The sequence below is a fragment of the Zootoca vivipara genome, chromosome 8, assembly GCF_965207765.1.
Source record: "Zootoca vivipara chromosome 8, rZooViv2.hap1.1, whole genome shotgun sequence".
Taxonomy (NCBI): Eukaryota; Metazoa; Chordata; class Lepidosauria; order Squamata; family Lacertidae; genus Zootoca; species Zootoca vivipara.
Window position 1 is genome coordinate 3507009 of NC_142591.1, and position 144179 is coordinate 3651187.

Below are 144179 nucleotides of genomic sequence, written 5' to 3' on the forward strand. Positions count from 1 at the left end.
CAGGAAAATAAAGGTGAGAAGGAAAGAATATTGATGGAGTGTAATTGCGGAGACCTTTTAAGTGGCCAAGCATCTCACAGAAACGGCAGGCATACTTCCAGGTGCAGGGACTCCTTCCTTTTTAAAAGTTGCAAAGGATCCTCATCTGCACCTGCTTATTGGGGAGCGTGAATCCTGCCAAATTTCAGGTGGATAACTGCAGTAAGCTCCCACAAGTGTAGCTGATACAGTGGGCAATAAAAAGAGAGAGGAAATAATCACTTAATTTTCTCTTTGGAGGGGCAATTGGTCTCTAAAATGCAATACATGAGAGATACCCTTGGGTAAGAAACCTGCCAAATAGCAGACAAGAGTGCCCAGGAGCTTTTGTACTATGTATCTTTAAAGCTCTTTCATTACTCCTAAATTCATCATATTGGTAAATGGTCACAGGTCTAGATATTTCTATTTTTTCAAACGGAACTAGACAAGGGTGTCCCCACAAGCTGGAAACGTCTAATTAACTGTTAATGTTGTAAGGGGCCACTGCTGAATGAGACTTGCTTCTGGAGGAAACATTAGAGAAGAATCTTGGTTGCAGGGAAGGGCGTCACTGAATAGGATACCTGAAGGAGCGTCTCCACCCCCATCGTCCAGCCCGGACGCCTGAGGTCCAGCTCCGAGGGCCTTCTGGCGGTTCCCTCACTGCGAGAAGCGAGGCTACAGGGAACCAGGCAGAGGGTCTTCTCGGTAGTGGCGCCTGCCCTGTGGAACGCCCTCCCATCAGGTGTCAAAGAAATATAAGCAACTATCTGACGTTTAGAAGACATCTGAAGGCAGCCCTGTTTAGGGAAATGTATTTTCAGTCTTTTGTTGGAAGCCGCCCAGAGTGGCTGGGGAAACCAGATGGGGTGGGATATAAATAATACAGTGGAACCTCGGTTTATGAACACCTCGGTTTACGAATTTTCGGTTTACGTACGCCGCGGACCCATCTGGAACGGATTAATTCACTTTCCATTACTTTCAATGGGAAAGTTCGCTTCAGTTTATGAACGCTTCAGTTTATGAACAGACTTCCGGAACCAATTACACCCATGCCTCGGGTTAAGTACGCTTCAGGTTGAGTACTCCGCGGACCCGTCTGGAACGGATTTACAGTGGTGCCTCGCTAGACGAAATTAATTCGTTCCACGGGTCTTTTCTTATAGCGAAAAAATTCGTCTAGCGAATCCCATAGGAATGCATTAGGGTTTTTTTGAATCTTTTTTTGCCCATAGGAACGCATTAATTGAATTTCAATGCATTCCTATGGGAAACCGCGATTCGCTAGACGAATTTTTCGTAAAACGCATTCGTCTAGCGAGGCAAGCTCCGCTCGAAAAATCCTTTTGTTAAGCGGAAATTTTGTTAAGCAGGGCACCACTGTATCCACTTTCCATTACTTTCAATGGAAAAGTTCGCTTCAGTTTATGAACGCTTCAGTTTATGAACAGACTTCCGGAACCAATTGTGTTCATAAACTTAGGTACCACTGTAATTTGTTGTTGTTGTTGTTGTTGTTGTTGTTGTTGTTGTTGTTGTTGTTGTTTGTTGTTGTTGTTGTATGGTGTTATGTCAAGCGTTGTGTGGAATCTCCTTTTTAATACCGCTTCTAGCTAATAAAGAAAACCCAAATCTCAGCAGTGCTAAAGCCTGCTCTGGTGTAGAAGTAGCCCCTTTAAGATGAAGGCGATGAACTAATGGGCAACAAGAATGTCTTGGGTCCAGGGGCAGCATGTCCTGTTTCGCTGCTTGAGGCAACACAAGAAGCGCTCCCCTGCCCTGACCCCTCACCAGCGCCACCAGACCTGTCGTCCGCACCACTCTCCCTGCCACATCCACCACTGGAAGAGAAGCAACTCCAGCATCAAAACTGGGGAGATTTTGCCCAGAATTGGTGCCGATGCCAGCCCTGCTTCTCGGTCACTGGTGGAGAAGCAAGCAGGGTGCCTGCGGGGGTACAGTATGGGGAGCTTCCACTGCCTAGTCGCAGTGATGGCGAACCTATGACACACGTGTCAGACGTGACATGCAGAGCCCTCACTGCTGGCACGTGCCCCATCGGCCCATTTGCACTGCTGTTGTTGTCCCCCCCCCCAATTTGTTCTCCCGCTCCTCCTACAGCATGCCTCTGCTAGAGCTTGTCTCTGCTGTTAAAACCTGGATCCTTTTTTGCTGTTGTTGTTGCTGGTAGCCAGAGATTTTTTTAAAAAAACCCGTTCTGTGCTGGTTTTTTTGGCGCCTTGGCAGACTATGTCAGTGCTGTGTGTTAGTTCCAGCGAAGGTATTATTCGTCATTTATTTCTGTTCTCTCTCCCCCCCCCCAAAGCGCAGCAGCTTTGGGGCATCCCCCCCAAAAGCAAAGCAACTTTTACACCCCCCCCAAAATACCCTCCCAAACTTTGGTCAGCAGCTCCCTCCAAAAAGCTCAACAACTCTGGGCACCTTGTGATAAATACGGGTTTTTTGGTTTGGTTTGGTTAAATAATTAGTTTTTGGTTTATTGAATACAGTTATATATTACAATCATACATTTTTGTTATTTAAACTATAAATATTGCGAAATTATGGTTTTTTTCTCGAAGTGACACACCAGCCGAGTTATGCTCGGTTTTTTGGCGAATTTTGACACACCACGCTCAAAAGGTTGCCCATCATTGGCCTAGTGGCTGGGCTGGCCCTGCTTTGCTCTGAGAAAGGCACCTGAAAAAGATGGATGTGAATTCCTTTAAACTAATCATATTGAAACGGCACAGGGCCCAAGACTATACAAACATTCAATAAAATCGCCACATAAATTACCACAACAAGGATATTCAAAATATTAAATATTTTATATTTTATCCTTTGGGGCAGTAGAATGTAAATAACCAAATGAATAAATACAGGTGAAACTCGGAAAATCAGAATATCGTCGAAAAGTGCATTTATTTCAGTAATGCAACTTAAAAGGTGAAACCAATATAGGAGATAGATGCATGACATGCAAAGCAAGATATGTCAAGCCTTTATTTGTTGTCATTGTAATTATTTGTCTTTAGGCGGGTCAATTATAAATGGAATGTAATTAATGAAATTTAATAGCAATGTTTATTTTTGTATTATTGTAATTATTTGTTTTATTTCTGTGGAATTTCCAAAAGAAAGCATTTGTAAAAAATAAAATAAAAAAATAAGTTGCATTACTGAAATAAATGCACTTTTTGACAATATTCTAATTTTCTGAGTTTCACCTGTAAAGAAATAAAATCTCTGCAGTTCTCAGTAATGTTAGATATCTGAATTAAAAACCAACAGCTTCACATTGAAGTTCTTATCTTCACTTTGTTTTGTCAGTTACTTCTGAAATGACTTCCATTGCCAGCTTTTATTGACACAGGTAAAGGTAAAGGTAAAGGGACCCCTGACCATTAGGTCCAGTCGTGACCGACTCTGGGATTGCGCGCTCATCTCGCATTATTGGCTGAGGGAGCCGGCGTATAGCTTCCAGGTCATGTGGCCAGCATGACAAAGCCACTTCTGGCAAACCAGAGCAGCACATGGAAACGCCGTTTACCTTCCCGCTGTAGCGGTTCCTATTTATCTACTTGCATTTTGATGTGCTTTCGAACTGCTAGGTTGGCAGGAGCTGGGACCAAGCAACGGGAGCTCACCCCGTTGCGGGGATTTGAACCACCGACCTTCTGATCAGCAAGCCCTAGGCTCAGTGGTTTAACCACAGCGCCACCTGGGTCTTTAGGTTTATTCCAGAAAACGAAACCTAGAACCTAGTTCAGACATGGGTATCAAGTCGACCCAACATGTTCATCAGCAATTTCCATCTTTTCCTTCAACAGATTTTTTCTTCTTCTTTACACATGTCATCTAATGGGCTGTATCTGCCTTCCAGTTTTTCATGCACATTTTGTATTAGATTTTATCAGTTCTTTTTTCTGGGGAGAACCAGGGGTACATATACCCCTAAACTTTTTGTGAATCTTTGTACTTTTGTCCATTTACTGTATTTATTTTTCCTGATTTGAACTATAAAATGGTGAATTTCTTGAGTCAAAATGAGAGTATCCCTAATTTTTTTATTTTTAGAAAAAAAGCACTGGATTTTATATCTTTTTAGCTTTTAAAATTCATTCCAGGCTTATTTATGATTGGCTTGCTAGGATTTATGCTTCTCATTTGGCTAAGACTTTCTGCCATGGGGAATGTGTGTGTGTGTGTGTGTGTGTGTGTGTGTGTGTGTGTGTGTGTGTGTGTTTTATCTATATATCCTACATGGACTCATGAAAGAGTTCACATCTGACCATGAGCTCCTCTCACTGCCTCCTACAGAAGACATTCTGTTGCTCCCATAAGAGACAACTCCGAGAGGGAGAAGCTCATATGTCCTGAAAAGAATTTCACCCAGTTGTTTTTTTTTACCCAAGTCAATAACTTCTGGCACCAGGAATTATCGACTGGCCTCACGTTTGCTTGGAGGAGGTCATATGACCTTTTGACCCTAAAACTAGAGAGGACGGAGACTAAAATGCAAACAGCACTGAAGGATCGTGAGTCGAAACACTAGAACTCAGAATCACCCAATGAATTTACCTACGGTCCTGGAAGGGTCAGAACAGAGAAGAGAAAGCGCTTTGCACAACGTTAGCTTATGCAAGCCCCTTTTTAAAGGACTTTTAGAGACTTTTGAAATATTAAGGACTTTGTAGGTGCTTTTAAAATAAGAACACGAAAGTTCATACCAATGACAAACTTACTTAGTTGGTCTCTAAGGTGTTACTAGAAGGAATTTTTATATTTTGTTTCGACTACCTAACTCGGGCTTTTTTTTTTTTTGCGTGACTGTCACTCTGTGCCTCAGCTAGAGCTTAGCAGTGTCTTCCAGGCATCTGTCACCCTGGGCACAATGCTCGGACTGGATCCTGCCGTTGCCCACTCTCCTCCCCGCACAAACACAGGCGCGCTCAAAGCCTGTGGGCAAGTACTGAAGAGCCGGCTAGACCGGAAGGATTCCGCTCTCTGCTTTTAGTCCCTCTGAGAGCCCCCCCCCACACGCTCCACGCTCCGTGGGAGGAGCTGCGCTCTTGGCCGCTTCCCGTGCACCCAGCGCAGGAGGAAGGACAGGGCGCAACTCTTCGCAGTGGAGGAAAGAGAAAATGGAGGCCCCTCTCCAATAGCTCGACGCATCGGTTTCCTCTTGGGTCTTGGAATCGAGAAAGATCAGGGTAGATTCAGGGATCTGACCTTGCCGATCTCATGGCAGCCGAGGGGAGTCCCCGGTGGCTTTAATCTCTAGATTCTTGTGCCACATCTTATCGAGGCGGTTTTTTTTAACGAGCTAAACCTGTGCGAGTGTGTGTAATAAATACAGTAGCCTATTAAAGATCACCCTTCAGTTATCAAAAGTTACTTTCCTCTTAGCATGCACCAGTGCCAATGGTTACGGCGCACACTTGCGCTGCATTTTGGGCGGGGGTTGTTGACAGCGCCCTGTCCTGTTCGTAGCCGAAGTCCAGTTTTTCAGCAAGAAGTTGCACGCCCGCCGCAGGCTGCGTTTACACGTTTATCTAAGTACAGTATCAAGAAACGGGTATGTTTGGAGGCGCGGCGCAGGCTCAGATCGCTCCTGCAACTAGCATCGCTTCAAAGTTTTGCATCCTACTTTGGCTTGTTTGTGTGTGTGTTTGTGTGTGTGTGCGCGCGCGCGCGTATTTCTGTGTGTGTGCATATGTGTGTGCATGTGCTTAAAGGGGAAGCCACTGCAATAGACAACATGATTGTTGGAATGCCCTCCGAGCGCCGGAGGGGTGGAGAGAGGAGCCACAAAGGAAGCCGGCGAAGAGTGCGCGCGGCCAAAAGGCGAACTGGTGAGAAGGGGGCAGGATTGGGCTGGACCTGGCGGCGCTGCTACAGCGGCTCGTACGCGTTGAGCAGAGGCAGTGGGGGAGACCCATGGGCCGAGGCAAGCGACTCCCGCGGAATTAACCTCGGTTTGTGGCTTCGGGGAGGCAGAGGGAAGCCCACCATGGAAGCCCCAGAGACCAGGCCAGCAAGAGCGCGACCTGTAGGAAAAGCGGAGGACGACGACGACAAGCAGCAAAACGGACAGCTACCAGGGCGCTGCGCCTGAACTCCGGTCCGGGTTTTGCCTCCAGCCCCGGAAAGCGGCGATAGCGGCAGCAGCGGCAGCAAGAGCAAGAGCAAGCGGCCGCCCTTTGCAATGTGGTCCGCCCGCGTCGGTGCTCGCCGAGCGAGGCTGTAGAGGAGGTGGGTTGGCCGAGAAGCGGCTCTTGGCGAGGGCTCCAGCCGAGAACGAGCGGGCGAACGTGCGAGGGCTGCCTCCGCCCACGGCCGCCAGCCTTTCCCAACTTGCCCGCAATCCCGACTTGGCCAGCCCCGACCTGCTCTCCCCTTGCATGCCGGCCACCCTCTGCATCGGGCTGGGCAGCCCCCCCGGCTGAGGTGCGAGGCGGCGAGTCGGACGCAGCTGGGCCGGGCGACCTCGGGGGCAGGTGCTAAGAAGACCGAAGACCTCGCCGGGGCGGCGCGCGCTCCGGATCGGGACCTGTAATCCGGAGGGCGGCAGCGCGCGCGCAACGCGCACACCCGGACTGCCCGGAGCGGCTGCTGCTGCTGCTGCTCCGCTTCCTCCTTTTTCCTCGCTCCCGCTGCTCCTGTTTTGGCTCCGGATCTCTCGGCTTAGGGTAGGTGCAAGAGTCCAGGGCGGGGGGGGGAAGGCCCCCTCCTCCTCTGTTTGGCTGCATCCGCGAATGCGGGGCGGAGGCAGGAAAGTACCGCGGAAAAGTTTGCGGCGGGGAAATGATCGCCTTTTCCCGCGGGGGCTGCCGGCGGAGCGGCGCAGGTCCTCTGGCCCCCGTCCACCTTCTCCGTCGCCTCCCTCCGTCCCCTCCCTCTCTCCCTGCCTGCCTTCCGGGGAGGTGTTGCCGCCGCCGCCGCGGCTCCTGCAGCAGCAGCCACGCCGGTCTCAGATCAGTGGCTCCAGACAAAAAGCGAACGGGGATTTCGGGTGGGGGCCGCGCGCGGTTCTCAGCAGCGCCGGCGGCACAGGAGGTGTGTCCCCCCCCCGCCGTCGAAGCAGGCGGGCTCCCCCCCCCGCGAAGTCGGGTCTCTCCCACCCCCCACGCCCAAACCAATCCGGGGCAGAGACCTGAGCGTCTTTCCGGACGAGGCCGCTGGATGTGGGCTCTTTCGTATCCCGTAAGTGGCGCCCCCTCGGCCGCTCTTCGGGGTGCTGGGTGCTCTTTCGGGGGGTGCGGGGAGCGCGCGCTGCGGAGCAAAGTTTTGTTGGCAAGCTTCAATCTCCTCCCCCCTCCCCGTCTCTCCGCATCCTTATCTTGAGGTGGACAGATGCCAGGTTCTGGGGCGCAGGATTTATTGCACGCTCGCCTTCCCTCCCCGCCTCTCCGGTCACTGCGCTGGAGAGCGGGAGCCCCCCCTCCCGCCCCCCGGGCCGCCTAATCGGTGCTTCGTTTCCCAGGTTACAGCCGCGGTGTCTGCAGCCAGCCAGGCGTTGGAGGCGGCGGCTGGGTCTGGCTGACCCTCCACGTCGCGCCGGCTCTCGCTCGGCGGGGCGGGGGGCGGATTAGAGCGGCGCCCGGCCCGCCAGGAGCGCCACTGCAGGGGCTGTCAGCCGCCTCGGCGCTGCCTTTCCCCGCGAGGGGCCGCCGAACCGGGACTGTCCGTCGGGACGGGTAGGGGGGGGAGATGCCGGGATTGCTGTCCCCGCCACTGATCTTAACCGAAGAACGTGGAGGCCGGGGGAAAGGAAAGGAAACCCCCTTCCTTTTCTAGTTGTTTTTTTTAATGGGAAAGGGATGCATTTCAGCTTTACCCCATGGGTCTGGACTGCTTAGGGGGCTGCAAACCAGAGGAGCTCGCGACCCCCAGCGCTTCCCTGCACTTTGAGACTATTTTGCAAACTAGCAGAACCGCTTGCGTCGGTTCTACTGCTTGCCTGTTGCCTTTCGCCCATGTGGCGGCGGCACTTCCCCCCTTTCCAGTTTGGTAGTTAGCCGTCGGTTTCCAGACTTTCTGGTAGTATGCCATTCCACAGAGTTGTGTGTGTGTGTGTGTTTGTGTGTACTGGTGCCTGCGAGGGAGCCCTATGGGGCAAGCCATGCCTTTCTGGCAAAGTGGCTTTCTCCTCCTCCTCCTCCAGGGTCAGCCCTTTCCCAGTGCCTGATGGGAGGGGCACCCCCTGCCTGGGAGCCTCATCTGACACCCCTCCCCCCCAGTCCTCTGAAGCTGCCTTCTCTGGAGACTGCTTCCAAGATGGCATGAGACACACAGGAGACACAGAAATCTGTGTCACTGCAGGCCCAAGGGCAACTTGGCGCTTCCCCTCAACCAGCGCAAAGAGTCTGAAGTGAGTGAAGTTGGGGATATGGAGAGCACTTTTGCAACCCCTAAACTGACCCCCTGTTCACCTCCCAAGTCAGGGCCTTCTTGATGGGGGGAGGGGGTCTTAAACCCATTTTACCTGTGGTTTCATGAAATGGGATTTGGTTGTTTTGTGTTCCACTGCTTATTATTGTGATGGATGGCAAATGCCAAATATGTGCCCAATGTATACTACATCCTCCTATGGATGGACACTGCATTGGCAATCCAGAACCACTGAGCATCTTAAACGTAACCACACTGCTATTTAGAAGGCAGGAAGTAATAGTAGGCAGTCATGATTTGAGTAGGACAAATACTGTACACGAGCAAAGTGCCCCTTCATAACACGGACAGAGCCCTGCGGGATCCGGCCTGTGGCCCATCTAGTCTAGCATCCTCTTCTCACAGTGGCCAACAAGATGCCCATGGGAGGCCATGAGCAGAACCTGAATGCAGCTATGGTCTCCCCCCCCCCCTGGCAATTCCCAGCAGCCGGTGCTCAGAGACATACTGCCTCCAACCATAATGACTGAGAGCCATTGATAGCCTTAGCCTCCGGATTTGTCTAATCCTCTTTTCAAAGCCCTCAAAATCATTAGCCACCACTACAGCATGTGGTGGTTGGCTTTGGGGTGGGAACTTGGTGAGTGGGGAAAGTGCAGTAGTAGATCTCTACAGACTGTGCACACGGATACTTTTAGCAACCAATGAGAACCAGTAGGCCCTCTGGTGTCGGCAGTAGAGGACATGCTTTGACCTCATCGCTAGCGTCCCCCAGTGCAGCATCTTACATTCTCCCATAGAATCGAATGGCTTTATCCACTCTTAGGAGAGTAAAGGGAACAATATTAAGGTGATCTCAACCTTTGGGAATCCATATTCATCTGCATTCACTCTTGTTTCTTTATCACTTGGTGCGATGGAATTTTTTGGGACAGACAATATGCCATCTTCAATCCTTGCCAGACATAGTAGTTTATCCAGTCACAGTCCCTTTAAGACTGGCCTTGGAGATTACTTTCCCACTCTTTCTGGTTTATTTGGCTTCTTAATACATTTTCCCTTTGCTCAGGTGATCAGTTCTTTAAAGTGTGGCTCCTACTATGGCCCATAACTACCAACAAAATTGTATAGAAAGAGAGATTGTGATCAGAAGTCCAATGTGCTCAAGGCTCTGCTTGCTCAGACCACTCCTGATATCTTTTTGCAAGTGATGGTTGGAGTTCCTGGGATTCAGCCTAGTTGTGGGAGCAAAGAACTGTAAGATTCAGAATGTTTGGGAACCAGCTGTCAGTGATCCATTGTCAGCAATGGATTCAAACTACAAGAAAGAAGATTCCACCTAAACATTAGGAAGAACTTCCTGACAGTAAGAGCTGTTCGGCAGTGGAAATTGCTGCCAAGAAGTGTGGTGGAGTCTCCTTCTTTGGAGGTCTTTAAGCAGAGGCTTGACAGACATATGTCAAGAATGCTTTGATGGTGTTTCCTGCTTGGCAGGGGGTTGGACTGGATGGCCCTTGTGGTCTCTTCCAACTCTATGATTCTATGATGGAGGGTCTGGGCTCTCCTCCACCAAAGTGAATCTTAGACACCTGTTGCTAAGTAAAGGCTATTATGATCAGATTTCTTTAAGGCGTTGTTCCTGCTCAGTCTTGTGGCATCAGGAGGAAGTCTGAAATGACCTGCTGCTGCTGCTGCAGCCTGGCCTTTAACAGGCATGAGATGAATTCTCTAGGCTTCTTGGTCTCAGTCAAGGTGACATTGCCACGACTCAGTGGCTGCCCTTTTAAACAAAGTAGGATAGCATGATATCATTTGTCTGGCTGGCCTGCGGAGATCTAAGCTTGCCAGCTCTCGGGAGCTGTGGTGTCTTCTGCTGTAGTCTATGGAATCTAGTAGTTCTGAAATGATAATGTCAGAGATTTTAGGTAAGAGATCTGAGGGACACCGGTGTTCTGGCCGTTTCAGAGGTTTTGATAGACAAGCGTGATACTTGGTGGAGCAAAAAAGTAAATCCAGATGGACTTGCTTGCAGACAGGTGCCATAGCCCTGGTAACTGCATTACCGTTTTGGGGCAGTCCACATACCTGGCCTGCCTTCCTACAGTGGTTGTGATGATGACGTCCCAGCAGAAACAATGACTTCACTTTTTGGGAGGTACCTCTGGTAACAGGATGCTGTGATGAAGCGGTAACACAGGGCGCTGCCAATTGCACGAGTCCTAGGAAGTGCAGGTGGGGGTGGCTCAGGATACTTGATTTTGCCATATGCAACATAAGTAAGAAATGGATAGAATTTTCATGACTTGGGTCAACTTTATATTATTTTTAAAATAGAAAATGTGTACACAGTATATTAGTTATGAAAGTTGTATGTGTGAATAAGTTATGGTATTTCCCTTCAACATATATTTATGCCAAGGTATGCTTGCTTGCATGTGCACACACAAAATATCCTTCCCCACTACAAAGTTATGCATCTCTCAGTTAACTACAAATATGGAAGGAGAGCAGTTAGCTGCTGTTTCCTCAGTTTGCTTCTGCTTGAATACTTTTTGCTCCCAGAAACCTGCCTCATGGATGGTTTTGGGAGCAAAATATGGCTGAAAGTAATTGTGTAAAGCCTGTCTTAGTCACCGAAGCCAAGAAAATTAGAGCCGAAAGGGCAATTCCTGCTGTTTTTTCCTTTTGTGCTTCGAGAAGTCTTCAAACACTAGACACGATTTTTTAAATTTTTGCTTTGAAATATCAAGACCCTACCAAACATGAAAGGGAATCACAAGAAATCATCTGCACCTGTTTTTTGAATGGCGAACAACCTTCATCAGGACCACAGAAAGCAATCTCCCAGGAACCTTGCTTTTCCCAGTCTTAATGTGAGAACACTGCTGTTAGAGGAAATAATTCGCTGCATAAAAATATAAATATGGGCCACATGTAGCCTCTTACCCTTCACTACAAGTACTTTTTAAAGGGATATTTATTAAACAAGAATAATCAATAATAAAAAAAAGACTGCTGGTGTTCCATGAAAATTAAGAAACGTGAACAAAATCTGATCTCATGGGACATCGAATTTCTCTAGGATTAAATAAGATCTCATGACAATTTCAAGGGAACGATGCCCACTTACCCCATACTTGATGTCATAAGTCAGGGGTGGCCAACTCCGAAGAGACTGCAATCTACTCACAGAGTTAAAAAATGGCAGTGATCTACCCCCTCTTGGGGGGTTCAGGTCAAAGTTGTTGAGTTTTTTTAGGAAGGAGGAAGACCCATTTTTAGGGGTTCAGGTCAGAGTTGTTGAGCTTTTCTGAGGCGGGAGGAAAGCCCTGCTTTTGGGGGGGTGAATGGCTAAAATGTTGAGCATTTTTTAGGGGAGCCAAAGTTGTTGAGCTTCTTTGAGGGGAGCCAGTGATCTACCAGGGATCTACCACAGACGTCCAGTGATCTACCGGTAGATCACGATCTACCTGTTGGACGTTCCTGCCATAAGTGATATTCAGTGTGGGGTAGGCAGAGACGTGGCTGTCAGTGCACAGTCCTGAGCCTTAAAGTGTGTTTCTTCTTGTGCACTGGGCTACGGAAAGGAGGTTTTGGCCCTACTTCCCACCAGCTGAATGCGTGGGAGAGCCACAGCCTGCCATTTTGCTCAGGGTTTTCCAAGTGCCCGATAGCTGGCTGTTGTGTGGGAACCCACCTGTCAATCCTGTGGTGTCATGATGATGTGTGATTGACAGGTGGCTCTGTGGGTTAAACCACAGAGCCTAGGGCTTGCTGATCAGAAGGTCAGCGGTTCGAATCCCTGTGGCGGGGTGAGCTCCCGTTGCTCGGTCCCAGCTCCTGCCAACCTAGCAGTTTGAAAGCACATCAAAATGCAAGTAGATAAATAGGAACCGCTATAGCGGGAAGGTAAACGGCGTTTCCGTGTGCTGCTCTGGTTCGCCAGAAGTGGCTTTGTCATGCTGGCCACATGATCTGGAAACTATACGCCGGCTCCCTCGGCCAATAATGCGAGATGAGCGCGCAACCCCAGAGTCGGTCACGACTGGACCTAATGGTCAGGGGTCCCTTTACCTTTACCTTACCTGTCCTACACTCAGAGTTGGCTCAGAGTTGGTGGTACCAGATAAGGATCTGGCCTGTGGAGCCAAAAGGTTTTCTCACCTCTATTCTAGGAAGATTGATAGCTTAACCCAGTGGTCTATTATTCTGCGGGAAACCTGACTATTATCCTTTTGTCAGGGAAAACTACTGCTGAACTCTACTTACTCTCCATATATTTCAGGTTCTAGGCAATCTGCTTCTTCTGTACATTAAAGTTAGCACTGTACGTTATGAGAAAATGACAGTTCAAAGTACTGGATGAATGAAATCAATGTAGTAAATGGGAAGAATGATTTAAATGTAGCTTCTAGTTATGTGAATGAAAACCACTCTTTGAATGAATGAACTTGTCTGGGAGTGTTGTTGATGTGCTGTAAATGCTGTAAAGCACACATTACAGAATTGAAGTCTCCAAACGAGGATAGGTCAGATGGCGACGTTTTGTTTGCATTGAGCCAAAATACACATTTTATGTTTGCAAATAGTACTGATAGTAAAAAGACCTCCACTATACGGAATATTTTATGTATGTGTTCCCCTTCCACCAATGAATTTAAAAAGAAGACACCCCTGCCCTGGTACTTGGAGATTACTGCTGCTTGGGTGGATTGTCAGTGAGCTGGTTTGGACATTAAGATAAACTATCATGATGGGAATGAGCCACAGCGAACCTCTGTCTGGCTTATGTGGGCACCCCCCTTCCCCCCCTCCAGTGCAGTCATTAGGAGAAGACTGGAAGTGTTTGCTTTTTTTGATTATTATGTGCAGTCTCCTTTACTTCAGAACCCTGAATTGTGGTTAAACTTCAATTATGAGTCATTGAAACAAATGAGCTTCCATAACGAATGGTTTGAAGTTTGCTTGTTTCAAACAAACAAACCATGGTTAAGGTTAACCATGGTTTGTCTAGGTACAGATGAAATGACAAGGTGTGTTTGCCATTAAAATGGAAGCTAAGTCCCTGCTCCCCTCCTCACAGCTACACCAGAGGAGGAGGAGGAGGCGGCGGCGGCGGCGGAGGCACACAAGTATGAGGATCACTGGCTCATTCCCATCATGATAAACCATGGTTTAACACAATGGCTGAACTGCGTTTATATGTACCAGTTGTTTATGAACATAGGAAGTTATGTACAGTACTGGGTCAAACCGTTTGTCTGTCTAATCCAGTGCTTCTCATCTAAGGTAAAGGTAAAGGGACCCCTGACCATTAGGTCCAGTCGTGACCGACTCTGGGGTTGCACGCTCATCTCGCATTATTGGCCGAGGGAGCCAGCGCACAACTTCCAGGTCATGTGGCCAGCATGACAAAGCCGCTTCTGGTAAACCAGAGCAGCACATGGAAACGCCGTTTACCTTCCCGCTGTAGCGGTACCTATTTATCTACTTGCACTTTGATGTGCTTTCGAACTGCTAGGTGGGCAGGAGCTGGGACCGAGCAACGGGAGCTCACCCCGTCGCAGGGATTCGAACCGCCGACCTTCTGATCAGCAAGCCCTAGGCTCAGTGGTTTAGCCCACAGCACCACCTGGGTCCCACTTCTCATCTAACTGGAAGTGATTCCTAAGGCCTTGGGCAAAAGTTTTTCCCCAGGCCTGCTCTCCTCTTCACTGGCCATGTTGTGGGTTCTCCATGCATAGCATGCTCTTTACCATTGAACTATGGCCCCCTCCCTTCATGCTAACATGCGCTGCTAAGGTTGTTGTTGTTGTTTAGTCGTTTAGTCGTGTCCGACTCTTCGTGACCCCATGGACCAGAGCACGCCAGGCACTCCTGTCTTCCACTGCCTCCCGTAGTTTGGTCAAACTCATGTTCGTAGCTTCGAGAACACTGTCCAACCATCTTGTCCTCTGTCGTCCCCTTCTCCTAGTGCCCTCAATCTTTCCCAACATCAGGGTCTTTTCCAAGGATTCTTCTCTTCTCATGAGGTGGCCAAAGTATTGGAGCCTCAGCTTCACGATCTGTCCTTCCAGGGAGCACTCAGGGCTGATTTCCTTAAGAATGGATAGGTTTGATCTTCTAGCAGTCCATGGGACTCTCAAGAGTCTCCTCCAGCACCATAATTCAAAAGCATCAATTCTTCGGCGATCAGCCTTCTTTATGGTCCAGCTCTCACTTCCATACATCACTACTGGGAAAACCATAGCTTTAACTATACGGACCTTTGTCGGCAAGGTGATGTCTCTGCTTTTTAAGATGCTGTCTAGGTTTGTCATTGCTTTTCTCCCAAGAAGCAGGCGTCTTTTAATTTCGTGACTGCTGTCACCATCTGCAGTGATCAAGGAGCCCAAGAAAGTAAAATCTCTCACTGCCTCCATTTCTTCCCCTTCTATTTGCCAGGAGGTGATGGGACCAGTGGCCATGATCTTGGTTTTTTTGATGTTGAGCTTCAGACCATATTTTGCGCTCTCCTCTTTCACCCTCATTAAAAGGTTCTTTAATTCCTCCTCACTTTCTGCCATCAAGGTTGTGTCATCTGCATATCTGAGGTTGTTGATATTTCTTCCGGCAATCTTAATTCCTGCTTGGGATTCATCTAGTCCAGCCTTTCGCATGATGAATTCTGCATATAAGTTAAATAAGCAGGGAGACAATATACAACCTTGTCGTACTCCTTTCCCAATTTTGAACCAATCCGTTGTTCCATATCCAGTTCTAACTGTAGCTTCTTGTCCCACATAGAGATTTCTCAGGAGACAGATGAGGTGATCAGGCACTCCCATTTCTTTAAGAACTTGCCATAGTTTGCTGTGGTCGACACAGTCAAAGGCTTTTGCATAGTCAATGAAGCAGAAGTAGACGTTTTTCTGGAACTCTCTAGCTTTCTCCATAATCCAGCGCATGTTTGCTATTTGGTCTCTGGTTCCTCTGCCCTTTCGAAATCCAGCTTGCACTTCTGGGAGTTCTCGGTCCACATACTGCCTAAGCCTGCCTTGTAGAATTTTAAGCATAACCTTGCTAGCGTGTGAAATGAGGGCAATTGTGCGGTAGTTGGAGCATTCTTTGGCACTGCCCTTCTTTGGAATTGGGATGTAGACTGATCTTCTCCAATCCTCTGGCCATTGCTGAGTTTTCCAAACTTGCTGGCATATTGGGTGTAGCACCTTAACAGCATCATCTTTTAAAATTTTAAATAGTTCAGCTGGAATATCATCACTTCCACTGGCCTTGTTATTAGCAGTGCTTTCTAAGGCCCATTTGACTTCACTCTCCAAGATGTCTGGCTCAAGGTCAGCAACCACACTACCTGGGGTGTACGAGACCTCCATATCTTTCTGGTATAATTCCTCTGTGTATTCTTGCCACCTCTTCTTGATGTCTTCTGCTTCTGTTAGGTCCTTACCACTTTTGTCCTTGATTATGGTAATCTTTGTACGAAATGTTCCTTTCATATCTCCAATTTTCTTGAACAGATCTCTGGTTTTCCCCATTCTATTGTTTTCCTCTATTTCTTTGCATTGCTCATTTAAGAAGACCCTCTTGTCTCTCCTTGCTGTTTTTTGGAAATCTGCATTCAGTTTCCTGTATCTTTCCCTATCTCCCTTGCATTTTGCTTGCCTCCTCTCCTCCGCTATTTGTAAGGCCTCGTTGGACAGCCATTTTGCTTTCTTGCATTTCCTTTTCCTTGGGATGGTTTTCGTTGCTGCCTCCTGTATAATGTTACGAGCCTCCATCCATAGTTCTTCAGGCACTCTGTCCACCAAATCTAAATCCTTAAACCTGTTCCTCACTTCCACTGTGTATTCATAAGGGATTTGATTCAGATTGTATCTTACTGGCCCAGTGGTTTTTCCTACTTTCTTCAGTTTAAGCTGGAATTTTGCTATAAGAAGCTGATGATCTGAGTTACAGTCAGCTCCAGGTCTTGTTTTTGCTGACTGTATAGAGCTTCTCCATCTTTGGCTGCAGAGAATATAATCAATCTGATTTCGATGCTGCCCATTTGGTGATATCCATGTGTAGAGTCGTCTCTTGTGTTGTTGGAAGAGAGTGTTTGTGATGACCAGCTTGTTCTCTTGACAGAACTCTATTAGCCTTTGCCCTGCTTCATTTTGAACTCCAAGGCCAAACTTGCCAGTTGTTCCTTTTATCTCTTGATTCCCTACTTTAGCATTCCAATCCCCTGTAATGAGAAGAACATCCTTCTTTGGTGTCATTTCTAGAAGGTGTTGTAGGTCTTCATAGAATTGGTCAATTTCACTTTCTTCAGCACCGGTAGTTGGTGCATAAACTTGGATTACTGTGATGTTAAAAGGTCTGCCTTGGATTCGTATCGAGATCATTCTGTCATTTCGCTGCTAAGGTAGACGTCATCATATATGATAAACTTTCCCATGTTAGCCCTCTTCACAATGTCTGCAACAAGCATTGTGAATGTCCCTCATTGAACTGGGCCTTCTTTCCTGTGACAATGTTTTAGATTTCCCCCCCAGAAAAATGCATCTGATTGCATACTGATGCCTAGCCTAGCAGCTGAAATGTAATTCTTTGTTCATCCCCACCCCCTGAGCTTTGCATGGCACCAGCTGTGTTTCTGACCTTGGGCTTCCCTAGCTTCCCGTGTTTTTTTGCACACTCCAGCAGTTATTGGTGTCTGTGTATATGGGTGCACAGCTGTCTTGTCTGCATAGCCTACAATATTATTGCCATTATTTTTTGAAAAAGAGATCAGCTCACTGTCCAGAGAGGAGGAGAGCGAGCACAGCTGGGCAGGAAGTCGTGAAGAGGAGCAGCGAAGGAAAATGGGAGATAAACCTGGACGAGACAAAACGACGAGCAATTGTGACAGGAGGAGGGATGCAGCGTTGTGAAATGTGGAATTAGTTCTGAGGCTGTGGCGCTAGAGCAGTCGCTAAGCTAGCTTGGCACTCTGCACGATAAGCTTTGTTGATCCAGGTGCAGTTGGGCCTGCATATGCTCATTCCAGAATTTGGCTAGCAAGAAACTGCTGCAGCCTGACAATGACTGAAGCCCCAGGACTGGTCCAGCTGCAGAAGCAGCAGCTTGGCAAGCAGACTTGTGAAATTAGCAGGCTGAGGAAGCATCGGGAGATGTTTGCTTCCAAGAATCTGCTTTCAGCCTTGGTCAACAGATATGGTTGTTTTGGCTATGGCAGGGGAACAGTGGTGGAAATACCAAAAGCGTGGATGCCTTTTTTCTTTTTGTCACCCGTCCTGAATCAGAATAAGTTTTACGTTGTGCATCCTGGAAAAGCTTCTTTCTGTATTCCGAAGGACCCAAGGCTTATGCAGATTTTTCAGGTTTGTGGTACAGTAATCTGTTCTGGATTGTTCTAGTTCACCTGAGGGGGTGGTCTTTGTAATGTATTTATTGTGGTTCAGGTCCTAAAAATACTCGTTAACAGCAAACTTTAGTCCCTAATGAAAATCAAAATTTAGTGCAGTCCCTAGAGTCTTCAGTATGAAGATCTTTGGGCTCCAAATATTATAGAAAATCCTGTAAATCTTTAAATATCAGGATTTTATCTCTGAGGCCATTCAGTGGCCAAAGGCTTTGTCTTCTCTAGGATAATCTTTTTCACCTTGTTTGCTGAGAAGTAAGTCCCATTGTGTTCACCTGGTCTTGCTCCCTACTTTATTTAGGATTGCAGCCTTAGTGGGGCACTTAAAGATACTGACACAAAGTGCTGGTTTGTGGTTCTTCCAAGCCACAGTATGGATGATGCCCTATATTACTTTTGTGATTTAATAGACAAGAGGAACTGATGCCTTTTCATTTTGAAAGGATTTTCAGAGCTCCCTTGTTTGAAAATGGGGCGAGTTTGTGGAATATCTGAAAGTTGATGTAGAGAGATTTGGATTGTAGCTTGTAATATCTCCGTGTGTAAAGTTTAGGATACTAGATTGCTTTTGCAAAATATGCTATATTTAAAAAGTCCACAGAAACTTTGAGAGTTTGAGATACGGAAAATGTTACTTGTAGGTTTAGCCATTTAGTCCTATTTCATTGGGGAAATTGAAGTAGATTGTTAGGAAATGCAGACGACATCAGAGTATCTCTAGGGATGTTAATAGGAGTCAGTTTTATTTAGACAGCATGATAGGCATGGAATTTTGGCTTTGGCAAAGTTAAGGCTGGTGGTTCATATGGATGGGTTTTTTGCAGTACTTCTTAAAGGGTGCGCCATGTGATATTGATGTCTAATTAATGCATTTTATTTAATTATTTGTTAAAATGGTATACTGCCCTTCATCTGAAGATCTCCAGGAGGTTTACCATTTACAGCATAAAAATGCAATATAAAAACACAAAGTACATAATACAAACAAGAACAAAACAAACTTAATAACCCTCCTCCCATAAACACATTTAAAAGGATATAGGATGTCAATTTTTGTGATGTTTTGACAAGGTGGGCTTGGGCAGGTGCGATACTATGTGTGTGGTTTGCCTTCTGGGGCTACTGTGGTCAGTGTGGTTGTGATGTGCCTGAGGTGTGAGGGTGTGTATGTGTGTGGCACTGTATATCGGAACACACTTGTGAATGGGTGGAGAGATTGTCTTCTCAGTTACAGGTCAGTCACCACTGAGCTCAGCCCACTCTCCAGTGATATAACTTATATCACCAGCATCTTTCCTAACCATCACTGTTGCTATGGTTGATAAAGAGGAGATGCCCTCCAGGGCTTGGGAGTAAAACCCCCATGTACCTGGCAGGTAGAGCTCCAGAGGCATCATCAACTCCACACCTGGAACTGAGCTCTGCTCCTCACCCAGTTGAGCCAACAAAAAGGCATTTAGCAGATGCCTGTCTGCAAAAGGCACTCTTGGATGTGGTCCATGGTATGTTGCAGTGTTGTGGCATTGTAAAAAAAGAGATTTTACATTGACAAGTTACGTTGTCAGTTTCATTTGGCTCCTTTTGTCTCTCAAACCGTTCAGTAGCCTGAAATTGATTCGGTTGCACTTTAGGGTTTTTAACCATGTGGGGAGCCTCCATGTGTATAGGAGACCCCCTGCTGCAGACAGCAATGGAGGGGGGGATGTTTGTGTTTCCTTAATGCCCCTCATGCATTTACTTCATCACTAACTCTGACCAAAGAGTTATTACAGCATAGCTGAAAGCATGTGCAGTATTTCTGAGGTGGCAATGATGGCCAGCTCTCTTGAAAGCTGCCATGTTAGGGGGGAAATATTAGACTTAATCATTAGAATTGATGTTGTTTGCAGGAGAGGATGCTGGAAAAAGCAGTTTAGCTTGCTGTGCTTATAGTACCACATGCACATACTATTTCTGGTACTATAGGAAATTATTAGTTTGGGGATTATTTTGAAGTGAAATTTGCACAATAAATTTGCTCTACAAATTCTGAAATTCGGTGTCATAGGAATGTCCTGTGAATGTCTGCAACCTTATATATTTAGGCAAGCTCTTGCTGTTCTGTATATGTTTAAAAAGTGGGAGAAAGATTATTTTTGAGAATTTTTTTTGGCATTCTCAGCTTTCACATGTGAACATAGACATTTGCAAAATTTCAGATAAGCTTCGTAAAATAATAGAGTTGGGAACAATTTTGGGAGTCAATCCTAGGTAGCAGAAGCTTTCAGTGTGTAACAGGGATTGTAAAAAAAGAATGATGAGACTTGAAATCCACAGAACCTCAAAAAAGAAGGGATGTTGCTTTTCTGTCAATACGTTCAGCATACATGGACGGCTTTATTTGGTCTTCATGCATATTGCTTGTAAAATTGTTTCAGAGCCTTAGCAGGAGGCCAAAGAAAAATTGGTGATGTTACAGGAATCTCTGGGGAAATGTTTTTTAGGTGTACAGTCATATTTCACAGGATGCTATGTAGGCCAGAAGCAATGCGAAAGGCCTGTCTTGCGTGCTGCTGCTGAATAGCCAGCACCTGACATGAACCGAAAGGGTGCCCCAGATTATTCAGTCACATGAAGGAGAATTCATGGGTGCACACTTGGAACCACTTTTCAGTTTGCAATGGGCAGCAGCCAGACTGGAAGTGGTGTGAGAGTCACAATTCATTACAGTGGAACCTCGGGTTGTGAACCTGATCTGTGTGGGAGGCACACTGCAGTGCCAAAACCCGGAAGTAACCCGTTCTGGTACTTCCGGGTTCGGCGTGTCTGTAACCCGAAAACGCAACCTGAGGTATGACTGTATTTGCTTATGAGGAACGGCTTAGGGAGCTGGGTATGTTTAGCTTGGAGAAGAGAAGGTTAAGGGCTGATATGATAGCCATGTTCAAATATATAAAAGGATGTCATATGGAGGAGGGAGAAAGATTGTTTTCTGCTGCTCCGGAGAAGTGGACACGGGGCAATGGATTCAAGCTACAAGAAAGAAGATTCCACCTAAACATTAGGAAGAACTTCCTGACAGTAAGAGCTGTTCGGCAGTGGAATTTGCTACCAAGGAGTGTGGTGGAGTCTCCTTCTTTGGAGGTCTTTAAGCAGAGGCTCGACAGCCATCTGTCAGGAATGCTTTGATGGTGTTTCCTGCTTGGCAGGGGGTTGGACTGGATGGCCCTTGTGGTCTCTTCCAACTCTGATTCTATGATTCTATGGTAGCTTAAAACCAAAGGTCATCACATGACTCATGGATTGGTTCTGATGTGGCTGAGTGACAACCAAGCAGGAGCCGACTACATGCCAGAGTTCTCTGTGGCACCACAGGTTATTCTGGGGTACATTGTCAACCCATGACCTCTGTACTCGTATGTCGGTGAGCTACCTTGCAAGGGTGGAAGGCCGGCCACTGATGGCAAATCTTCATTTCCTTTCTCTGTGTGAAATTGTACATGCAATCTGGCCTTTACGCTCATCTCGCCATGCACAGTGTGCTTTCTCCTTCTGGCAAATATGACAAGCTCCAGCCGCCTTCCTCAGCTCCACGGTTGGGAGTTGGAAGAAGATGGGGGGTGGTTTGGTTTTTGCATTGCCCAAGTACTCTGGGTCCCTTGGCCGCCCAGCAAACTCATTGGCACCCTTTCCAGTACTGAACATGCAAAAGTGCATCAGAAGCTGAGCAGCCAGGCAGGGACAGGGTCCTCTTGGCCAGAATTTTTTGCTTGGCTGTCAGAAGTTTTGGACCCTTGCTGGTCATCACAGGACAGAACTAGTGGTTTGGCATCAAACCTGGGATTGGGAATTCTACGCTTGCTTCTACGGTTAGCATTAAAAGTGAAGGGGGCTTTTGCAGCGCAGAAGCGCAGGCAGGAAAAGGAAAGGGCTGTTTAGCCTTTATCCCACTGAGCTGCTCCTTCCGGGTTGGTCTTTCTCTCCAGCCTGGTCCGGAGATCAGATTTTGCCAGACAGGAAAAGCAGCAGGGGGAGGATTAAGCCCCCTTGCAGATGCCCCCTCCTTGTCCTCACTTTGTGCTTTGAGATCACAGGGAGGGTGGCAAATCCTGCATTTGCCCATCAGCAGTGAGTTCCCTTCTGTTCCAGTTTCTGTAGCCCGCCTTTCTATTCCACATTGTTACAGAACCGTGTTTGAAAAATGCTAACTGTCCTGGAATCCACACACAGCCGCTCCGTTTTCTATTTAGTTTTGCAGGAAAATCTCTCAGTGCTGAACTGTCCAACTGCTTTTGAAACTTGAGAGTATTAAAAAAAGAAAGTTTGTGGTTCAGTGGTAGGAGTCCTTGTAGGGAAAGTGGTGAATCCCACGTCTCTTGTGCTGTTGATTCCTCTGGGTCTCTGCCATTATCTGCAAACAGCTCCAGTGTTTGTCCTTTGCCCATGCTCACCTCTTTCTTGCTGTTGCCTGACCAGCAAATGGACCTTGGCATCATAGTGAATTGCTCCATGAAAACGTAAGCACAGTGTGAAATAGTGTGCCAATCCAAAAAATAATAATTGGGGTGTGTGTGGTGGAATTCCATGCAATGCGTCATTAGGAAGGGGACCAAAAATAAAGCTGCCAATATCATCAGGCCTCCATGCACACCTGTGGTGCAACATGGAACACTCTGCACAGGTCTAGTGGCTTCGCCTAACAAAAAAAGGTATTGCAGAGCTGGAAAGTGGGCAGAAAAGGAGCAAGCGAAATGATTGAGGGGGCTGGAGCAACTCCCCTATGAGAGAGGGTGGTGACAATGTTTGCGGCTTTTTGAATATGAGGAGACATGACAGAGATATGTATAAAATTATGCATGTTGGGGAGAAAGTAAGTAAAGCGAGCCTTTTCTCTTTTCACAATGCCAGAATCCAGGCTCATCTCATCCAATGAAGTTTAATGTTGGAAGATTCCAGACCGTGAAAAGGGAGGCATTTAAACCGTGGAAGTTGCTAGTGCAAGATGCAGTGATGGCCACCAGTTGGGTGGCTTTCCAAGGGGATGAGACCAATTCATGAAGGATAAGGCCATCAGTGGCTTCCTCACTCCCAGGTCTGACCCGGGGAGAGTCGGCGGCAGAAAGCTGCCACCCCTATTCTCCACTGGGCTGCATGCATGAGGGAGCTGCCAAGGCTGCTTCCTTGCGTCCGACCATAACTCCACTGCAGCTCTGCTCCTGGGTCAGGTCTGACCTGGGGGCAACAGCACTGTTGCCCCTCTCTGCTGGGCTCCCTCTGCTCCCCTTAGGGATGTGTCCTGGGCGCCCACCCTGGGCAGCAGAAGCATACACTCCCTCCCCGCCCCCAGTCTTAGTGCTGATCAAGCAGGGCTTTTTTAAAAAAATGTTCAAATCCTTTTGCATCAATTCGTGAAAAAATATACAAACTATAGTAGATTTCAGCTCAGCGTGCCTGTTACGCAAGCTCTTGCAAAGTTAGAAGATTTGCATAATTTTGGTGCAGATTAATCAAGTTTTCCCATAAGCCTTTTTTTAAAAAACGAAAACCCAAAACTTTGTACCAAGATAAATGATCCTGGATATAACTTTGCTGCAGTGCAAACTCTGGCGCTTGAGAACCAAAAGTAATTTGCATCTTAATTGCCTTTATTCAGGAGGACCTGTGGTCTCCTCCTTGACAAGCCACACTTTGGACTTAAAGATTGCCCTGTCTTTTTGCTTTTTTGGCCTCTAGAATGGATCCTCTCCAGCTTTCTCCTACGACTGCTATTCAAATGCCTTCCGTGCTGAGAAGAATCTGAATTTCCTGTCAGCAGTCATCACATGCCTTAATCGCCACATCCAGGCTTATACCGAGTAAGCTGGAGCCAGCCTCCTCCTAACTCCCAATCCCCAGGGGGCACGCCAACCACCACCTCCTTCGGAGGCTGCTGTGGTCAGTTGATCTCCTTTGTTCCTTGGCAGTTGTAGTGACCTGGTCTGGTCTGCCTGCTTCCCCTCCTTTTCCTTTGCTAATGGACGGCTTGCTTTGACAAACCTTTGAATCAGAAGCAGTTCCAGGATTGCCTGCATACACACACATGCAAAGACCACAATCTGTTCTGGAAATGCACCCCCGCCCCCAAGCTCTCCTACCTTCAGGCGAGTTGTTCCTATTTCTATTCAGGACTGAGTTCAGGGGAAACTGGTTCGCCTCCCCCCTCCAGCCATTGGCCGCACACTGTGCTAATCGGATGGGGGCTGCGATGTCACAAATGCACCCCCAACTTTGGACAGTGTTACAGTTTTTACCCAGTGGATTGGGATTTTTTTAAAAAATAGTTTTTTTGCTGTATCAGTGTTTTAAAAAACACCACCAAATAGGCTATCTGCAGCACCGAGGAGGAAGGGTGAGGAATTGGTCACCAATCGATGTTGGAATTCGTGTCAGATATCGATCTCTCTAAAAGATAGCGGTGGTGGGAGTAAACCAGCCTTATCCCGCGAGTGGAAAAAACGTGACTGAGTTTTCTTTTGATGTACGTATGTACACACCCTAAGTTCATCAATAGTTAAAACTTTCAGCTCATAGCTTAAACTCACCAGACCACGAAAAGCCTCCATTAGTTACTCATGCTCTGTTGCTCAGCTAGAATATAATGCTGAAGGCTTTCTCTCTCCCCGCCTCTGCTTCAACTTCGGAGGGTTTTTTTTTGGGGGGGGGGACTTAACTCCTGGAAAGTGGCTCAGATGGCTGGGTGCTTCTGGCGCTCTTCCCCTTTAGGTCTGTCTTCACCTTATTTCTCCCTGGAAAAATGCGATTCTTGATTATGTGGGTGGAAAGTTAATATCTTTCTCAGCCAAATGAAACTCTTTTTTCCTCTCGCCGCTTTCAGGTTCTTTGCATCACAATGTTTTGTGTTATGTTAGCACAGTAGCACTACAGGTGTTACATGCTTGTAGGAATATTGCACTGATGGGTGGATTCACAAATACAAGCACAGTGGTACCTCTACTTACGAATGGAGCTCCGTCCCCCATCTTCGATGCGGTTTAGATAGGATTTTTTCTACTTACGATTTTTTTTCTCCCAATGCATTCCTATGGGATTCGACTTACAAATTTGCATTCGGAACGCATTAAATTCGTAAGTAGAGGTACCACTGTATCATGATAGAACAGTTGAAGGCCTCTCCTCGCAACCCCCTCACTGCAAGGAATAAAAAAAATGTTTTTTGGTAGAGGTCGATATGTGACTACTTCATGTTATGACATCACTATGCTCTATGCTTCCCTGCCAGCCAATCATCTGGAGTGGGAAATCATTTGATGTCATAATGTAAGGCCAATTTCATTAGGCATTGCAGACCGAGAACTAGATCAGGGCCTACCATACAGTCACATTTAGTTTGTCTCTGTGTTGTAAACCCCTTTTTCATTTGGGGTGCATTTTGGAACCCTATAGGAATACGGCATGAATTGAAATCTCTGCATCATTCAAATTGTAAACATCTGCTTGTCAAGTAAAAATTGACATCAGTTTTCATCCTATCCTGAAAAGGAACATGCTACACAGCTTGGGAGAGAAATGATGCTCTCTTTCTTTTATTTCTTTGATGTAACCAAAATAAATATGTGTGTGGTCAGATATTCTGAAAAAGTGATGGGGAAACAGGATAATTGTATTTTAATAAAAACAACAACATGTGGGACATCACCTATAAACAGTAACAATATTTTTTCAGAAACCCCCCCCCCACACACCTGTCCTTGATTGCTAGACTAAGAGGGCTGGGGTGATAGCAAGGATGGAGGCATTTCATGGCAAAGCTGGGCATCATACAGTCTGATATGCCAGCCCTATATCAGCATCACAAGCAAACTAGTCCTGGTGATGATAGGATTCTGGGGTGAAGGAGCCACCACTTTCTAAGCTCTGCTGGGTGGAAGGATGGGGTGGGGAACATGGTTTCCACTCCATTTTTAAACACCTAGCCCTCCCATTCACACTAAAGGGAGATAAAATCAGTATACCAGCTCCAGGGCTGACGGAAATTTGATTGTGGATTTTTTTTGCTCTTTTCGGGGTGGGGGAATCTCCCCTGCTCCTTCTTGTTTCTGGCCCCAGTACCCATGGAAAATCAACAGTGGCAGAACCTGCTGCTTTATTGCTATTATAAGAACATAAAAAGAGCCTGTCTGTTGGATCAGTCCAAAGGCACATCTATTCTATTTTTTTTTTTAAAATATTTTTATTAATTTTCCAATTAAAACCAATTATATCACATTCAATATTTCAAATTATACACATATATATATCAATCAGACCGAATGTTATGCCAAATCATCTAAAGAATTTTTTATTTGGGTTCCCATGCTTCAAGAAATTGGGAATTCCTCGCAACTGTCCACTGCCGTCTTTTTTCTAAAGTTCAAATCGTCCTTCAAGTTCATAATAATCCAGATCTTCCCCTTACAGTCACAAAGATGTTTTCCACTTTCACGATTGTTTCCCAGCTGCTGATATAAATATCAAACAAAGTCTCACAGATGTTCTTTCTCCTGTGTGAGTTAATCAGTCCAGCCTCCCCATAAATCTTCTTAATGGAGCTCCTGTTGCGTTGAAGCAATTCGAAGTAGCGCCATCTTAAAAAGCTCAAATCACTTTCGCTTTCCTCTCATGGGCATGAAAATTTACGATCATTATAGAATTTACAGCTTTTCCAGGCAGGAGACCCAAACATCAAACCATAGACTCTTGGTAAATTAATGGATCTCCTTGCCCTATAGCTGAACTTAGCTTCAGGTCGCTGCTCCAATTTAAAGTGCGTCACAGCTCATAAATCCTCCGAACGCATTCAGAACTCCTTCCGTCCGACTAGGGGGGGGCTTTTCTCATCGGCAACTCCACATCTTTAAAAAAAATATGCTCAGTAACAACAGTTATAAGGTTCAACTCACACAGTCTTTTGCTTCTCTTTCACTCCAAACAAGCCAGGACATCGCGTCCGGGAAGGTACGAGGCAACAATATGAAGAAAAAAAAATAAAAACTCACTCCCCTTATCGCTCCGTCCCCATCAATCCTTCTTCCAGATGCAGTACAATCTTTGACTCCTCTCACTCGGCAGCATAAATTTCTCAGCAGTAAACAGCGCTTCTTTCCCTCCTTCTGAAGTATGTCCATAGATTTAAGCCTAATTATCTTCTTTAACCATGGAAATCCCCGCCATGCAGATTAGCGTCCGGGAGTCCTGGCCCTTGTAAGTGCTCAGCCCAAGCTCCCCCCACTCCAAAAACAGTCGGAGTGGGTCTGGGGGCATCGCGGGCCAGCGGCCCCTCTCCGTAACCCCCGGAGAGGGTAGGGGGTTGCCATTTACTCCCCTAGCAACCGCCAAATTCCTTACAAAGGTCAGAGAGATGGAAAACAGGTCCGCCATTCCTGCAGGCGGAAACCGGAACCCCTAAAAGGCACATCTATTCTAGGCTCCTGCTCTTCACCATATGCGCATGGGAAGCCTGCAAAGAGCACCTGAGTGCAAAAACACTCTTGTGATTCCCAGCGCCTGGTATTTGGAAGCAGACCTCTTCCGACAGCCCATCAGTGAACAGGATCCAGTCAAAATGAAGGGAATGCTTAACTTTCTCATGCTTTGCACACAAGTGTCCACTACATTGATTTCCCTTCCTTCAAGGAACTCACGCTGTCACATGGGGTTGTCGTCCACAAAGCCCTGCTCAGAGTAGATGCGCTGAAATGAGTCATGTTTATTAACTTCAGTGGGTGAATTCCGAGTAGGATTAGCACAGCATACCACCCGTGGTTGTTATCTCATTTTAGCCTTACAATAAATTTATGAGGCAGGTTAGTGGAAAGTGTGTGGCTGGCCTAAAAGGTAAAGGGGTCCCTGGCCATCAGGTCCAGACGTGCCCGACTCTGGGGTTGCGGCGCTCATCTCACTCTATAGACCGAGGGAGCTGGTGTTTGTCCTCAGACAGCTTCCGGGTCATGTGGCCAGCATGACTAAGCTGCTTCTGGCGAACCAGAGCAGTGCACATAAACACTGTTTACCTTCCCGCCGGAGCGGTACCTATTTATCTACTTGCACTTTGACGTGCTTTCGAACTGCTAGGTTGGCAGGAGCTGGGACCAAGCAATGGGAGCTCACCCCGTTGCAGGGATTCGAACCGCCGACCTTCTGATCAGCAAGCTCTAGACTCTGTGGTTTAACCCACAGCGCCACCTGGGTCCCGTGGCTGGCCTAAGACCACCCAAATAGCTTTGGCATCTTATGCACTGAGACGGGCAGAATTAACACCCACCCAGCCCTTCCTCTTCAAGGTGGGGATTCAAACGCATGTTTTATATTACAAGAAAATAAGTTTAGAAAGGGGGGAAGCCACTAGAGCAGGCATGTCCAAAGTCCGTTTCTGGGGCCCCCGTGGAAGTTTATTTCCTGGGGTAAAAAGCTCAACAACTTTGGGGTAAAATCTCAAAAGAAGCTCAACAACTTCAATCCTAAAAAAAAGAAAGGTCAACAACTTTGGTCAGCCCTTCAGTCGACCCTCAAGCATGTCCACTTCATCAAATATGGCCCTCTTTGACAACTTAGAGTGGGAACACTGCGAATGGAGTACCTACTGTGAATGCCTTTTCCTTTTCTCAGTTGCCGACTCCTGAGGTTGAAGGCTTAGGTGACCAGGAAGAAACACATACAGAGTTCAGCTGTTTTCACTTGTGTACTCTGGGGAAGGGACGTTCCCAGTCACTTATCACCCTTTCCCCACACTCTGCCCCAACTGGTTCTGCAATGCTGAACTTGATTTTCCTGTTCCTGTAGGAACAGGGCATTGAAATAGGCTGACCCACAGACAAAGATACGGGAATTCTACATTATTGAGGATATAGCACTTATAGGGGTTCATTTACAAAGATTAAAAGGGATTACAAAATAGCCTGGCAAAGACTTGGTGCCTTCCAAGAAGTGTGGAAAATGAAGAAATTTTGTGGTGTGTGTGTAAAATTAGTTGGTTTGAGCAGATGGCAGCTGCGTCCTGGGTCTTAGAATTCGCGTTGGGAGAGACTCACCCCAAGGTGTTCATTCAGGTCTTTCATTCTCTTCCCCCCCCTCCAGGTTATTATAAACTTTTAAGATATCTGGGCTCGTCCACAAACATCAGCCTTGTGCAATTCCTTCCAGTAGCACCTTAGAGACCAACTAAGTTTGTCATTGGTATGAGCTTTCGTGTGCATGCACACTTCTTCAGATACCTTCAGATGCACACGAAAGCTCATACCAATAACAAAGTTGGTCTCTAAGGTGCTAGTGGAAGGAATTTTTCTTTTTTCTTTTTATTTTGTTTTGACGGCAGACCAACCTACCTGTATCCTGCTAGCGCCTTGTTGCTAAGGAATTTCCCATTGTTTTATCCCTCCTGCAGTTTTTGTTCTAATTAGATCAGGCTTTTCCAACTTGGTGCCCTCCCAATGTTTTCTGGGCTATGCTGACAACGTGGTTTTGAGGGTGAATTTAAGACTAGGTGAGTCAGAAGAGTTGTAGTTTGGTTGATAGTTTGTTTTGTTGGAGGTCTGGGGAGAAATTGAGTTTTACATCTTGAACAACAACGATGACGACAAGAGAGCTTCCAGAAAGGGTTCAAACTGTTTCTGACATGCCATTTATGCCTCAACTGTGAATTCATCTTCCTGCCCTTTTTAAAAACACCTTTTCATTTTGAGAGTGGGACTTCATTTAAAAGCACAATAGTTGCCTTTTGCAAGCGAGAAGAATTATCTTCTGAATGCCGCCCCTCCCCCACCTGATACTTGCTGGAAATGGCTCTTTTTCTCCCATGCATGTGGACAGTTGTTATGCAAATAAAAGGATTTTGAGGCCAGAAGCCAGGCGCCATGGCAAACACTTGCATTTCATGGAAATGTTTGGAGTAGCTGGTATTAACAGAGTTAGCTGGCTTGCGACAATGCTCTGAAGAGAAACTTAACAGAGGATTGAGTTTGATCCACAGTGTGGAATTGTCATCTTTCAGGTTATTCATTGGGGACCAATTTCCCTGTTCTACAAGCCATTCCCTTGTTTAAAATGGCAATATGGGAATAGCTGCATTAAGTGGGTACTCACATAAAAGTCACAGGTATACCGAGAATGGAATTTCAGCCAGAGTTTCTACTGTATTTGTTGACAAAGGGCCTGTGCCTTTAGGCAGAAGTGAAACTATCTTTCCCCAACATGCAGGTAGGGAAAGTCAAATCTACCGAATTTCTGCCTGTTATAATGGGTGTTAATAATGTCATAGTACCTCTGTCATGAAAGAGTGAACCAGCATTGACTGATACATCACGGCCAAATACCTGAAACCAGATCTTACCTGCAGCAGAACTGAGGGACGCTTCTGATCGTATGATTTTAGGAAAACTTGTTTGGAACAAACAGGTATTCTGTGGTACTTACGCTGTAAGGATGGGGCTATAAGTCACATGAGTCATTTCTATTTCTGAAACAACAGCATGAGAAGTCCAGGCTTGTTTGCTTGCAAAATGGATTTTCTGTGTCACATGGTTCATTAAGTCATTTCCACCTCATACACCCCCCCCCAAATATTTCACACAACCCCTTTAATTCAATTTAGCTACTTATGAATCCAGAGAGCAAAAATAATAATAATCAGAAACAATCCATGTGCATCCATGGAAAAACTTAAGCAAGCAAACAAAGCCCAAATCAATATTCTGAGCCTGGGTCCATCCAGTTTTCCTATTGCTTAATAGTTAGGAAGACTTGCTCCTGCCGTGGCATAGAACTCTCTGCATGGAGCTTCCAGCCTGGCAACTAGATCGACTGTTTGACAATATTTGTTTGCATTTTATAATCGATGTCACTTGACAGTATTTGACTGGTCAATTGACAGGCATTCCAACTCTCTTCATATATAAACTTTTCCAGGCAAGAGCATCTGCCTAGGCGTTCATAGGCAAGGCAGGGCAGGATTGCTGTGGGATTTTCAGCAGTGCAAAGTCCCTAGCAGCCATTGCCATGTCACAACCCCTGCTAAGAGGCCACAACTAGTTTTTGACAACTCCATCCTTTCCCTCTTGCTAGAGATGTGTCTATTGCCCTCCAGGCCAGTTTGATGATACAGTAAACATTTTGTGAACTGCTGACTCTCTCTCTTCAACAAGTATGCAAGAAAGTTGAATTTCTGTATTGCTGAGAATCGGTGGCTTGTTCTGCCTTTGAAGAGTTCCATATACAGCAAAAACCTGCACAATATAAGTTAAAAACATACCCTCACTTTTTGTCTCTGAAAATGGCAGTGCACTGCTCATTCCATCCCTCTGCTCATTCTGATCCTCAAGTTTGTAACCAGAATTCCCAGATTTTCCTGTTAGAACAATTATGGGAATAGGTTGACTAACATAAATACTTGGGATATAATTAGAGATGTAAAATTTCCAGAAATTTTGAAGAGTAAAAAAAATAAAGAAGTGTAGAAGTGTATGCCCAAAATGACTGGAGTATTATTCCAATTTTTAAAAAATACATAAACCACTGTTTATGGGTGATACTGTACTAAGTCATACTCAGAGGTTCAATGATTTCAGCAGAATTTCTCTCTGTGTTGGATATTGGATCTCACCAAATCACTTTTAATTAAGGGGAGAGAAAAAATTAAAGATGTGTTTACTTCCACATGGAAGTAAATTGGACTTAAAATAGCCAGGGGTGTAGAGTTCGGCTCATTTATGGCATGCATTGCAGCCCTCTTGGAGAAGGATGTTGGGGTTCGTTTCAGAATCTAGTTGACTTTTCCAACCCTGAAGAATGGCCAGCCAATGGAAAAGCCCATAAATTTGAGTCATTTAAGGTCCCCAGCATCTTCTGACACATTAATTCTGTGACAGCGGCCAGCATCTGTCACAGTGCAGGTCTTTTGGGATTCAATAGGGACGCCTGCTGCACTGCCGCAGTGCTTATCTCTTAGCAGACAAGGTGTGTGTGTGTGTGTTTAGACAAGCTCAAGAGCTCCCTCCTTTCATTCCCCGTACAGATTCCCAAAGGAAATTAATGGGTGGAGCAAGGAACCCTTTAAAATGGTTTTATAGCATTTAAATTTTTTTTAAAAGCTGCCTTGGTGGTCCCTTAGGACCAAAACTGTGGAGTGTTCAATGGCTGACTGGCTGGCTCACTCAGAAGTATTTGTTGAAGGGTAGGTGGCAAGTCCTACTGGTTCTTTTTGCTGCACAGGTAAAGCACCTGTTAGAAATACTGGAAGTTCATCATGCTAATAATTAAGGAAGCAATCCTAACTGGGGCTGGGGTGATGTGGAGCAGCAGATTTTCCACTGCAGCCCTGTAATCTCTTCCAGCATTTTAGGCGTGTGTGTGTGTGTGTGGCGCACACCAATTCCAGGGAGTGTAATGCTCTGTTTTGGGGCTTTAGGTTAACTAGACTTTCAGTGGGTGCAACAGCACCTGAGTGAAGGTCCACACCACCAGCGGAGCCCCTAGAGCAGGGATGGCCAAACCTGGCCCTCCAGCTGTTTTGGGACTACAATTCCCATCATCCCTGACCACTGGTCCTGTTAGCTAGGGATGATGGGAGTTGTAGTCCCAAAACAGCTGGAGGGCCAAGTTTGGCCACGCCTGCCTTAGAGGGACATTCCTCAGCATCCTATCCCTGCACCACAGAGCGGGGGTTAGGTTTGCTCTGCCCAGGTGTCTGCTTCATAAATCCACAATTTTGCATATCCATAACACTGTTTATAAGACAACTTGTGCTCCCCAAATTTGGTAGGCCTAGATACAGCAACTGTAAAGTATGATTTCATTTCTTTTGAGCAGACTTCTGATGGGATATTGGCAGACTTTTGTTTCCTGCTGAAGGTGCGTACGGTATATTATTTACAGTTTAGATAGTCAACTTTAAATTATGCCTCTGGCTTGAATCTTTCCAGAGAGACAGATCAGAGCAAGCTTCAGAAAGGGAAAATTTCCCCGAGCAGTTGCTGAAGAAAGGTGGTAGAATGAGGGCAGTAAAAATGATGGATGCATCTGGCTGGTTCTGTTAGGTAGTCACATGGTGTAATTTGTAGGTCATGGGTTTTAATCGGCCCGCCTTCCCTTACTGCTGTGCTATAAGTCATAGACTGTATGACTATCAGTGAGTGCGAATGTGGACTGGGTTGTGACATTTGCACGTCGATGACCCGTCACCCGCGTGGAGTAAATAAGACACAAGGACATGTGATTTTAGGTTAATGGGTAAATAAAGGCCACAACTTTATTGGTTATAGAAGGTGAGTGGTATTGGTTTAGGCATTGAACGGGAACACAACACGTGTCTCCACCCTACCAGTGTGGAGACACTTAAAGGTTAACGAACAGTGGGAGGAGCTTGTTGATGCAAATACTACTGGAAGCTTCCTCTGATGTCACCGGGGGTCGTTTCATGGAATCAGTAGTGTGTTGACTTGAGATGCTAATAATTACATGGATTCTCCCAGATAGTGTGTTTAGCCAAAGGTGAATAACTTGTATCCTAACTGTAGGAAAGTAATTTTTTGTTCTTCCCTCAGTCAGCTAAAAAAGCCAATGCGATTCTGGGCTGCATCAATAGGAGTATAGCATCTAGATCAGGCATCCCCAAACTTCGGCCCTCCAGATGTTTTGGACTACAATTCCCATCATCCCTGACTACTGGTCCTGTTAGCTAGGGATCACGGGAGTTGTAGGCCAAAACATCTGGAGGGCCGCAGTTTGGGGATGCCTGATCTAGATCAAGGGAAGTAATAGTACCACTGTATTCCACTCTGGTCAAGAAGGATACTGACAAGCTGGAACGTGTCCAGAGGAGGGCAACCAAAATGGTCAAAGGCCTGGAAACGATGCCTTATGAGGAACGGCTTAGGGCAGGCATCCCCAAACTTCGGCCCTCCAGATGTTTTGGACTACAATTCCCAACATCCCTGACCACTGGTCCTGTTAGCTAGGGATCATGGGAGTTGTAGGCCAAAACATCTGGAGGGCCGCAGTTTGGGGATGCCTGGCTTAGGGAGCTGGGTATGTTTAGCCTGGAGAAGAGAAGGTTAAGGGGTGATATGACAGCCATGTTCAAATATATAAAAGGATGTCATATAGAGGAGGGAGAAAGGTTGTTTTCTGCTGCTCCAGAAAAGCGAACACGGAGCAATGGATTCAAACTACAAGAAAGAAGATTCCACCTAAACATTAGGTAGAACTTCCTGACAGTAAGAGCTGTTCGGCAGTGGAATTTGCTGCCAAGGAGTGTGGTGGAATCTCCTTCTTTGGAGGTCTTTAAGCAGAGGCTCGACAGCCATCTGTCAGGAATGCTTTGATGGTGTTTCCTGCTTGGCAGGGGGTTGGACTGGATGGCCCTTGTGGTCTCTTCCAACTCTATGATTCTATGATTGTTGCCTTTCCCATTGTTGCCTTTCACCTGTGGAGGTCCAAGTAGATTCCAGCTAAGGATCCGCTGCTTGTCAGTCTTGTTCCTTGAATTGACCCAGCAGGATTGAGAGGGTTGTGTTCCAGACTCCATCTATTACTCCGAATCCACAGAGTATTGTAGAACTGGAATGGTGGGGTTTGTTTTAGGAGTGTGCTTATCCTGTTGCTGTTGTGCCTGTTCTTTTTGGAAACCTTTGACCTAGTAAGTGTCGCTTCTGTGAATGACTGCAACTACTGGCCAGGGGTATCACTCTGCTTTACTTTCTTCAGCTATAATCTGATAACCAGAAGTATGCAAAGCATTCCAAATGCAGGCTCACAGTTTGACTCCTCAGGAAAGGTTTTCTTCCCTATTGCTATTTATACAGTACTTGTTTCTCCCTGTGTTACAATTACAAAATGAGTTGTGTCTTACATTAGTCTTGCCTTTTTAAAGTGCATATTCAGTGACTTGGTGTGCAAATCAGGCAAAGCATGTGCCCTGAAGCATTTCTGATGTCAGGCATTGCAACATTATAGAGCTGCACATTTAGAAAAAAACAACAGCAGCCAACTTTCACAGTGATCTCTAAACCAGGAGTGAAAAAAATAGCTGTTTGTAGCCAGTTGCATGTTTTTTGTTTTTTGTTTTACTGTAGGTATATTTCACAAAAGCTGCTTTCTAGTTTTTCAAAGACCACAAATGACTAATGGGGTTTGTGTGCCTATGTGTAGAACAATGTTACAGACCAGTAACCTTTGTGAATTTATTTTGAAGGCACAAATAATAAACTCAGGTGGAGCCTTGTGGGCTTCCAGGGGTTGGGGTGAGAGAGTGCTATGGGTCCTGCTTGCATCTGGCTGGCTACTCTTAGAACAGGATGTGGGTCTAGATGGGTCCTTGGCCTCATCCAGCATACTCTTCATATGTTCTTATGAGTTGCATCTCAGTATCTTGGTCAACTGGGACGATTGTAGTATGTAGAGTGAGTGGAAGTTCTGCAGATCAGCCAAACACACAAACATATTTGGACCCATTATAGCAGTGATGGTGAACTTTGGCACTCCAGATGTTTTGGGACTACAACTCCCATCATCCCTGACCACTGGTCCTGTTAGCTAGGGATGATGGGAATTGTAGTTCCAAAACATCTGGAGTGCCAAGGTTCGCCATCACTGCATTATAGTGTACAGAAGAGGCATTCAGCATTGAGAAGTGTTTGGTTCTTACTGGATTTAAGTGTCGAGAATCATCAGTGTTACATTTTATAACATCTGTTCCGTTCTGCTCTCTTCATCCTTCACATTTTGGCTATCTGCAGAGTCCGAATAGCTTGAAAGTCTATTGGCTTCCATTGCCTTGTGTGCTAGCTGTTCTCTTTTTCGTTTCTCTATTGAATTAAGAATAAAGTGTGCATGCACACGAAAGCTCATACATATGACAAACTTAGTTGGTCTCTAAGGTGCTACTGGAAGGAATTTTTTTTATTTTTTGTAAAGAATAAACATGCTCACTGGGTCTTTTTTTTGCTGTACTATTTAGGAATGATCATGTTCCATACATCTACGTCCTTAGTAAACACAATCCTTACATACACTTTGCGTTTTGGTCTCCTCTCTAAACAATTAGCACTCAGATGGCTCTTAGGATTTGGGTGCACTCTGAATAACCATGCATACAAAGACATTTCTGACCACCATTTACTTGAAACCAAGTCCCAGTTTGAGTTTGACCAAACTGTGTGAGGCAGTGCAAGACAGGAGTGCCTGGCGTGCTCTGGTCCATGGGGTCACGAAGAGTCGGACACGACTAAACGACTAAACAACAACAACAAGTCCCATTGTCTTCAGTGGGGAGTACTTCTAGGTCAGTGTGGATAGGATTGTAGCCTTACTGACTTTCTATGGTGCTGCATCGAAATACTTCTCTGGTACATGCAATTCCCATTGATGAAGCTCTGATGCCATTTGGAAAAACATCTTTCTGATTTGTTAGACATGTGTGCCCTCTCAGCAGTCAATTAATACAATCACTGCTTCTGTACAGGTCTTATTTGTGATTATCCCTGGGGAGGCATATCTGGGGATTCTTGTTTGGGAGGAAACCACATGAACACAACCAAACCTCTTAAAGAAAAGAGGCAAACTGGTTGCAGATCACTGCTTTTAAAAGTTTGTTCCATTGAGAACCACTGCTTTGGCTTCTTTGTTATTTACAACCACACATTGTCTTACCCTACACCCATATAGTGGGGAAACAACTTGAACCGTTTCCCAGCAGCTTTCCATTTTGGTTCCATGCATTTGCCATCCCTCTGGTGTTTGAAGTTCTCACTGGAGCCACTTGCACTGCTGAAGAGACAAGCTACTTTTCAATTTAAAGTATTCTAAAAGCAGCATGTCTATTTTTCCTTTGTTGCTTTCATCATAGCCCACAAGTGCACCAAAGACTATGGCATAGTGTAAGACATACCCTTGATGAAGATTAAAGGAACAGTGGAGGCTGCACAAAGTCCTATTGAGCTTAAGATTTTGTTGAAGACTCTCTGCAGTTCCCACCTCTGACTTGTAAGCAGTCTTCCTGAGTGAGCTCCTTTTGACATGCAGACAGCACTTAACACACTGTGGCCAGTCTAGCCAGCCTTCTCACAAAACTCCCTGACCTGCCACAGACAAACAATTTCTCCAGAAGTTGGGCATCGCCACCAACAGATCCTCATAAGAACCTCTTCATGATAGACTGCTCATATTAGTATTTTTTTAAAAATGACAACTGGCCGGCTCTGAATTGGAAATTTAGGCATGCATGAAGTCTCATTGGGATGCTGCTGCAGTGTTGGTCATTGTAGTCCAACTGCTGTCTTCAATTACTACAGATTCTAGTTTGGCGGAAGGATGTATATACCCTGGGCTCCTTCACAGCTTGCCAGCCATTCTTAAAATCCAGGAATTTGTTCATAAAAAGTGCCACGAATGGAAAGCTCTTCAGAATCTACCAGGGTGGTTTTTATTCAGCCAAGTGCTACTACACAGAGGTGGCCCGTTGAAATTAATGAGCCTAAATTAGTAGTGCCCATTAACATCAATGGGTGTACTCTGAGTAGCCACCATATGAAAATAGCTGCACCCTTCCCATTCTGCCACATCAGCAGCAAATGGAGAAAGCTGACAATAAATCGGATAATACTGCGTCCACTAATATCAGAAAGGTATCTTGCTGGCTTCTTCAAGTTTGGACCAATAATGCAATTTTGTGTGGCTTTGTAATGTGGATGTCTGTATGGATGGAATAGTGAGCTAAGTGCTCTAAAGAGAATGCTCTGAACCATCTTAGAGAGCGCTGAGGAGGAGACTTGTCTCCTTTACTTCAGGCTAAGCCCAAGTAATTGTAATGCAGCTCTGGGCTTCTTGGGAATGCTGACATTGAACATGCTCATTGTTTTCAAAAGATCACGGTCCCTGCAGTTACTGGAGTGTATATGAGCTGTTCTCTACGACTGTTCAGTGACTAGTCTGTCGTTTTCTTGCATGTACTGTATATATTTTATGCCCAACAGCTCCCTTCCCACTTTTCTGTATCCAGTGGTACCTTGGTTTACGAACTTAATCCGTTCCATTCCGGAAGTCCGTTGAGACTCCTTCGGGTAGTGATAAAGCGGGATGTCAAATCCAAACTCCTCCTCTTCTTCTTCTTCTTCTTCTTCTTCTTCTTCTTCTTCTTCTTCTTCTTCTTCTTCTTCTTCTTCTTCTTCTTCTTCTTCTTAAACCAAAGTGTTCTTAAACCAAGGCGTGCTTTCCCATAGCAGCGGGGGACTCAATTTACAAATGGAACACACTCAACAGGAAGTGGAACATGGTTTGCTTCCAAGCAAAGTTCACAAACCAAAACACCTATTTCCGGGTTTGCAGCGTACTTAATCCAAGTTGTTCATAAACTAAGCTGTTCTTAAACCAGGGTACCACTGTATTGAGTTACCGTCCTGTGTATTGTGCATATCGAATGCTCCCTGCTTGCTTACCTGTGTGGAATGCTAGTCCTTCCACCCAGTTTGCAGGAGTCCTGGGGACATTCTTGTTCACTTTTGTGTCTCAGGACTTCAAGATCTGTAAGCCTTGCAGAGGGGATGGTCTACTCCTCCACCCGTGGGCCAACTTTGACAGATGGACCTGTCAATCGCTTGACAGTACAATGACGCCAAGCGGCTCATTTTCCTTGACCTCATGGTTTTTACGGCAAGTGCACAACCCTTTGCAACCACTGATGATCAGGTGATCATTGGCACTTTCAACCCCCTTGCAGGAGCTTCCATGGTATGTGGAAAGCACAGGGGTTTCCAGTTGCTCACAACTGGGTGATGTTGGTGCTTGAAAGAGCTGTGCTGCTCCTCAGCTGCACTAGGGAGTTCTTGATGTGCAGCCAATTTCAGTGGAACTCACAGTTGACTCTAGGCAGCTAAGAACATGGCTTCATAATGGGGCTTGCTAACAAGCAAGCCCCGTTACGAAGCCATGTTCTTACCTGCCTCATAGCTGATATCAGCAGGTGTGGGCAGGGCCGGCCTCCCATGAGGCAAGGTGAGGCAACTGCCTCATGCGGCAGGACCCACAGGTACATCAGATCCCAGTGTGGATCTTTATTCCGTACTTGTAGATCTTCACTCATTTTGTGCTTTGCCTCAGGTGCCAAACTGCATTGGGCCGGCTCTGGGTGTGGCGCAGGTGGGTGTGGTTTGGAGAAAGCAGCTTCTTAGGACAAATTGCAACCCATGCAGGCCGTCATTGGGTCTACAGGATGGAGCTTCTCCATCCTGCCTTACAGAAAAATCAGTGTTCACAAGTGTTGGAAGAGCACATTGATCTCAAGCCAGGCTGTTTGTGCAAAGTCCCTTTTCACCAGAGTTCCCCCTTGTGCGCTCTAGGCATGAGGCCAGAGAGGTAGCCCAACACAGTCTCACTTGCTATTTTTTAACATGTTTATTTACTTATTGATTACCTGCAATTTGGTTTACCTGTCTGGGATTTATATACAGTATTGCAGGCTGAGCTGTGACCAACTACAGAGTTTGCATTAAGTAAATGGCTTTACTAGTGCTGCTTTTATTACCTGTATTTTACTAGATTTGTGTTTAATATTGTTTCAATTCTATTAAGAGTTGTATTACTTTTTGACAATTATCTTTTATATGCTTTTAGGTTTTTGTATTTGAGTACTGCTGCTTTAATTTGTGTGAGCCTCTTTGAGTCCCAACCTGGAGAAAAGGTGGGATATAAATAAATGTAATAATAATAATAATAATAATAATAATAATAATAATAATAATAATAATAATTTGATGAAATCTTAAGCTGCATGGAAACCGATGAAGACGTTATTTTGGGCTCTGAAGGGAAATAATTTATGTGATTCTTCTTTGCTGGAGTCACGTTATGCTCTCCCTGGGGACAGGACTGTTATGTGAGGGCACTGAGATTACCAACCTACTTCTTTCTCTGCCCACTGAGATTACCAACCTACTCCTTTCCCAGCTCTGCCCAAGTCTGGCTCCCCTGCTAATGGAGGTGTGCCAGGGTTACATTGGCATAATCCTGGTGGCACTAGTGTGGCTCCCCAATGCCAGCATATTCAAGGTACTCCAGTGCACAAGCAATTTTGTTGGCATTGCGTATTACCAGGTTTCATTTTCTTGCTCAGAGCATTGCTGCAGTTCCTAATACCCCCAGGCAGAGCTGCCTGAGGTCTGGCATGATACAGGTGGGATTGGGGGGGGGGAGAGGGAACTTTCCTTTTCGGCCCCCTCTTAATGTTCAGGATTAGAGAGGCAGTCACGGCAGCCTAGTTTTGTGAAGAGGGATGCAATGCTGTGCCAGAAACCCACCCAGATAATTCTGTCTCCTGCTTTATCATCGCCATCCTTGCTTCATTCTTTCTTATTTTCACATCACACTAAATGTAACCGACAGATTAACACAATACTAGTAAATCATTATTCTGTAAATTACCCTAACATGAAACATGCATAATGCCCAAATCAATCACTTAATATAAAGGTCTGATAAAGTCTTTTTGAGTCCAAACCATATACTGTATATATTGAATATTTGGCCCAAAGTGAATCTGTGCGGAAACAATGGTACAGCCAAACAGAAAAGTCTGTAGTACATATAAAGGTTCATAAAGTCCAGTACCATCTAAACATAGGATATGGCAATTCCATGAGGTAACCAATCGTAGCCTGTTGATGTTACGTGGAGTTCAGTATCAATCCAAACAGAAGAAATGATAATTCCACGAAGTAGTAAAAAAGAAGGACAAGGATATCCGGATTGATCTATCCCTTTGTTTTTTTGTCATTCTTTGTTATGTCATGGTTTATTTATATGCTGCATTTTGGCCCAAAGCTTATCCCCCCAAGTGTCAAACAACTTTAGAAGAGTGGTCTCTGGCTTTCCTGTAGTTCTGGTCAAGGGGCTGAAGTAACACCCCCACTCTTGGTTGTAGAAACACAACAATGTCACAGAGTCAATTTTGCTCACTCCTTTCTGTTCTATTGAATCTGGTCTTTGGTTTGGCAGTACTTAACCTGGTGTGTTCTCAAAAAATAAATTCTGGAACAAACTTATTCTTAGGCAATTTTTTTTCTTGGAAGAGTGGGAAATGTCTGCACTGTTTCTCTTCTTCAGCTCCCTTGTCTGCAAAACAAAAGGGGTGGTTAAAATGTGTTAAAAGGTAGTTAATCTGGCATGTGTCAACAATAAACAAAAAAATTTCCCCTTCATTTTACTTGAAAGCACTGAGTACTTTTAAAGTTGCCCATGTGATAATTCATTTAAGATTACCATGAAGAGTCATTTTCAGTGTAGAAGATGTGAGGCACAAGCAAAACTCATTTTCTTTTACTGCAGTTGTTCTTATTAACGGGTTTGGTGATTAGAAAGTATTTTGACTTTTGTCTACAGATCCTCCTGTTTTTTCCTGCATTGCTTTGATGGATTTCTGAAACGTTTAATATTTGCATTCCTGAGCTGCTGACAATTTCAGGCCCAATCCTCACTAACACAGAATTTCTTGCGCTCTCAAGGGTTTTGCTCATGATGCCACTTAGTTGTTTGTCAAGTCTGCTTTCAATCTTGGGCTGCTGGTAGCAGAGGGACTCTGGAGCAGCCGTGGTTTCACCTGTGATATACTGCCAGGTGAAGCTACCATTGCTCTGCCCCTCATATCTCAGATGAAGGAGCAAGCTGTAATGAATGTTGGGCCAATACAGCTTGTTCCTCCCTCAGCTTCTTTAAACTGCTCCTGCCCCCCAGCTGAGTGATCCCCCGTGTGGTTTAAGGCTCAGCTGGGAGGCAGGATCCTTTCCAACCCCCAGCTGAGCAGAGCAAACAAGCTGCATTGTCCTGGCCTGCATTGTCTTGGTGTGAAATGGGCTACTTTCCAATCTTATGATATGAAAGCCACTGACAGGTTGCATATTTTTTGTTAGATAATCAACCACGTTACACCTGAATTCTTTCAAAATTCTCAGGAGTATATCATCCATACCTGGTTTTTTGTTTTATCAGTTTTTCTGTAGAACACCAACTCTTGTTACTTCCTTTATTCTACTGCACGGGTGTCAAACACAAGGCCTGGGGGCCAAATCCGGCCCACCAGACCTCGTCATGTGGCCCGCCGAGCGCCCCAGCCAGCGGGACCCAGCAGCGGGACCTTGCTGCTGAAGCGCCGCGCCCACAAAGCGTCGACAAACAGCTGGGGCCGGGGGGGGTGTAGAAAGGCGGCCAGAGCAGTGCTGCGTGGAGCGCCCCGAGCCACAGCAGGAGAAGGAGGAGGCAGCTTGCCAGGTCAGCGCCCGGCAGCACCGCACGGAGAGTCCCGAGCCGCTGCGATGCAGCAGTGCTCTGTAGCACTTTGAATCCTCCTCCTCCTGCCATGGCTCGGCGCCTGGAAACGGCTGCTGCTGCTGCTGCAGCAACAGCACAGACAAAGCACCCAGCAGCGCCGTGTGGAGGAGGAGGAGGATTCAAAGTGCTACAGAGCACTGCTGCGTCCCAGAGGCTCAGGACTCTCCACACGGCGCTGCCGGGCACCGACCCGGCAAGCCGCTGCCTCCTCCTCCTCTTGCCTCACCTCCTCCTCCTCTTGAACGTGAGCTCAGCAGCGGCTCAGCCTCACAAACGGCTTTACGCACTTCTCCTAAAACGGACACCCGCTGCCTCACGCTGCACGGGAAATGCTTTTTGCCCCTGGGTCCCTTTGCGCTCTTTTCTGGCGCTGAATCAAGGCAGCGACCCCCCCCTTCCCTTTCTTTCTTCCTCTCTCTCGTTCTTATTCTTTCTTTCCCTCTCCTTCCTTCCTTCTTTATCTCTGTCTTCTCTCCCTCTTTCTTTTTCTTTCCTTCTTTATTCCTTCTTTCCTACTCTTCTTTCTCTCACCTCTTTCCTTCCTCTCTCCCTCCTGCTCCCTCTTTTCTTTCTTTCTTTCTTTCTTTCTTTCTTTCTTTCTTTCTTTCTTTCTTTCTTTCTTTCTTCCTTCTTTACTTCCTTCCTTTCTTCCTTCCGTCCTTCCCATCTTTCTTCCTCTCCCTCATTCTTATTCTTTCTTTCCCTCTACTTCCTTCCTTCTTTCTCCCTTTCCGTCTTCTCTCCCTCTTTCTTTTTCTTTCCTTCTTTATTCCCTTCCTTATTTCCTACTATTCTTTCTCTCCCCTCTTTCCTTCCTTCCTCTCTCCCTCCCACTCCCTCTTTTCTTCCTTCCTTCCTTCCTTCCTTCCTTCCTTCCTTCCTTCCTTCCTTCCTTCCTCCCTCCCTCCCTCCCTCCCTCCCTCCCTCCCTCCCTCCCTCCCTCCCTCTCCCTCTCCCTCTCCCTCTCCCTCTCCCTCTCCTCAGAAACATAGGATGCTGCTTTATACTTCTGGCCCTTAAACCCTGGAACCAGGAGAGCAGCTCCAGTGAGTCCAGCTCAGCCAGTCCCTTTGGTGAAGGGTAGTGGCTCACTGGCAGAACATCTGTCCTGCATGCAGAAGGACCCCAGCATCTCCAGGTACCAGTAGCTCTGCAAAGGTCCTGCATGAAACCCTAGCGAGCCTCCACCACCCAGTGCAGTTACCAAAAATCATTTTTCAATAAATTGTACAATAATTGTACATTTGAATATCTACTTGCCATTATTCTGACTATGTTTCTGCTTTCAGAGCTAGTTATTACTTACATTATTGCAAAAAAACAGTAATAATTGAATGCAGTGACAATAATTTATGATAATAAAGAGTGGACACATAGTCCTACAGATACAACCGGCTCTTTGAGGGTGACCAAACTGCTGATGCGGCCCCCGATGAATTTGAGTTTGACACCCCTGTTCTACTGTATATATAATTCTTCCAGTGTCCTTGTGTCAGTATGTCGCCACTATCTTTTGCTGTGAAGAATAATGCCAATAATTCATCCAGTTTCTTTGCAATCTCCCTATTTTCTTTCAATAGTTCGTTTACTCCTTTGTCATCTGGGGCTACAACAGTCTGCTTGGCTGGTTTCCTGTTCCTGATGTAGTTCTGATGTTGTTGTTGTTGTTGTAATGTTAGCAAGGACCAATACTATAGAGAGAAAATCGGGGCATCTCTGTCTAGGATGCTTTACTATATGCTGGATAGGTGATGTGCTGCTGGACCATATGGTCAGGGAGCACATCCCATAATATAGAGGTCACATCTGAAGTCGTGTGTTTCCACAACCTGTGTGCCTGACCCTCTGGTCTGGGATATGGAGCTGGCCGTTACCCATTCATCTGAGTTGAAACTGGTTGAGTAAAACAGGATGGTTTATCTTTGAATGCCTGGAAGTGTGCAATGACCATTAGCTCTATCTCCCAAAATGGAGGTCTGACAGGCCGAGAGCTGGATGTGATGTACTTTAGACTTTCTACTCCTAATCTCCTTAACCTCACCATCTGCTGCCATCACTGTTAGATGATAACAGATACAGTTTTGCCATGAGGCCCCAAACAGCACTTAAAACTGTTGCAGTCCCATAGCACTGGAAGATGCATGTGTCTAAGGTGAGATCGCATTCTGGCAAAGGACAAAGCTTTTATTTTTTATTTTTTACCGATAACTTTAAGCTAGAGTCACTGAACATCATGGATAAGTTTTTTAGCTACCAATCAGAAACATTATTTGTTAGGAAAGAAATGTAAGATCGGAGAAAGCACAATAGAATTACGTATAAAATCAAACTTAGTACAGTGGTACCTCTACTTACGAATTTAATGTGTTCTGAATGCACATTTGTAAGTCGAAAAAAATGCATTGGGAGAAAAAAATCGTAAGTAGAAGCAACCCTATCTAAAAATTCGTAAGTAGAAAAAAATCCTATCTAAACTGCATCCAAGATGGCGGACGGAACTCCATTCGTAAGTAGAAACATTCGTAAGTAGAAACATTCGTAAGTAGAGGTACCACTGTAGCCGAGTTCAAACTCCTGCCAGGGTTGTACTGTTTTTAACATAAGCTTCACCTGTAAACATTGACAAATGATAGTACTCAAATCCACTCCGTGAAAAGATCTACCTCCTGATTGAGTTACAGAGCAGGCCAGGCAAGGTTCTTTTTGATCAATTGGCAACCTTGTCTTTAACTACACTACGATGGTATTCCAGCCAAGTCTGCCTTTGGTCTTCAACCCCCAGATACATATATTCAACCTGGCATTGCTTTGCCTTTTTCTCTGCCTGGTGGGCATGACTGGTACCAAATTGTATGGGAAACTGCCCTGCTAGAAAAGTTAACCAACAAAATTAAATGAGCACAGGTACAAGTAAAAGAGGATGCCTTCACACCAGCGTGGACCCCCTTTATCACATCTACAGCTCAACAAGACAATGACCTATCCCCTCCAACAGCATACAAACAAACAAACAAACAAACAAAGGAAGGAAGGACCTACTTATGTGACCCTGACACAGAAACCACCCTGCACAGACACTATGTAATAGAATGAAAGATCAGTATCTCTCCCCTGCTCTCTCTCCCTGCCTCTTTCCCGCAACCGCATAAGATGTCTGCAACACCGAATGGAACTGAACTGTGAAAAAGACTATGAATTGAAAATGGAGATGCTATATGTACCTTTGCTATACAAGAAAATCTGTAATAAAATCCCAACGTTACACCACTGAGTTGGATTTGTGGCGCTGCAGAGGGGTTATTTTGTACTTGTTGGTGCAGCACTTTGGTTTTTTGGATGTTGAGTGATAGGCCAAGCTTTTCGTAAGCTTCTGCAAAGATATTTAGGATGGTATGGAGGTCATCCTCTGAGCGTGCCCATACTACGTTGTCATCAGCATACTGAAGCTCTATGACGGAAGTTACGGTAACCTTACTTTTTGCTTTCAGCCTGTTCAGATTGAAGAGCTTTCCATCTGTTCAATATATGATTTCTACTCCAGTGGGGAGTCTCCTGTCGACAAAGTGTAGGATTGACAAAGTGTAGGATCATGTCAATGAAAATAATGAATAGAGTTGGGGCAATAACACAACCCTGTTTAACACCTGATCCCACTGTGAATGGTTCACTTTGAGAGCCATTGTTATCTGCGATTGTTGCTGTCATATTATCATGGAGGAGCCAAATGATGTTTACAAATTTATCTGGGCAGCCAACTTTCAGAAGGACAGTCCACAGGGCATTACGATTTACAGTGTTGAAAGCCTTAGTCAGGTCAATAAACGCCATATTCAGGGGTTGGTTTTGCTCGCTGCACTTTTATTGAAGCTGCCAAGCAGTGAAAATCATGTCTACTGTCCCCCTAGAAGGCCGAAAACTGTTTTGGGATTCAGGAAGGGTCACCTCGGATATTGTTACCAGACGGTTTGCTAAGATCCTTGCAAGAATTTTGCCGGCCGCAGCTAATAGAGAGATGCCTCGATAGTTTCCACAATCAGTTCTGTCACCTTTTCTAAAAGAGGTTGATAATTTTGGCATTTCTAAAGTCTGCTGGGATTTCTTCTCTTTCCCAGATTTTTTCGATGAGCTTGTGAGGTTGTTGTGCAAGTTCAATTTTGCCCACTTTGAAGATTTTGGCAGGTATCCCATCAGGTCCACTGGCTTTGTTGTTTTTCATTTGGTTAACAGCTGTACACAACTCTCCCGGATTTGGAGATATTGCAAGCTCATCTCTAACTTGTTTTTGCGGAATTTGTGAGAGGACCTCAGCAGCTATGGGGGAGTTGTGATAAAGGAGATGTTGGTAATGTTCTTTCCAGCACAGTGCAATAGCTTCTTTATCTTTTAGAAGTTTGATACCGTTTGCTGAGCGTAGGGGTATATGCCATGATTTATTGGCCCATAGATGGTCTTTGTGGCTTTAAAGAAACTCTGTGCATCATGAGTGTCGGCTAAGTACTGGATCTCTTGAGCTTTTTTTTATCCACGAGGTGTTTTTTAGTTCTCTGGTTCTTCCTTGAACCTCAGCCTTAGTGTTGGCATAGGTTTTTTTTCTTAGTGGCAGAGTTTCTATCTCTTTGCCAGATCTGAAAGACCTTCCTTTTCTGGTCAATCATGTGTTCAGTCTCACTGTCATTCTCATCAAACCAGTCCTGGTTTTTCTTGGTTTGGTTTCCAATAGTTTTTAGCTTGGTCCAGTGTTCCTCAATGTTATCAGGGAATTCTGAAAGCAGATGGTACTTTAAGAAGCAAAGATCACCAGTGTTGAAGTAATGATTCTTCAACATGTGGATGCCTGATGATCGTCTTCCAAAGCAACTACTCTATTCTGAACTTAAAAATGGAAAGCGTAATGCTGGTGGTCAACAAAAAAGGTTTAAAGGACTGTCTCAAGGCAAATCTTTAAAAAATTAGTATAAACACTGACAAATGGGAAACACTGGCCTGCGAGCGATCCAGTTGGACACCTAAGGTGTCATGGGCTTTGAAGAAACTCGATCTCAGGACGCAAGGGAGAGACGTGCTAAGAGGAAGGCACACTTGGCAAATCCAATGTCCCCACTGTGGAAGGACGTGTGGATCCAGAATTGGCCTCCACACAGTCACTTATGGACCCATTGTTAAAACCGTGTTTATGGAAGACAATCTTACTCGGCTACGAGTGATCGCCAAAGAAGAAGAAGAAGATGCCTGGTATAAAGCATTAAAGTTACTTTCTGTAAAAAATTTTTAAATAAATCACACTGTATGGTCAAGGATATAGAATTGCTAAGAATAAGGTCACACCAAAATAGAAAAAATGCTATTACATATACAGTCATACCTTGGTTTAAGTATGCCTCGGTTTGAGTATTTTCAGTTTAAGTACTCTGTGGACCTGTCTGGAACGGATTAATCCACTTTCCATTACTTTCAATGGGAAAGTTCGCTTCAGGTTAAGTACGCTTCAGGTTAAGTACAGACTTCCGGAACCAATTGTGTTTGTAAACCGAGGTACCACTGTAGTTGAAATACATACAAATTCAATTTTTCATCAGATTAAATGAATAACATTTTTAAAACTAAAAAAAAGAAAGTTTTCTGTAGCTCACATTTCAGAACTGCCAATGGTGAATGACACAATGCCAAGTAATGTAACTGGATCAAAAAAATTCATTACTTCCACTGGCAATATCACAGTTTGACTCATTGTTTACTAGATTTTTAAATGTGGGTTGTAAAACTGGTTCTTTCATTAGAATTTACAGTTTGTAGAGAATATTTTCTGGAGAATTTTCTAGCAGAGAATATTCTTATTCTCAAGAATATTCTCATTCACAAGAATATTTTCAAATCACTAAGTGTATCTGCCACTGTTCTTAGTGTGTCCTTCCTATGCCGCTCATCTTGATCTTCGACAACTGAATGTGTGTTTTCAGGAACCCTGTGACTTACAGTTTTGAACTGTTTTTAATATTGGATTTTAATTAGTTGGTAAGCTAATCCTGGGATCCTGGGATCTAACGGAGAAGGGCAGGAAATAACAGTTGAGTAAACAATAATAATGTTATCCGCAGTACCAGCCTGCTTTGCACTAGCCTACCTGCCCGAACTGATCACCTTAATGTTGTTCCTTAAAGGCTTAGGGGCATAGTTATCCATTCCGTGAATACATTTGGTGATGTGATGCAACTTGGGGCAAATTATCATTGATTTGGATGCCATCCTGGAAGGAGTTTTCTGTGCCTGGCTCCCTGGCCCCAGGGGTGCAGACTTCTTTAAATATCTGACTCCACAAAGGCGCTCTTGCCACACCACCCGCCTGCTGTTTAGGCTTTGAAGACACTTGAACTCAGGACGCAAGGGAGAAACGTGCTAAGAGGGAGGCACGCTTGGCAAATCTACACCGTGATCAACTCCCGCCTGGAAACCAATGTCCCCACTGTAGAAGGACGTGTGGATCCAGAATTGGCCTCCACTGTCACTTACGGACCCATTGTTAAAATCGTGTTTATGGAAGACAATCTTACTCGGGTGCAAGTGATCGCCAAAGAAGAAGAAGACGTTTTAAGCTATAGTAGCATAATGTTTGTGATACTTATAAACTGGCAGTAGGTGGTGCTGTTAGTGCTGGAGCAAACAGGGGGACTTACTTGAAAATGCCCTTGCCTTCCCTGTGGTAGACAGGAAGAAGCCATTATAGTTCCTTGGATGATGTTTACATTAGAGTGGTAATGAGTTTTTCGGGGGAAATATTCTAGCAAAATCTCCTGACTTTTAATTTGCTTGCAGAAATTCAAATGCATATTCTCGTAATTTGATTTCTACCCCGACATCAGCAGTTGGGCATGCTGTGGGACTAGAATATTTTAGGAAGAAGCAAGAAGCTAGCAAGTTGATACTTAAAATATTATCTTAAAACACATTACAGTACAGTGAAAAAACAAAACAAAACCACACACATTACAGTGGTACCTTGTTTTACAAACTTAATCCACTTCGGAAGTCCGTTCTTAAACCAAGGCGTTCTTAAACCAAGGTGTGCTTTCCCATAGCAGCGGGAGCCTCAATTTACAAATGGAACACACTCAACAGGAAGCGGAACATGTTCTGCTTCCAAGGCAAAGTTCACAAGCCAAAACACCTACTTCCGGGTTTGTAGCATTCTTAATCCAAGTTGTTCATAGACTAAACTGTTCTTAAACCAAGGTACCACTCTCCTTAAAAAAGAAAGAAAGATATACCTCAAAGCCATAATTTCAGAATTCTAAAGAATTTTAAATCTGAAATGTATTAAATTTCTCATCTGTTACCTTGTTTCAGCTCTGCACTGTACAAGTAAGCAACTACAGAGAGGAGACGAGGACAAAGTGCTTGCATAAGGGGATCTTCAGTTAAGAAAGAACAGTCAACCAAAGTGTGGTAGGCAACTTTTTAAGTCTTGGTTGTTGTATGGTGGGTTACAAATCAGCAGAATGGACCTACTGGTCTCTGTGAGGCTCTGCTTGAAGCCAATGGAATGTTTGCCACTACTTTCAACAGGAGGGAGGGCGAGCGCTCAAATTCTTTTTAGCCTAACTAAGGGACACTTGGTCCGGAAATCTGATTACCATCTGCCAGCCCATCAATAACGGAGCTTAGCAAAACAGCTTCGCTCCATCTGATTACTTGGTCTAGGAATCACACAGCAGCCGCCCACCTTTCTAAGTCACCCAAGCTGGCGGGTGATGTGGAAGGAGGGGCCTGGGCTGAGGGGCCAGAAGGGGCCAGAATTTGCACGCCAAACTTCTAGCTTGTTAGTTCTCATTTCTGTAACTCAGCTTTTCCCATGGCTCTTTGTTTATTCCTTCCAAAATAAGCTACAGTGTGTGCATTTCCGCTGTGCCTTAACACTTGAGGTTTCCTAGAAGGTTTTATTTGGGTTTTAAATGCTGATTTTTTGCTTTACACTGAACCAGCATGAATGATTTTTGCCACCAAAAATGAGGAGCTGCCTACTGGCAGAGATCCTACTGGAAAGGTTTAAACACATCATCTTAATGGTTCAAACTTAGACAAAAAAGATGCTAACATAAGTTAACAGTGAATAAATGTAAAATGTGAAGATTCATACCTGAACGTCAAATCTGCAAAATTGACTTTCACTCACCATTTAAATGTTCTCATACACGTCATCCCCAAACCAGCACACAACTTTGTGCATGTCTGTGGGCTTCGGCCAGATTGGATGGCTTTAAAAGAGGATTGGACAAATTGATGAAGGATAAAGGACATCAATGGGTACTAGCCAAGACGTCCATGCTCTGCTTCCACAGTCAGGGGCAGTAATGCTGTTGCAAACTGTGTGGCAGGAGGGTAGGGCAGAGTGCCCTTGTGCTTGGCGTTTCCCATGTGTACGTCCCATTTAGCCCAGGATGCTGGACTAGACAGGCCACTGGTCTGATCCCACAGGCTCTTTTCAATTTAAGCTCACTTTTAGATATGCTGCATGTGTTTCGTCAATCTTGCTCCCAAATATTCAGGGATATCCAAGCTGGATTTATTTTGACAACTGCTTGAAAATACTGCTAACACTGGTTTGCCCAGAAAGGCTCATCAGATCATCCCTGTGCTTGTGTGGGACCTGCAAATGAAATGCACCTAGTTTCAGCTCTCATTTTTGCAAAGTAAATATGAACAAGGTTTTTCACCTGCTCCAATATGATTAATTCATTTCATGTCCACTTTTATCTTTAACTTTATTACATTATAAATGTTATAACAATCCTGCTAAGGTTTTTAAATTTCGACAGCGATCTTTAAGGTACTCTATAATTTCCCCCCATTCTTTACTAATTTTCTTCTCCTCATGGTGTCTGATCTTCATGGTCATTTTTGCCATTTTGGCATAGTCCATCATCTTGGTTATCCATTCTTCTTTGGTTGGGACTTTTCCTTCCATCCATCTCTGGGGAAAAAGCATTATTGCGGCTGTTGACGCATGCATAAACAGTCTTTTCAAATCCTTTGGTATTTCATCACCTGTTATTCCTAATAAGAAAGCCTCTGGCTTTTTGACAAAGGTTGTCTTAAAACATTTTTTCAGTTCATTATATATAATTTCCCAGAATTCTTTTGTCCACCACATGTGGTAGAATGTGTCTTCTTTTTTCTTATACTTTCAATGTAAGTTGGAAGTGTTTTTATACATTTTTGCTAATGTTATAGGAGACCCAGGTGACGCTGTGGGTTAAACCACTGAGCCTAGGGCTTGCTGATCAGAAAGTCGGTGGTTTGAATCCCCACAACGGAGTGAGCTCCCATTGCTCTGTCCCAGCTCCTGCCAACCTAGCAGTTCGAAAGCACGTCAAAATGCAAGTAGATAAATAGGAACCGCTACAGCGGGAAGGTAAACGGTGTTTCCGTGTGCTGCTCTGGTTCGCCAGAAGTGGCTTTGTCATGCTGGCCACATGACCTGGAAGCTGTACGCCGGCTCCCTCGGCCAATAATGCGAGATGAGCGCGCAACCCCAGAGTCGGTCACGACTGGACCTAATGGTCAGGGGTCCCTTTACCTTTACCTTTATAGGAGTCAAATACCAATGATACATCATTTTCATATAGTTCTCTTTCAATGTACAACAAGCCGTAATTTTTTAAATTAAATTTTTATTCAATTTTCTCATATCCATAACATTTATAATACATTCCCTCTTCCCTCCCCTCCTGGGCTTTCCCCAACTTCTGATTTGTTTTTTCCTTATTATACCCTGCTGTTTCTTAAAAGATACACAATATTATTTCTTTATCTTCTACATATTTTTGCTAACAAAGGTGTGAGTGTTTATTTAAATCCTGCCATCAAGTCAATAGTCTTCCTTTGTTTCTGCAAATATACTATACTGTAAATGGTTCCCATTCTCTTTCAAAGTCACTGTTGTCTTTTTCCCGAAGTCTGGCCTTCAATTTTGCCAGTTCTGCATAGTTCATCAGTTTTTCTTGCCATTGTTCAAATAGTTGGCATTTCTCCAGTCTTCCAATTTTGTGCTATGAAAATTCTCGCCGCAGTAGTAGCATACATGAATAGGGTCCTCTTCTCTTTTGGTAGATCTTGGCCTAAAATACCTAGCAAGAAAGCTTCTGGTTGTTTAGCAAATGTTATTTTCAGCATTTTCTTCAATTCATTTTATATCATTTCCCAGGACATTTTTACCTTTTTGCAATCCCACCACATATGATAAAACATACCTTCTGCCTCACATCTCTAACACTCTTCTTTTCATTTTTATACATTTTTGCCAATTTAACCGATGATATATACCACCTATACACCATTTTCTTATAATTCTCTCTCAATAATATACAATCTGTGAATTTCAAATTTACTTTCCAGTTTTATCCAATCTTCAAATTTTATATTGTGACCTATGTCTTGTGCCCATTTAATCATTACCGATTTTACTTCTTCATCTCTAGTTTCCCATTCCAAAAGGATATTATATGCCTTTTAATAGTTTTGAATTTTCTTCTATCACTTGTGGAATTTGGAAACTGAAAATAAAAAGCCTTGCTTATTGTCCTCTTTGAAAATATCCCTTAGCTATCTATGGTGCAACCAACTTTGGAGATGTTCTTTTATTTCTTCATATTTTTTCAGTTTTAGTTTCCCCTCTTGTTCAACCAGTAATTCTCTATATGTTGGCCATTTCCCCTCCCTCCCAAGTTTTAAGTGACAATGCTTCAATAGATGATAACCACCAGGGGGGTCTTGGGTTCTAGTAAGTCTTTATATTTTCCCCACACTCAACCTGAAGCGTACTTAACCTGAGGTATGAGTGTAATTGTTTCTGGAAGTCCGTACTTAACCTGAAGCAAACTTTCCCATTGAAAGTAATGGAAAGTGGATTAATCCGTTCCAGACGGGTCCGCGGAGTACTTAAACTGAAAGTTCTCAAACCGAAGCGTACTTAAACCGAGGTATGAGTGTAGATAAATAGGTACCACTCCAAGCGGAAGGTAAACGGCGTTTCCGTGTGCTGCTCTGGTTCGTCAGAAGCAGCTTTGTCATGCTGGCTACATGACCCGGAAGCTGTACGCTGGCTCCCTCGGCCAGTAACGCGAGATGAGCGCCGCAACCCCAGAGTCGGTCATGACTGGACCTAATGGTCAGGGGTCCCTTTATACTCCTTTGTACTCCTACCGTGTTTCCCCCTTTTTAAGACACCGTCTTATTCTTTTTTTTACTCAAAAAAACACACGGTGTCTTATTTTCAGGGGATGTCTTGTACCTTAAGGCCTCCTCGGAGGGGCCAGGCAGCTGGCTGGGGTGCTGCTGGGTGCTCTGTGCGGCGCTGCAGCAGCAGCTGGTTCCAGGCACCAAGGCAGCAGGCCGCTGGCTCAGTGCTTCGTCCGGCGCTGCGGAGCGCTCCTCTCTGCAGCTGCCGGTTCCGGTGGCAGGGCGGCAGGCAAAAAAACCCAAAACCAAAGAGGCCAGGCCGCTGCGCTCCGCCCAGCGCTGCAGGGCGCTCCGAGTGCTTGGCGCTGCGGAGTGCTCCTCTTTGCAGCTGCCGGTTCCGGTGGCGGGGCGGCAGGCAAAAAAGAAAAAAAAGAGGCCAGGCCGCTGTGCTCTGCCTGGTGCTGCGGAGCACTCCGCTCTGCAGCCGCCGGTTCCGGTGGCGGGGCGGCAGGCCGCCTCGGGCAGGCAAAAAAAGAGAGGCCAGGCTGCTGGCTCGGGCGCGCGGAGCACCCCGAGCCTCTGAGAGCCAGCAGGACGAGGAGGAGGCTTGCCGGGTCGTTGCCCAGCAGCGCGCGCGGAGCGCCCCGAGCCTCCGGCAGCCAGCAGCAGCAACAACAATCCCAGAGGCTCGCGGCGCTCCGCGCGCACTGCTGGGCGATGACCCGGCAAGCCTCCTCCTCGTCCTGCTGGCTCTCAGAGGCTCGGGGTGCTCCGCGTGTACTGCTGGATGCCGACCTGGCAAGCCGCCTCCTGCTCTTGCCGGCTCCCAGAGGCTCGGGGCACTGCACCATGCCCCAGCCCCCACAGCACTGAGCGCGCCTCCTTCGCCTTCTCTTCCCCAGCCTGCGCTCGAGGCCACGGTGCGTGCAGCCGCCTGCTGCCCAGACTTTTTGTTCTCCGCCCCTCCGTCTCGCCCACCTCGAGCCTCACATTGTTCGCCTCTTCGCCCGCAACTCCCTCCCGAGACGCGGAAAGCTGCTTCGCGCGGCAGCATCTGCTGAAAAGCAGTCGACTCTCGCGCCCCCTCGCCTCCCCCCCCTCAGGAGTCCAGCGCAAGGTCCGGCGCTGAGCTCTGCCTGCGGGGCCCCGAGGATCCGCGCACACCCTTGCCTCCCCCTCGGCAGCCCTACTTGGCGGCAGCCCACGCCGCTTGCCGGACACCCCTCTTCACTGTGACTTCTTTCTCTGCTTTACATCTTATTTCTATACTCTTGCCGCGGCCAACGTGCTGGGTCCCGCTGGCTGGCTGGGGCACTCAGCGGTCTCGCTCCTTGGAGGTATGGCTTATTTTCGGGGTATGGCTTATATTTCCTAAACGCTTAAAATCCTGCTATGGCTTATATAATGACTACGTCTTAAAATAGGGGAAACACGGTAGATACTTTACTTTTTTGTATGCTTCTATCCATCTCTATTATTTCTTTCCTTTCCAATTCTTTAAGGTTTAATAGCAATTAATTTTGCTTTTATTTAATTTAAATCCTGCCACTTGACCAAACTCTTGTATTATATTCATTACTTTTAGAAGAGAATTCATTGGATCTTCCACAGTTATTACCAAATCGTCCGTGAATGCTTTCAATTTATGCTCTTAACTTTTATTCCTACTACTTCTCTGTCTCCTCTTATCCTTCTTGTCAGAACTTCCAGTACCAGGGCGAACAACAGCGGTGACAATGGATATCCTTGTCTTGTTCCTTTTTGGATATTGCATTTATCCATTATCACCCGATTTACAATTATTTTTGCATTTTGTTCTGAATAAACAGCTTGCATTCCCCTATTAAAATTTACTCCAAACCCCATCTCCTCCATCACCTTCCTCATGAAGCTCCAAGAAACACTATCAAATGCTTTTTCTGCATCTATAAACATTAATGCTGCTTTTTTCTCATTTCTCACTTCCAGGTATTCTATAATATTCAGTACATTTCTATTTTTATCTTTAATTTGTCTGCCTGGAAGGAATCCAGATTGATCATGATGAATAAAGTCTTTTAGAATTTTTTTCAATCTGTTTGCCAAATCAAATGCAAACAATTTGTAATCATTGTTTAATAATGAAATCAGCCTATAATATTTTTTTACCAATGCCACATCTGAATCCTGTTTTAGTATCAAAGTTATATAGGCCTCTTTCCATGTTTCTGGGACTTCCCCCATTTTCAAGGCCTCATTCATAGTATCTTTTAAAGGGTTCACAAGCTGCTCACACAGGTTTTTTTGTAATAAGTCCAAACTTACATGACACTCAGTGGGAGAACCAACAGTCTCAGAAATAATGTCTCAGCAAATGAAACTGATTTGTAAAAATGTTATGAGAGACATTGCACATATCTTTGTAAACCAAGAAAGCCAATAATAATAATAATAATAATAATAATAATAATAATAATAATAAAAGAAATAATAGACAATAATTATTATTTATACTGCTTAATGCCAAAATAGCCTTCTAAGCAGTTTACAAGTTTCAAAACCAATGTCACACAAGCATTAAAATATAATTAGGGTGCACAATTAATAGCATTGTTTAAAACTTTTAAAAGATAATAACCCACAATTAAAATATGCAATAATAGGGTACTTGAATCCATAGAGAATGTTGAAGAAGAGAGGGATATCAAATGGTAGCATTGAGTAACGGAATAAAGAAGCAAGCCACACCTTGAGGCTCTTGTCTGTCCGAGCAGAAGGGATGGGTTCTGTCTACTAATCCGTAATATACGGCCTTTTCTATTTTGAACTCTTGTGATCCCTCTGGAGTGAAATTTTTTAAGGATTAGCTGGGGGCCTGGAGCTTCAGTTGAATATTCATGAGGTAAGGCCTTCTCTCCCTCCTCTTCCCACCTCCTGCTGGAGCTGAATCTCATCTCTTTATTCAGCTGAGCTGAGAGTCTCTGCAGTGCATTAGGAGAGCTGGCAAAACACTCTGTATCAGCAGGACAAGGGGAGGGCGAGGCATCAGCATTATCCGTTGGAACTTTGTCCTGGCTGCATTTGTTATTGAAAAGCATAAATGCAGAATAAGCGGCTGGGAAAGGCAAAGTCAGAATAAAGAAAGTGTCACTATTTGGGGGCTGCTTCAGACAAGGGCAGCTTTCCTAAATAGATGTCTCTTCCATGTGGACCATGAAATGGCTTGGCTCCTGAGTAAAGACCTTCCACATGCTTGTCTTTCAAAGGTATTTATTAGTGCACATTATTTACAGTGTAGTGAGCGGTCGGTTTCATGTCTCCTCATTCCGAATCAGAATCCGGCACTGCCCCCTTCTGCGATTTGGACCAACATAAAAGCTTCGGGACAGTGAATCTCCTCCCCTTTCTCCTCCTCCTCAATTCTGGAGTTGGGGGGAAGGGTCTGCGTTCTGCCTGTGTCCTCTCCTCTCTTTCCCTCTCCCTCTCTTCCTGCCTGTGGAGCAGGGGCTCTTGGATATTGCCAGAGGTCTGGCACTCCCTTTCCATCTCCTGACTTTCCTCATCCGTCCCTTCGCTTTCATGACTGCTTGGAGATGGGCTGCTTCGGATGAAAGGGGGGGGGTTCTCTATAAGCCCTTCCCCTTACAGCAGTGTTTCTCAACCAGTGTGCCTCCAGATGTTTTGGGACTACAACTCCCATCATCCCTAGCTAGCAAGACCAGTGGTCAGGAATGATGGGAGTTGTAGTCCCAAAACACCTGGAGGCACACTGGTTGAGAAACACTGCCTTACAGCATGTAATAGGAAGTCCTGGCTGGTGGTGGGGGCACACCATGTATGGTGTGGGGAAACAGACACCTCTGCATCCATCACATGTGCTTTATTGAACACACCTCCATCCTCCTACCAGTTGTGACGTGTTTGCTCCAACAAACACTGTCTTATCCACTTCCCTGATCATGTCATGAAACATCACTTGGGAATGTCCATTGTCACATCTTAGCATTTCACAAGAGGAGAGCACAACAGAGGGCTGTCTGCAGTGTCCTTTGATTCGGATGAGAGCCAAATCAAGGGCCTGGAGACTTAAATGAGTCACAGGCTAGATATTGGGTGGGTGGGTGTTTTGGTCGGAAAAGTCAGGCTGTTGGAGGAAAATCTAAGTGGAGTGTTGCTGTGAACGATAACGGGGAAGGGTGAGTAAGGATTCAGAAAGTCCGAGCGGAGCATGTTTAGTGAAAGGGCCTGAAAATGCAGGGCAATACCTTCATAGCCTAGGAATGGCAAAAAGAGCAGGCAGGAGGAGAAGGTGAAAACCGTGACTGGTGAGGGGTGGTAAGAGAAAGTCCTTCTTGCTTGCATCTCTTGGCAATGGGAGACGGGGCTGCAGATGGGAGTATCTCAGCCAGCGTGTTGCTGAATAGATAGCTGTGGAGGGCAAACGCTGCAATCAGCTGGGGTGACTCAACAACAGCACGCTTTTGCAGTGTTAGCTGTGACACCCCCACATCCACTGCTGTCTCCTGGCACTGAAAAGGAAGGGTGGGGAAGCTCCCCCCATCCAACAAGCAATTTGCCTCGTCAGTTGTTTCCGCTTCCGAACGTTGCAGGTGTATTCATATGTAATGCTGAGCCAAATCATGGCTAAGTGCAAATGTGTGGCTCCTAAGGGTGAAGACCGTGGCCACTGCACTCCTTGGGAGTAAGTAATGGTTTGGCATGGTGTGTTGTGGGAACCTAGGCTCATGGTTTGTCTGGTCTGAGGCAAATCACAAGCCTGGGTTTGTAATTCACTGCACCCTGGCTCAGCAGCAGGGCTGCGAGAGGGTGCTGTGGCTGCAGCAGTTAATGCATAGCTGCCAAGTTTTCCCTTTTCTCACGAGGAAGCCTATTCAGCATAAGGGAATTTCCCTTAAAAAAAGGGATAACTTGGCAGCTATGAGTTAATGGGAAGCCATGGTTTGGCTTCGCGTTACATGTGAACCGGGCCAAAGTGTGTTTACCATGACTCCGTGACATAGCTGCCAAGTTCCGGCCTGGGAAATAAGGGACTGCACCGGAAGTAGCAGACCGGAAGTAGCGCTGCCACCATTTTGGAACTGGGCGGAGCATGCTCAGAAGTTACTTTTGATGCTGCTCTGCCCTATTCCAAAATGGCTGCCGCACCAGAGGTCGCGCTGCAGCCATTTTGGAACTGGGCAAAGCAGCATCAAAAGTCGCTTCTGAGCATGCTCCACCCAGTTCCAAAATGGCCGCCGCGCCAGAATAAACTGGGAAAAAACAAAAAAAATCATTTTTTCGGCTGGGAAGAGCTGGAAAAACGGGGGTTTCCCGGGGAATACGGGAGACTTGGCAGCTATGCTCCCTGAGATGCCTCATTAGGTGGCTTTCCACTCTGAAGGTTGTTCCCATTGCAACTGAACAGATCACAGAAGATGTTGTCTTTCTGTTTGGTAGATCAGAGTTTCAGTTATTTCCCCCTTCCCCTCAGGCACAGTCCAGGATGCCTCCCCTACCTGCGATTCGCTTTTGGTGCAATCAGATCATATCCCACAGGATCTTGAGGGGAAGGGGAAGTTGATACAATTGACGGGGGGTAGGGCCAGTAAATGGCTTGTGGAGTAAGAGGCAGCTGTTTTTCCTGCACATTCATGAAGTCTATTGGCACTCGTTTTAGCACCCACACTCTTCCCAAAGAGACATAATGCTGACTGGCAGCTCATCACCAGCATGCTGGTCTACCAACAGTGTTCAGTTCCTGTTGCGCTCTGCTTGCCATCCCCAAATCGGACAAGCCACTGTACATTCAGGATAGCGCAAAGAGCAAGAGCTTGCGGCACAACATGCTCTCCCTGCTTCTCCAGAGCTGATGCCAAGTTGAGGGCCCTCCTTGATAGCTCCCCTGCTCTGTGGGCTCCCTTCTTTGCTGCTACTATCTGCTCACCGGCCCAGAGTGAAGCAGGCAGGCGCTTCTCTTCTTCGCTTCCATCTTCATGGCCACAGTTCTCTCAAGAGAGCTAGCAGGTGAGCCGGCCGTGGCAGTCACTGTTGCTGCTTGTTTGCCTGTGGTGAACGTTTGGTTAAGACTTGCGGAGATCTTCTTTTTAGCCTATAAGTATTTTGTTTTGGCTTGAGTCTGCTGTGTATAGCCTTCAACATGAGATACTGAGTTGAACCAGGGACCATCCGCATCCAGGGCATGGGTTCAACCACTGAGCTGTGGCCTCTCTGTTAGGGTTACAATACAGGGAAGTGTATTGTTAAACGTGGTCATTTAAGCTTGTAGAGTTTGCATGCCTTTGTTAGGAGTACGGAAGCTTCGCAAGTTCACCTTCTGTCGTGTTAGATACATTTGGACATGTGTGGCCACTGATTTATTTTTGGATACTTTGCGCCAAAGATGACATGGATCTACATATGACGCAATGCATATGCAAATTTAATGCAAATCTATGCCCTCTTGTTTTGAGTGGGTTGGAGGGACCAATCCGCATACAGTGTACAGGGCCAGAAAATCCTGTGAGCATCCTGCATAGGACGCCCCATTCTATTCTGGTGGTGGCTATCCTGTTTCACGGGGCAATGGAATAGGTCCCTTCCTGGGAGATATTCACCTTGGAACGTGGGCATTCTAATTCAGCTAGTAGCTGTTCTTTCTTCTTTACAGCTGGAGGACAAAATCCCAATTATGTACATTGGGGTAGGGAACTGTTGTGGGAATATGTTCTTTCAACAAATCTTATCATCTCTGTGAGGGACAGGGGATACCGGGAGGTCCCTCCCATCTTAAGTTCCAGCCCATCCCCAAGCGCTGGGGAGAGCAGGGAGAGCTCTGCCTCCAGCGGAGAATCAGGAAGTGGTGCCCGAGGCTCAGGCAAGGTTGCGGAGCCACTGACCCAGGTGGGACAGGAAGGGGGGAGCCCGGGGGGAAGGCCAATTCCCCCGACTCCGGAATTGCGCAGAAAACGTCGGGGGAAGAGGCTGGGTCTCCCAAAGCTTCTTTGCTGGAAGAAAACACGCTAACCTCCATTCGGAGGTACTGACACCTGACCGAAAGCATGTATATAGATCGCTCTGAGCACTGTAAATAATCAGCACTTAATAAAAGTCTAAAAGGACTATGCTGCGAGGAGTCGTTACTCTAGAGTAGCCGCATCAGCGCCTCTGAAAATCTCCAAGAGTACTTCCTGGTTTTTATGCTCCGTAGCCTGAAGAATCTTCTTTCAAACTTGCTTCAATCAAAACTGCCATCCTATACGCATTTACCTGGGAGTAAGCCTCATGGAAGGGACCCAGGTGGCGCTGTGGTTAAACCACAGAGCCTATGGCTTGCTGATCAGAAGGTTGGCGGTTTGAATCCCTGTGACGGGGTGAGCTCCCGTTGCTTGGTCCCAGCTCCTGCCCACCTAGCAGTTCGAAAGCACGTCAAAATGCAAGTAGATAAATAGGAACCGCTACAGCGGGAAGGTAAACGGTGTTTCCATGTGCTGCTCTGGTTTGCCAGAAACAGCTTTGTCATGCTGGCCACATGACCTGGAAGCTATACGCCGGCTCCCTCGGCCAATAATGCGAGATGAGCGCGCAACCCCAGAGTCGGTCACGACTGGACCTAATGGTCAGGGGTCCCTTTACCTTTAAGCCTCATGGAACACAATGGGGATTACTTCTGAGTTGACTTAGGCGTGCTCTACGAGTGCCTCTCTTGCAAACACCTCACATGAACCTGGGGCAGGGGCAGCTCTGTGACATGAGAATGGCAGCACTGTGCTAGAGTAGTTCTGGCTAACCTAAGGGACCAAGTGGAACTGGCACTTTTGCAGGTACCACATAATACTGATTCTGCACTTGTAAGAAATCACTCTTTCAGCTCCTACACTTTGGAACTCGCTATCTAGGGACATTGGGCAGGAGCCTTCACTATGCCCTTTTCAAAAGCTGCTTAAAACATTTTTGTTTCAACAAGTCCATCCACACATGTAGAAGTGACATGTCTTCTGTTTCATTTTAGCTGCTGTTGATTTTAATCAACTTTTGAATATTTAAAAATACCTATTTCTAACAGGTTTTATCAATAATTTTTTAAGAGTTCTGTAAACCACATAGAGGTTTTCTTAAAATCAAGCAGTATAAATGTTTCGTTAAATACAGAATAAATGTTACATATTTATAAGGTCCTTTACCTGTAGCAGCTGCACGCCCTGAGCCTGACAGCTTTACAAACAAGATAAACATTTAAAAGCATGGTATGTGTTCAAAATATACCCTTTAACCTAATTTTGGTGGATGACAACCCTCAATGGAGTTTAGACCTAGGATGAAACTAACTTTGAAGGTGCTGCATGGAAACTGACCAGTTTCAAATTCTTTTGATTTACCGGTAAGTAAATAAACATGCTTCTTTTTTTCCAGATGGAACAAACTGAAGCCTGTGCCATAGTTGTGCAAATACTTGGCTAAATCAGTAGATTATTATTTTTTATCTTCCCATGCGTTTTGTGTGGTAATAATATCACAGCAGAAATGGATCTGTAAGTTCTTGCAGTTAGCAGAGGTGCTTCCACCATCGCTGGCCATCCATAGTAACTTCAATCCTTGGAGCAGAACACTGAAAATGTAGTAGGGCTTATTTTTGACTGGAGATTGCTGTGTTGTTTCCCCCCCTGTTCCTGGCAGGGTTTATGTGTGCAGCAAATCAGAACAACTTGTGCACCTTATCTTTGAAATCCCATGTTTTGGGCTCCTTAAAGAGAAAGCAAGTGAATAAATGCAGCAGATAGTGATGGTTTCTTTGGAGCTGTTACAATCTGCCATGTACAATGAATCCATCTTAGTTTGTGGATTATCGGTCGGGTAGACTGTAGCAGCTCCGTCAGCTCCTTCTGGTATCGTGGTGAACGCTCTGGGGACTGATTTTAGAATCCAAAAAAGGGGGGATGCGACTATTATGTGGTGGTATGGTGAAATATGTTAGTTTGGCCTCAAACCTCGGAGTCCAGACAAACGCAGCAGTCATTCACTGAATACAGCTAGCAGTGGAGGGAACGGTGTGAGTGAGGTGTGTGGCTGTCTATAACTTTTTTGCACAACAGCTTCTGGGCTGACCCATGGTACAGTAGCAGAAGCAGTCTATCTGGCAGCGGGAACTGCGGAAACTGACTCATTTTTATGCTCTGAGACTTACTTGAGTCCCACTAACACGAGCTGTGACGCAACAGTGTTTTGGAATATGTAGGTGTAGAAATATGGCATCACTCAGCATATCAACTCCACTCGAAGGAGTGGGTGACATACAGAGAAGCTTGTGTTTTGTTGGAGTTATGGGGATAACCATAAATTGCTGGGACTTTTACAGGGTTCCAAGGCTTGTTGGAGTTTTCTTAAGCAACCATAACTCCTTATCTTTGGGTCCAAGTACCAGGGATGCGGGTGGTGCTGTGGGTTAAACTACAGAGCCTAGGGCTTGCCGATCAGAAGGTCAGCGGTTCGAATCCCCGCGACGGGGTGAGCTCCCATTGCTCAGTCCCAGCTCCTGCCAACCTAGCAGTTTGAAAGCATGTCAAAGTGCAAGTAGATAAAGAGGTACCGCTACAGCGGGAAGGTAAACCGTGTTTCCGTGTGCTGCTCTGGTTCGCCAGAAGCGGCTTTGTCATGCTGGCCACATGACCTGGAAGCTGTACGTCGGCTCCCTCGGCCAATAACGTGAGATGAGCGCCGCAACCCCAGAGTCGGTCACGACTGGACCTAATGGTCAGGGGTCCCTTTACCTTACCAGGCCCCTTCAGAGTATCACTCAGCTTCCAAGTGTGTAGGAGTTCCAGGTATACAGACAGAATTCTTTACTGTTGTTCTTTAAGCATAACAGTTACAACAGGATACAATCGTCTATCAGATCCCGACATCTTCACACCACAAGAGCAGCGTTCAGACTAAACATCTCTCTACATCCAGCACTGAAACAGTGCATGTGAAGGAACATTCTTTAGAGTGACCTTGCACCTGTTATAAACAAACCAGCTTCGAGCAGCTTTTGGAAACCCTTGTTTCTGGGAATGAATGACTCTCATCCCCAACATGTTTTATCAGCTGCGCTTTCTACCAAACTGCAGCCCACTTGCAACTATAGTCAACTAGACCCCAGTTGCCAAATTTGTGTGCAAAAGCATTTACAAATAACCTGAAGAGTGCAGTCCTGGGAATAAGTGCCATGTGGACTTGCTCCTGAGTAAACATGCATAGAATCTGCACTGTAAGATTGCTGCAGTTCTGCTCTCTCAGTGTATTCTTAAAGCAGGGGGGAGGAACTATTGCTTTACTTCTTTTCTTTCTTAGTATATTTTTAAAATCATTCAGCTTCTGGAGTCAGTGCTATTTGCAACAACCTCTTTAGTAATTTAAGATGAAACCTACAATTGTTGTGAGGGAAGCAAAATGGGGGAAGCTGCAGACATTTGTATAAATAAACTTTCTGCATCTAGGCCCTCTGTAAGTTTTTTCTCCCAACTGTGACATCCTAGCAGTCCAGGTAGGGTCTACTGAGGGACACAGGGCTGCTGTACATACCAGTTTAATGTCATTTGGTGTGAGACACTTCATGTGATGAGTCAGGAAACAGGCCATGTTTTGAGCAGTCATTCTATGATAAACAGTAGACTGACCTTCAGCTTACTGGTAACTCTCATCGGACTCCTTCCCTCTGCTTCTCTCTGTCCACCCTTCCTTTATGCACTCAACTCTCCATATGGCCTCTTTTGCACCCCATCCCATCCACCACAGCCATCATTCGGCTCTTTCCCGCTGTCTCCAGCTTCCTTTGAGGCAAAACACTCTTGGATGGAAAGGTAACCAGTAAGCTTTGTTTAACCTACCGCATATTTTGTCCTTCATTCAAGTTCCAGTGTCTTTGATTCAGTTTTTGCAGCACTATTTGTGGGACAAATCAAAATTTTGCCTGCTTTACTGTGGGATCTCTCTTCCTTATTTGGGGGGCACAGTAGCTGCCTTAACATGAGATGTTGAGTGATGCTCCTTCTCTTGAGTTTGAGATTATGGTACTGATTTGGAAAAAAGAATACACAATCTTACCCCCACCCCCCACCCCTGAAATACCATGGTGAGGAATGGTTTTATGGGAGTGTTGCCAACTGGCTGGAAAGAAAGATGGCCTGGTTTGCTCCTGGGTATTTAAACAAAGGTTTGATTTGCAGAAATCGTCAGGTAAAGCTTTTCATAGCATGGCAGTAAACATTATCACCTACTAACGTCTGGATACCAAGCTGCTGTGAAACAGACAACTACAGGACTTGCGTGCTTCAAAAGTTGGCAACCCTTGAGAGTGAGGCCCCTGTGAATAATAAAAACTGGGGATTGGCCCTTTGCACACTGCAGATAAGTAGCAAATGCTTCATACAAGCATTTCCTCCCCCTTCCACGATTGCTGCCATAATCATCATTTTCTTCTGTGTTCCAATTTCCAGGGACAGATCCATGGATTTGTTGATGACTTTCACGTGGATTATAATTTAGCCTGTGGCGATCTGCTGTGGTCCGTAGAAGAACAGACCATCCGCCTTTCTGCTGCTTTTCTATTCATGCTGAAATCCTAAGGTAGATTATTACTATGATCAAAGACTCAGATGAATGATTAACCTTAAATAAGGCACTGGACTAATTTCAGGCGTGTGGCCTACTGGAGGACAGAACTGGGGAGCTTTCACTTCACAAGTTTACACCACTGATTATTCTGTGTGATCAAAACCCCTTGGCTTGTGTGGATTCACACATCTAGTGGGCAGAACCAGAGGTTGGTGGATGCAGAAAGATCCAACAGCTTGGAAAAATTTATTCTGAGAGAGATCCGTGATCGTATAGCAGAAGTTTTGTCTTTAATATGCAGTGTTGGGGCCTCTGATGAGCCCCACATGGTATGCAATACTCTTTACATCATCATCAATATTACTATTACTAATTTTACCACTCTGGGCGGCTCACAGCATACACCAGAACACACTAAAACATCAAACATTAAAAAACTTCCCAATACAGGGCTGCCTTTGGGTGTCTTTTTGATGTCTTTGATGTTTGGTGTTTCCGTGCGCTGCTCTGGTTTCGCCAGAAGTGGCTTAGTCATGCTGGCCACATGACCTGGAAGCTGTCTGCGGACAAACACCAGCTCCCTCCGGACAAACACTGGCTCCCTCGGCCCATAGAGCGCGACCCCAGAGTCGTCCGTGACTGGACCTAATGGTCAGGGGTAGGGATACCTTTACCTTTAAAAGTTATAGTTAGTTGTTTATTTCCTTGACATCTGATGGGAGGTTGTTCCACAGGGGGTGTAACTACCGAGAAGGCCCTTTGCCTGGTTCCTTGTAATCTTGCTTTTTGCAGTGAGGGAACCACCAGAGGAAGACCATAGTGTCTAGGCTGGAGCAATGGGGGTGGAGATGGTTCTTCAGGTATACAGGACCGAGGCCTTTTAGGGCTTTAAAGGTCAGCACCAACATTTTGAACTGTGCTCAGAAACGCACTGGTTGTCGATGAAGATCCTTTTAGGACTGGTGTTATATGGTTCTGGCGGCCACTCCCAGTCACATGTGAAGGGGATAACACACAAGCGCTAACCAACCCTGCCCCTAGATGTTAGCATGGTGGTCTGCAAAGAAAAATCCTGTCCACAAGCAGCTATTCATGTGTAGGCTTCTTCTTTGCAGATGACCACACGAACATGCATATGTTTAAATACGGGCGAGGCAGCAGGAGAGGCGGCATAAGAGAGAAAAGGGATGATTTCAGTCAAGTCAGTTCCCCACAGGACACTGCAGACACCCTGTTCTGGGCTCATTCCCTATCCATTGTTGCCATTCTTTAAAGCCCTAAATGGCCTCGGTCCAGTATACCTGAAGGAGTGTCTCCATCCCCATCGTTCTGCCCGGACACTGAGATCCAGCGCCGAGGGCCTTCTGGCGGATCCCTCATTGCGAGAAGCCAAGTTGCAGGGAACTAGGCAGAGGGCCTTCTCGGTGGTGGCGCCTGCCCTGTGGAACGCCCTCCCATCAGATGTCAAAAAGGAAAACAGCTACCAGATTTTTAGAAGACATCTGAAGGCAGCCCTGTTTAGGGAGGCTTTTAATGTTTAATTGTTTTATTTCATTTTTCTGTTGGAAGCCGCCCAGAGTGGCTGGGGAAACCCAGCCAGATGGGCGGGGTATAAATAATAAATTATTATTATTATTATTATTATTATTATTGTTATTGTTGTTATTATTATTATTATTATTATTATTATTATTATTATTATTATCAAGGTGACGAATCTGCAGCCCTGAACTCTCTTGTGTACCTTGTCCCCTCTTCACGTTTAAACTCTTCCTTGGACACATTTATGCAAGAACTGACACAGGGTCCACCCTTGGAGATGACATCTTCGCTGCTTATTTAATGTTGCGGACCAAAAATGTTTCAGTTGGCACCTGGTGAAGGATGATTGGGAGCTTTGGGTAAAGGAGGAGAAAGCTGATGGAACAGGCTGTCTAGGGCAAGACAGGGAGGGAGCTCGACACTATTAGTGGAGTCCCAGGCAGGGGCAGGGCTTCCCCAAACAGGGCAGCCTGTCAGCTCAGCTACTACTGCTAGTTGGCTACTCCATATGCCACGGTGTGGGAACTCTGTGGAAATGTGTTTCCATTTCCAGGGGAACTGAATTTGGGCAGAGAGAGAGAGGAAATAGCAGCCCATTTGTTTCCTGTACAAACACATCACCGCTAAAAGTTGAAACGAGAGGCAGAGTAGCCTTTGACATTCAGTAGCCTTGGTCTCCCCAGTGGCCACATAGCTGAGTGGTGGTGCAGTTCTACTTCAGCGCTTGACCCCTGCAGCCACTGCTGGGTGTGGGCCCCTCAGGCCATCCCCTAATAATGGGGCCATTTCTCTCTGGACTGGACTGGAAAGCTGATGGGTGTTGCTTTTCGTTTTCCAGTGGGACCCTCTCTGACACCTGGCATGGCTGGGCTGCCTCCAGTTCTGGAATGACCTCTACAACAGGCGTGGCCAACTCCGAAGAGACTGTGATCTACTCACAGAGTTAAAAACTGGCAGTGATCTACCCCCTTTTGGGGTGTTCAGGTCAAAGTTGTTTAGGGAGGAGGAAAGCCCTGTTTTTTAGGGGTTCAGGTCAGAGTTGTTGAGCGGGAAGAAAGCCCTGTTTTGGGAGGGTGAAGGGCTAAAATGTTGAGCATTTTTAGGGGAGCCAAAGTTGTTGAGCTTCTTTGGGGGAAGCCAGTGATATACCAGTGATCTACCACAGACGTCCAGTGATCTACCAGTAGATCACAATCTACTTGTTGGACGTGCCTGCTCTACAACACAGGGGCACAAGGCTTTTCAGACAATTAGTTGCAGAGTGTTCATGGAGAATCTCACGGGAATAGCTGTGTGAAGTATTTCCTTATTTCCCGTCTGTCTGTTAGAAAGTGGAGTGCTAGAGCCAGAAGTGGAACCCAGGTTTGTTATCCAAAGGCTTTCTGGCTCTTGTGGCACAACATATTGACAGAATTCAGAGAGTAGAGCCCTGCAAGGATTCTTCCTTGGTATATTGAAACGTAAACACCAAGCAGCTTCTCAGCAACGCATCCAGGGCTCACACAGTTTGGATGGCCTGGGAGGAGGATTGGGGCTTGGCTGTGGGCTTGTGCTGAGCTTGACAAGCAACGTAAGGCATATTAGTCCTGCTTCACCACAAAGAAGCTTTTATCAGTGAGATTTTTCTGATTTGGACAGATTCTATGTGTATTAACTCTCCCGGTCTAGATTATCAGCAGTTGTGCTTTTTGAAGAATGAGAGGCGGTTGTGACACTTGGAGCCTCTCCTGATACCTGTAGGTTTCAATCTGACCCATGATCTGTGGACAAGACAAGTGCTGAGAAGTGTTGACTTACCCCCGTGCCTTCACCGTAGAAGCTTTTGCAGTTGCAACTAGCCAGGCTAATAGCTGTTCCTAGTTGTAACTCTAGGACATGGAGAGGAGCACAGAGAGGAGTGTTAGTAATACTCATCAGGAAGGTAGAGGAAAGCTCAAAGCTAAGCACAAAATAGCACCGCCATAGAAGCTGACCATCAGTAGCTGTCGTTGTGTCTTGGCTGTGGGATCGGCTTTAAGAGAGCAGCTCTGGTTCACTCTTCAATTAGAAAAATAGAGGAAAAATCCAAAGAAACCTAGGCCGTCAGTCATTTGTTAAGAGCAAGAGCAGAGGGCGCCAGCAGCACCAGCAATTGGCATAGGCAAGCGGTGGGCGAGTGAGCTGCATGGAGGAAGCATCTGTAGAAGCCAGCTTGCCAAGTCACCATTATCTGCATGATCACAGGACCCACACAGGCGCCAAGCAGCCTCAGAGGTTTGCTCAAATCCTCCCTCTCCCGCCTCACAACCTGTTTTATGGCCTTCTGAGTGCCTGATGGGTAGAAGGGACAGGGTGGGAGGGAGGAGACGTACCCCTGTCATTTGTCCACAGGGCAAATAAAATCTGTGAAGTGGCCATTTTACATTTCATTATCTCGGTAGCCACCCTGCCTTTGGACACCAGTTCTCCAAGTGGCTAGAGAGATAAAATGTTAAGAGAGTTTCTGCAAATAGACTTAAAATCAGTGACAAGCCTGAGCATCTAGGAGTGGGTCCCTTGCATCAAAAGGTATGTCACATGCAGCTTTTGCTCCGTGTATTCCTACTGAAGATGGAGCCCGTGAAAGGCTCTCTGCTGTCCTGAGAGCAGCTAGGACTGAACCACTGTTGTCCTGGGCATGTGTGATTGCCTTAATTGCACATCTGGCTCCCAATTCAAAGTTCAGGCAGGAGAAGAAATTAATGCAAGTCTGAATAAGGGTTGCAGAGTCTCCGCCCCAATGGATCCAGTACTTCTTTTACGAATGTTGCTTTTGTTTCAAGAGTGGAAACAAAACACCCAGATATTTGTAGATCCCTATTTGGACTGCTGTTTTGTATGCAGTGATACCCGTCAGTGCAAGAGTTTTATGCTCTTTTGGATCACACCTCTGCTTGTTTTGCCTTTCTAAGTGGGGTGTACTGCAAACATTGCAAACAGACAGCTGCTTTATACCGAGTCAGGCCACAGGTCCAGCTACCTCAGTATTGGCTACATGAAGTCTGGCTAACCCAGGCATCCCCAAACTTCGGCCCTCCAGATGTTTTGGACTACAATTCCCATCGTCCCTGATCACTGGTCCTCTTAGCTAGGGATCATGGGAGTTGTAGGCCAAAACATCTGGAGGGTCGCAGTTTGGGGATGCCTGGGCTAACCTTTTGACCCTCCAGGTGTTGGTGGACTACAGCTTCCATTACTGCTGACTCTGGAGCCATGGGAGCTGGAGTCCAAGAACATCAGATGAGCCAAGCCTGGACTACACTGACCAGGAGCATCTCTTTCCCAGCCCTATCTGGAGCTGCTGGGAATTAATATTGGGGTCCTTTTGGTGCAAACCATGTGCTCTTGGACTGAGCCTTTCTTTCCTCTTTGGCTTTTTTTAGTTTATATTTTATACTGTTGTTTTTTGTAATGCTCTAAGCCATCTGGGATAGCTTAGGAGAAAGATGAGATGTAAACATAGTAAATAAATTAGGTCCATTAATTTCAACGAGTACTTTTGAGTAAAATGTTGTTGTATTGCAGGCACGTCCAACAGGTAGATTGTGATCTACCAGTAGATCACTGGATGTCTGTGGTAGATCAGTGCTAGATCACTGGCACCCCTAAAAAAAAGCTCACCCAAAATTTTCCTCCTCCCTAAAAAAGCGGAACTATGACCTGAAGCCCTAAACAAAAATGGGCCTCCCTCCCTCCTAAAAGAAGCTCAACAAGTTTGACCTAAACCCCCCAAAACAGGGCTTCCCTCCCTTAAAAAATCTCAACAGCTTTGACCTGAACCCCCCCAAAAGGGGGTAGATCACTCCCAGTTTTTAACTCTGTGAGTAGATCAGAGTCTCTTGGGAGGTGGCCACCCCTGTATAGGAAAGTATCCTTAAGCTACCTGTAGAAGTGGCACCATCCCATCCAGGGTACCTTCAGGTCAAATGGCTTAGCAGTGGTCGTAGTCTTCCACATGGTTGTGTTCATGTGAGTGATGAGGACAGAGCTGACTTTATCACAAGGGGGGGGGGGCTGAGTGAAAAACAACAATTGTTTCAGCAGACACCTAACTCTTCGCTAATTCCCTCTTCCCTTTTTCCCTTTCAGAGGCACCTGTTGTATATGAAACTGCAGGACGTGTTGTGATGGCCTTGAAACTGCACTAAAGACGGACCTTGCCCCCTCCCCGCCGTCATTTGGGATTGGTACTGTTACTATTGTGGTTTTCCCCCGTGAGTGGGCTTGCTGCTTTATCTGGTCTCCTCCTTGTTAAGAAAAAAAGATGTCCGAAACTGGCTCTCGTCAAGACGCCAGCACCAAGGCAGGCCTATTGGAAAAAAACAAGAACCCAGATGACTCTCAGCCCTCAGTCCATTCAGAAAGGAGGAACAAAAGTGGGATAATAAGCGAACCTTTGAACAAAAGTCTTAAGAAGTCCCGACCGCTCTCCCACTACTCCACTTTTGGTAGCACCAGCTCATTGAGTGAACATTCTGAGAAAGGGGCCCCCATAGCCAACGGCAATGAAGCTACTATGGATAAAAGCAATTCTACCTCAAAGCACAAAACCATCTCCGACATGCTGAGCAAGTCAGATCTTTCTGCAGAAGGACAGAGCATCTTGCAACAGTTTGCTCAGTCGACGGAGCTGCTCAAAAGAGTAGTCCAGGAGCACATCCCCCTGCCTAATGACCACGGGACGGGCATCTCAGACATGGAAGCTGTCTCGGCTGCAGAGACAATGAACAGCCCATCTGATTTTCCTTACCTGGGGGCTTTCCCTATCAACCCTGGCCTTTTCATCATGACCCCTGCTGGCGTGTTTCTGGCAGAGAGCGCGCTCCATATGGCCGGCTTAGCAGAGTACCCAATGCAGAACGAATTGGCATCTGCCATCAATTCAGGGAAAAAGAAACGGAAACGGTGTGGCTTGTGTCCTCCTTGCAGAAGACGGATAAATTGCGAGCAGTGCAGCAGTTGTAGGAACCGTAAAACTGGCCACCAGATTTGCAAATTCCGAAAATGTGAGGAACTTAAAAAGAAGCCTTCTGCTGCACTGGAGGTAATTGGGTTTGGTCAGGCAGCCTAATAGTTCCCCCTCAGCTGCTCTGTGTGGAACCACAATGCCAATTTATGTGGACTGGATGGGGAAATGTCTGGGGTTTGAATCTCTTAGCAGTTCTTACCTTTTCTATTCCACTTGCCTTCAGTCTTCTCACACGCAGACCGTTATCATTAATAATTGGGAAAGAAACTTGTCTCAGATTGGCCCTCATTCCTGTGATGATATGAGCCCATCTCTGAGGCCATCTGTAGACTCCTTACAAATAGCTGGTGGTGTGTTCAATCTGTTTCTGGATTCCATTATCTCAGGCTGCATCTGAGATCTCACAGGACTTAAAAACACTCCTCCATGGGGGAAAATAAAATAAAATAATCCCCGACATTGAAACTAGCATGACAGTGTGGGGGTTGTTCTAGAACCCTGACATGCTGCTTTGCATGTAATTATAATAATGTACATAATGCTTTTGATTGTTCAAAGTGTTTCCATATCTGTTATCTTCTCACCAGTGTTTTTTTCTTAAGAAAATAGGTGCCCACCCCACCCCCACTCGCTCACTCCCCTCCCCCCTTTGCCACTTCCTCCTGCTCCTCCATTGCTGCTGCTTCCCTTGGAAGGCAGAGCCTCCCGGAGATGCTTTGGCGCAACCCTTATGATCGACAAAGCGCCTTCTGGGAAGGTGATCATAAGGGTTGCGCCAAAGTGCCTCTTCTGTGGCATGCCCTTCTTACAATAACTGGGCACCTTCCCAGGAAGTAGCAAAGGTGCGGAGAAGGGAGCGAGGGGTGTGTGTGTGTGGAGCAGCAAAGGTATGCTGACCAAAAAAAGCACTACCCCTCCCAATTCTTACAACTCACAATTCTTACAACCATAAGTAGATGAGATTATTGTCTCCAAATTTCAAATGGGAGGCTGATTCAGAAATACGTAGTGGCTTGCCTAAGTGGTAGCTTGCCTGAATGACAGGGACTTCCTGATTTGTAGCTCTGGCTCCTTCACCACAACACAGCACCAGTTCTCATTTTGTACAATTCTCATTTTGTACAAATGGGTGTTCCCCTGCCCCACTTCAGTAAGGAAGCATAGACGTCAGAAGTGGTACAGGTTTAGATTTCAACTGCTGTTTGTGAGAGCCAGGCCTTAATGCCAAAGTCTTTTATACCATAGGGAGAGAACATGTCTCCTCTTCTTAACCATCAATTGACAGCAGGTGAACTTCATTTCAAAATGTTCTAACCACATTTCTAAGCTAATACTCTGAGTGACGTACAAAACAATGTGGCCTCTCCAAAACTCAGATCTTGCTGAACATGAAGGTTTCTAACAACCTCTGCTGACCAATCACAAACTCTGCCTTTATAGGCTTAGTATATAAAGCTTCTGTATACAGATCCACCTACATTGACTATTAGTCGCTTTCTAAGGTCTTGGGCAGATTTCTTTCCCAGCCCAACTACCAACTGCAAAATGCCAAGTTGAGTGGGTTTTTATTTCCTGGAAGTCCCTTCAGGAGGGGTGAGGTGTATCTTGTCACAGATGTTGGGCTGTCTTGACTTAGCCTATCAGCTGAGATTCTTGAAAACTCAATGCCTTTATGGGTGCAAACGCTTTTTGTCAATGGGATGTGACTTAGTAAAGATGGCAGACCTCTGCCTAGCAGCTCTCAGTCTCCCTTGTAAGTTGAAAGGGGGCTCTTGGTAAAAACAAAGCAAAACACAGTGAAATAACATATGACAAGCATGCCATGGAAGATGGGCAAATGAAAGAACAGGACGAGTAATCAGATGCATATGAAATACAAGCAGATCAAGGTAAGGATGCAACGCTGTAGGTAAACAAAATTATCTTAGGAAAGTTTAGTGCATCTTAAGATGCAGAATAAATTTGCTAATCGGTCAGTTTCCCAGATGTGGAAAGGTTTGGGGCTGTTCATTCCTCACACTTAGAGCAGGTTGGGGGACTGGGGATTTGAGGCAAGTGCCCCAAATCCCAAAGTTGCCAACTGTCTGCAAGCCACATTGACAAGTGGGCCAGGTTGCCCATCTGGCATAAGACATTAGGTGTGGATAGCATTCAGTGCCGAATGCAAGCAGCGCTGAATGCAAGCCAGGCAAGGTAGTGAAGCAGTAGCCTTTGGGCAGAACTGCATGTTACATGCAAATGTGTGCACCAAACCACAATGTTTGCTGCTTCTATAGGGGGAAAAGCAGGTGCTGTTGAGAAGCTTGATACTGGTAATCCAGAATGGAGGAGCAGTGGGGAGAGATGCTTAACCCTTCTGATACTTACTGTTTTCCTTCTGAAACACTCATCACCTCTTCCATGGGTGCTTGCCCACTTCTGTGGGGTTCCTGGTGCCTGTTTGCAAAATGTAAACACATATTTGGAACCTGATGGGAGAAAAAGCAGCAGAGCCTGGGAGAGGAATTGCTAGAGAAATGTAGCATGCAGGGGAAAGGGTTAAGCACCTCTGCTTAAAACTGCTCCCTTCCAAAATGCTTTTTGATAGAAGCAGCCGCCATCATTATTCATATGTAGCATGTAGCTCTGCCATTCTCTTTCATATAAACAATGCCGTCTTGATTGAGAATTGCTTTAGGTGATGGATCAATTCTACGGAGACGCCTTGCCACTCCTGAGTTGCAAAGTTGTCAGGTCACAACCGAAAGAAGGATCCTGTAGCTTTGAAAATGATGTTTTGTGGCTGATGCAGAGCTGATCTCCCCATCACCAAGCAGTGCTCAAGAAGAGAGGAAACTGAAGAGATTTGACCCACTTGGTTTGAGCCCCATATGATTGCAAGCACAAACAGAAAATATGCACTGGTGGCATTTGGGCCTAAGCTAGCTAGCTTTGGGACCCAGGTGGCGCTGTGGGTTAAACCACTGAGCCTAGGGCTTGCTGATCAGAAGGTCGGCGGTTCGAATCCCTGTGACGGGGTGAGCTCCCGTTGCTCGGTCCCAGCTCCTGCCAACCTAGCAGTTCGAAAGCACGTCAAAGTGCAAGTAGATAAATAGGTATCGCTACAGCAGGAAGGTAAACGGCATTTCCGTGTGCTGCTCTGGTTCACCAGAAGCAGCTTTGTCATGCTGGCCACATGACCTGGAAGCTATACGCCGGCTCCCTCGGCCAATAATGCGAGATGAGCGCGCAACCCCAGAGTCGGTCACGACTGGACCTAATGGTCAGGGGTCCCTTTACCTTTACCTAGCTAGCTTTATTGAATGGAGGGAAGCAAAGCATTGTGTCTCTCTTGCCATTTGACATCCCCCTTGTTCCTTATTTGGTGGTGAAGGAGGAGAGAGAAGGCATGTAGCATCCATGTTTGTACATCTCTTTGATGCAAGCCCCTTCCCCAGGTTGCGACCCTTTCTTGCTAGGCAGCTGGCTAATCTTTGAAAAGCTTCAATTTCTGGGGTGGGGTGGGGTGGGGGAACCTACCCCCTTCAGTTCCATTTAATCTATATATTGGGCAGTGGGGCAATGAGTTTTTTCCCTGGTTATGCTGCTTAGGTTATTTTCTCTGAAGTTAGTGAAGGCCATAGGCATCACGCTCTCAATGAAGACAGCAATACATTGCCCAGAGAATGTAATAACTTGCTTTCTTATTAGCCACACTCAACGTTATTCAATTAGCATCAGATAGGAATGCATACTTGGGGTGGGGGGTGGGTATCAGTCTGGGTGCTGATGATATGAGGGGCTGGTATCCTTCCCAAACTGCCATATTGCTAAATTGTATTCCTGTTCTAATTTGCTGAGTCAGTGATCTGGAAAAGGGCAAAGTCCATCTCTCCTAAAGAGACCCAAAGTGGGAAAACGGATTCCACAGTGCATATTAGGCTGCTGTGTTTTCCCTCATTCTCTTTACATTATGGGGGAAGTTAAATGACGCAGCGAACCTGTGGAAGGCTTTATAGCTTGGTTTATTTTTATTTATTTATTTGTTCCCTTGCTGACTGGGAAAAGGGAATAAATGAAACCACTTTCAAATTATATGATGGGACTTGCTCCATTTACAGCAAGTCTACTCTGATTTTGGGAGAGTTGGGAGTAGCATCTCCCATGCAGTGGCAGACATATTCTGAGCTAATAATTAATTGCTACTGGTTTATATGAGATAAATGAAAATAATGTAAGGAGAAACCTGTTCGGTCTTCGATATCTCTAATGCTGCAATCCTGTGTACAGTTTCCTGGGAGCAAGCCCCAGTGAACACAGCGGGACTGACATTGGAGAGAGCCTGCATAGGAGATAGGAGGCTGCATAAGTAGATAGAAAGTGATATATATATATATATATATAGTTAGTGTGAATAGGAAATAAAATGTTTGACTTCTGTTTGAAGTTATTTTTGTCAGAATGCTTTTTTTAAAAAGAAAGAAAGAAAAAGAAATAATTTCAGTTATCCCGTTCGAAAATGGAACACGGTACATAGGCCAGTTGGATGCTGAGAAAGATACCATACAGATAGGTGGCAAAGCGGGCTTATATTTAAGCACTGTTGATCATCTCTGTACTCCATCGATTCATAAAATTCTAGCACTGGAAGGGACCCTGAGGGTCATCTAGTCCAACCCTCTGTAGTGCAGGGCTCTTTTGCCCAACGTGGGTCTCAAACCCATGACCCTGAGATTAAGAGTCACATGCTCTACCCACTGAGCCATGCTGGGGACAGTTTTAGGGCCGCTTATCTTGCACTTCCCTTGAGGATCTCATCTTGGTGCAGGTTGTCTCTCTCTCCCCCCCCCATCCTCTGTGATGTAGTTTAGGCTGGGTGGTAGAAAATGACCTGTACACAGTCACAACCTGATCTGGCTGGCTGTCTCACTCAGCTCAGAGAGCTGCATTTGCAACACGAATCCTGCAACCCTAATAAGTAACATTTGTTTTAGCCAGACCAATTTAACTGGAAAGTTTGTTCTTTCAACTCTGGATTGCTGGCCAGAATTTTATCTAAAATGCCTCGCACAGCCTCTTTCCCTTTCTATAATAATCCACGGGTCTGCAAAAACTTAATGCTGCTTTGGGTTCTTGGGGGTAATCCCATTCATATCAGGGGGAGGACACGTTAAAATGAGATATTTCAGCACTTTAAGGCATAGTAGAATTGTGTCTAGACTCCTTTCGGTATTAATAATATCATCTGTGCAGGATTATGTAATCTGCAGTCACCCACAGCCCACTGCAGGATTTCCACCCTGCTTACTTAACGTGAGTGACAAACACATTCTGATGTCTCACCATCTTTCAGTCGGCGTCACCTTAGCAGACTTCCTGAGTCCCACACAACTTATCATCCTACAGGCAGCATAAATATTCTTCTCCCACTCTCGAGCTGGTGAAATTCCCCACTGCTGAACAATTTGCCCTGGAGCAATCAAAGTGATGTCAGTGGACGCTGCTCTGTGGAGTAAAGGCAATCAGCCATTGGTTTTCTGCCCTCCTTTGTGTAGAAGGAAGGGATAGAAATTAAATAACTAAAATTATGTAATGTCTCCACTTCCTGCCTCCCAGTCCCCAAAACACAGGCCCTCCCTGCTAGATCAGACCAAGGTCCATCTAATCCAGGCATCCCCAAACTGCGGCCCTCCAGATGTTTTGGCCTACAACTCCCATGATCCCTAGCTAAGAGGATCAGAGGTCAGGGGATGATGGGAATTGTAGTCCAAAACATCTGGAGGGCCGAAGTTTGGGGGTGCCTGATCTAACCCAACAGTCTGTTTTGAATAAGATGCAGGCCAGTGCCTTTGAAATACCACAAGCAGGGCGTCAAAGGTACTCAAAGCATCTGTTAACTTAGAGATACACTGCACTTGTTTGTGGAGGCTATCATTTATGCCTGTTCATGGGTGGCTATTAGCCATTTTCCAAGTAAATATTCTGTTTCAAAAGCCAACTAGCAGGGATGTTGCATGTTTCTGTACAGATCATTGATGTTAGTATGGCTAAAAGGTAAAGGGACCCCTGACCGTTAGGTCCAGTCGCGGACGACTCTGGGGTCGCGGTGCTCATCTCGCGTTATTGGCCGAGGGAGCCGGTGTGCAGCTTCCAGGTCATGTGGTCAGCATGACTAAGCCGCTTCTGGCGAACCAGAGCAGCACGCGGAAACGCCATTTACCTTCCCGCCTATTTATCTACTTCCACTTTGATGTTCTTTCGAACTGCTAGGTTGGCAGGGACCGAGCAACGGTAGCTCACCCCTTCACAGGGATTCGAACCACCGACCTTCCGATCAGCAAGTCCTCGGTTCTGTGGTTTAACCCACAGCACAATGCAAAAAGATTAAAAGTGTGCTGCCCTATGAGTTAAATTGGGCATTTGCATCTGTATCCATGCTGAAGAAGCCTAGCAGGTACCCCCACCTGTTCCTCCTGCCTCCTTTTCTAATCCTCGAGACTTGGGCTTTGGTGATGCAATTTCCACAGCTCTCCAGCTGAGCCCCCCCCCCAAATATTAATATGCAAGGGCGGTTTAGGGGCAGGCTCATGGGCAGCAAGGAGGAAATCAGGACCGCTCAGCCAGTAGACCTGCGAACAGCTGCCCAGCCTATTTGCATTTGACATCTGGAGCAGCAGAAGGAGCAGGGGAGTCACCTGTGCTGAATCTGGAACACAGAGGACTAATAGAACAAGGACAGAGGTCCTGCTCCAGATCATTTTAAATTTCCTTTCAGAAATGGCCTTCTCCAAGACCCGCTTTGCTATGTTCTCGTGGACTTGCCAAACTCGTGAGGCAAGCCTGTGAAGGTTAAAAGGTGATTATTTCCCAGTACAATTACAATGTGTGTATATTTCAGTGATAGGTCAGGCTAACCCTGTAGGCACGGGAACAACTCATAATGGCTCATCTTAGTGAGAAATAAGCATTATTTTCTGTCCCTTCAGGTTCATCAGCTGGTAGCAACTATTGGGGGGGGAGGGGAGCTGTTGGTTCATAATCAGAATCATTCATAAATATCACTTGATTTTTCTCTGATGAGAGGCACCTTTAATAAGTGCAACCAAAATGTTGGCTTTTGGATAATCAGTTTCCTAAGAGGAATGTTACGCTATAGATATGAGGTTTAGGCTGTGATCCAGAACATGCTTACTTAGGAGTTTGGTCCCAGATGAATTCAGTAGAAATTCCTTCCAAGTGTAGATGCATAAGACCAGGCCACAAATTTATCAGGCCCAAATTAGCTGCTATGAAATATCTGCATGTTTTATTGCATGATCAATGATTGATTCCCTGTTGCTTTGGCACTCTTTCAGGACAGAGACAGACATGATGTGTGGCAGAAATGTTTTCAATGGCACATTTGCTACATTCTGAACATTTCTTTTCAGGACAGCATAAGCTTGTTCAGACCATATTCACTACACTTGCTCTGCCTGCCTACCGTCATTTTTTTATTCTTTGAAATAACACGTAAAGGAAGCGCCCACTGCTCCAAGGGGCAATTCCTGGACACCCCATTAATGGCATGTGCAAGTGGTATGTTTTACTGCTTAGAACATTCATAAAACACATTTTAAAGGTATTACTAAAGTAGTTGCTATCTTTTGAAATGATATAGACAGAGGAATGAATAAAATGCCACTTCCAAAACTATGTAATGGTTTTGGAAGTGGTATTTTATTCATTCCTCTGTCTTTATTATTTCAAAAGATAGTGTTTTTTTATGAAGTAGAAAAGAAAGATGGTGATGATTAAAAGGGAAGGGAGCCCTTTTTCTTGAGCATTTTCTTGAGCGTTTTTGTATGATAAGTTATTTTATTGCAAGTCGCTCTGGACTAAGACATATTCTGAGTTCTACTGCCTAGTCTATAAGACCCTTTAACCTAATCTTCCACCCAGCAATATTAATATTAATATGAAGAAGACCTGAAGCAGCAATATGAAGCCTTTGAGAGGGACGGGTAAGTCCTTCCTTCGCCATCAGCCATGGATGAAATGGTGCTGTGTTTAAAAAGTCAACAATTAATCCCTTTATATTGTGGCTTTTTTAAAGTTCTCAGGCTGCCCAACCATCACATGGCTGGACAGGTTGGTGGCAGTTTTCTCGGCTTTCACCTCCTTTGCGTCTGAAAAACCAAAGCGAGCCAATAAAATACTAAACTGTTCTGCCAGGAGAGCTTCTTCCCACATGATGCCATTCCTAGCCTATCAAAGTTTCTGTATAGCTCTAGCCTCCATAGTTTTATACCCAGAGACATAAAATGGACACGTCAAAATAACATGCCAAATGGCTGGAAGGTAAATATCTCAATAACAGAAAATATTCCAGTGCTCCTGGAAGATACTCATGCTTTGGCCAGAGTTATACCATTGCGCAACAGCCACAGATAATGCCTCCTCCCTCCCTCCCTCCCTGCCCCATCTTTGAGATGCGTCCTGAGCAACCAGTGAAACCAAACCTCAACAACAGCAACCAAGCACAATCCTGGAGGCTTTGGTAATTAAATGAGCAAAGCTTTTCATTCCAGCAGACCCCATTCTCCTGTTAGCTTTATTCAAGAAAATTTGAATTTTCTTCCTTTCTTCAACCTGGCTTGGTTACAGTAGCAGGAAAGCTTGTACGCCACAGCATGGCGAAGTCAATTTTAAAAGACAAGTAGTCCTGTCCTACCACTTTTCTTTCCAGATTGTGAAGTTGCAACTCTTTATTGCCCCACCTTGGGGGGGAGATTAATGTGCATCCCTGAAGCTCTCTATTAATAGGGTTAAGGATATGTATGCATGTGACTGACAAAGTAACAAGCACAAGTATCTCCTGAGCATGTAACTGCCAGCCACAAGTCCCTCCATCGCAATATGCATTTGCTGTGCTATTGGAATGGTCAGTAGGGAATCATAATTTCTTCTTAGTGGACTGCATGACACAAGCCCAATGATCAGTGAGGACTTGTTTCTGTGTTCATAGAAAGAGACTTCAAACCGCTTTCTTTCCACTCCCTGCCAAAAAGGTCCATTTGAAAGTACGAAAAGAGCAGTTTGCTGCTGCTTTAGGTTGTATACAGCAAAAAAGCATTTGGCCAAAGGGCCAAAAGGTTTCTCGAGAGACTATTGGGAACCATGAATGATTGCTAATAGAGAAGATGTGAAGTTGTAAATAATGGCTTTTGCGGGAGCAGGAAGTTGGAAAAATAGATTAGATTTGGGAGGGGAGGACACCGTAATTGGAATTACAAATATGTAATGGTGTAAGGTTAGCATTGAAGAACAGCCACACTGAAGCTGAATGGCAGGGCATTGTGTGTGGTGTAATGTTCTGGACTTTCCTTCAAAGGCGCAAAGCTTGTTCTCCTCCTCCCTGCTCATCATGTGTCCCTGTTCTGTTCTCTTCTGTCTCTGCAGAAAGTGATGCTTCCTACAGGCGCTGCATTCCGGTGGTTTCAGTAGGAACAAGAATCCCAAAGCTCTTGTCATCCAGTGCAATGTCACTGCTTGCTTGTGTTGTCTCAGGCAAGGCATTTTTTTGGCGGAAATGAATGGATGCGCCTGTGTCTCCTTTAGAACCAAAAAATTTTTCTTGCAGATTTCATTCCTGTTTTTTTATAATTTTTTGGCATTTGTTTAACATCTTCGAGTACTAGTAAAAAAACAAACATTAACTGCTTTTCAAATAATTTTTTAAAAGAATCCATAAAGTAACAAGACATAATAGAGTATGGACAATCAATTTATTTTCCTGTGTTTTGGTGTTGATGTTGTTTATGTGTGGAAGATGCAGTTTTTGTGTAGAGAATGTAAATTTACAGTAACCTTTTAAATCTAGTTACTAATAAGCACTACTGTAATTAGCACAGCTGTTTATTCATTCATATTTTTGTTTGATTAATTTCCATCATTAAAGAAAAATAGTGTGGCTAGTTTCTAGAATCGCTCAACTTCATGTTTATAAATGAGAATATGTTTAAAATAAGGTAGTTTCCCTTTCCCTAACATACACATAAGATTAAGGTTTAATCAGCAAAATGTTTGGTATGAAAAAGTGGAAATGTACTGCAAAACTGGCAAGTTTTTAAAGCAAAGCAAAATAAAAATTAAGTTTAGACCAAGAAGAACTGCACACTAGAATAAACCTGGAATTAACTGCAATTATTCTCTTTTAGAATTTTTTTAAACTGGAATTCAAATTTAAAGCTATTGCAGAACCCGTGTTGGAAACATATATGAGTCTTTTTCTTCTGTTCAAAGCCCTTGTTTCCCTGCTTTCTGACCATCACTAACTGAAAGGCTGTTTGTAATGTTCTAGCGATTCAGGCTGTTTTGTGAATAAAAATGAAAGCATGTTTTGTGTCATGGTCTACATTTCCATTCTTCTGTCTGTTTTGGTTGCATGCAGGGGGGCTTTGTTTGTTTATGTTTTGATTGCCGTGGGGTGGGGCAATACTAAGGCCAAAAAAAGAGAGGCCTCTTTTAGATATGTTGGGTTTCTTCCCCCCACCCCCACAATATTTTCCAGTGTTTGCCATTCAGGCAGTTTAAATTAAGGCAACTGATTATTTTTAAGGCTGCAGTCCTAACCTTACTTACCTGGGAGTAAACTTCATTGAATGCAGTAGGATTTACTTCCAGGCAGACATGATAGTATGCTCTCCAAGTCAAAAGGAGAGGAGAGCAGACCCATTGATTTTTAGGGGTGTGCTCTGAATAGCACTGACATTAGAGATCACACCAAGGGTTCTTGTTTCTTCGTGTTTTACTTTTTAAATAACATCACTCCCCCAAGAAATGAAACAATGAGACCTTTCCCTTTGCAAGATGCGTTATGTCATTAGCTAGCTGAACATGTAAGTTGAAAGGCCATCAATTTTCAGAACAATTAGAAATCAACATAGCATTCATGTTTCCAAATTTATAGGGATATTATCTGCCATAGGCCACCGAATCACTGTTTCCTTAAGCAAATGGCTCTAGAGCAGAGGTAGCCAACACTGCGCCCTTCAGATGTTGGACTACAATTCCCATCAGCTCCAGCCACCTTGGGCAGTGGTCAAGGATGATGAAAGTCAATGGAACTTCCATCATCTTTAGCCATGTTGGGGGGCGGTCTGATGGGAACTATAGTGCTACAACATCTGAAGGGCACCGTGTTGTCTACCTCAGCTTCAGGGGGTTATACACAATTGTTTTGCTCCATATATGGAAAGCTCGCTGACCCGTTGGAGCCTTCCATGCATTTTCACTGAATTCTCCCACAGCTCCCATGCTTTTCCAAAGTGTCTCTCTCCCCCACTCCAGAGAAGATGGGAAGGGGTGTGCCAAGGACAAAAATGTTTTTTGTCAACAAAGAGAGACAACTGGATGCAGCCCGGAAGAAACTGAATACAGTATTGGGTTTATTTAGGGCTGTCAGTTACTGCAAACCAGGGGCAGGTTCTGGAAATAGTCTTTCTCTCATAGCTGCTGCCACTGAGTTCCTTGATATTTTGGGCTTGCCTCTGTTTTGCATAAGGCAAGACAATCTCATTAACATAAAACAGTAAAAACTCTTGTCAATAAAAATAGGTAAATGCTTAAGAGAGAGATTATTTTATTTCCTAAGTGACTACACCAAGGAAGCAAACTTGTGGCGATGTTGCCATTTGGTCCCTGAAATATATTGTGAATTCATGCAATTCAAGGAAATCAAAAGTATTTGATTGGGAAACGTAAGGATGGAAGAAGGCAGACCTCTGAGCTATAGCACCACTTGCACTTTCCTCTTGCTTCACAGAAACAAGTTGTAATTTACTACATACCAGCAACACAAAATAAGCATATGCAAGGAAAACCGAATTTCAGGTGATCATGGACTAGGTTCCCCCCAACCCTGCTTGCCACAGACCACTTCGTTTGACTCAACTGGGCCTCCCACCATCCTGCGGAAGTACCTCAAAAACAAAATGTGGACTTAAAGCCACGAAAACCTGCTGGAGATTGGGCGGGGGGGGGGGGCAGCAGAAATATGTGGTGAATTTTTGGAAGTCTGTTGCTTCCTGGGGTCTGCTGGTGCCTGGATTAGCAAAAGACAGAATATGTTCTGAAGCAAAGGTATGCAGCTTTCAGAATTATCATTTTCTAGACACCAAATTTGTAGTGCCTTAAGTGCATGTATTTTTAGTGCATGTAGTTTGTATTTTTTAACCACAGAAATGCACACAGCTCTGTTAGGTACAGATTGATCAGTATCGCAGACTTTAAAGGAATAAGTACTCTTTTAGAGGTCTTGCAATGCCATAGAAAATAAGCACCGTTTCTGATCACACAATGGACATCCTGGAACGCTGCAGATGAGAGAGGAGTTCTATAATCGGGAAAAGCACACCACACAGCTTTCAGACACAATGGGCAAGCAGACATCTCCGTAATCCTAGACCTGCAACTGCTTAGGATAGGCAGCCTCTGAATAAGATGGTGGTAGAATGTGGCTGGTGGCGTTAGAGAGGCAGCTGGGTGGCCAAACCTCTACCCACAGATTTCTGTTTTAATAGCAGATAAACTACAGTTTTTGAGCAGCTTTTCATGTCCCAGAGAGAACAGTTGCGTATCTGTTTGGAATGCTTGTGATGCAATGTTTGGGGTTTCCAAAGCGGACTAAAATTCAGTTCCCCATTCTGTATCCACGCCATTCTGAAAATTAATCCTCGCTCAAAAGCTATACAGGAATTCCAAATTGCATTGAGCACTTGTCACAGATAGAAGTTGCTGACCTCTCAGCAAGCTTCCGTGGAATCGGTAATGAAGAGTAGTGTATAAATCTTTACAAAATATATTTGCTGCCAATGCTCATGGTGTTCTCTGCTAAACAATTAATGTGGGAAATGTTTCCTACTCAGAAGTCAGTGCTGACAGAGTTTATACCACCACTTCTTTCCTGTCCTAGGCCTACACACTCAACTAATGCAAACTCGGCCCAAGAGCATGTTTCAATTTATTACAATCATCATTTAAATTTGTGTTTAAATTCTTGTCTGATGCTACCACACTGGAAACCTGCTATACACCAGTTCAGACTATTTGGTCATCTAACTGCTCCAGGGTTTCATGTCACAGCCTACCTGAATCTTTTAAGTGGTAACCTTAGATCAGTGTTTCCCAAAGTGGGTGATACTGCCCCCTGGGGGGCTCTGGAGCGATCGGGGGGGGGCAGCAGTAACCTCATGTGCAGTGGCGGGGGGGGGGCGAAGAAAAAAATCGAAAAAACATTCATACACGTTCACCTGTTGTATAATGATGTTAACTGCACGACGGTGACAAGCCCTCCCCTGGATCCGATGGCCCTGTTGGAGGCGAGGGGTTTTCCCGGGCTTGGGTAAACCCTGTGTGTGATGCAAATGCTACTATGGTTGATTTTAATAAATAAGTTTAAAATTCAAAGCTTCAAGGTGTCATATTTACAACAACATTTTCTTTATTATGTTGTAGGATGTAGGTAGAAATATAGACACATAAAAGAATGCAAATTTGTGACAGCATCTTTCTGTTTGTTCGCTTAAAGAAGGTAGCTTTGTAGGGGGTGCAAAGGGGGGGGAATCGGAAAAGGGGGCAGTATGCCAAATAAGTTTGGGAACCTCTGCCCTAGAGAATGAACCTAGGACTTTCTGCATGAAAAGCAGCAGCTGTAACATTGAGCTGTGGCCTCTAGTCACTACTCAAAGCCTGGATGCATGTTAACATCCTGGCAAAAAAAAAAAAGTGGCGCTTGATGTGGCACCTTTCATCTTGGGATAACCAACAGCAGGGCTGGGTTTTCAACTGGGTGCTTATTGCTGTTGCTGCTTTGTTATTATTTTTTTAGGCTCTGGAATGATTGACAGGCATGGCTGCCATTTAGTGAATTCATTGATTCATTTAATGTAACTTAATGCCTACGCAGTCTGTCCAGCCAGCTGGGATTCTGAAATGACAAGACACCCATACAAGCCCCACTAAAATCACAAATGTATTTGGTGTTCTATGGCTATGATGCTTACTTAGGGACTTTGCTTGACTCAAGCACTTGAGGAATCCCGGCAACAAAGCGTTCAGTTCCTGCTTGAAAGAGAGGTTGGCTATGGGATTCTGCAAGCAAGTCCTGCTGTGCCACACAGAGCAATAAACACATGGAGACAACAAGTGGCGCCATTTGTATGGAAGGTGCAGAGTGAGTCTCTTGTTGCATAATCCATGGAAATCAGAGCAGTATCTTCTTCTGTAACAAAAATAAAAATATGCCATGCCCCTACTAGGATATAGGGAGTGGCTTGCCATGATGGGAGCAGTGGCTATTTCCCCATAGTCCCTGAAAGTGTAATGTACTCTCAGCAATTCTGGGATGGAATGCAATACTGTATGTGCTCAAGTGTTGACATCTCCAGAGGTGACATTCCAAAGCCAAGCCAATTTTCATGGGTGCTCTTATCTCTCAAACAGCTCAAACCGGCCTAGCCAAGAGAGTAAAAATTTGCCATATTGGGGAAGGGATTTCTCGCAGGGGCTATCCACTTCTGCTCCTCACATACCTTCAACTGTGCATAGATATACATGTCATTTTCAATGCTATACATGTCATACAAGTCACATTTAAAGAATTTTTTTACTCCCAGCCGGAAACCGTCCTATCAGAGACACCTAAGGAGGATAAAATTATCCTCCTGGGTGATTTTAATGCAAGAGTTGGGTGAGATTTCGATCTGTGACCTGGGACTGTTGGGAGAGAAGGAACTGGCAACAGCAACCAGAACAGAATCTTACTTTTGACGATACGTGCAGCGCACAACCTTGTTATTACCAACACACTCTTTTGACAGAAAAATAATTTTAAAAATTCATGGAGGCATCCTCGATCAAACCACTGGCACCTCTTAGACTATGTTATTGTCCGTGCTAAAGATCGCTGTGATGTGCTTCTTACCAGAGCTATGACGAGTGCCAACGACTGCTTTCCAGGGAGTCTTCTCTTCTCATGAGGTGGCCAAAGTATTGGAGCCTCCGCTTCAGGATCTGTCCTTCCAGTGAGCGCTCAGGGCTGATTTCCTTCAGAATGGATAGGTTTGATCTTCTTTCAGTCCATGGGACTTTCAATAGTCTCCTCCAGCACCATAATTCAAAAAAGAAACAGATTAAAGGTAAAGGGACCCCTGACCATTAGGTCCAGTCGTGACCGACTCTGGGTTTGCGCGCTCATCTCGCGTTATTGGCCGAGGGAGCCGGCGTATAGCTTCCAGGTCATGTGGCCAGCATGACAAATCCGCTTCTGGCGAACCAGAGCAGCACATGGAAACACTGTTTACCTTCCCGCTGTCTGTAGCGGTTCCTATTTATCTACTTGCACTTTGATGTGCTTTCGAACTGCTAGGTTGGCAGGAGCTGGGACCAAGCAACCGGAGCTCACCCCGTCACGGGGGTGACTATCAAAAACTGCTACTGCCGCTGCCACCTCCTCCAAAGGAAACAGACCATTCTGGATGGTTTTATTTGATGTTTTAATGTAGGTTGTAAACCGCTTTGAGATTTCCCCCCTTAAAAATATAAAGTGGTATACAAATGAAATGAATCATAATCATAACATAATGGCTGCTTCTACCACTCAGAAAAGAGGTAAAAGCACTAAACTGGTTAAAGGGGCAAGGAAATGTTCCCAATGAGCAGCAAACCTGTGACATTACGATACCTGGTTTTTTCTTGTATGCAAAGGAGTCTTCCCTACAATCATAAAAATAAAATGTTGTCCTGTCTGCTTGGAGAAAGGCACTAAGGCTCCAGCTTACTCAGTTCAACAAGCAGCAAGAGGATTCATTCTAATTAATATGGATTTAATTACTTCCCCTCCTGTATGCAGATTTCCCTGTTGCATTGGGCTTTCCATACGCACGATCTTTGCAAATGTTACATCCGCCACATGGACACCTGACAGCCTGGGACAGGCACATGTGGCAGGCCTGGTGAGCAGGTGCCATCTTGCTTCCCCAACATGCTAAAACTCTGACACATAACCAGAGCTCATGCAAAGTTGCTCGGTGATGAGTATCCGACTGAAAATGATACAGATCAAGCTGCATTCATGATGTGACTTAAAATGGCTGGTAAAAAGGAGCCATTTTCCTCCCTAGAATATCTGGACCACTACTCAGCCCAGTTTGCAGTTTCATATTTAATTCTCTCTTATTGTGACTTTACTTGTGGTTTTTTTCATCCGTTTACTTAGACATGCATATGCCCATTTCCCCTGGAGTTTCTAACTAGCACCTGAATCTTCTAAGTGTTAAAGCAGAATAGACTGTCACCTGCTATTTGCATGATCTTGCAGCTCCAAATGGCAAATTCCAAATCAGGCTGACTTATGAATCATAGAATCATAGAATCATAGAGTTGGAAAAGACCACAAGGGCCATCCAGTCCAACCCCCTGCCAAGCAGGAAACACCATCAAAGCATTCTTGACATATGCCTGTCAAGCCTCTGCTTAAAGACCTCCAAAGAAGGAGACTCCACCAGACTCCTTGGCAGCAAATTCCACTGCCGAGCAGTTCTTACTGTCAGGAAGTTCTTCCTAATGTTTAGGTGGAATCTTCTTTTTTGTAGTTTGAATCCATTGCTCCGTGTCCGCTTCTCTGGAGCAGCAGAAAACAATCTTTCTCCCTCCTCCATATGACATCCTTTCATATATTTGAACATGGCTATCATATCACCCCTTAACCTTCTCTTCTCCAGGCAAAACATACCCAGCTCCCTAAGTCATTCCTCATGAGGCATCGTTTCCAGGCCTTTGACCATTTTGGTTGCCCTCTTCTGGACACGTTCCAGCTTGTCAGTATCCTTCTTGAACTGTGGTGCCCAGAACTGGACACAGTACTCCAGGTGAGGTCTGACCAGAGCGGAATACAGTGGTACTATTACTTCCCTTGATCTAGATGCTATACTCCTATTGATGCAGCCCAGAATTGCATTGGCTTTTTTAGCTGCTGCATCACACTGCTGACTCATGTCAAGTTTGTGGTCTACCAAGACTCCTAGATCCTTTTCACATGTACTGCTCTCAAGCCAGGTGTCACCCATCCTGTATTTGTGCCTTTCATTTTTTTTGCCCAAGTGTAGTACCTTACATTTCTCCTTGTTAAAATTCATCTTGTTTGCTTTGGCCCAGTTGTCTAATCTGTTAAGGTCATTTATGCTTTGAGTTTGGTTGAGTTTCAAGGCTCTGTTTAGCATTTCCAGAGTGTTAATTATTTCTGGATTATTGTTGCTTTTGCTGCTGTTTTGTAGGGGGCAGCCCATCCGAGCCGGTGCCTGAATAATATGAAGGGGAAAGAGAAACAATTCCTCAAGATAATCCCTGCTCAAGATAACACTACCCATTACTTTCACAGAGGAGCCAAGCGTTTCTCAGGAAACTGCTATTGTCATGCAGGATGAGGGCTGCCATGTTCCCTCCTCCTCCTCCTCCTCCTCCTCCCCCTTTGCCTGCCCACTTCCCTCTGGCTTCATCATCTGCTCATGAGGTCTGCAGCAGATGCTTCAGCATCCTCCGGGCTCCTTCTTTGCTCCCAGACTCTTCCTTGATGATCATGGGGAGAGAAAAAGTGTGACTGGCACAAATTCCTGATAAGCCCAATGGCTTCTAGGAAGAAGCCATTTCCCCTCTCCTCATTAATATTCCGATTACGTGGGATGCATGAAAACCTCGATTCTTCAACGTGCACCCTGCAGTTATCCAAGTGTCAGAGGTAGAATGTAGCATATACATAAATTGCCAACTCGAGTCCCAAACTCATCAAAGGAAGCCTTCTGCACAGTCAGTAAAAACGGCTCTCTTCGGAAAAGGGCAGTGGGTGAAAGTAAGGATTTAATAATGGTTTGTGATATCCATATATATATTAAAGGCCTCCCATGCCCGCAACTCCTGGTAGGGGCTGTTCATTCCAACCCTTTCCTTATATTTGTGATCAGTAATATTGGTTGGCCTCTTTTCTTTTGTTGGGTCTAATATGCACTTTGTGGCATTGACTTTGTAAAAACAAACTGCTTTACATTTGCTTTAAAGGTAAAGGGACCCCTGACCATTAAGTCCAGTCATGACTGACTCTGGGGTTGCGGCGCTCATCTCACGTTATTGGCCGAGGGAGCCGGCGTACAGCTTCCAGGTCATGTGGCCAGCATGACAAAGCCGCTTCTGGCAAACCAGAGCAGCACACGAAAATGCCGTTTACCTTCCCGCTGTAGCGGTTCCTATTTATCTACTTGCATTTTGACGTGCTTTCGAACTGCTAGGTTGGCAGGAGCTGGGACCGAGCAACGGGAGCTCACCCCGTCACAGAGATTCGAACCGCCGACCTTCTGATCAGCAAGCCCTAGGCTCAGTGGTTTAACCACAGCACCACCTGGGTCCCTTATTTGCTTTGAGAGTCCGTAATTGAGGTTGTCAAAGAATATTTGCCAGAGTAGCATGACAAATGGATTCATATGTAATCTGCATGTGAAGAGGGGAGCAAGAGATGAATTAATGTATGCTTACACTTTTAGACATGATTGCAAGCGGTAGAATACATGCTTTGTGTCCCAGGTTCAAGCCCAAGCATTGTGAATTAAAAGATGCAAAAGGGCTGAGAGAGCCTGGAGAGCTGCCACCGTGTTGTGGGCTAGGGGCAGAAGAGGATTTAGGGGAGTGCAACCGCTTCTGCCTCGGGTGCCACAGGTGATGCCACAACTATGCTTTAGAACGTGAGTGTGGGAGGCAGAGGGCCAAATTTTGGCACTGCACAAGGCGTCACTGAAATTTGAGTCCCCAAAGGCCACCACTGCTGAAGGGATCTCTGCTCTGGGTCCGCGTCAGGCAGCTTCACATAGTCAGTGCGGTGAGAAAAGAGCCATCTTTTGAGGGAAGGACCTGTAGCTCAGAGGCAGCACACAGTTGTAATGAAGAATGTCCCAAATTAAATCCCTGATATCTCCAGGGGAAAAGAGCTGGCATTCAATGCAATTTTAACTCAGAGCAAACTCACTGAAATTAATTGACCTAATTGCAATGGATCTACTCTGGGTCATGGGCATAGCCAAGGGGACGGGGAGTCAGTTCTGCCCCCCACAAAAGTCCTGCCCCCCCCCCAAATCCTGGTTATGCCCATGTTCTGAGTAAAGCTTAGTTGAATACCACTCAGGGTTAGGAAAGATCACTGCCTGGAGAAGTGGTGCCAGTCAGAGTTGGCAGACCAATGGTCTGAGACAGTTAGGCCTCCCATACATCCAGGATTTTAAAGGCGGAATTGACGTCCAGGGGGAATTTCCAAAATGTGGAGCTTTCTCCTGAATCTTAGGCAAGTCCATTGAAAAATCAATTACTGTATGGGGGTTTCCTTAAAACAATATCAGTGGGTTCCTAAAAACAAAAAAGCTCAACAGCTTTCGGGGTGTCCTGGTTTTTACTTTTTGAAATATGACAAGTGTAGAGACAGTACGAGCCTCTGTTTTTTGTCCCCACATTCTGGAAATCAGAGATATTGAACATGAAGGTTCCCTTTAACTATACTAATTAACTAATGATAACTGCTTTACTGGAGCTGATTTTACATAGATAAAGCACTCGCATTTTAAAATATGGAAAACAGGCTGATTTAACCTCGAGGCAGGTGTCAACTTGTTCAGGTTGTTGTTGTTGTTGTTGTTGTTGTTGTTGTTGTTGTTGTTGTTGTTGTTGTTGTTGTTGTAAGAATCAAAACCAAAACAGGAGCAGCCACGCCAGCAACCATGCATGAGCTTTCTACAGATGTTTCTGGCACTCCTGCCTTCCTCTCTTGGCATTATGTACCAGAAATCTTACTAGACAACAGACTTACCAGCCAGCTACAGACCTTACACATCCTCAGAAGAGTTGGGAGGGATGTTGTGAATAAGAGCATGAACTCACTCTCCCCACCCCCACAGGTCCCAACATATATATTTGCAATACAAAGGCTGGCCACCTGGTTCTTCTTTGCTGGCCTCTTTAGTGGCAACTCGCCTCTCAGTAAGACACCACAGTGGCTGTTTCCCTGCTGTCACTCAAAAGGACTGGGCTGTTATTTAAATGCCAACAAGGTGGAGCTATCACTTTACATAATAAGAACTTGGATTCTGCAGCAGAGGCATAATCTGATTTAAAAGAATGGTGTCCTGGTGGGGGCCATTAGAATAACAGGGCAGGAAAACTGTCGCCCTAGAAGCTTTATGGTTAATCTGCCCCATTTGATGGTCTCATTTGAAAATGTTAATTTATGTAAATGCTGGTCCATGGGGTCAGGAAGAGTTGGGCAGGACTAAACAACAACAACAACAAATGCATAGTAACAACTGCCCTTCAACAAGCATTTAGGGTGAACTTTCTCACAGCCCAGATGATATTTTTAAAAAATATGCCAGTTTTGGATGGTTCAAATCCAGTACGGATGAACTCTAGCTGGAGGCACTTAATTTGGGTTCACCCAGGTGGCGCTGTGGGTTAAACCACTGAGCCTAGGGCTTGCTGATCAGAAGGTCGGCGGTTCGAATCCCTGTGACGGGGTGAGCTCCCGTTGCCCGGTCCCAGCTCCTGCCAACCTAGCAGTTCGAAAGCACGTCAAAATGCAAGTAGATAAATAGGAACCGCTACAGCGGGAAGGTAAACGGTGTTTCCATGTGCTGCTCTGGTTTGCCAGAAGCGGCTTTGTCATGCTGGCCACATGACCTGGAAGCTGTACACCGGCTCCCTCGGCCAATAACGTGAGATGAGCGCCGCAACCCCAGAGTCGGTCACGACTGGACCTAATGGTCAGGGGTCCCTTTACCTTACTATTTGGGGCTTCATGAGATAAAACATGTTTCTGGACAAGCGCCCTGTGGTCCATTAGCCAGAGGAAGGGTGGAATGCATTGTGTGTCTAGGGTGTAAAAGAAAAACTATCAACACGTGGCTGTAGGCCTCTAGAGTATACTTCTTGTAGGATTGCACATTAAGTAAACGTGAAAAGGATGCAAATTCAAAAATCAAATAGAGAACAGAACTCAATCTCAGGTAGTTATGAGAGAGTTACCAGTTCTCATATTTGTCTTGCTCCACCATGTCTTAGCAGGTCTTCTTGGGGTCCCTTTCATGGACCCCTGACCTTCAGCTTCCCTGACCTAAAGCCAGACTTCATCAAAGTTTGGCTTTAAAGAAAAAGCAACCCTTAGCAGGGGGAGAGCAGGAGGGGCCTTGAAGTTCAATGGTTAGCACCTGGGCAGCAGGCTGACAAGGCAAACACAGGTCACCTGGCCCAAGTGTCCCCCACTGAGGTGAGCTGGACTGTATTCCTATATAAATTTACAGTCATTATTTGTATGTGCCCATCCATACATAAAAATTAGCGCACATTTTTCAAAATGAAAATCTGCCTCTTCTTTTGTTCTCTGTTTGATGATGCATGTCCTCTTTTTGGTGATGCAAAAGTGGCCACCTTTGGGAAATGAAACATTCTTGAAGGCTTCCATTAGCCAGATTTAGATGCTCACCATCTCCCATAGGTCTTGGAGGTCCCCCTCCACGAAGAATTAAAAATAAAATTAAAGAAACAAGAGAAATGGAATATATCTCCTAATTCAGGGATCTCTAGGACATGTAGGCAGGGGACCTTCCTAGCTTCTTCTGGTTATTCTAATCAGCTTTTACTGATACAAACTTAGTTTATTTGAGCAAACAAAGAGATCTGCTAGACTAGAAAGCAAGTTTACAGTATGTGTGAAAACAACAGCTTAGTTAATCTAGTGCAGCCTTCCTCACTTTGGGTTCCCAGATGATACTGGACTACCACTCCTGTCATCCACGGCCAGCAGGAGCAGCAGTCATGAATGATGGGAACTCAAAGTTGAAAAAGCTTGGTCTAACATCTCTGACTGCTATATCCAAGAGAAAATCTTGATCAGTCCAGCCTATATATCTATGTGAAGTTAAATAGAAGTGTCCTGAACTTAAAGAGGCTCCAGGTGAAAGAAGACAGCGGCATAGACATAGTAGCAATCCCTGGTGGTGCCTGGGACAGACTAGTTGTTGAGCTTTTCCTGGGAAGTCAAAGTTGGTGATTTCGCCCACCTGCTGCCAAGAATCCCAAGCCCTATTTTGGGAAATGATATATAATGAACTGAAAAAGATTTTAAAATATACCTTTCCCAAAAAACCAGAGGCATTCTTATTAGGAATTATTGGACAAGAGATTGCAAAGGAGGACTATATAATATTTTTGTATGCGACAACCGCGGCTAGGACTTTGTTAGCCCAAAAATGGAAAACTCAGGATTTACCGACGATTGAAGAGTGGCAGACAAAAATGATAGGCTTTGCAGAATTAGCAAGACTGACTAGCAGGATCCGGAACCAGGGGGAAACAAGGTTCCAAAAAGACTGGAGTAAATTTGTAGACTATATGGAAAAGAACTGTAGAAGTTTAAAGACACTTGCAGGATTGAATTAAATCCTATGAATTGATTTTAAATGGATGGAATAAAGGAACTGCGAGATAAGAACTGAATAGAAAACCAAATGAGGGGAGGGAGGGAAGTCAAGCTCGGCAGAGCATTGAGAAGGAGAAATTTGGAAAGAATTGTTAAAAAGATTGTTGTGTGTGTTGTATTTGTTTTTGAATGTTTGTTTGTTTTGTTTATTGTTTTAAATGTGTTTAATTGGAAAATTTAATAAAATGCTTAAAAAAAGAAAGAATCCCAAGCCCTGACGCAGAGCAGCCGCCATGCTGCCATACAGGCCTGTCCCCCATTCCAGTGTGGAGCGCCCCCCACCCCACCCCAGACTAGCTACACTACTACCCTGCAATGGACTCTTTACAGCACAGAATCCCTAAAGAATACCAGTGATGATGGTAGCCAAGGTGACATAGTCAAGTTCTGTGAAGAAGAACGGAGGCTGGGGTTGGTTTTGGTTTTGGTCTTGCTCCAGTCCAAGCAGATGAGACAGGAAATGCTTTTACCCTCCACTTTCTTCCCTCCAGATGTTTCTGAGTGAAAAGCAGAATGAGAGGAGGCAAGAAGTCCATGGTCACCCAGCAGATTGACAGCGAGGCTCAATGCCAGAAACTACTGGGGTTCGGATACACGAGAAACAGCTAGTAAAGTAGCCAGTATGTGCCACTGGGAATGGAGCTGTCCTCACCATGCACTGAGCAGTCTTTATCCTGGGACTTTTGTGGATTAGCTTTGTGCAAATCCAGATGGGAGGTTTTCCTTTAATTTGCTTGGCTTACAGCACTAAAGGCTGCCCTGAAGATTTTCCTTCTAGCACTCAAGGCTGCCATGCCGCTGCCCACTTCCTGCCAGGGTTTCGTCCATTTGCTGTTGCCTCTCACACAAGGCCATTGCTGCTCTTCCTGATTTGGGGGGGGGGAGTAACTAGCCTGGGCAGTGGGAAAGCCCAGGGAAATGCAGTTTAAAAGAAACACACTTCCTTCCTGACACCATATTTGAAAGGTTCCTTGTGAGAGTGGCTTTACCATATGCTGATAATTGTCCAGATGGGTGCTGTGGACACACAAAAATGTCTAAGAGGAGCAACTGGGTTACAGGGTACTTTATGTGGGTCACTTCCCTGCTCTGTATTATTAGATCCCTCCTCTTCAGAGAGGGGGGAATTTGCGGGTGGGACCCGCTCTACGCTGCGAGCAGGGGGCGTGTCCGCCCCCCTGCTCCACCTTTACCTGCCACGCTCAAGGCTGGCCAATAGGGCCAGCTGGGGGAGGGGCTACCGGGTTTCAAAAGAGCGTGGCAGACTCCCGATCGCCCCTTTTCGCCCCTGCACCTCATCAGATCTCCCGCCCACCCTCCCTTTAGGTTTCCCCTTAGGGTGTTCGCTTTGACCTTGCTATGGACTTCGGTTGGTCGCCTTGGTTGCCCAAGGGGCCTGGTAGGAGTTTTTAATCCAATTGGCTAATTGGCACCGGCCTCTTGGTTTTTTCGCCTGCCTCGTAGCAATTCGTCACAACTTCTTCGGTATTGGCGGTAGGCATTGGAATATGGAGTTGTCTGGTGTGTTCGAGGACTGGTTGTGGCCATCATCCAACCCTCCTCTTATAGGGGTATCCCCTTAAGGGATCCGGCGGTCGTGGATCCCGTCCTACACCCTGCTGGTGGCTAGGGCCATGGCACGACCCCAGTGGCACCAGGGGGAGCTTTCAGTTGTATTTGCATCAACAGGCTCCTCCCTTGGGGTGTTAACCTGGTGGAGTCACGCTTGCTAGCGAGTCCAATGCCTAAGCCAATACCTCTCACTTGCTTTAACCAATAAAGTTGTGGCCTTATTCTACCCATTAACTCTAATACCATGTGTCACTGTGTCTTTATTTATCGCAGGGGTGGGTCCTCGAACCGCAATTCCCTTCCTCTGTAGGATCCCTGTCTTGCAAAAAGGCCAAACTAGCTTTTATAGAGTGGAAGTCAAGTGCAATAGTCTCACTCTCTTTTAACAAAAATGAATTGCAGCCACAGGAGCCTGGGGTCTGAGGAGTAAGAGAGAAGGTTTAGCCCTTATCTTGTAGGCTGCCTTCCCAAATAATCACTGGATGGAAAAGCAGCCCCTTAGGGGATATTTTCTTTCAGGGGGCAAGGGTTATGTCAAGAGGAGGAAATTATCTTTTTTAAATTTTAAAAATAGGTCAATTAGTGATCCTCTTAGATGAATCTCCTGTGTGATGCGTAGTCTGGCCCTGGTTATGCGAATGAATAAGTGGAACAAGCGAAGTGTAGATGAGTCCTACGTACTGACAGATTTTATGGTGCTTACAATGGGACTGTTCTGAATTTCACAAAGCTCTTCATAGGATCATAAAATCATGGAATTGGAAGGGACCATAAGGGCCATCTAGTCCAACCCTCTGCAATGCAGGAATCTTTTGCCCACGACCCTGAGATTGAGAGTCTCACAAGAATGAATTCAATAGCTTATCAATTCAGAAAGCATCATAATAGCAGGATTATAGAAAGGGAAGGACGAGGAAGATGTTTGGAAGCTGGGCACCCAGAATGTTGTGAGGGAAATGTCACCTTTATCAAAACCTAACAAAGCATTTCAAGGGAACCTCATCTGCATCCTGCATTTATTCCTGCATTGCGGGGGGGTTGGACCAGATGACCCTCGGGGTACCTTCCAGCTCTGCAGTTCTATGATTCTGTCTCTGCAAGCTTACATAGACTGGGCCCATACAGGCTATTTTCTCTGTGAAGCATCCGAGGTGGCTGAGCACTGCATCATAGTCCTTAATGAGATGGCAGCTTTCCTGCAAGAGATCTCGGTCCCCATGCTTCAGGCTGACTTCCAATACTATCCCTGATGGTGCTTACATATAAGGAAGTGTGCCAAGACACCATTTTGAAGGCAAAATAAAATTGGCTCACCACTTGTCCTCCCCATGACATCGGGGGGGGGGGGGAAGGAATGATAGAGAAAAAAGGAAGGAATATGAAACAATCTAACCCCACCCCTCCCAACACACCCTGCAAGATCATACATAAGTCTTGGTTGGTACGTGATGCATTTTATTATAAACAATAGAATGGCAAAATCCGCAAAAGTCCTCCCATTAATTTCAGGAGCCAGGAGGGAATTGTCAAAGGCTAAGGAGAGTGTATTGCAGGATTAGCCACACTGGGTCAACACACCCATCAAGAGACCCACAAACCATTTATTTTAATATAGATGAGAGTGCAGGCTGGAAACATAGTTGGCATGTGAGATATAGTCAGAGACTTGAGCTCGCAAATATACTTCAAGAATCAGAGGACAGCTCTCAAAGCTGTAGAAATGTAGGTGATACGAGAAAGATCAGTCAGGGTGGATCTGTAGGAACGTTTATAATAGACTTTAGTTTAGTCGCAGAGTCAAACGTTTCCTTTCTGAGGTCTGCACAGCAGCAAAACGGCTCGCTGAGTCTTTCTTAGTTGCAAATCCCTTTTATCCCTCTTAAAAACAATACACATGAATCTGTGTTATAATAAAACAAACTAGGTTACTGTCAGATTCATACTTAGGTTGCAAAATAAACTATATGTTACATATTAGTGAGTCTTAACAACTCCTTCTTAACATCTATCAGCAACAGCAGCTTAACTGTTCAACGGTCCAAACAAACAGACACAGACCTGACAGCCGGTCCTTCTTGGAATGTTGGAGTTGACTGACACATCCCACAGGATCCACACCATACATTTAAAGAACACCAGTGTGCATTTAAAGCACATGACACCCTCCAAGCCATAGTTTCCCCTCACAGACTTCCAATTCCTAACACGCTATGGTTCCCAGGATATTTGGGGGGGGGTCACATGGGTGCGCTTTAATTCTACAGTATGGATTTGCAGGGCAATATACCCAGGTGGCGCTGTGGTTAAACCACTGAGCCTAGGGCTTGCTGATCAGAAGGTCGGCGGTTCGAATCCCTGTGACGGGGTGAGCTCCCGTTGCTTGGTCCCAGCTCCTGCCAACCTAGCAGTTCGAAAGCACGTCAAAGTGCAAGTAGATAAATAGGAACCGCTACAGCGGGAAGGTAAACGGCGTTTCCATGTGCTGCTCTGGTTTGCCAGAAGCGGCTTTGTCATGCTGGCCACATGACCTGGAAGCTGTACGCCGGCTCCCTCGGCCAATAATGCGAGATGAGCGCGCAACCCCAGAGTCGGTCGCGACTGGACCTAATGGTCAGGGGTCCCCTTTACCTTTATACTAGAAAGAGAAACAGAGACTCTAAGTAACAGTTTCATCTTTTGACTTTAGCGGTTCAGAGCATTTTGAGGGACGTAGTTTCACTTCAGTAACAGAGATTTAGCACTGAAGTCAGACATATGCCAGGGAATCAAACATCACACCTGACAAATGATTACTAGCTTTCTCAAAGCATCTGGCTATTTCAGAACAAAGTATGTTGCATCTGGCTCTGAGGGAACTGGTGTGTATTTATTTGTAAACAGGGATATGGGAAGCCTTAGCAAATCTCATTGCACTCCGAAAAGAATTCCAGACCGTGTCATATGTATAATAAAAGATGTGCCATTTAGCTGTCCCTAAATTTCTGGATGAAAAAGATCACCACCGCAACAGAAGGAAATTCTGAGCCAACCATGGCCTCACAAACTAGGATGGATGTTAGCAGTCTTCACACTGCATATTAGAAAAGTTCTTCCAGACAGCTACTAGAGGATACAATGGAGTGTCTCAACCATCACATGATAGGTGCAATTATATGTTCTAAGGCAGAGCTTTTCAAACTGTGAGTTGCGACACTTTGGTGTGTTGGCTGCAGTGTGCAGGTGTGCCGCATGGACACTCCCCGCTCTCCTCCTGGGACTGGAAAGGGGTTAATTTAACCTCCAGTTTGCTAGTAAAACTTAGTTACTGTGTTGCAAAATGTCATCCACCCCCACCCCCCCCCAATATCTCACACTTTCTGAAATTCCAGCGGATGTTGAGGGCTCTACAACATTGGAGATTTTGCCACGCACTGCCACCTGCCTCACCTCAGGTGGTGGGGGCACCTGGAGAAGGATCTTTAAAGATGATCTCAGTGCACAGGGAGGTTGACGCATGAGAAGATCATCTTTCAGGTACCCAGGTCCCAAGCCAAATAGTGTTTTAAAGGTAAGCATCAGCACCTTGAACTCAACTCAGATTCAATTTATTCATTCTTATTTTGATGGTGCACCGCAGCCTGTCCAGCCAAGGAGGGCTGCCATCACCAGAGCCAACAGCAGAAGAGCAGAACATTCAGTGCTCCAGCACCAGTTGCCAAGGCAACCAGCTCCAGACAGCAGGATGCTAAGGGCAGCGGCCAAGAGGAGTGGAGTGGCTTGACTGCCAAGGACGCTGCCACTCAAAGAAGAGCCTCCAGATAGCTTGAGACATTTTGGAACTCAGGCCTGCCATACTTTTCCTGGCCAAGGTTCCCATCAGAGTGGCAGAAGGGTCTATATCCTACACCAGAGAACCTAATGGCAACCCTCCCTCTCCCATGATGGGATGACCCTTGCATATCCAGCCACATGTTCTTGGTAACAGTCCATCTCAAGTGTGCAAGTGCAAGGAGGAAATACATGAGCTGATTCATAGCCATCTTCACCCATTCCAAGTCTGAGGTCCAAGAAGGTGATGGGCTGTATCATGGGCATAGCCAGGATTTTTGTTGGGGGGGGGTTAGGACTTTTGCTGGGGGGGGGGCAGAACCGATGTGATTGGTCAGTTAGTTAAGTATTTCTAGAGGGGGCAACTGCCCCCCTGCCCATGCCCCCAACGTCACTTGAGGTCGCCCCCAAATCCTCATGCAATTGTATGTTGTTGTTTAGTCGTTTAGTCGTGTCCGACTCTTCGGGACCCCATGGACCAGAGCATGCCAGGCACTCCTGTCTTCCACTGCCTCCCACAGTTTGGTCAAACTCATGTTTGTAGCTTCGAGAACACTGTCCAACCATCTCGTCCTCTGTCGTCCCCTTCTCCTTGTGCCCTCCATCTTTCCCAACATCAGGGTCTTTTCCAGGGAGTCTTCTCTTCTCATGAGGTGGCCAAAGTATTGGAGCCTCAGCTTCACGATCTGTCCTTCCAGTGAGCATGCAATTGTATACAGAAATATATTATATACAGAAGCCCTGTGAGCAACTTGCACAGCATGTAAAGAGTTGGTGCAAAGACTAGACAAATTGGACAAGTCTTGCTACATATTCAACACATATCTTTGGTAGAAAATTATGTCTATAATAGGAGGAAAAAATCTACAAAGCTCATAATGTGAACAGTAGCGGATTTAAGGCAGTGCAGGTGGTTGCCCTGCCCAGACTGCCAAGCTGAAGAGGGCAGAATTGAGAGGATCCATTTGGGGTGCCAAAATTTGCCCCCACACAGGGCACCATAATTACAAAAGGAAAAAAAATTCCTTCCAGTCACCTTAGAGACCAACTAAGTTTGCCATTGGTATGAGCTTTCGTGTGCATGCGCAAAAGATTACTGAAGTCTGCCCCTGATGTGATTAACATTTTCCAACCAGACTTCAGGCTATATATACAGAATCAAGACAGCAAGAGGATAGCAACCACCCCACCCCACCCCCGCTACTTCCAATCCAGCTAAAGGTAAAGGTAAAGGGGCCGCTGACCATCAGGTCCAGTCGTGACTGACTCTGGGGTTGCGCGCTCATCTCGCATTATTGGTCGAGGGAACCGGCGTACAGCTTCCGGGTCATGTGGCCAGCATGACAAAGCCACTTCTGGTGAACCAGAGCAGCGCACGGAAACGCCGTTTACCTTCCCGCCGGAGGGGTCCCTATTTATCTACTTGCACTTTGATGTGCTTTCGAACTGCTAGGTTGGCAGGAGCTGGGACCGGGCAACGGGAGCTCACTCCGTTGCAGGGATTCGAACCGCCGACCTTCTGATAAGCAAGCCCTAGACCAGGGGTCAGCAAACTTTTTCAGCAGGGGGCCGGTCCCCTGTCCCTCAGACCTTGTGGGGGGCCGGACTATATTTTGAAAAAATATATGAATGAATTCATATGCCCCACAAATAACCCAGAGATGCATTTTAAATAAAAGGACACATTCTACTAATGTAAAGACATGCTGATTCCCGGGCCGTCCGTGGGCCGGATTTAGAAGGTGATTGGGCCGCATCCGGCCCCCGGGCCTTAGTTTGGGGACCCCTGCTCTAGACTCTGTAGTTTAACCCACAGCGCCACCTGGGTCACTCCAATCCAGCTAAGTCCTGCTAAAAACTCATTTTCTTTCCCTCTTTCTGCAACAAATAATTAAGGGCTCAAATGTATTTACTGTATTTGTTCCTCCCTCTATCTGAATGGTATCCCCCTCTCAAAGGATTGCAGAGAGATTCCAGAACATTAAGGGAAATTTCCACAGCCATTAGCTCAACTTCTCCCTTTTAGCAAGAGATGGGCTTAACGCAAAAGATGGTTGCCCAACAATATGGAGTGATGATGCATAACAAAGGCATAGAACTTTGTTTAAAGGGCTCCATGCCGGCCTTTCTTTCCACATCACCAGCACTCTGGTTTTGGGTGAAGGCTGTGTTGCCGCTTAAGAGCTGAAGCAAATGTCTTTCCTGTAGGGAAATGCAGCTGTTGAGGATGCAGAAGGCACAGATTAGGAGGATGCTACAGGCAAGATCATCAGGATAAGATGCTGGCTCCTGCACTGATGGCCTCCAGAGATGGAAGGGCTATACTGTGAAGCCATGGAAACAGCAGAGCTGAGTACTAAGCACTAATTGGGCCACTTCTTCACACAGTGCAGCTGATGAGGAAGGGATGCCTCCTTCTTGCTGTGTGGTTCCAAAATACGAAGCTACAGAGAGAGTTGGTGGCAAACCAGCAGCAATTCTTAGATTGTATGCTGGCAACATTTCAGAGACTTGGAAGCAGTTTGTAGAGAATCCACAGAAAGAAGCTGCCTTATACAGTCCCAGTCTATCCTAAAAATTCTTTCCAGTAGCATGCACACGAAAGCTCATATCAATGGCAAACTTAGTTGGTCTCTAAGGTGCTACTGGAAGGATTTTTTAAAATTTTGTTTCAACTACGCCAGACCAACACGGCTACCTACCTGTAAGCAGTCTAGCCTGTTAGCCTATTAGCCCATCTAACCCAGTATTGTCTGCTGCGACCAGCACTGAATCTCCTGGGTCTTTCACATTGCCTGCTGCCTGTTCCTTTCGTAACTGGAGATGCCACAGGTTGAACCTGGGGCCTTTGTATGCAAGGCATGGGAGCCAACTCCTAGGGGCCAAGGTCCCTTCGTCTCCCGCCCAATAAGATATTTGAGGGCCCCCCGCAAGTTGATGGGCATTACCATTCAAATGGTGCACGTGTCATGTGATTGATTATGTGGGGCGGGGCTTACCTGCCCCTCCTCCAGCATTTTATTCAAGTTAGTGTGCGCTCTACCACTGAGTCAAAGGAATGCCTGTAAGGCCATTGCCTGCCTTACGGGCACTCCTTTGTTTATGTCCTGCCTCGGATTCTGATGAAACAGCTTTGGGAGGTTTTCACAGTGCTTAGATAGATAGCCTAGGCTTAGATAGGCTTAGTAGATAGCCCTGAAAAGTGTGGCAAAAAGTGGTATGTCTTTCTTCTTCTTCTTTGGCGATCCCTCACAACTGAGTAAGATTGTCTTCCATGAACATGGTCTTAACAGCGAGTCCGTAAGTGACTGTGGAGGCCATTTCTGGATCCACACGTCCTTCCACAGTGGGGACATAGGTTTCTGGGCAGGAGTTGATCAAAGTGAGGGCTTGCCAAATGTGCCTTCCTCTTAGCACGTTTCTCCCTTTCGTTCTGAGTTTGAGCATCTTCAAAGTCCATGGCACCTTTGGTAAAGGCTGTTCTCCAACTGGAGTGCTTGCAGGCCAGTGTTTCCCAGTTGTCGGTGTTTATCCTACTTTTTTTTTTTTAATTGCATTGAGAGAGTCTTTAAACCTCTTTTGTTGACCACCAGCATTATGCTTTCCATTTTAAAGTTCAGAATAGAGTAGTTGCTTTGGCAGAAGATAATCAGACATCCAAATAACATGACCAGTCCAACAAAGTTGATGTTGAAGAATCATTGGTGATTTTGCTTTTTGCAGTACACTGGCATTAGTTCTCCTGTCTTCCCAAGTCATATGTAAAAATTTTTAGAGACACTGAAAATTGATGGAATCTTTCAAGGAATTGGAGGTGGTGTTTATAAGTGGTCAATGTTTCACAAGCATACAGGAAGGTTGGTAGTACAGTGGTGCCTCGCAAGACGAATTTAAGTCATTCCACGAGTCAATTCGTTTTGCGAAAAAATTGTCTTGCGAATCGTGGTTTCCCATAGGAATGCATTGAAATTTCTTTTTTTGCCCATAGGAACGCATTAATTAAATTTCAATGCATTCCTATGGGAAACCGCGATTCGCAAGACAATTTTTTCGCAAAACGAATTCGTCTTGCAAGTCACCATCAGATCACAAGACGCATTTGTCTTGCGAAAAATTCATCTTGTAGGGCATTCGTCTTGCGAGGTACCACTGTACAACCAATTTCTATCTCTTTGCCAGATCTGAAAGGGCTTCCTTTTCTTGTCAATACTGCGTTCAATCTCACAATCATTCTCATCAAACCAATCCTGGTGTTTCTTGGTTTGGTATCCAATTGTTTGTTCACAGGCTGCAGTAATGGATAGTTTTAGCTTGGTCCAGTATTCCCCGATGTTATCAGGGAACTCCAATAGCAGATGGTCCTTAAGAGTCGTTTGGAAGCAATCCCACTTAATAGGATCTTGAAGGGCTTGAGTATTCATTTTGTGCCTTGGTTTCCTCCCTTGAAGTCTACGTTGAGGTATAATCTCGATAGCCATCGTGGAGCATATTAATCAATTATCTGTCCAGCATTCATCGGCACTTGTCATAGCTCTGGTAAGGAGCACACCACAGCAATCTTCAGCTCAGACAATTACATAGTCTAAGAGGTGCCAGTGGTTCAACCAAGGGTACCTCCATGATGTTTTAAATTTTTTTTTGTCAAAAGGGTGTGTTGGAAATAACAAGGTTGTGCGCTGCACATATAGTCAAAAGTAAGATTCTGTTCTGGTTGCTGTTGCCAATTCCTTCTTTCCCAATAGTCCTAGGCCACAGATAAAAATATTGCCCAACTCTTGCATTAAAATCACCCAGGGGGGTAATTTTATCCTTCTTAGGCGTCTCTGATAGGATGGCATCCAGCTGAAAATAAAATTTTTCTTTAATGCCTTCATCGGCATCCAGCACTGGTGCAAAAGTGCTTAAAATAGTAGACTAGACTAGACTAGACTAGACTAGACTAGTAATTTATTCACCAAGTACTTACATACTTGGAATTTGCTTTGGCTAATTTTACAATGTAAACGTACTTTATACAAAATATCTGTTAAATATCTGTGTGAGGATCGAAGTGTGCAGAACACTATTTCAAGCAAAGAGGAGCCACTCCGACTGCGCCTGGAGCTTTTGCCTTCTGTCCCTGTAGTGACTTCAGAACAGGTTGAGGTGGTTGTTGGTGCCTCTGGCGCCGAGTGAATTGATCTAGTTGATAATGCTTGACTTTGCTATAAAACTGATTCAGGTCGTTTGCCAATTTTTGACTCTCCGGAGCAGAAGAATATGTTCTCTTATACTGTATTCAGTAAAAGAAGATGTTCTCTTATATTCAGAAATGTTCTGTAAATTCTTCTGAAGAGTAGCTGGGACATGTTTAAGAATTGAGTCCGAATCATAGGTTCATTTTGCCACTATAATCTCCTTCGTCAGTGCGCTCCTAGCTTGGTTGTACAAATTTCTGTCTCCTTTCCTCAAAGGCTCCTCTTTAGCATATCAGAGTTTCCTTGAGTAGCCTGGTTTTTGGCGAGTTTTACTTGAAGGGTTGAAAGTCACTCATTAATGCTGGTAGGGACTTCTGACAAGAGCTTCACAATATTGTTTTTGATAGCAAAGCCTACTCCATGTATTCGATGTTCTTGTTCAGGTAGAACTTTCCGGAAGAATGTGTAGCCTCCTTTTTCTTCCTTCAGTTGGTCCTTTCCCACTCTTTGAGTTTCTTGAAGTGCTGCAATATTGATGTTAAAATGTTGCAACTCTCTTGCTATGATGGCAGTCCTGCCTTCGGGACACTCATTACCTGGGTTATCCAACAAAGTCCATATATTCCATGTTCCAAAGTTAAATTGTCTTTTACATCTTTTACGACCACTGGGTGGTGACCCCACTGGGCATGGTAATCCACTCAGGGTTACCTTTAGGGCAGTGTTTCTCAACCTTTTTTGGGCCAAGGCACACTTGTTCCATGAAAAAAATCACGAGGCACACCACCATTAAAAAAGTTAAAAAAATTAACTCTGTGCCGCCCTATATTGACTATATAATTATGACTGTAAGAAACACTTGCCAATTGCTGTGTTGGTTGCAATCTCCTGTAATAAGGCTTCACAAGCCGCTGATTTCTCTGCCAGCACAATCCTTTGCTCAGCAAGTTTCAGGTTGAGCTCATCCAGCCAGCTTCTTTAAGTTTGTCTAAAACCACCCTCCCGTGGTGGTGGCTGTTGAGAGCTGCGCTCGCCCCGCGTCGTGACCCGGCCGGCTTCCTTTCCGCCGGGTCAGTGTCGGTTATTGGCGGCCGCCAGGCACGTGACAATGCAAATCGCCCTTCTCGTCGCCGCACGTCGCGGCACACCAGTCAGCGTATCGCGGCACACTAGTGTGCCGCGGAACAGCGGTTGAGAAACGCTGCTTTAGGGCACCTTTTCTAGCCCCTCCGCCTTTTGGGGGTGAGCAGAGTGGATCCTAAATAGGACTGCTCAGTCATGGATACAGCTGCCAAGTTGAGTCAGAATGAATGGATCTGCATCTGCTGTCCATATTTCACGGTCCTGCTCCTGTTACCATTTGCCGATTGTCATGGGACTTTTTAGGGTTTGGGGTGCATTTTTGGAAGACTCCTATGCGTGAATTTGTTTTATGATCAGTGCATGTTGACCAACGCACAGTCTTCGCAGTAAGGCTCTATCCCAATGGCATGAGTATCAAGACAACCGGTAGATTCTTATCGGCTGCAGCCTTCATCCGCCTTCACAGCTGTTGTAACATACTGCTTGTTATCTTCTGCCTGTTCTTCTGTTGAGGACTTCTTGGGTCATTCTTTGCCTAGCTCCTCTCCTTTGACCTTACTGTCTTCGGTGACCCTGCTGCGAGTACAAGACTCCCGGTGGCTTTGATCACAAGTGTCATAGGAACATGCAAGCCCACTCACCACAATGGGTGGTGACACTAGGGTCAGCAGTTAGTAGATAGTGCCAATGATATGAGACACACTTCTGTCTCCCTGCCCCTCTCTAATGCACAGAGAAGAACAGTTTTAAAAGTCATTTTTCTAAATTAGTAAAGCTAAAGGGACCCCTGACCATTAAGTCCAGTCGTGACCGAGTCTGGGGTTGCGGCGCTCATCTCGCATTATTGGCCGAGGGAGCCGGTGTATAGCTTCCAGGTCATGTGGCCAGCATGACAAAGCCACTTCTGGCGAACCAGAGCAGCGCACGGAAACGCCATTTACCTTCCCGCTGTAGCGGTTCCTATTTATCTACTTGCACTTTGACGTGCTTTCGAACTGCTAGGTTGGCAGGAGCTGGGACCGAGCAACGGGAGCTCACCCCGTTGCAAGGATTCGAACTGCCGACCTTCTGATCGGCAAGCCCTAGGCTCAGTGGTTTAACCCACAGCGCCACCTGGGTCCATGCTTTTTCTAAATTAAGTGACCCTTTTTATCTGAAAAGGATGGTTGCTTCCCCCTTAGCCATGCCAGTGTTGGGGTGAGCCAAAATAGCCACCCTCAATTTGCCACATCATTCACAGATGTTGTACTGGGAGTAGCTGTTTCAGTTTCATTTTTAAAAGAAATGTATTCCCACTTTTAAAAGTTGTCGGCAAAGCAGCAGATCCCTGCTGCCATTCTTTCTTCTCAGATTGCCTCCCCCAGCATCCTTCACGAAGCACTCTAGGAAAAGTGAATGGCCACAGTGGCTGGCAGCGCAATATTGCTGCTGAGCTAAGAAGCCCCCACCCCCCATTGCAGTTGTAAAGGTGAATCATCCCTTCAAGAATGGGAGCGTCCATGAAGAAGCAATGGGATGCTCCCTCACATTGTCATCCATCCATTGTCATCGCTTGGGACAAGTACCAGGTCATCCTCCCAGGGGCGAATGAAGGCTAACCAACACCCAGGGCGGGGCATATCGCTGGCTGCGCATGCGTTGTACGGCTATGTACAACGCATGCATGGCGTCACTACGTAGGGCACATGTGCAACGTTGCTACATACCGGTACAGTGCATGCGTGCGACACCACACATGTGTTGTAAGTAGCGGTTTGTCGCCAGCGCCGCCCGAGTGCCGTATGGACGGTGGCAGGAAACTCTGCTCGCGGCTACAGCCATGTACAGAGGATCCTTCACATGCGACTGTGGTGGGGCGAGCACCCCGTCGGTGCCATGTCTTGTCACCCCCCAGACATGGCAACCAGGGCGCACCCCCCTATGTGATGCCACTGCATTCTCCTCCCCGAGCTCAGAAGAGCTGGCAGGAGAAATAGGGACATTCCAGGGTCAAATCAGAAGCTGGGATAGCTTTTGTAATTCCGGGACTGTCCCTGGAAAATACACTTGGAGTGTATCAGAATTAGACATAGCCTGTTCAAGAGGAGGGGGAAAGAAGGAAGTGTTTAAGAGGCTACACATTCTCTCCTTCCCCCACCTTGTAAGAAATAGGCTCAAATAACCTGCTAATGTTTGCATGGAAGTGGAAGGCCATTGCAGTGTCAAGATATGTAGTAGAATCAGGCTCCCAGAGTCAGTTTCTCACCATTTGGAACATTTAACACATTTTTGTGTGCTAACACTGTTTGGACTCTGTTGTTTTGCTCAAATATCTGACTGGGATTTTTTGAGTTTATACTCCTGAAATATCAAACCCAAAGCGTGCTCAACAGTGACACAGACCCACTCGGGAGTCTCCAAGGGGCAAGCCTGTCAAGGAATGGGATTTTGTTCCTATAAATACGTTGGTATTATTAATTCTAAACATTTGGATAAATCATAATAGGAGAGACATCTGCTGTTAAAATGTGCAAACTGCATTCAAAAGATAACTAAGCAGCAACAGTCATGCTTAAGGGAGTGTTGCTGGTATTGAGGGAACCCTTTCAAAGAGAGAAGAGGAATTATATGAAAACAGCCACCCCCCAAGTTGTGAATTAAGTCCAAGTGTGCCATCTCTTTGCTCACTGCCAATATACCCCTCAGTGTCACTTTTGTGATCCGAAGCGCTGCCATTTCCACCCAAAAGCTCTTTTTCATGTTCCCAAGGTAAAGGAGGAACAAGCCTGCATTTGTGTATTTTGTTGATACACCCAGGCAGCTTTTCCAACAGGCGAACAAGCTGTTGTCAGCGTGTGTGCACTTCTCATTGCCGAGGGTGCCCCTCAAACGTGCCTCCTTCATTTGTTCCTCCTCAGAATTAATATCTTTCTAAGCCTGATGGCATTTGAAAGCTCCCAAAGCTGAGATTAACTCCTTGGAGCTGGATCCGGTAGTGTGTCTCATTGCCAGTGACTGGCTTGTGGCTCTGGGTCCCTCTGACTCATAGCACAAGATTAATTGCCAAGCGTTCCGAGAGGTTTATCATTGCCACCCTCAGCTCCACCGATTTCACCTTTCCCTGGTGCTCTCCTTGCTAAAATTTCCTACGAGAGCGCCTGAGATTGGTGCATAATCACTTACCAGCAAATTCTGCCCTTCTGTGGAAGGCTGTGCATAGCGTGACATTTCTGCAGCCATCTGTGCTGTGTACTGGGGCGTGTGTGTGAGAGAGAGAGAGAGCGTGTGTGCATGCGGTGTCTGCTTTGGGGGTAAACAACACCAACTAAAACAACTTACAAGCGTGGGGGGGAATAGCAGCAGAAGCAAGGTCAGTTTGTGGAAGCTGCTCAGACGAGAGAATGGGCAACCAGAAGGGGGGAAAAGGAAATCAGATTTGCAAATTCTTCTGTTCTTTTCCAGGCAGCCACTCACATTACCCTCAAATGCCTCTTCCCTTTTGGAATAGAGTAATGGGGAGGAATAATTTTTGTGGTTAAGGAAGCCCTTTGGTGAAAAATAGCCACTCTCTCTCTGAGGCTATAAGCACATTAGCGGCTTAAAGTGCAGTGGGACCCCCCACCCCACCCCATTTGAGGGGGCAGGAATCTCTCCACCTGATGCACATTGCCTGCTTGGTTCTCCTGCTTCTGCAGCCCATTGAACTCCTATTCACGAAGCTGCCATCTGTGCATGCGCAATGTCCGTCTCAAGTGTAAACACACCTTAACTGTGAAGTGAATGTGGCTTAAGTTTTCTTTTCAGACTGAAGCTGGTTTGAGGGGGAAATGCATCAAACAGCAGGATTTCTCAAGAAACTACAGGATATCTCTGCACCATTGGTAAAACCAATGATTCAGAGCCAATGTTGGGGGTGCCCTGGAGCTACAACCAACAGTGATGCAACAGCCCTGGTCATTACCTCTATTTTCAGGAGAGGGGTGGGAAAAGATGAGAGGAACAGGCACTGAGGGCCAAACTACACATTACATTAAATGCGTCTTCACATGTGTGTGTGTGTGTGTGTGTGTGTGTGTGTACATTTTAAAAATAGTTGTCATGTTGTTTAGTCGTTTAGTCGTGCCCGACTCTTCGTGACCCCATGGACCATAGCACGCCAGGCACTCCTGTCTTCCACTGCCCCCCGCAGTTTGGTCAAACTCATGTTCGTAGCTTCGAGAACACTGTCCAACCATCTTGTCCTCTGTCGTCCTCTTCTCCTAGTTGTCATAGGTCCCCAAGACTGGAGGTGAAGGTGGTTTGACTTCTCCCACAATGTATTCTCAATGAAAACCACACACATTCCAATGAATGTTGCTATCTACCCTCTGAGAGAAGTTCTTGTATGATTTGTATGATAGTGTGTGTGGGGAACATGGTTAAACCCTCACCCCCTTGTCACCATCCTAATTCAGATGGGGGAGGTGGCTTGCAGCTGCTATTTAAGCGTACACACACACACACACACACACACACACACACACACACACACAAGTAATATGTAGTTCGGCTTTAGTTCCTCCATGTTTATTTTCCACAGGTGGGAAGGGAAATGTGGACACTCTCACCAAGTAATGAGGGGAGGGAAAATGGCAGCTGCATTAACAGTATTATTTTTTACTGTTTCTAGAGTGCCTTTCAGTCATAGCAGATCCTGAGATGGTTTACAATAGACTTAAATTACACAATTAAACAATTCTAGTCTAAAAATAAAACTAGTTCGCAATCCTGCACACCATTAGTCCGCTTAATTCTTACTGACTTGAGTGGGGTTTAAGCAGTCTCTCTGTGTATAGGATTGCAGCCTTGGTCGCCCCTATTAATCAATTACAGCCTTAAAAAAAAGTCAGGAGGTTTTTAATTAGTCCACTCTCTCTGAAACAATCAATATTTTCAAGCTTTAAACAGATCACAAGGACAGGAAATTATTTGTGCCACATAAGTATGAGGAACAGACAATGAAATTATTCTAAATTATAATATACAGTCATATGTTTTGATAAAACTGGACACATGCACCCCAAGACCCATGATACTGAGAATGGTCAGGACTGAGTTCATGTTGTATATAAACAGATGGACACACACCATGCATTTACACAGGGGATAATAGATATTACATGTAGGTAACTTTTTAAAAATCAATATCAACCATAGAAGGCTGCCAGTTTCCACAAGGGCCTGCTCAACCCCTTTCCCCCTGGCCATTTTTTCCCCACTCAAAATTGCATTCGCCCCCCCATTTTTGGGGTGGGTGCGGAGATAGCCGTGCATATATTCTGCTGGATCAACTGCAAGGTTTGAGAGTGCTGTTGCTCAGTTTCTGCCTCACAGATAGTGCCATAAAGTCAGGCCCGTCCTAGCCATAGAGGCTAGTGGCGTGGAGAACCACGGCGCCGGGCGCTGGAGGGCGCTGGAAGGGCGCCAAGTGAGCGCTGGGTTCCAGCGATCTGGCCAGGACTGTGCTCCTTCTCCAAGAACTCCGCGCTGCGCCTCCTTCTTGTTTCCCCAGCGCTGGGTTCCGCTCAGTCGAGCTTCGCCACCAGCGCACACACAGCGCCCAAGCAGCTCTTGCTGGTCCCGCGGTGCGCGCACTGGTGGCGAAGCTTGACTGAGCAGAACCCAGCGCTGGGGAAACAGGAAGGAGGTGCAGCGCGGAGTCCTCAGAGGTGGCCTCCCGCTGCTGCCGTGGTCCGCTTGGCACTCCCGGGCCCTTGGAGAGGCGCTGGAGGGGGGCGCTGGAGGGACCTAGCGCCAGGGCGCTGGGTGGGCTTAAGACAGCCCTGCATAAAGTATTGCTAGACAAATTAGTTAACTTTATAAAGAGCTTGTTCAATGTCAAGTGGTCATTGTTTTAGTTAGTTGGCTTTACAATTACAGTCATACCTCGGGTTAAGTACGCTTCAGGTTATGTACTTTCAAGTTAAGTACTCTGCGGACCCGTCTGGAACGGATTAATCCACTTTCCATTACTTTCAATGGGAAAGTGCGCTTCAGGTTAAGTATGCTTCAGGTTAAGTACAGACTTCTGGAACCAATTAAGTACTTAACCTGAGGTACCACTGTATTTTTTATTTGTGTATTTCATGTTGTTAGCATATGGCAAGGAAGGATATAAGCATTTTAAAGGAATAAGCAAACAGATATTCACATCTCAAGATCCAAATGGGTAGAAAATCGCACACGTTTCTTAAATGAACGCTGCCCATTTAACAAATCAACAGAAAACTTTTAATGATGCACTTGTTGCTGCCCAAAAGATTCATGAAGCAATTGCAATGACTGAAGACAACAGCCTCCCAAACCCAAATGTTCTTTAACTTGGAGTAAAACCACTTTCTCTGCTATTTTGCTATCAACAAACAACCTACCCCCACAGCAACACATTTTCTTTCTTCCTTCCTTTCATAAAAGGCATATGTAAGAAAACCCCTCACAGCATGCCATTCTTGTGATACGTTTGAGGAAACCTCAGATTCAGTCAAAGGTTGTCTGCATTGCTTTCACAATTAAATGAGATAGAGAAAGATCTACAGTAGCATCTTTTGACTGTATCTCTAATACATTTTAATTATAAAGGATAATCTCCAACATCATACTCAGAGTAGGCCCATTGAAATCTTTCCTTTCCTTTCCTTGGTAAAATTTATGCTGTCAAAATGAGATGGTCCAAGCATCAACTGCATTTTAATAATAATAATAATAATAATAATAATAATAATAATAATAATGTAATAGCTAAGATGATCTGTATTTCACAGACATCCACTACACTATTATACTTTTGACAAAATTTTTGCTCACTGTAGTTCAGGCATCCCCAAATTTTGGCCCTCCAGATGTTTTGAGACTACAATCCCCATCTTCCCCGACCACTGATCCTGTTAGCTAGGGATCATGGGAGTTGTAGGCCAAAACATCTGGAGGGCCGCAGTTTGGGGATGCCTGCTGTAGTTCTTTCTTTTAATATCATCTGCATTTTTAGGCTCCTCTCAAAAGCATAAAAGATGTATCTATTTCTCAAATTAAAATGAATATAATTCTTCCTATGAATTTGACTGATTTTCATTTGTTTCTTGTTTTTTCTTTGATTAAATACATCAAACATCTGGGAGAAAAACCCAGCCCAATCCTCCCATCATAGAATTGAAGACCTGGAAGGCACCTTGAGGAGCATCTAGTTCAACCCCCTGCAATTCAGGAATAAGCAGCTGTCTCATTCGGGGATCAAACCTGTGACCGTGGCATTATCAGCACCATGCTCTAACCAACTGAGGGCTCAATTTTATCCCCTTTGCTGTTTACATGAAACCGCTGAGTGGTGTCATTTGGAGTTTCAGAGTATGATGTCAGCAATATAATAATAATAATAATAATTTTTATTTATACCCCGCCCTTCCCAGTCAAGACCGGGCTCAGGGCGGCTAACAACAAATAATATCAACACAAATATAAAAGAAACATTTCAGTTAAAACAACAGAATAATACAATGTTAAAATTCAATTTTAAAATTAAAAATCTACGAATAAGATAAAACCATTATAAATAAAACCTTAGGGGAGGGTAACCGTGGGGTCAGACTGCGTCAGTCCGAAGGCCAAACGAAACAGCTCTGTCTTGCAGGCCCTACGAAAAGATGACAAATCCCGCAGGGCCCTAGTCTCCTGGGACAGAGCGTTCCACCAGGTCGGGGCCAGTACTGAGAAGGCCCATCATATGCTGATGACACAGCTCTACTTCACCTTAACACCTGCTGGTGAGGCAGTGGGTGTGCTGGACCGTTTCCCTGCCTCAGTAATGGACCAGATGAGAGCCAACAAACTGATGCTCAGTCCAGATCATAGCTGCCAAGTTATCCCTTTTTTTAAGGGACTTTCCCTTATGCTGAATAGGCTTCCTCGCGAGAAAAGGGAAAACTTGGCAGCTATGGTCCAGATAAGACTAAGGCACTGGTCTGGATGGATGGGAGGGTGCCTGCTCTTGATGGGGTTATACTGCCTCTGAAGGAGCAGGTAAGCAGCTTGGGGGTAATTCTGCAGGGGCATAGTAAGGGGGTGTAGGGGGCGGTACGCCCCGGGTTCCACACTGGAGGGGGTAACACTCGGCACACACCCCCACGACTCCCAAGACAAGTGCCGCAGCGGCACCCGGTAAAAAGTCTTGATTGGCTTCCAGCTGTCACCGCGCCAAGCGAGGCTTTCTTTTACCAGGCATCGCCGCGGTGCTCGGCTTGGGAGCCGGGGGGGGGGCACCCTGTGATGCCGCGTTGCATGACGTCTGCGTATGTGTGCAGCGTCGTACAACGTCTGCACATGCGTACAGCATTGCAGGGTGGCCCCCCTGCGACTCCCAAGCCTCATTCGATGCGACGACAGCTGGAAGTCAGCCGCTGCGGCGCCAAGCAAGACTTTTTACTGGGTGCCGCCGCGGCGCTCAGCTCGGGAGTCATGGGGAGGGCACCTCGTGACACAGCGTCGTGTGACATCTGTGCATGCACACAGCATTGCATGATGTCTGCGCATGCGCCAAACATCGTGACGCCCCACCCCCGGGTTTGCCGCCCCAGGTGTCGCTCTGGCTTTCTCTGCCAGTGTACTCCTGGATCCTTTTCTGTCGCTTGAGCCTCAGGTGACCTCAGTGGTGCCGATTGCCTTCCATCAGCTTCGGCTGGTGGCCAAGCTGTACCCCTATGTGAACAGGGATAGCCTAACTACTGTTGTCTATGCTCTGGTACCCTCAAGGTTAGATTACTGCAATGTGTTATACATAGGGCTGCCTCTGAATACGGTTCAGAAACTTCAGCCAGTGCAGAATTCAGCGGCCAGGTTGCACAGTGGCACTAGATGGTTTGAGCCTATCATGTCAAACCTGGTCTGACTGCACTGACTGCCAGTTAGTTTCTAGTTTCCATTCAAAGTGTTGGTTTTGACCTATAAAGCCTCAAACAGCTCAGGACCACAATACCTCAGGGACTGCCTCTCCCCTTATGAACTCACCCAGACCCTGCAATCGTTCTCTGAGGCCCTTCTTTCATGTGACTCCTCCATGGAAGGTCCAGACTAGGGTGGCAACAGGAGAACGGGCCTTTTCTGGAGTGGTTCCCTGTTTGTGGAATGCCCTGCCCAGGGCGGCTTGCCTGCCTCCTTCATTACATCTCTCTCTCTCTTTATTAAATATTGAACATAAAATCAATATAACTCAACATAAATCAACACAAATCAACATAACACAAATACATCCAAATTATACAAAATTAAATCAATTATACAAATTAAACCAACTTATAGTAAAAACAGAAGAAAAAAGAGTGAAAAAAGAAAAATCTAAAAAAAAGAGAGAGACAAACATAAGGTAAGAACAAAAATACAACAAACTTCCCAGCATTTCCATATCAGTTCCCTATTTACACATGAACTCTACTATGCTTCTCCCTTACAAACATCTCTTTAGGCACCAAGTGAAACCATTCCTCTTATCCCAGGTGGCAGGCCCGTCTTTCCCATTGGGTTCCCTGGCGCATTGGGCCAGGGCGCTGGGCACTCAGGGAGCGCTCAGGGGTGCCCCAGCAAGTGTGGGAGCTGCGTGGTGGCCTCCCTTTTCCCTCCTGCATGCCTGCCAGCTGCGCCGCTGAGGGGAGAGCAGGGAGGGAAGTGAGGCGGAGCAGGGGCTTGGTGCCTCCAGCGCCCTTCGGAGGCACTAGGACCCTGTTCCGCTCTGCAGCGCCAGGGTCATCCCTCATCCCGGTGCTGCGTTTCATTGGTAGAGGTGACGCCACATGGCAGCAGCTCTACCAATGAAACGCAACACCAGGGTCATCCCTTCTGGCGGGAAGGCTCCGGATGCCTTCCAGCAGCCTGGGGCTCTCCCTGCCGGCTTCGCAGGGGGGTGGGGAGGAGGAGAGCCATGAGGCGCCAGGCCCGGCTGACCTCCTTCCCACCCTTGCGATCCTGAGGAAGCCCAGGGCGTGACGCTGTCCGCCACCCGCCCTTCCTTGTTGCGGCCAGGGCACAGCAGGTGATCCCTCCCGGAGGTGAGTTCCCGTCCCTGCACTCTGACTTGGAGCTGGGAGCCGCCCCCCGGAGAAATTTTTGCCCCACAGCACTGGATACTCTTAAGACGACCCTGCCAGGTGCCCTGAATCACTAGAGTGAGTTGTCCTCTGGAACTGGTACTTTTAAAGCATCAGACTTAAGACTTTCCAAACAAAACAAAACTTGTATGGGCTTTTGTTTAAAGGGACTTGGATTTTTATCTGCCAGGTTGGTGGCATAGGTGGTTTTATCTGTGAGTTTAATAGTAATAATAATAATAATAATAATAATAATAATAATAATAATTGTACCCTGCCCACCTGGCTGGGCTGCCCCTGCATCCTTGGGTGGCTTTCTGCATATATAAAAACATAGTAAAACCTTAAAAAGTTTCCCTAAACAGGGTTACCTTCAGATGTCTTCTAAATGTTATATAATTACTCATTTCCTTAACATCTGATGGGAGGGCTTTCCACAGGGCAGGCACCACTACTGAGAAGACCCTGTAGCTTCACTTCTCACAGTGTGGGAACCGCCAGAAGGCCCTCGGAGCTGGACCTCAGTGTCCCAGCTGAATGATGTTTCATCTATTGTTTCTATTTCATCTACTGTTTTATTCTCTTTCACTAGTCAATGTTGCTTTAAACTTTTCTGTTATTTGATTTGATTCTTAACTTGCATATTTCCATGTTCTGTTTGTGATGATTTTTGCCTCTCCACTTTGGAGTAGTAGGAGATTATGGCTTGGATCTGTGGCTTTGGGGCTGTGGGGTTCCTCGAGGGTCCATTCTGTCTCCTATTCTATTTAGAATCGATATGCAACCATTGGGAGCTGATGTCATTCAGCTCCGTCTCTCCATTCCATCAGGATCTGGAGAGGCAGCGAAAGTGATGGATAGGTGTCTGGAAGCAGTGATGGACTGGATGGTGGCCAATAAACTAAGGAATCAAGAGCTGTGGGTGGGTGCTATGGATTGCAACTTATCACTGGAGTCTCAAGTGGCTTCTGCTGCTAATTCACCCTCTACAGCTGTTCCTGGACCTGGATAGCCTGGCCTCAGTCACACACACTCTGGACAATTGTAAAATGGGATAGTGCAATGTTCTGCCTTTGAAGGTGGTCTGGAGCCTGCAGCTGGTGCAGAATGCTTCTCCTAGGTTCGTAGGTGTGGTAGCCCAATGGCACCCTGTGTCACCAGTCCTGAAAGCACTTCAACTGGCTGCCACTGAGCTGCTGGGTCAAAGTGGCACAAAAGTGGGGTGTGCCCACAGCTTTCTTTTGCTTTTTCTTCTTTCTCTCCCTCTTTGATATGAATACATATCCAAGTTTATTTTAGTTTCTTTACACAGCAGTGAAATAAAGTCTTCCTTTAGCTGTTCTTCTGTTTGACAGTTGGCTTTTACTTTTCTGAATTTTAACATCAAGGTTAGCTCCTTCTAGAATTTGAGTGTCTTTCAAGAAGAAGAAGAAGAAGAAGAAGAGGAGGAGGAGGAGGAGGAGGAGGAGGAGGAGGAGGAGGAGGAGTTTGGATTTGATATCCTGCTTTATCACTACCCTAAGGAGTCTCAAAGCGGCTAACATTCTCCTTTCCCTTCCTCGCCCACAACAAACACTCTGTGAGGTGGGTGGGGCTGAGAGACTTCAGAGAAGTGTGACTAGCCCAAGGTCACCCAGCAGCTGCATGTGGAGGAGCGGAGAAGCGAACCCGGTTCCCCAGATTACGAGTCCACCGCTCTTAACCACTGCACCACACTGGCTCCGACACAAAACATTTCAACACCTCCTTCTGTAGAAAATCCAACCCAGCAAAAACCTTTGTGGAATCCTGTTTTTTTAATCAAATGGCGGCATGCATTTTATCACAGAGCCAAACTGAGCAAAATACTGTTTTACTTCATTTGGTCCCACAGTCCAAGGCATGCAGGCAACGAAGACCCCTAAGTGCCACCAGGAAGGGCCTGCAGCTGCCATCTTGAAAGCAGAGGCTTCGTATTTCTCTTTTGATCCCACTGTGTAAAACTGCTACAGAGGGAGACACACACACACACACACACACACACAAATGCACACAGGTTTTATATCGACCATCATTGCTAATGCTTTCTGCACCTGATGAAGTGAGTTCTCGCCCATGGAAGCTTTAGCGCCATCAAAAATATCAGTCATTAAAGTGCTGCAGGTTTTTGTTTTAAAAAACAAAGCACCGTTTCTTTTGGTGTGTGTGTGTATGTGTGTCATTGTGCTTTGTACTTACTTGTCCTCACCCACCCCTATTACCTGTCACAATAGCATGGCTAGTCTTCTTCTCTTGTCCAGCTGAATTCAGCCCTGGAGGTTGCTAACTTCGCCAGGTTTTCCTTGCCTTGTGCAGATGTTCCTCCCTTGCGCAGAGCCACTGACCCCGCTCCTGAATGACAGGCGCCTTGATGAGCAGCAGGGCTTTCCAGAGAGCACTATTGATTTTTGTACAGCCTCCGAACCCTGTCTCGGCTGCTAATTTTCACTGGGATGGCAGGAGGGTGCTTCTCTCTCTGTGCTAACTCTTTGATTCTCTTGGTAGCATTTTCTTCAAACAATCTTTCTGTTGCCAGGAGAGTTTGTGTATTGCCAGAGATGTTTTAATGGGGATTTCATACACAAGAGAGAGAGACAAGAGGAATTTTCAACGTCCCAGTATTACGTGTTTTCACAGATACAGAACTAGGGTACAAGAATGAAGGGGAGTTTAATAAAGTATCCTCTAGACCAGACAAAGACAAATATTTGTGTTTCCCCCCTCTATAAGCATGCACAAAATAAGGCTTTTGAATTTGTGATGCACGGGGAAGCCCATTGTGGCAAATACTGGCATTTGACACCCAGAAAGAGAAAATTCCAGGTATAATGCTATGAAGAGCTATTAGCTACATTACCCATACCTTCCAACGTTCCTCAGATGAAAATGGGGAAATGTTCTTTACTAGAGGAAACACACAAAACGCCAGTATTTTAAGCACATAAATATTTGAACTGATGTCTTGCCTTTAGGGGAGTCTGAGGGGGGGGGGAAAGAAAACTCCAAATGAATAAATACAACTAACTAGCAGTGATACTGATGTCCCTATTTTCAGCTGACAGAAGACATTGGCAGCTGGTCCATTAGGGTGAATTGGGCACTGTTTCACCACCCATCCTGCCCTCAGTTTCCTCGTTTTTAGTCTCCATTTCGCCCTTGTGGGACTCCGCATGGAGGAGGATGGGGACAAAATGAGAATTGGTTCACTCAGCCTGCCATTGGCTCAGGCTCTACCTATGCTAGGCCGCCTTGCCTTCTGCCCTACCAGTTCTAATGGGCACCAGCCACCACCGCCAGTATCAAAGCTGGTAATATGCCACTGAATATTAGTTTCTGGGGAACAGCAGGAGAGTTCTGTGGGTCACATGGCCAGCCACTGGCCCAGGTGCGTCAGTGATTGAGGCACACACACCTCATGACATGATGACATCACACACCCATGCTATGTGGCGTCCTGACGTTACTTGTACATGCTGTGGCAGCTTGGCATGCCCCTCCTTGAAAAATAGGGGGGCTTGGCCTCTCGGCCTCCCCTGGATGGTACCCCTGCATTGGCCTCCCCATAGTCATCTACTGTGGCCTGATCCAATAGGGTTTGATCTTACATTATGATCCTACTAGCTCTTAAACTGTATGCATGCACAGGTAGGTAAAAGGTAAAGGGGCCCCTGACCATCAGGTCCAGTCGTGTCCGACTCTGGGGTTGCGGCGCTCATCTCCCTCTATAGGCCGAGGGAGCCGGCGTTTGTCCGCAGACAGCTTCCGGGTCATGTGGCCAGCATGACAAAGCTGCTTCTGGCGAACCAGAGCAGCACACGGAAATGCCGTTTACCTTCCCGCTGGAGTGGTCCCTATTTATCTACTTGCACTTTGATGTGCTTTCGAACTGCTAGGTGGGCAGGAGCTGGGACCGAGCAACGGAAGCTCACCCCGTCGCGGGGATTCGAACCACCGACCTTCTGATCAGTAAGCCCTAGGCTCTGTGGTTTAACCCACAGCGCCACCTGGGTCCCTTAGGATGATCCTACTAGCTCTTAAACTGTATGCATGCACAGGTACAGTATGTCAAATTATGGTTGTTGTTGTTAGTTAGTTACATTTCTATACTGCCCTTTATTCCAAGATCACAGGGCAGTTTATAGGATAAAAACACAAAAATACACAACATAGTAACCAACGAAAACAATACTCACCCCCGGCCGAGTTTAAAAGGCCATGTATGGTTTAATTAGCCAAAGGCCTGGGAGGAGGAGAATGCTGGCGTCTAAAGATATGTAACAAAGGCTCCATAAGTGTCACCCAGGGGAGAGCATTCTGTACACAGGGAGTCACCGCAGAAAAAGGCTCATTTTTTTGTTGCTACCCTCCAGACCTCTCATGTAATGATCTCAGGGTCCGGGGCAGTTCATATGGGGAGAGATGTTCCTTGAGGTATTGCCTGCAGTTTTCTGAGGTGCTGACGATTTTATGCTGGCAGCCGCTCACAAAATCACAGTTCCCAGGGCTTGTTTGTTTGCTTGCTTGATTTAAGGAAGAATGAATAACTACTGTGGATTAACCGTTTAGATATACTATAGCTGTCTTTTAGACTGTCCTTTACAAGAGGCAGTGTAATGGGATTTTTCTTTTTGGAAAAAAATGTTAATTCTAAATTGCAAATAACAGGAAGTCAGTTGGGGGTGAGTTTTGGAGTTGTTGTTTTTCAGATTTAAAGTTATGTATTCTGGGGCATTTTTTTTAAAGTGAAGGGTGAAATGTAATTGTGGTGATCAGCCTAAACGTTAAGCCGGGTTACTAAGGGTTAAATAAAATAGAATTGTTAGAACCCAAGGGGGTGGGCTCTGGCAGAGTATAAAACCCCACCCCTGGAGTCAGAGAGTCAGTTGGTGGTCAGTTAGTTGAGGTAGTTGGTTGGAGTTAGTCGGTTGGTTATTAGTAGAGAGAGAGCTGGTTTTAAATATCGAGGTGAAGCATAGATGGTGCGGGTTATTAATCAGACAGGATAGAGAGTTTGTGTGCTTATTTACGAATACTGTTAGTTGTCTTTAGCGGTAATAGGCCGGTATAGGAAACATCTGTAATTTGGAACATCCTAAGACTAATACTGAAACCATTACGCTTATGTACGAACAATAAAGCAACATATTTTTACTTCCACACTATTCTGGTCTGAAGTGCTTATTAAGTGACAGCAGATATTTATTTTGTCGTTGGCGCAGTCATCAATAGACCGTAAAACGTCCGGGGGTGCTGCGCAGGTCAGGGTAAGGAAAATAATATAAAATTTGCAGAATAGTGAATTATTTGTTACCGTACTTTTTTTACCCAGGCATGCCCAGGTACTCTTTGATTTGGGAAAGAAATGCACATGTCTGGCACCGAGATCAGAAACGTCACTAAAAGCACGGACAGAGTATTGTTAGCTACTTACTGTAGCTGTTCCTTGCTTTTCAGTCTGGCTAAGACACGCATACAGCTTTGCTATTTGGTGCTGCGGCTTAACTGTACAGAACGCCAGCCTCCTGCTTCCGAGAAAGGTCTCTGCTTGCCATTTGCAAAGGATACCATGCCGGAAAGCACAGTGCCCTGGAGGGGTCAGGAGCACAGAAATCAAGACTTGGCCTGCAAACATATTAGCTGATACCCCTGGTGGATGCTAATAAACAGGAAAGACACCCTGTGAGAAATTATTGGCAGATGCTGCAAGCGGCCAGTGGGTAGCAAGGTCTGAAGAGCAACATGAAAGGTGTGCGTGTGTTTGAGAGAGAGTAACATGGAGTTTGGAAGTACATGCCACGCTTAGACAACTGGGTTATATTGTATCTCTTCATTGGTAAGGTTGCATATAGAAGGTCTTGATCAGGGGTCAGCAAACTCTTTCAGCAGGGGGCCGGTCCACTGTCCCTCAGACCTTGTGGGGGGCCGGACTATATTTTGGAAAAATATATATGAATGAATTCATATGCCCCACAAATAACCCAGAGACGCATTTTAAATAAAAGGACACATTCTACTCATGTAAAAACACCAGGCAGGCTCCACAAATAACACAGATATGCATCTTAAATAAAAGAACACATTTTACTCATGTAAAAAAATGCTGATTCCCGGACCTGGATTTAGAAGGTGATTGGGCTGCATTCGGCCCCCTTAGTTTGGGACCCCTGGTCTTGATGCATACAGTCCTTACCTTCCAAGTCCCGGACTGCAGAATCCGGGACCGGCAGCCGTGTGACACCGGAAGTTGTGTTGACGTAACTTCCGGTGTCGCTTTGCCCTTCTATGGGCACCAAAAATGGCCACCGCCGGCTTCAAAAGTAGCTTCTACGCATGACCGGAAGTGCGTTGACGCAACTTCCGGTGTCGCCCCGCCCATCTATGGGCACCAAAATTGGCCGCCGCCGACACTGGAAGTCGAGTCTACGCACTTCCGGACATGCGTAGATGCGATTTTTGAAGCTGGCGGCGGCCATTTTTTGTGCTGATAGAAGGGCAAATCAGAAAAAAATGGCCGCCGGCAGGAGAAAATAAAGGAGAAAAACGGGAGACGAAGTGATACGGGTGACCACCGGGAAAAGGTAAGTAAAAACGGGGGTTTCCCCGGGAAAAAGGGGTAATTGGCAGCTATGATACAGTCCGCTTCTTTGTGTTGCTGATCTGATCAGCCCTTCAGTATTCTGGGAGCTTAGCAGACAGACTGGAGGCTTCAGCCCTCAGGGACTGTGTGCACAAGTAGTCTTCCCAGCAGTTGCCTCTCCCAAATCAAGCAAATAAAAAAATAACTTACTCCGAAAACAAGACACCGTCCTATATTTATTTTTCCTAAAAAAACCCCACAGTGGCTTATTTTTTATTATGCGTCCAGCCTTGCCTCTTCCTTGGGGCCCTCCAGAACTGCACCTATCACTATGTCTTATTTTGGGGGTATGGCTTATATTGTGCAAATGCGTGGAAATCCTGCTATGGCTTATTTTATAGGTATGTCTTATTTTAGGAGAAACAGGGTATCACCTTCGAAATAGCTCAGTTCTGCCCCCCTAACATAAATCCTAGCTATGCCCATGTTTCCCAGAGATCGCCATTTACAATTGTGGGGGGGGGGGCAGGCTGACCCTCTGAGCTCTTGCTGAGGCTGTGCCTTCAAAGCACTGCTAATGTACCGTAATAAGCCTGCAGGACTGGCTCTGTGGACTATCTTGGAAGAAAACACAGATAACAGGTTGGATATGGGGTGCGAAGGAGAGCAAAGACCCAAAGAAATAAAGGAGGGCAATGCTTTGGAGGAAAGACAAGCAGTTCAGTTTTGGACGTGTTGCGTTTGAGATAGTGTTGATAACATTCAGAGCTATCAAATAGGCAGAGATGTGAGACTTGCAAGGAGAGGGAGTGATCAGGGACAAAGAAGCAAAGCTGGGTGTCATCAGTATAAAGGTGATCCTGAAAACCATGGGATCTGATGAGGTCATGTGGGGGGGGGAGTGCCTAGAGAACAAATCACTTGGGCCACAATTCAATCCTTTGTATCCCATATTATCAGTCTTTCTGAATAGCTAAGGCTCTCATTCCAAATGGGAATAAGATCAAATAGCTAAATAAAAATATCAGAAATAGGCAGGGGGAGCCTTGCCAATAACTCCACAAAAATGACTAGTTCAGAAAAAGAAAACATCACCAGTCAATATAGAGAGAGGCCTTTAAAAGGCTTATGAAGGAAAGCTTTAGCAATGGTGTTTAGCCATTGCAGCTAAATGGAATCTGCATGCATAGTACCTGACTCCTAGGGACTGATGTCCCTTCAGCCTCCCCAAGAAAATATTTGAGGGGGCTCCCCCCCAAGTTGATGGGCATTGCCATTCAAATGGTGTCCATGCAGCGCATCATGTGATTTATTGTGCAGAGCAGGGCTTACTCGCCCCTCCCCCATATTTTATTCAAGTTGACACAGGGGTAGTGTCTCCTGTTGCTGCGTGTGTGCACTGGGGTGCATGTGCATGTGTTGGGGGTGGGCAGGGTGGAGGCAGAGTATGCAACCAGGCAGCGCAATCATGCACTGGAGCCCACAACTTCTGCCCTGAGTAGGGCCTTGAACTGGGAGAGGAGCATACCTGCCAAGTTCCGGCCTGAGAAATAAGGGACTGGACCGGAAGTAGCAAACCGGAAGTAGCGCTGCCGCCATTTTGGAACTGGGCGGAGCATGCTCAGAAGCGACTTTTGATGCTGCTCTGCCCTGTTCCAAAATGGCCGCCACACCAGAAGTCGCGCTGCAGCCATTTTGGAACTGGGCAAAGCAGCATCAAAAGTCGCTTCTGAGCATGCTCCGCCCAGTTCCAAAATGGCCGCCGCGCCAGAATAAACCGGGAAAAAACAAAAAAAAAGTTTTTTCAGCTGGGGACAGCTGGAAAAACGGGGGTTTCCCGGGGAATATGGGAGACTCGGCAGCTATGGAGAGGAGCTGTGGCCGGCCGGCAGCGTTGGACTGCCGTGTGAGGAAGCTGCCTATAAAGTGCCCTTGCACGCTGCAGCCCAGCAGGGGAGAGGCCACAGCTTCCCCTCCTCTCTGCCACCTCTGCCCCCAGGTCAGGCTTGACTGGGGCGTGGAGCAGCGGTTGGCTGGTGGTTGCACCCTCTCCCTCCCTCTTGGTCAGCCCAGGGGCAGCTCAAAGGAGAAGGAGCCTCTGCCACCGTCATTGCCACCCCACCCCAAAGGCTGGGTCTGGGCACGACTTCCCTCAATGAGGGAACCTGTCATGGGGGCGCCTGGTTGCACCCCCTCAAAAAAAATCTGCCCACGCTATGGCCCCCAACCATGCCACTGAGCTGGCACCCCTCCCTGCCCGTACAGGGGAAGCATCAGATCTCTGAGCATCAGATTCTGGGGACAGACAACAGAGGAAGACCTTCACCTGCAAGCCAGGCTTGTGAGCTTCCAAGAGAGGTCAGGCTGCCACTGAGAAAAACCAATTGCCTGATCCAGCAGCACAACCACTTTTTACTGTGAGAATGTTAGGGATGTGGATTAGGATATATTATTAGATAGATCCTATCCAAGCTTGTGTTATCAAGCTTCCAATATCAGCAGAGTGACATTCCCCTTTTGTGCGCAGCAAAACATGAGCGTTAGGTTCATTAGAACCCATACAACAATATTATACTTCCTGACAAATCCCCTTTGTCCCTCTTAAAAGAAATACTCAACACAGTGTTCATAAAATAAGTTAGAGTTTACTTACAGGTTCATCCTGAGTTAACAGCATAATCTCAGAAAGGCAGGTTTGCTTAGAAAAGGTTACAGAAGTATTCATTTGAAGTCCTCTGGTCTCTCTCTTGGTAGCAGGCCAAGAGAGAGAACCATCCTAAACGTAGGTTCTGTGCAGATGTGATCCCAAGTAAGAGGAGAAGGCTAAGAGAGAGAATGGCTGCTGGCTAGGGGCTTTTGTCTGCCAGCTAATCCATCTCATCTGCATGTCTGGAGGAACAGGAAACTGAACTTAGTCAGGTGTCCCTCCAGGTGAGTTCCTCTTAGTGGACACTCTAGGAACTGTTGTGACTTGTCTGCCCCAGTGTTCCATCCCACATTTACAAGGCATTTGCAGATGTTTGTACACTTTTAAACTATATTCCTTTAGTTAGTATAGGAATAAACAGCAGGATAACAAAAATGGATGTGTCGATCCCTTTTGGCTGCCAAAAGACTTACCGTATATTTGAGTCTGGAAGGATAAATGCCCCCTGCCCATTACTCATTGGCCCAAGGACCTCACTAATTTTAGAGCAAAGTGCTGGTGGCTATTGTATTCTCAATGTGAGCTGACAGTTGTTATGTTTCCCCCCAGTAAATTTAAAGCCTATATTTGAATTTTTTCCCTCCATTGTTAAATTTGACACGTGAAGTTTAAAAGTTGAAGGCTTTTCGCATCAATGGTTCTTTGCAGAGACTTATTCAATAAGGTTTGGAATAGAAGATACACTATGAAATACGTTCCCAGGAATATTTTGTCAATGCCCTTTACATACTAAAGAAGTGACTTTTAGAGAGCCAAACTTCATTCATCTTGGCATTGTGTCCTAGCAACCCAGTGGGAGTTACCCCAGCCACCAGGTGGTGTCCACATCAAGTGAATACAAAAATGTGATTCTGCTGTAGCATCCTTCATATCCTTCATTGAACTAAAACCTGAGCAATTACTTGGGTAATAGGGAAAGCTGTACATTTTAAATAATTTCCCCCCATTTGTAAACTTTAAAGCGAATGTCCAGTTATTGAATGGTTGGTCTTTAAGCTGCTACTGGACAACTTTTAATTTCATTTATTTATTTCGATTGCGTCAGACCAACACAGCTACCTACCTGAATCTACTTTTTCCTGCTCACCTTTCTGGGAGGACCCAGCGGGTAGAGTGGGCAGAAGTGGGGCTGTCAGAAGCCAGATCTTCACCAGAGTGCTGCACCGTCCTTGCCCATGTGAAGCAGCTGTGCCTGTTTTCTGCCCCAATTCAGTGTTTTCCGTGCTATTTCCATTTCTCCACAGCTCTCAGTTCCCAGAGCAAATGACGTTTTGTACACAGTCCCCTCACAAAACCCAGATTTCTCTTAATAATCTTTTGAACAATCAGTCCTAAGTATGAATAACGAGCGTAATGCCCTTTATTACTACAGTCAAGAGCACTGTATCTGAAAGGGGAGGGGAGCTTGTGTTACAGAAGGATGCCTGATGTCAGTGTAAATCATCAGAGGGACTTTGCTTTTCCCCGTGGGGTGACTGGCAGCCATTCCACTACATCAGGGGTGGGGAGCCTTTGCCAGCCTAGGTGTCCACCCTTCCTGTTGGTCATATGCCAGAAGGGTCAGAGGGAAAAAGTTGGTGGAGCACAGTAGGCTACATCAGGCATTTTTAACGCTCCTCCATTCTGGCAGGCAAGAGGCATTAGGACAGTTCAAGGACCCATTTCAGCCAGTCAAAAGCAGCCAAGGATGATGCAGAATAGGGATGCTGAGGCCTGCAGCTTGGAGCAGGACCCTGGTTTAGGAAGGGTCCCAAGGCCAGATACAGAGGGGGCTTGTGTTTGGCCCCCAGGTCTGACCCCACACCTGTGTTATAAGAATTTTAAGGTCTTAGATATACCGTGGTAGCTCGCAAGACGAATGCCCTGCAAGACTAATTTTTCGCAAGACGAATGCGTCTTGCGATCTGATGGTGACTCGCAAGACAAATTCGTTTTGCGAAAAATTCATCCTGCGAACCGCGGTTTCCCATAGGAATGCATTGAAATTTAATCAATGCGTTCCTATGGGCAAAAAAGAAAAAAGAAATTTCAAAGCATTCCTATGGGAAACTGCGATTTGCAAGATGAATTTTTCGCAAAACGAATTGACTCGCGGAACGAATTAAATTCGTCTTGCGAGGCACCACTGTATAATAAATGTTCATAAATGTACAAACACATACATAAAACACATACATGCAAACACATACATAAAAATATAAACCAATGACTGAAAACAGTACAGGAAGACAGTCCTGAAACCATTTTTACTCCCAAACTGACCAAATGTTTCTCTGCAAGGAGGGAGGGGGTGAGGGAACCTTCCCATTGTCTCAGGAATTAAGTAATTACCATCTCAAATGAATGGCCAGACTACTAGGAAAGGCAATCAGATAAGGCATTATCAGATAACCTGGCAGACAGGAAAAACATCAACATTCAAATTTCTGTTGTAGACCGCCTTGTCTGTGATGTATGTATGATGTATGGAGGGGTGGTCTTGCGCTCCAGGGTAGGGAATTTCAAAATGTCTATATAAGGGCAGGCAGACCTTTGTTCTGGGTCCTCCTCCTTTCTCCTGCCTGGGAGGGGAGCACCCTGTTGCAACAGTTCAATAAAGATCAGGCTTACTAGCTGCTTTGCTTCTCAATATTCTCTGGTTGGCCTGTTATTTTCTCCTACCGATGGAGAACCTACAAAGGACTCTATAAGGGCAGATTTCGTTTACAACACCTGCTTGCCACGAGTGTAAGGGATGCACACTGCGAGATCCGCATGGGCACACTGGTGTGGAGACTAGGCATGCTCCTTGCCTGGTATCCCCAGCAACTCCAGCCATTAGTGATCAATCCTGCTATTATCTGCTCAGCATGGTCCTGCTTCTGTTTCTTCAGCTGCAAAAAATGAAGACAAAGGAGGAGGAGGAGGCGAATTCCCATTTCCTAAGGGCCGTCTTATTTCAGCCTTCAGTCCTTTGGAGACCTTAATTCTGAGCAGGGAGTTGCAGCCACCCAGCTCAGAGGATATCGGATCCAAGCAGCCCAGCAATTACTAGGTCACTGTGCAGTATTCCCACTAGCTAAAGGAGAGCTGGGTGAACTGCTGATGCAAAGTGACAGCGCTGCAGCCGCCACCTCTCTCTCCCGGGGAGCGATGCTGAGAAGCGCCTGTGCACCACTGCTTTCCACTCTTCATAGGATCCATGCAAAACCTGGTCTCATCTTCAGGAGTCTCTGGTTCTCAGGGCCAGCAGGACCTTGCATTGGGTGAAGGCTCAGGGCACCCAGCAGGTGGACCCAAGCAGAGTGCCTTGAGACACCGCATGTGTAATGGTCAGTGGCTCTCACTTGCCCCTCCCAGCCAATCTCCTGACTTGGGCAGCTGGTGGGAAACACACAATTCGGTGCTTCCCTTGTGGACCGTAGTCAAAACAATTTCCCAGTAGTTCGCTACCACCACCCTTTCTCACTTGCACCTGGCCAGAGAGTCTAAAAGGGATAGCTCTCTGCCTTGTTACAAGGTTGCAAGCCTCTGACTACTCTTAGTAAAGCAGGCAAATATTCAACTGGTTTGGTTTCTTTACTCAAACCCAGGCACACTCACTTGTGCAGCCCAACACTCAGTATGCGACCAAATGATCAAGGGACCGGACTAGTTGCCCCACCCTGAACAATACTCAAGGTCCAAACCAAAATATACCTTTTCAAGGCTTTATTAAAAAGTGTAAAACATACAACTTAAAAATAGCAGTGCACATTTCTTGTGAGGTTACAGAGATAGCAAATAATAAACATAAGCATACAAATTGCTCTAACTAAAGGATACATACGGTTGCGCAGATGATATATCTTGTTTCAAAGCTTTTAGAAGGCGAAGCCCACAGGCCCCCCTTCTCCTCTCACAGCTTCATACTGGCAGCAGCTCTGGCAAAATTGCAAGTGGCAAAATGCGAAGTTCTAACGCTAGAACTCCCAAGTTATGGGGAAAGGGTCAGGTGGGGTTCCGTTTTCCCACCAATGGAAATAAAGCTCCAATTAGCAATTTACCAATGATTTCAGGTGTAACCCATTTGTCTTCACCTGTCTTACTTCACACTCTGATTTAATACTAGCAGATAGTAAGACAGTTCGCTCATTCCCTCCCAACTCATCAAGGTCAAGCCGACCTCAGGGCAAACCGACCTCAGGTGGACAGGATAGTCTGATTAAACCCCCTCCCATCCGTACCATAAGGAAATAGGGAACACCGGTGTTTCTTCTTCAGCCAAAGGCAATTACCACATTCCTTTGCAGGCAGCTAATTGGGGCCAGCAGAGAGGGACTTGGCAAGTTTTGTTAAAGGCCCAGCCTGCTCTTGCTGTCTCTCCCAGCATCCCTTGCTCTTGACCAAGGATTCAGAGTTGTTCATACTATAACTCCCATGCCATATCCATGACAGCATGTCTCTGTCCATCAGCGAGGCAAAGGGAGTGAGGTGTGATGGCTGAATGGGAAGGGCTGCTGCTTGGAAATGCTGCCCCTAGCAGGAGGTGCGAAAGATGAGTTTGGGAGACCATGTTTCTACAGGCTCAAATGGAGGAGGCTGGAAACAGCCCCATCACCCAGTAAAATCAAGTTGCGCTTTGGTCTGGGCGGTATGAAAGGGAGGCAAGCATGGCTTTAAACAGTTTCCTTTGGGGAATGCTGACAAGCTTAAAACAGCCGGCGTGCCCTGCAAGATGAGGCCTTCAGGGACCTAACACTCTCTTTGGCTAAGTGCATCCCTGCGTTGCGTGTGTATCATCTAGGGAGCCTTTTAAAAAGCCAGCATAAAGCTTTAGCAAGGCCACAGTGGCTGCAAAATGGCTGAGAGGGAGTGGTGGAGGCTCCCAAGCCCCACCCTTGCCAGAAAGCCAAGGCTGCTGAGCTCTCTCTCTCTCTCTCTCTCTCTCTCTCTCTCTCTCTCTCTCTCTCTCTCTCTCTCTCCCTCCATCACTGCCTCCTCCTCCTCCTCCTCCTCCTGCAGCAGCTGTTTCTGCAGTGAGTTCACCCAGGTCAAGGTCAGAGTAACACACACAACACAAGATTTCTGAGGCAATCACAGAGAGAAAGTGAGAAATCCACCACCGGCTGAGATAGAGACAACTGTGAATAGTGCGTAGCTAATATATCACCCATTAGTTCATATAGTTTATATGAACAGACATGGATACGTAACAGGAACAACATATACCTAAGCACACACACATTTAAGCTGACAAGCATAAGTTGCATTTTCCATGTACTTATAAGCTGGCCACTTCTTCTGGTGATTATACCAGTGTACGAAGCATGTTTGTTTGAAAAAAATACCTGCAGAAATGTGTGAAGTGCACTTAGAATAATGCCCAAGGTTCTTATATTCATTGCATGAGACAAACAACTGGTGGAACCACCCACCAAACTTGAATGGGTGAGATTTCAAACCCAAATGAATTTGGAATGAAATAAAACAGGGACTGAAGAGAAACACACTCTGGATCCTTCCAGCAGCCTGAGCAATAAGGGCCACGAGCAGCCAGCCACCCATCCAGGAAGTTCATCCGTGCCAGAGGAAAACCAGACCGGCCCCCAGCCCTGCTCAGAGAAGCAGCAGCCTCCAGGAGATGCCTCCCCCCCCCCGCTTCAGGAAGAACGCTCTGCTCCACTCAGAGCCGATCCATTGGCCGGGGCATAGCTGCCAAGTCTCCCATTGAAAAATCCGGGATCAGCAGCGGCGCGGCACCGGAAGTCGCTTCTATGCATGCCAGGACATGCGCAGAAGGAGCCTCCCTGGCAGGTAGGAAATCAGGGGATTTACGGGATTTTTTTTTTCTATTCAGGATTTCCCGTGAAAAACGGGAGACTTGGCAGCTATGGGCCGTGTGTGTGTGTGTGCTTAGAGGTGTGTGGAGTTTGCTTCATATTACTGCAATCTCTTTTAAGTCATTCAATCAAAAGGGAGGATATATAAACATTATAAATAAATATTTCATTGGAGGTTTTTAAACAGAAGTTGAATGGCCATCTCTCGGGGATTCTTTAACTGTGAGTCCTGCATTGCAGGGGGTTGGGCTAGATGATCCTTGGGGATCCCTTCCAACGATACAGTTCTATGAGTCTATGACTTTGTTTTGCACATCACATAGGTGCCCCCGCGTGCGCACACACACACACGCACACAGAGGCAAACAGTTCTCTGTAAAGCAGGAATTTCCAGGGGGGTGTCTTTTACAAGGTCATTTTCTTCCTGAGGAGAGAGCACTGGAGAATTCTTATCTGGTTACTAAAAAAAACCCAAAAATCTGTTCATTTGAAAAAACTGTACACAAGTTGAGGGTGGGGGTGGGGAGCACTGCCAGCTTCCTCAAAACAAACAACTAACAACTAACAATCTTGCCAGCCAGTGGCAAAATCTCAGCATGTCCCTTGCTTTCACTGCCTACGGTATTGTCTAGCTGCTAAGCTGATTCCTTTAGTTGACATTAGCAAGTGGGCACACTAGTTACCGGTAGTAGCCACCAGCCATCAAAGTTTACTGTTGTAGCAAAAGGTCATGAGAAACTCACAGCAACATCTATGAGAAACCAACAAATTCAGATCCAGCTTGATTCTGGATTAAATCTCTGAATCACCACAACAATTTATAGTTTTATCTAACTCCTTTTTCCTGTTTTTTACCCTCAGTCGAGGGCCACTCTGTGTATTATGCTGCTATCATTGTTACTCAGAAGTAACCGAACCATTTCTGCCAGGGTGTGCATGCCTGTTTATGTGAACAAAGGTTTCAGAATGTGATCTCTTGGGTCAGGCTATATAAGGGGCAGGCAACAGATAATGAGCGATGTCTTCCACCTGCGGTTGACCACCAATACAAAGTTTGTACAGTCGTACCTTGGTTGTCGAACACCTTGAGACCCGGACGAAGTGAGTGTTCTGGTTTGCGAATGTTTTTCGGAAGCCGAATGTACAACGTGGCTTCCGCAGCTTCTAATTGAGTCTAAGAAGCTCCTGCAGCCAATCGCAAGCTGTGCCTTGGTTTTCGAACCGTTCTGGGAGTCGAACAGACTCCTGGAACGGATTAAGTTCAACAACCAAGGTACCACTGTATTTGGAAACACAACCCAATAAAGGTATTTCTTAAGGAAGCATTCTTAAGGAAGAGGAAAATTTTTGTTTCTAACTAGTTGCAGTTTCCTCCTGGTTTCTATCCAGAAGAAGCAATCCCTTAGTTGACACTTATTCAAGGTCAAAGCAGAGCTCAGTCCTGGAAAACAATATTAGTCCAAAGCATCTTGAGAGTTGGTTATCATCCAACTCCATATAGTACAGTGCAGGAAAACGCTCAACATGCAGGGCAGCAATTATTTAAATATACTTTAACTGAGCGCAGTCCGCTCTTGCTTTAAATGTTGGCTGCCCAGATTCTCTATGAAGAAGAGCAGCTGATATTCCTGATGGTAGAGAGTATAGCTTACCCGGGGGGGGGGGGGGAGGAATTCTGCACAGTTTAAAAAACTTTGATGGATTTTAAATCAGAGGCACAGATTGCAATGCCAGATTTGGGTAAGGACTTTGCTACCAAATGTCTTTGGGGTAGTTTCAGTCAGCTGCCCTCCCTTATTGTAATAGAATTTCATCAATGCCCCAATGGTTTTCTGTCCCTTTGCTTTCACTGTCTGACATTTTCAAGAGAGAATTTTATCAAAGACAATGAAACAACAATTTCTAACAGTTTCTTCTCATCCAAAATGGTGTGTGTGTGTGTGTGTGTTAATTGGGCTGTTTTTTTTTAATTTTGATTATGTACCTTGTGGTTTTATATTCTGATTTTGAGACCTGCGAATATAGTGCAGTATATAAATTCAATTGCAATATGGCATGGGGCATCCTTGGACTCCTTAATAAGAAGTTCCAGTGGTCTTTGGAGCTTGGCCTCTAGCTGTATTGTTTTTGACAGAAATCCTGAGGTAGAACACCCGTCTGTGCCCTAGTGGAAACCTGGGCCATCTCTCTAGGCAGTGGCTGAACGCGTGGCTTGGAGCAGTTGTGTTCCATGGAATTTGGAACCACAACGGATCTGCTTCCAAGGCTTTCTGGCAATGAAGTAATGCGTTTGAAGGCATTCTGCTGACCAGAAACAGAGACATCTTCCATTTCTGTATATCCTGATTACAGGTAGGTAGCCGTGTTGGTCTGACGTAGTCAAAACAAAATTTAAAAAATCCTTCCAGTAGCACCTTAGAGACCAACTGAGTTTGTCATAGGTATGAGCTTTCGTGTGCATGCACACTTCTTCAGATACACTGAAACAGAAGTCACCGGACCCTTATGTATAGTCAGAGGGTGGGGAGGGGTTCCCACCCTTCTGAGTAATACCCCTCCCCACCCTCTCACTATATATAAGGGTCTGGTGACTTCTGTTTCAGTGTATCTGATGAAGTGTGCATGCACACGAAAGCTCATACCTATGACAAACTTAGTTGGTCTCTAAGGTGCTACTGGAAGGAATTTTTATTTTTATTTTTTTGTATATCCTGAGTTACCTACTGTTTTGTAAACTGCTTAGAGAACCTTGCTGAATGGGTGGCATGTAAATGCCAACTTAAATAAAATATGGGGGTGGATGTAAGCCCCCCCACATAATCATCACATGGCACGGTGCATGCAAACCATTTAAATGACAATGCCCATTAACTTGCGTGGGGGGGGCATCCCCCTAAAATATTTTATTGGGGGAGCCGAAGCCCTGGAAACGCCTAGGAGTTGGCTCCTGTGATCATCATTATCAGCTGACAGAGCTCAGTGACCCAAGAGCTGAATAATTCAAATGCAAGTGAGAGAGAAGACACTGAGAAGCATTTCAAATACACGTACAAATGCAGATGTAATTACATGATTCAATGGTATATTTCTTAACCCATTCATTTAACAATGCAATAACAACATGGATTCAAGGAATCCAATTGTATTCACTTTATTTAAAGTTTTGTGTGGTTTCATTGTCATTTTTTGACAATAACAAGAATACAGCATATCTGTAAATTTAAGCACTGATTGAGTGGAATAAAAAGCTGGATTTAACAAACTCAAATAAATGAAGGCATTTCTGGAGCCAGGATCTGCTGGCATAGCTTGCCATCATCCTGACTTCTCTTCTCTAAATCAAAGATCCCCCCTGGAAGTAAGGCAGAGGAATAAAAGGTTTATGTGTTCAACAAGAATAGGTAAGATTTACACCAAAATCCACAGTCTACAAAATGTGGAAGAAGGTAAGCAATTTCAGATTTTAAAAATGTTACATTTTACTTTCCTATGTTCTTTTCAGACATAAAATAAGGCCCATTTATACTTACCCAAGAGTAAGCACTATTGAATTTAAGGTTTATTTCTGAGTGAACGCGTATAGAGTTGCGCTATAAGCCATGTTTGGAAAATATACATTTCAGAGTCGTCCAAGAAGGAGCAGGTAGACACCCTTTTGCAGGGACTGGGCAGTGTAGTATTGAGATGAGCTTGGACCAGTCCCTCCCTCTCCTAATTTACAGGGCTGTTATGAGGATGCAACTGGAAGGGAAACATACTGTATACAGTAGAACCTCGGTTTATGAACACCTCGGTTTACGAATTTTCGGTTTACGAACACTCCGGACCCATCTGGAACAGATTAATTCATTTTCCATTACAGTGGTACCTCTACTTATGAATTTAATGCGTTCCAAATGCACATTCGTAAGTCGAAAAAAATTGTAAATCGAATCCCATAGGAATGCATTGGGAGAAAAAATTCATAAGTTGAAGCAACCCTATCTAAAAATTCGTAAGTAGAAAAAATCCTATCTAAACCGCATCCAAGATGGCGGGCGGAGCTCCATTCGTAAGTAGAAACATTCGTAAGTCGAGTCATTCATAAGTAGAGGTACCACTGTACTTTCAATGGGAAAGTTCGCTTCAGTTTATGAACGCCTCAGTTTATGAACAGACTTCTGGAACCAATTGTGTTCATAAACCGAGGTACCACTGTATGTCTGTCTGAGTAGCTTGGAGGAAGTGTGAGGTTAAAAAAAGGTGCAGAATAACAGTGATCCAGGCACCATCTTTGGAGTCAATGTGACTGAAGAAATAGAGACAGCTAAACCTCCATTGAGAGCTACACCAGAATAAATGAACTGGGCTGGCTAAAGATCTATTTTGTTTTACTTAAGCTGAGATTAATTGGTAGTAAATTGTTTGGTTTATTTCTGTTTCCCCAATTACCCTCTGTTCCTAGTTAGCTGCATTGATTTTGCATCTTCACCACGGTCCTGTGTGTGTGATTGTTCTCTCTTGCCTTATGGTGTCCGATGGAAATTGTAAGCTATTACAATATACCTTTGGCTGTGCAGGATAGGATATTCCAGCAGAAATAAGGAAACAGAAGTCAAGACATGGAAGCCTCCACAGTTCATTGCATCTGGTCACCTTCATTCCCTCCACCACTGGAACAGGTGAGCCTGGGGTGGTCGAAGCGGAGATGCAAGGATGGACTAAGTGGGGAGCAAAGGGCTTGCGGTGCTCAGGGGAAATGTGTCAAAAGGAAGAGGGAAAAGTGTCACAGGAAAAGAAAGGTGGCTGGGCGGTACTGGTGCCTCTGTTTTGAACTTCTTAGAGTCTGAAGGTTTTCCCAGGAGTGATGTATGGAAGTGGGAGCTGGACCATAAAGAAGGCTGATCGCCGAAGAATTGATACTTTTGAATTATGGTGCTGGAGGAGACTCTTGAGAGTCCCATGGACTGCAAGAAGATCAAACCTATCCATTCTGAAGGAAATCAGCCCTGAGTGCTCACTGGAAGGACAGATCCTGAAGCTGAGGCTCCAATACTTTGGCCACCTCATGAGAAGAGAAGACTCCCTGGAAAAGACCCTGATGTTGGGAAAGATGGAGGGCACTAGGAGAAGGGGACGACAGAGGACGAGATGGTTGGACAGTGTTCTTGAAGCTACGAACATGAGTTTGACCAAACTGCGGGAGGCAGTGGAAGACAGGAGTGCCTGGCGTGCTATGGTCCATGGGGTCACGAAGAGTCGGACACGACTAAACGACTAAACAACAACAACAACAGAGTCTGAAGCCAGGGGCTCTATAGAAAAATACTGTCCACTGTGATGAATTTGCAAAGTACTTTGGCATAGCTTTGAGGAGACCTCAGAACTCACAGTTGCTTCCCTTGAAGAGGAAGGTTTTTTTAAAAGAAGTTCTACAACACCTGCTTTAATAACATCATATCTGAATGTGGTCAGATTGCCCACCTGGTTCACAAACTAGCTATGGTATTCCATATAGCTTTGGCTGTTTATTTACGCATGGTGAAAAAGTTGGAAAACTGAATTCTGGGTACTCCAACTTCCAGTGATCTTTGATACAATTGATCACAAGGGATTCTTGGTGTGACTGAATAGCTTTGAAGGTTTTAGGCAGTGATATATTTAGGTGAGATTTTCAGAGACATGATGGAAATATCCTGAACCTATGCTTTTCACCTGTCACAGAGAACGAGGGTCTCATAGGAGATCATTCTAAGGAAGCGAAAAGCAATCCTTTAGAAGGGATCCATTTTTCAAGAGATCAACTGGCATCCACTCACAAGAAGGGAGGGCTTCCTGGAGTTCAGAATACAGAGGGCCTGGTGGGTGGGTGGGGGTTATAATTAGGTATATAAAGAGATGGGTTTGTGATGCGTAAAGGGACCCCTGACCATTAGGTCCAGTCGTGACTGACTCTGGGGTTGCAGCGCTCATCTCACTTTACTGGCCGAGGGAGCCGGCGTACAGCCGGCGTACAGCTTCTGGGTCATGTGGCCAGCATGACTAAGCTGCTTCTGGCGAACCAGAGCAGTGCACGGAAACGCCGTTTACTTTCCTGCCAGAGTCTTACCTATTTACTGGTATCTACTTGCACTCTGACATGCTTTCAAACTGCTAGGTTGGCAGGAGCAGGGACCAAGCAACAGGAGCTCACCCTGTTGCGGGGATTCGAACCGCCGACCTTCTGATCAGCAAGCCCTAGGCTCTGTGGTTTAGACCACAGCGCCTCCCGCATCCCTAATTATGATTTGTCTGGTATGAAGGCTGTGGTCATGAGGACTCCAGAGTCAACTTTTAGTTGGCTAGATAAAATTATGCTGAAATTCAGGACCTACAAGATGACATTATCAGAAATACTCCCCGTTCCATTCTCTATCCTAGCTATTCTAGGCTGCATTAACAAAAGTACAGTGTCGTGATCAAGGGAAGTAATAGTACTGTTCTATTCTGCCTTGGTCAGACCAAACATGAAATACAGTCATACCGCAGGTTAAGTACGCTTTGGGTTGAGTACTTTCAGGTGAAGTACTCCGTGGACCCGGAAGTGTTTACTTCTGGGTTCTGCCGCGCACGCATGCGCAGAAGCGATCTGCACGCTTTGCGCATGTGCAGAAGCGTTCTGTGCACTTCGCGCATGCGCATAAGCACTCTATCGGCGCTTTGCGCACACGCGCTATCACCGCTCAGGTTAAGTACTTTTGAATGGCACCCCGGAACCAATTAAGTACTTAACCTGAGGTACCACTGTAAATGTTAATTTTTTCATCTACAATACTGTCTTCTTTATTTTATAGTACAGTACATTGATTATTGCCTTCATTTTATGGATCAATGGTCTCGTTAGACAGTAAAATTCGTGTTAAATTGCTGTTTTAGAGGGTGTTTTTCATCGTCTGGAACGGATTAATCCACTTTCCATTACTTTCAATGGGGAAGTTCGCTTCACGTTAAGTACGCTTCAGGTTAAGTACAGACTTCCGGAACCAATTAAGTACTTAACCTGAGGTACCACTGTACTGGGTCCAATTCTGGGCACCACAATTTAAGAAGGATATGGACTATCTGGAACCAAGATGATCAAGGGTGTGGAATCCAAGCCTTATGAAGAACGATTGAGGGAGCTGGGTATGTTTAGCCTGGATAAGAGGAGACTGAAAGGAGATATGATAGCCATTTTCAAATACCTTAAGGGTTGTCACATGGAGGAGGGAGCAAGCTCCCCCCCCCCCCGCGCTCTGGAATCTAGGATCTGAACCAACGGATTCAAGTTATAAGAAAGGAGATTCTGAATAAATATCAGGAGGACAGTAAGAACTGTTCAACAGTGGAACAGACTCCCTCAGGAAGTGGTGACTCTCCTTCCTCGGAGGTTTGAAAGCAGAGGTTGGATGGCCATCTGTCATGGATGTTTTAGTTGAGATTCCTGCATTGCAAGAGGATGGACTAAATGACCATTGGAGTTCCTTCCAACTCTAAAATTCTATGATTCTATGATTCCACACTCCACCAAAAGTCCAGAAGAAATGTAAGATCTTTTTTTTATTCAGACAATAATTTTGCTGCTGGGGATGGAAGGGGTACTATTCATTAGCTGGATGTTTTCTCTAGGACATAAGAGAAGTGAGAAGGCAGGCATGGAGTTTTGTTGTGGCTGAGGAAGGACAGGTGATTTGTGTTTGATGGTTATCTGCACTGAGGTAAGGTTATGGGATATACAGCCAAATCAATCAACGTGCCCATCGCTGTCTAGCTGTGCCATTGCTGGAATGTGTAAAAAATGATAGTTGGAGCATCCTAATTTGCCTCCTCCAATGGATCACCAAGTGATCATTGTTGCAAAAGGCTGGAAATAATGCCATTCCCAAAGTGGCGGCCATCTTGCAGCAAAACCAACGAAGAGTCATGTGGCTCTCTAAAGATCACCAAATTTATAATGGCATGAATTTCTGGCAATTCAACATGGAGATTGTCCTGCAATGTAGCATTTCTCCACTCCAAACAGTAAAGAAGAAAGGAATCAGTGGCGAACGGTGCCGCTTGGCTGCCCGGGGTGGCTCCCCCTGGGGACCGGGCGTCGCTCCAAAGTGCGCATGCGTCCTGACGCATGTGTCGTGATGTCACAACACACGACACGTGCGCCAGGACGAGCGGCCGGCGCACTCTGCTTCTTCTCCATAGCGCACTCTGCTTCTTCCTGCTCGGGCAGAGGAGGCGAGGGGCGGGCCAGGGGCCGGGGGCGCTGCCCCCGCGCTGCCCCCAGCCTAGTGGAGCTAGGGGCGGCCCGGCCCCTACGCCCCTCCCTTGCTACGCGCCTGAAAGGAATGAGATACGTGTTGATGGAAGGTGCTATATAGGAATATGCACATACCATAATTGGTATTTTTATTCATTTTTCCAAGGAAGGAAAGCTCCCTTGGTGGAGTAATGCTTGGGATGGAAGACATGTTTGGCAAAGAAAACAGCCAGACATCAGGAATGATTAATACAGTCATACCTCGGTTTAAGTATGCTTCGGTTTGAGTACTTTCAGCTTACTGTATTTTTCGTTCCATAAGACACACTTTTATCCTCCTAAAAAGTAAGGGGAAATGTCTGTGCGTCTTATGGAACGAGTGTGTGGTCCTTGGAGCCGAATTGCCCAGGGGCTAAAGGCAGATCGTGCTGCTATTATTATTTTTTTAAAAGAAAGAGCTAAAGGCTAACAAGAGGGAATGAGCCCTTTGAAAGGAACCCCTTCAGCAGCTGATTGCAAGAGATCGGGAAGGGAGATAAGAGTGCTAGCTCCCTTCCCAGCCCCTCCCGGCCCCTTGCCTAGGTCTCAATTGTTGTCTGCAGAGGGAGACATGTGACTGGCTGATTAGATTATCTGTCTGGGAACTGTAGAAATGGGTCCCTTTCCTTTCCTAGAGAAGCTGCAGAACTGTGAGTTGAACTAAAAACAGGATTTTTTCCCCTTTGCAAGGAAACTCAGCAACTTTGAGCTGATCCTAAAAAATGGAGCTTTCCCCCTTTGCAAAAAAGATGCACAACTGTGAGCTGACCCCCCCCAAAAATGAGGCTTTCCCCATTTGCAAAAAAAGCTGCACAATTTTGAGCTGATCCTAAAAAAATTGGAGCGTTCTCCCTTTGCAAAAGAAGCTTTAAGGCCTAGGGGGGGCAAAGACACCTAGGCCTCTAGGAGTTGGCTGCTATGCCTAGGACAATTCAAGAAAGCAAAAAAAAAATTCTTGTTTCCCTCCTCTAAAAACCAGGTGCGTCCTATGGTCAGGTGCGTCCTATGAAACGAAAAATACAGTAAGTACTCCACGGACCCGTCTGGAACGGATTAATCCACTTTCCATTACTTTCAAAGGGAAAGTTCACTTCAGGTTAAGTACGCTTCAGGTTAAGTACAGACTTCCGGAACCAATTGTGTCCTTAAACCGAGTACCACTGTACTTGCTTCATGAGATGCTCATTTTACCCTAAGACACTCAGAAGCAGAAGTCCAGTTGAACACAGGCCATAGCCCACTTTGTGGCATTGATGGAGGCAAAGCGCCCTTACTTTTCCACTACCATTTAAGGCAATGTTACTCAACAGTTTTTTTCTGGGCAACTGAGGGCTTTATTCATTCAGAGGCCCATCATTTTAAGAAATATTTATATTTTATTAAAAAGTTTTCAGTGAAAAAAGAATATGAATAATGTGAATAATGTGAAAAGGGGGGGGATAACAATAAACCCCACAATGCAATAGAGTATTCAATAGTCCATAAGTACATCAGTGATACAATTAATCCAATAAATGTAATTTTTTTATTAACAAGACATTTTGCTCTTTATGAATGAATTACAAATACAGTATTGTTTATTTATCCATACACAATCTGTGTCTAAAAGCAATTCATTCATATGTTGCTAGAGTTGTCATATCTTCTATCCGCTGATCAAAGGGAGCCATGGTATTATCTTCCCAATGAATTAATTGTAGTGGAATCCTCACTGGTGAGATCCCGGTGCCTACACTTGGGTGTGAGGGGCCCTAAGATGATGATGATGATGATGATGATGATGATGATAATAATAATAATAATAACAATAATAATAATTTATTATTTATACCCTGCCCATCTGGGCGGCTTCCAACAGAAAAATAAAACACAGTGATGTATTAAACATTAAAAGCCTCCCTAAACAGGGCTGCCTTCAGATGTCTTCTAAAAGTCTGGTAGTTGTTTTTCTCTTTGACATCTGATGGGAGGGCGTTCCACAGGGCGGGCGCCACTACCAAGAAGGCCCTCTGCCTATTTCCCTGCAACTTGGCTTCTCGCAACGAGGGAATCGCCAGAAGGCCCTCGGTGCTGGACCTCAGTGTCCGGGCAAAACTATGGAGGTGGAGACGCTCCTTCAGGTATACTGGACCGAGGCCGTTTAGGGCTTTTAAGGTCAGCACCAACACTTTGAATTGTGCTTGGAAACGTACTGGGAGCCAATGTAGATCTTTCAAGACCGGTGTTATGTGGTCTCGGCGGCCGCTCCCAGTCACCAGTCTAGCTGCCGCATTCTGGATTAGTTGTAGTTTCCGGGTCACCTTCAAAGGTAGCCCCATGTAGAGCGCATTGCAGTGGTCCAAGCGAGAGATAACTAGAGCATGCACCACTCTGTAGACTTGGAAGAGAAACTGCCTTTGTCGCCCAGGTAGACAACCTTTTCCTGGAGGCAAAAAGTGGAATTATGGTTCCTTCCTGTTAATTCTCTTGTACCTTTCAGCAGCTATCAGCCCTGGAATACTTCTGTTCCACCTGCCACATTTGGAGACGAAGAGAGTGGTTTTGGAATGAAAGGAAAAAAGGGAAAAAAGAAAAAGAAAAGTGCAAGGTATCACTTTTTAAATAAATAAACAGACCCATTCTTTCCTGACCAAAAGATGGAATTGGGAAAGTTCTGCTCCTGTCCATTCCCCCCTTTTTTATATTATATTTTATCATATATCACATTTATCATATTTTTATCATATATCATATTTATCATATTTATCCTATATCATATTTGTCATATAATATCATATTTATATCATATATCATATGCTTTCCCCATTTTTTCCATTTAAACATAATCTTAGAATTCACTTTATATATTGCTTGTGTGTGTGTGTGTGTGTGTGTGTGTGTGTGTGTGTGTGTGTATTCTCTCTCGTTCTCTTTCAATTTTTTCTTCTTTACTTGTCTTTTTGATTATATTTGTTCTAGATATTATTTTATTATACTGTGCAAATTTAATAAAAATCAATTTGGGAGAAATAGACATATGAAGTTGTCCTATGGGATGTCATAGGTTCCCACCTGCTTCTCTTCTTCGCCTCCAGTCCCAGAGATACACTGGGATTATGGGAGAATTGACTGAGTGTATCAGCAGCAACTACATTAAGATCAACATTTGCAACAATTGTACAGTTCCCCAAGATCCACAGGTACCTTGCAGCGTGTGTGCGTGTGTGTGGAGACAGAGAGAGAGAGAGAGAGAGAGAGAGAGAGAGAGAGAGCTAGAGCTAGAGCTAGCTTACACCCACACTATACAGTGGTGCCTTGCTTAACGAATGCCCTGCTTAATAAAATTTCCGCTTAACGAAAGGATTTTTCGAGCGGAGGTTGCCTCGCTAGACGAATGCGTTTTACGAAAAAATCGTCTAGCGAATCGCGATTTCCCATAGGAATGCATCGAAATTCAATTAATGTGTTCCTATGGGCAAAAAAAAAAATTAAAAAAAAATTCAGTGCATTCCTATGGGATTCGCTAGACGAATTTTTCGCTATAAGAAAAGACCCGTGGAACGAATTAATTTCGTCTAGCGAGGCACCACTGTATGTTTAAAACACTCTTATACCACATGAACAGTCATTGCTTCCCTAGAACCCCACGGCTGTCACACTTTACTGGCACTCTTGGGTCCCTGTGCTGCATTAGTTTGGACATTTTGAACTAGTAATGTTGAATATATACCGTACGTATGTTGAGCTCAATCTATGTGTGCATCTCTGTTGATCAGAGACAATCCTGATCAAAGGGAAAGGCTGCAGGAGTTGGAGAAGGAAGCGGTCTCGTTTCCTGTGCCTCCTAGCACCATTTTGCTGCTCTTCTTGTCAGTTACTTGGCTCTTGAGCGTTGCTACTAAGCTGCAGAGTGGCTTCCTCCTCCTGTTTCTCTCGCCTCAGATTCCAGGGACTCTCCAGGGTCACATGGTCAGCCGATTCTTCCAGCCCAGGAGTCTTGGTCTGCCAAGAGAAGCTGAAGTGTCAGAAGCAGCATGGCCTGCGGACAAAATCGCAGGCCTCTGGTTAACCCTTCTCTAGTCCTTGCTCTCTGCACTCACACAGAAACGGAAGGCTTTTCCGCACACCTTGGCGGGTTAATATAGCCTTGCTTTGGCAGGCTAGGAAGGAATCTTTAAAGCCCCACTGATTCTGCCACTCCTTGGGCTCATTTGCATTAGCATTTCCTCTGAGATTTAAGCACCCATAGCAACCAAGAGGGCAGAAAGATAGGGGTGGGCTGGTGGGGTGAGGACAGGATTTGCCAGAAACATTTGGTGCTCTTTGTAAGGTTGGATTTTTCGTTTCAAACGTGCACTTCGCCAACCCCTTCCGGCCTCAGGCCCTGTTTTGATTTGATTCAAAGTGGGCTGCTGCTTAATTTCAAAGCCTCTTATTTGCATGGTGTAATAGTTAGAAAGGGGGAAAAGGAAAAAGGACCTGGAAGCCACAGAGCAAGCTTTTTCTCCTCACTGACTCCACAGGGGATATAACGGCAGACAGCTTTGCTCTCTGTGAGGCTGCGTGCAAATGTGAAATGGTCTGTAAAGATTCCAGGATGCTGTGAGGTTGGTTGGAGAGCTAGTGGGGGATCTTTTGGGTGATTGCCTAGCCTTGTACAGATAAGAGCGTGTGCTTGGAACTGCATTTCGACTAACCATCTTCAAAGTGCCTCTACTTACCTAGCTGGAACTTACGGCAGATGCATCGGCAACAGAAGTCCACAGACTACAGCAAGTTCCCCTGTTGCCAGTTGTGTTCGTGTTTTTCCATGTATGAGCAACTGGGGGGAGGGGGCTATTGTGTACACTGAGCCAAGTCCCTAGGAGGCTCTCCTTTGCCAGAGGTGCCCCTTTCCATGTGTTTAGAAAAACTCAGGTCCTCCTGCCCCCTTGTGGTACCTCAATACCTTGCAACCTTTTCGTGGGCAAAGATCTGCTTTTTCTTTATCTATCTAGAAGAGAGATAGATGAGAGAGATAAGCAGAGAGAGTCCCATTGGACTGCAAGAAGATCAAACCTATCCATTTTGAAGGAAATCAGCCCCGAGTGCTCCCTGGAAGGACAGGTCCTGAAGCTGAGGCTCCAATACTT

At 45.6% G+C, this 144179-nt stretch overlaps 1 protein-coding gene across 5 annotated transcripts; it reads left to right on the forward strand.

Annotated features, from left to right (window-relative positions):
- The first annotated feature begins 5819 nt into the window (after positions 1–5819).
- Positions 5820–81788, forward strand: CXXC5 (CXXC finger protein 5). 5 transcript variants are annotated; one of them, XM_035103422.3, is made up of 5 exons: positions 5820–6719; positions 49493–49591; positions 64777–64906; positions 70544–71498; positions 80844–81788. In XM_035103422.3, exons 4-5 carry the CDS (start codon positions 70719–70721, stop codon positions 80886–80888), a joined length of 825 nt encoding a protein of 274 aa, XP_034959313.1. In that variant the 5' UTR covers positions 5820–6719; positions 49493–49591; positions 64777–64906; positions 70544–70718; the 3' UTR covers positions 80889–81788. The 5 variants fall into 5 exon arrangements, with proteins under 5 accessions (XP_034959313.1, XP_088531119.1, XP_060134124.1 ...); XM_060278141.2 differs by lacking the exon at positions 5820–6719 and adding an exon at positions 6961–7086; XM_060278139.2 differs by lacking the exon at positions 5820–6719 and adding an exon at positions 6968–7233.
- The last annotated feature ends 62391 nt before the right edge of the window (positions 81789–144179 follow it).

What these genes read in the sequence shown, in the direction of transcription:
- CXXC5 (XM_035103422.3), top strand. Translation starts at nt 70,719, where the DNA reads ATGTCCGAAACTGGCTCTCGTCAAGACGCCAGCACCAAGGCAGGCCTA. An exon ending in AGCCTTCTGCTGCACTGGAG is followed by an intron (nt 71,499 to 80,843) that starts GTAATTGGGTTT and finishes CTGTCTCTGCAG; the next exon opens with AAAGTGATGCTTCCTACAGG.